This window comes from Dreissena polymorpha, chromosome 9, assembly GCF_020536995.1.
Source record: "Dreissena polymorpha isolate Duluth1 chromosome 9, UMN_Dpol_1.0, whole genome shotgun sequence".
Lineage (NCBI taxonomy): Eukaryota > Metazoa > Mollusca > Bivalvia > Myida > Dreissenidae > Dreissena > Dreissena polymorpha.
Window position 1 is genome coordinate 2,141,957 of NC_068363.1, and position 121,404 is coordinate 2,263,360.

The following is a 121,404-nucleotide window of genomic DNA, read 5'->3' on the forward strand; positions in this document are numbered from 1 at the left end:
GCAACGGAAACTTACACGATTTTCCTTTAATCAGTCAAGAAGATTATGATGAAGTGAAAAGAGGCCAATGTCTTTCATACAATTACAAAGACAAGAAAATCTTGTCTTGGTTCGGGAAGATTCGAACGATTTTCATCATGGAAGAGACTCAACAAAGGGGAAAATGACACCTAAGGTGTTATTGTGTCAGGTGAAAAGGCAGAAATGGTCATTCTAAAGGAATGTCAACAGGATTTTTGACCTGAAGGGGGAAACCGAATCTCGAGAAGAAATGGTCAACTGCGGCACGAGCCGTCTCCTCCGCCGTCTGCGTTGGTAAGGGGACCCACTCGACCCACTTGGTGAACTGGTCTACCATCATGAGTATATACTCATTGCCTCGGACCCTCCCATTGGAGCTCCAGCCTGGTACTCGGTCCTAGGACCTTTCCCACTCCGCTCCGACTTCTTGTTCCGGTTGCAGGTCTCACAGGTATCCACATACCCAGCGACATCTTTGCTCAGGCCTTACCAGTCGAACTTATCCTTCACCTTCCCCTTCGTTCACTTGACGCCCTGATGGCCCGCCGAAGGTATGCCATGATGCAATCGGATGGCCTCCTCTCCCAGGGACCTTGGCATTACCAACAGCTTCACCCCTGACGCAAGGGTATTCTGATATAAAACCCCGTCTATCACTGCTTACTGCCCCTTGTTTCACCAATAAAACTGCCGCGAACAGTTCCGCTTCCCCGGGTTCCAACCCCTTGCTGAACCACTGCAGAACGAAACCTAGATCTTGATCCTGAAGTTGTGCCTCTATTTAATCGGCACATGTGAAACCCCAACTGCTGGGTTCAAACTCATTTGACCCAGCTGGCGCCTCCATCTCCGGTTCTGGACCACATTCACATATCCGGAAATCACGACCAACCGTTAACACGTCAACCCGACACGAATTCAGAAACAAGTTTTATAAAGTCGGACAATACCCCTCAGACACAGGATTCGGCTTGCCACTGTTGTCTACCTTCGCTGTTGCTGCACCGTCATTGACGCCGTCAGTCTCAACGTTGCCCCCTTCAGTGCCTACGTCGGTGCCTACCCCAATGTCACGGACGACTTTGCGCACTGTTGGCAGTGACAACGGCACTGCATCATCAACGCCTTCGGTGAACGCGTCTTCACTTCCGCCGACGCCGCCAGTTTAACGTTGCCTCCTTCAGTGCTGATGTCGGTGCACACCCCGACGTCACGAACAACTTCACACACTGTTGGCAGTGCAACTCCGCACCTATTGCGACGTCCGACGCGTCGGTATCCAGAATAAAGTCATCAATCTGGTTTGGGAGGCCAATCACCGGGGGAGACGTTAACGCCGCCTTCAGCGCGTCAAACGCTTCCTGCTGTTCATCTTCCCATCTGAAGTTGTTCTTGCCCGTGACCCGATACAACGGCGCCGCTATGTCCGAGTAGTTCTTTATGAACACCCGATGACTGTTTGCCAGGCCGGTGAACCGCTCAACATCCTTGGAGCTCCTGGGTACGGGCCAGTCTACGACAACTTGGATGTCGGTATCAGTCATGGCGATCTCGTTGCTGCTCACCCTGCGGCCCAAGAACTCCACTGGCTGCTGGAAGAGGACGCACTTCTTGGCTTTCAGCTTCAACCCGTGCCGCAGGAACCTTGCCAGGGCTTCCCTTATATTGGCCATATGGTTGGCAAAGGAGCTACCTAGGACGACGACGTCATCGAGGAAGGCCAGCATTGTCTCCCAATTGAGACATCGGGGTACCAGGTTCACATCCCGGGAATAGATGGCTGGTGCGTTGCACAACCCAAGTCCCATCTTGACATGTTCGAAAAAACCGTGACAAGCGCCGTCTTCTTACGGTCCTGCTCCGCGATGTTCATTTGCCAGTAAGCTGAGTTTGCATCCAGCTTAGAGAACCAGACATTGCCTGCTAGAGTATCGAGACAGTCATCGATCAGGGGTAGCGGGAACACGTTCTTGATCGTGACGTCGTTCAACTTCCGGTAATCTATGCACCACCTGACAGTCCCGTCCCGTTTCCGGATCAAAACCGGGGCTGATTCCTGGATCACACCGGCCCTCAACATCTTTTCGAGATGAGACTCTTCCTCTCCCACAAAACAAACAGGTGTCCGCCGCATACGCTCTTTGACCGGAAATGCGTTGCCGGTATCAATGGTATGCGTAATAGAGGTGAACGAACCCAGATCAAACTCGTCCTGTGCAAACACATCCTGATACTCATTTAGTAGAGCAGCTAATTTTTTCCTCTCCGAATCTTGCAGGTGTTCGCCGGACCGCTCATACAGGTCTCGAACGTGCTCCGGAATCGCCTCTGACGGTGCCGCGTCCTCAAGAGAACAAGATTGCACCCGGTATCCCCCCGATTCTGGGGCTAAAGATTCCCTTGGGAGGTACTCAGCGACAGGAAACGCCCTCTTAATGAGCGTATTCTTCTTGAGCATCCTAAAGCGGTCCGTAGGGTTGACCAGACACAGTACGGAGTCAGAACCCGCCGACAGCACCACCCTAGGGACCAACAACATAGAATTACCAAATGACTCCACAACATAGTTAACATCGTAACTAGGCATGGTACATTTCAACTGCATCACTAAGTTTGGTGGAATAACTCGCCTCTTGCCAACCCTCACTTCAGCGACCCGTGACTGCCCGTCTGTTGACCCAATGCCAAGACTAATAGTCTGTCCATCAAAAATAAGAGTAGCGTCCGCCATGTTAAGGGCAGATTTACCACGGTTCACCTGGATATCAAATCCCAATAGCATATCCGTATCAATCGGGGCTACATACAACTGCTCTTTATACCATCAATTGCCAATCTTCACCTTAACCGGACCTACGACAGACCCTTGCATGGACAACTTCCGGCCGGCCGTCAACAGCTTGACATCGCGTAGCTTGGGAGGGGGGCACTTTATAGCCTGGTAAACCCGATCGGAGAAAATGCTCAACTCTGCTGACGAATCAACCTCCGCGTTAACCACCACATCACCAACCTGCACCTTCATGCAGAACTGCGACGCTGACCCAAGCTGGTTAACATGAACTACTTCCGGTTTATTCTGCGGCTCCGCCTCCACGGAAACCTGTACGGGTGTCTCACTATTTGTGGCCAATGACGTCAAAATCGGGCATGGGCCGCTGCGTCCTACTCTGGCTAGTTAAAAGGGCGCACGGTGGGTTTCGTGAGTTTCGGAAATTCCCGCTTGAAATGCCCTACCCCCACACACACTTGAAGCAGATCATATCCTGCCTACTGCCCCGCGCCTTCCGGGATCTGTGCGAGGCGCGTTGCCAGGGCGACCTCCCCGGTTCGCGTCAGGCCGGTCAGGATACCCTCCTCTATTGGCATAACCCCGCGCGGTGCGCCCACTGGGTTGGTATTACGATTGTTATAGCTCTGGCTATATTGATTACTGTAAACATATAGAAATTCATCTGTATGAAATTTCGTGGTTTAATAAAAACCAACTAATTCGTTTCGTGGATTTCAAATTTTCGGGACAAAAAGACCGTCATAATAATTAAACTTTTATAAAGACAACCAGAGTAATAACGAAGCATAATCTTCTAATCTGTGTTCACAGCAAAACTTGAGGTTAATGTGAACTGAAGCATGAAAGTGTTGCCGATAATTGTCGATAAGAGCGATAAAGCGGCGCACTTGTGGGTCCCGCTCGCTCATTGCCATCAATGTTGTTTGGACAATATTTGCAATTTTCAGCGCAATCGGTCGTCTTGTAGTAACAATTGAGTAATAAGGTCCCCAAAATACACGTGTGAAAACCGTTATGTCTCTTTTAACTTTAATTGGCATTAATTGACATATGTGATAAATCTGTAAACTGTTAATTTGACGACGTCACGTAAAAGAGAACAATCGTTGATGTACAGTTTAAATACCGTGCTTTTAACTGTAAGTACCAATATGATTTGTTTTCTCTACAATTGGTAATGCTATGTATTTATTAATCATGATGAACCGTACATTAACGATGATGAATAAAAAAAGAAAAACTCATAAATGTAGTGTTATGTGACCCACTGAAGTGAAGTAACTATTACAAAAAACAAATATCTCGGATTACCGACAACAAAAGAAAATGTCGGAAATGAAATTCGGAAATGACCGATTTTGGATTAACAATGTATAAATACTCGTTGATACTTGAATCCGTGGTTCAGCGGACCAACGAAATTTACGAAAATTCGTACCACACAAAATTTAATGGTTTTGCAGTATTTGCATTAAGGCCAGGACCCCGCCCATATGCATTCTGGTTTCGGTATCCGCGTGGACCGCCGCCATCTGCACCCTCAGGATACCTACCCTGGCGTTGGTTAGCATACCCCTGGTTCTAGGCGTTCTCTGGGTAGGGGCCCTCTGCATGATACTCACCATGGTCTCCATTAAGGAGCGGCTGACCCAGATACCGGGATCAGCCCCAGTGTTCCCTCCGGAGCCGGACAAATGCCCCACAGCGCCCTCTAGCCTTTCCGCTACCTGGACCAGCTTGTCAACAGTTGACCAACATACCGCCCCCGGAAGAGACTCGATATTGACGGCGTGAACCCGCCGTGAGTCTTCTTACTTACCCTTCGAACCATCCCTGGGAACGGAGGCGCATGCAGCAAGGACATAGCTATGCATTGTGATGTGGTTCATAGCATCCCCAATCGATGTGGGCAATTGCAAGCTCACATGTTTGCCTGCCTCCTTGTCACTCAGGCCCTGAAAAAACCGTGCCATTGCCTGCTCAGTGGCAAAAGTGGAGCGCAAATCAATAATGGCCTTCAATGCCAGCGTCAAAATCCTGTCTGACCAATCATCCAGGGACTCACCGGATTCCTGGTGGGCAACCTGAAAACGGCCCTGAGCCTTAGCGGGTAGCTCCCTGGCGCCAAAGCGTCCTGCTGTCGCTGCATGAGCTCGGCGTATGGTATCGACTCTCTCCCTTCGGCCAGCACTGCGCAAAAGTCAGCCGCCTAACCTGTGAGGCACTAGCCAAGACAGTCAGCGCTCTCCACTTTCAAATTTGCCTATAAACACAGACCAATTGCTCCTCCCATCATATAGCAAGCTCTTTGGCAGCCTGGTCAGCACATCCCGAACCCGCTGGGTCGGGGGGTTGATTGGGACTGGAGGGCTTATCTGAACGGGGACACAGCTGGGTAGGGTAGATTGTTGGGTGCGAGATAATTACCTACGCTAGGCAAATTGCTGGCTATTTGAAGGTTACCTACGACAGGTAGGTTGCTTTGCATGGCAAGGTTACCTACGACAGGTAGGTTGCTTGGTCTGGTAGAGTTACCTACGACAGGTAGGTTGCTTGGCAAGGGAAAGCTACCTAAGACGGGTAGGTTGCCTGGCATGGTAAGGTTACCTATGACAGGTAGGTTGCTTGGCATGGGAAAGCTACTTACGACAGGTGGTTTGCTTGACATGGGCAAGCTACCCACGACGGTTAGGTTGCTTGGTATGGGAAAGTTAATTTCGACAGGTTGGTTGCTTGGCATGGGAAAGCTACTTACGACAGGTAGGTTTCTTGGCATGGAAAAGCTACCTACACGACAGATGGGTTGCTTGGCATGGGAAAGCTACTTACGACAGGTGGGTTGCTCGGTATGGGAAAGTTACCCACGACGGGTAGGTTGCTTGGCATGAAGAGGTTGGTTGGGACGGGTCGAATTATCGGAGCAGGAGGGCTCCTTGGGGCACGAAAGTATTCCAAATATTCCGATGAAGTCTCCTTTAATTGCGCCGGCACGTCGTAACCTGTCGCGCGCCGGGCCTATTCGCTGAAGGGGTAATGGAGGAGGCCTCTGAAGTAACCGAGCGACAAAGGCTACTTCGTCTAGGTCATTTGATTACCCTATCAGCCCTCATCTGGGGAAAACCTAACGACTGGGGCGGGGCGGGGACGCGTGCAGTCATGTAGTCCACATCAAAAGATTTTGGAATACCTTCCGCAACAACCGGGTTCCGCTTTGTCAACTAACGCCGGGGGCGTGGGGTTCCTTCGTTTGTATTTGGAGCTGCTCCAAGCGAGCAGTAATATCAGCTTCAAGTTCTGATATTTGAGAGGCTATCTCTGCTTTAACCCGCTCCTGAGCCTCGGGGTTCTGGTTAAGGTATGGGATGCTCATGAACCCTGACTCTGGGGCCCTGGATCTACTTAAGGGTTCCCAATCAATGAAGTCCTCATCCGTTCCACTGGCCTGGGACACCGCTACTAGCATTTTCTGAAAATACCAGCCGGTCCAACTCCAACTCACTTAAGGGCCGCCTAATTAGTACCTCCAATGTTTCCAGTTCTAGGTTACCTGACCCTTGTCTGAGTTTAACAATGACCCTCGCCAATTTGGGCCCTATTCTGGAGATTAATATCAATGTTTGGGTGGGGTCGAAATTTACCCGTTCAAGTTTAGGACCAGGTGAAATATTTCGGCTACTCATTTCTTAATTAATCAGTGCAGCACAACAACAAAACTGAAAGAACACAACACACACAAAAAACGTTAATCAACTTATTTCAATGAAACAATTAAAATTTAATTGCACATTAAATCACCAAAACCATTTTACCACTCAAAATCAAAACAATACCCGACCCGCACACTAGCTACGCCACCAACAAACTTGCTCTTAAACCCTAGTTTCCTTGCACACTGTTTACATCATCAGCGACGCAGGTGTTGGAAACATTCAGGTCATCTGGTGCACTTAATCTGCGCCAATTATCACGCGAACTCGAATGCGGACAAAGGTGGATTCCCAGCAATAAGACCACGTGGTCACCTTGCAACACGTCTGGAAATAGACGACTGGTGCGTATCAGACGTCTAAAATAGATCACTGAACTTTGCAATTGTATTAAACAAATAAACAAGACAAATAAACAACTAAATATGATTCGTGGTTCACTTACTTTCCAGGATGCCGACTTTTGCAAAAGAAAAACAGCCTAACCGTTGAACACAATTTCCACTTCATTCAAGTTCTTACATCATTGTGATGTTTGTACCGGTTAGCTCTTCGTGGGTTATTTGAATAGTGCCAATAAACGTATCTCAATGGTAAAATGGTAATAATTGGGCCTGGGGCAAATACAATACAATACCTTTGACTACCTTGTGCACAAAAGAATGTCGTGAATCACGTCTGCTCGCACTGATGGTCTATGAAGAGAGTATGGTCATCCGAGAGCGCTCCCAGCAGGCATCAGCCTCCATCGGATTGGTCGCGAGTCCCCATCCTAGGCAGTATGACCCGGCAGAATGTGCGTGTCACAAGCCGGGTGCCAACGCTGCATGGGGTGTGTCACCAGATGGTCACCGGCGCTACATATATTTTTCGAATAGGATTTATAATAATTATTTTGTTAATTTTTGAGATAATAAGATAATTGTACCATTTTGTTAAAAGTTAAAACCATCAATAGTTGTTACATTTTCATTATATTGTCAAATTAGTAATTCAAGCTGTTGTGTATTTGAGCAATTTATCACCACATCTCTTCGTATTACGTCATCAGATCATGAATACATGGTTATCTGCTGACAACCTTCGTTGTTCGTGTCAGTTCACTCCCATCGAAAGTAAAGTTTGGGAGGGTAACCGTAGGGGAACTTTATGGTGATTTAATACTTGGCTTATACTGTCAGTTCATAAAATTTAAACGCTAATATGTGTACAACCCTATATGTTGCCCCTATGCTGTGGAGATGTTCATAAGAAGCGAGAACGACATTTCATTGTCGGGCGTGTTATGTAAACAGGATGATGCTGTGTAGTAATAAAAGACATTGATGGTTTGAGTTGGGTTGTTTGTAAACGTAATGAAGCGAAACTTTTACTTATAACAATTTGATATTTTCGCACGTCATAGCGAGGTAAGTTTTATATTTAAATGTGGGTCATTAATTGTAAAGCATTAACGGTATACTTTTGAGAATTTTTTAGAGTCTTTTAGAGTTTGTATGTGTGTAAAACAATGGTTACTGCTGAGTCTGGAACGGCGGTGGACATTAAAAGGAGATTATCTGGAGGAGTGATGAAAACTATATGGTGGATAGTTTTATATCGCATGCTTATATGGATTTTTTTCTCCGTGTTTCAAGAGTGGGCGAATTCAGGGTGTCTATCATATTAGTAACCGAACGTGTGTTGTGATATCTGTTTGTTTCGAATCTGGCTTCACGTCTCTGTACCTTTTCCAGTTGATTTATTTGAGCTTCTGTATGTGGGTCCCAGACACTGGAGGAATATTCTAGTTAAGGCCTAGCTATTATTATAAGTATTATTATTATTATTATTATTATTATCCCCACGCTTTTTGAAAAAAAGGTGGGGATATTGTGGTTATCTCCGCCGTCCGTCCGTCCGTCCGTCTGTCTGTCTGTCTGTCTGTCCGTCCGTCCTGGCCACTATCTCCTCCTACACTAAAAGCACTAGAACCTTGAAACTTACACACATGGTAGCTATGAGCATATGTGCGACCCTGCACTATTTGGAATTTTGATCTGACCCCTGGGTCAAAAGTTATAGCGGTTGGGGTGGGGCCGCGTCAGAAATTATCACTCATTTTTTTAGGTTATTTTACATTTACTTCTTTATTTTTTACACCGATTCACTTCAAATTGATACTGGACCTCTCTTATGACAATACGGTCAATCTCAACCATGCATGGCCCCATTCCCAACCCTGGGGCGCCCCGCCCACATAGGCCACACCCACCAAAAATTTCCATTTACTATAATTTTTTCATTTCTACACGGATTCACTTCAAATTGATACTGAACTTTTGTTATGACATTAGGGTCAATCTCAACTATGCATGGCCCCAATCCCAACCCTGGGGCGCCCGCCCACATAGGCCACACCCACCAAAAAATTCCATTTACTATAATTTTTTCATTTCTACACGGATTCACTTCAAATTGATACTGAACTTTTCTTATGACATTAGGGTCAATCTCAACTATGCATGGCCCCATAACCAACCCTGGGGCCCCGCCCACATAGACCACACCCACCCAAAATTGCCTTTACTATAATTTCTTCATTTCTACACCGATTCACTTCAAATTGATATTGAACTTCTCTTATGACAATACAGTCAATCTCAACTATGCATGGCCCCATTACCAACCCTGGGGCGCCCCGCCCACATAGACCACACCCACCCAAAATTGCCTTTTACTATAATTTCTTCATTTCTACACCGATTCACTTCAAATTGATACTGAACTTCTCTTATGACAATACGGTCAATCTCAACTATGCATGGCACAATTACCAACCCTGGGGCGCCCTGCCCACATATGTCACACCCACCCAAAATTGCCTTTTACTATAACTTCTTCATTTCTACACCAATTCACTTCTAATTGATGATGAACTTCTCTTATGACATTACGGTCAATCTCAGCTATGCATGGCCCCATTACCAACCCTGGGGCACACCTAGGTCAAACATTCGGCGTGGGGATACGCGTCGGCCTCTGCCGCGCCATTTCTAGTTATTATTATTATTAGCTCATCTATTTTTTGAAAACTAAATTATGAGCTATTGTCATCACCTGGTCGTCGGCGTCGGCGTCCGGTTAAGTTTTGTGTTTAGGTCGACTTTTCTCATAAAGTATCAAAGCTATTGCATTCAAACTTGGTACACTTACTTACTATCATGAGGGGACTGGGCAGGAGAAGTAAGATAACTTTGGCTGGCACTTTGACAGAATTATGTGCCCTTTTTATACTTAGAAAATTGAAAATTTGGTTAAGTTTTGTGTTTAGGTCCACTTTTCTCATAAAGTATCAAAGCTGTTGCATTCAAACTTGTTACACTTACTCACTATCATAAGGGGACAGGGCAGGTAAAGTTAGATAACTCGGGCTGGCATTTTGACAGAATTATGTGCCCTTTTTATACTTGGAAAATTGAAAATTCGGTTAAGTTTTGTGTTTAGGTCCATTTTATTCCTAAAGTATCAAAGCTATTTCTTGCATACTTGCAACACTTACTAACTACCATAAGGGGACTGTGCAGGCAAAGTTATGTAACTCTGACTGACATTTTGACAGAATTATGGCCCCTTTATACTTAGAAACTTTGTTACACTTACTTACTATCATGAGGGGACTGGGTAGGAGAAGTAAGATAACTCTGGCTGGCATTTTGACAGAATTATGTGCCCTTTTTATACTTAGAAAATAGAAAATATGGTTAAGTTTTGTGTTTAGGTCCACTTTTCTCATAAAGTATCAAAGCTGTTGCATTCAAACTTGTTACACTTACTCACTATCATGAGGGGACTTGGCAGGCAAAGTTAGATAACTCGGGCTGGCATTTTGCCAGAATTGTGTGCCCTTTTTATACTTGGAAAATTGAAAATTTGGTTAAGTTTTGTGTTTAGGTCCATTTTATTCCTAAAGTATCAAAGCTATTTCTTTCATACTTGCAACACTTACTAACTATCATAAGGGGACTGTGCAGGCAAAGTTATGTAACTCTTACTGGCATTTTGACAGAATTACGGCCCTTTATACTAAGAAAATTGAAAACTTTTGTGGTTTGGTCCACTTTACTCATAAAGTATCATTTCTATTGCTTTCAGACTCGTTAACTATCATAAGAGGACTGTACAGGACAAGTTGCATAACTATAGTTGTCATTTTGACGGAATTATGGCCCTTTTTGACTAAGTAACTTTGAATATTTGGTTAAATTTTGTGTTTAGATCCATTTTAATTCTAATGTATCAAGGCTATTGCTTTCAAACTTCAAATACTTTCATACTATCATGATGGTACTGTACCTGGCCAGTTGAATTTGACCTTGACCTTTAAATGACCTTGACTCTCGATGTCAAATTATTAAGTTTTGCTAAAATTGCCATAACTTCTTTATTTAGGATCAGATTTGATTCATACTTTGACAAAAAAACACCTGACATACCACAATAGACTATACCCAAACCATCCCCCACGCCCCACCCCAGAATTCCCCCCCCCCAAATAAAAAATAAATATATATTTTTTTCAATTTTGTCTTTTTTTTAAAGATCATCTTATAAATGACCACACCCTCACACTATACCCCCTCTCAACCCCCCGACCCCCCCCCCCCAATTTTTTTTAAACATGGTTTAGAAAACACAAATATTTATTTTTATTATTTTATTTTTAAAAGACCGTCCAACCATTCCACCCAAGAAACACTCCCGCCAACAAAAAAAATGTTTTTTTCATGTTTTTTCTTATTCTTGCAATAAATGAACACACCCCCACACTATACACCCCTCTCCACCCCCACCTCTCCCTCCTTTGTGATTGAAGTATTGAGATAGGTCCCTTCACCTTTAAAAAGAAAAATAGATGAGTGATTTGCGGCCGCTAGGCGGTGCTCTTGTTTTATTATTGTTATTATTATATTTAAATTTTTATATGACTTTAGAATTTGTGAAAAAGAATCCCATGGGAAAAAATCCCAATAAAAAACCATCTCTCACAGTGAAAAAACAATCTATGGTTTTATTTTGCCATTAAAAAATGGGATTTTTTTTTCTATAAAAGAAAACTGAGCAAAAATCAGCACAAATATTTTCATAGTGCTTAAAGTCAATAACTAAGCATAAACAAACATATACAAAAAACAGAATTCCCATGGGATTTTTTCGCCATGCAAAAAGTGAGAAAAACAGAAAATCCCTTGGGAAAACGAAAATTCCCATGTGAAAATTAATAATAGGGAGACCAACTTTGCTAATACATTTCATAGAAAAAAAGGCGCATTTTAAGCAAAAATAATCAATGACTAATAAAAAAAATAAGACGTCTTTAGCATACTTTATCGCAAATAAGCAAATCTAATTAAGTTTGTAAATTTAGGTTTCGCAAAGTTTTTCCGCTGACCGTTATAATTCAAGGAAATATAAAAATTACTTTATTTGAGACAAACTCATATTGTGAACACTTTTGTACATTTTTAAAAACGAATGGCAAGAGTGTTTCCTTCCTGCAGATGTATCCAGTGTTCGTGTCTATTAACACAAGAGCTACAATAAAGCAAATCCTCTTCCTTAACAATCTTCTTAAATTATGAATGTTTAGTATTATATTTATTTCTAAGTGGATTTTGTCTGTGGTTTTCCTAAAAGTGAAGCGTAATTTTTAAACAGTTTAGCATGCAGTTTAATATATTGATATGAGTACTGGCAATGTTGATGCCGAATTCCCCGAATTGTTTTCAGAACAATTACGAATTACAATATTTATTCCGGAATATTAAGAGTTCATATGTTCTATGAAGGCCTCGCAGTGTTCCAAATCATTATTTTAACGTTTCAAAGCTTTCCTTCAATTAAAATGGGGGAATCCTCCAACATTAAACATTAATATTAACAAATATATATTTATATATAATATAATATTAAATTCTTCAATTCGATGAATATGGCCCACTTATGCACAAAAGGTAATAACTATCTAAACAATTGGAACGAGAGTTGGGAATCATGTACTAGACATGCCTTTTAAAATTCAGATCTTTGGCGAGTTAGGTTCCAAATGGGACTACACAAAATAAACAAAGTGCAAAACATCTAAAAATACAGATTACAGAGTTGATGACCTTATACTCTGCATTCACTTTCCATGTCTGCTTTCAATGTCCGGCAAACCTTCCTATGTGTGAGTATCAAAGTTGTATTTGAATGCTTTTATTACTAAAGGAGTAATGATCCGCGTTTTCCTTAGTGATCAATCATAACGCATGCTCTATCATTCCAACTGCTGAAAAGCGACAAAAATGCGGAGCCTACTTATACTTATTCTAGCCATTTAAAAGTTGTACGTGCTCTGGGAGTGGTTTATATGGGCACTGCAGTTGAACACTTTCACATCTCAACGCACTTGCGTACAAATAACTTCCTTTTAGAACTTCAATACTTATTTGATTACAATGTTAAACTTTTCCGCTAGCAAGTAACTGTAATTGCTCATTATCTACTTCCGCACACACATGTTAACTTGCTACTTGAAAAAAAACATATCTATCTCATAAAACAAAAACTACCACTACTACTAATACTACTTCTTCTACAACAACAACAGCAACTTCTACTGTTTCCACTACAACTTCAACTAATACTTCAACAACTACTACTATTACCACCACCACCGCCGCCGTTGCCGCCAACACCACTACCACCATCACCACCACCACCACCATTGCCGCTACCACCACCAACACCATTACTGTTACTACTGCTACTACTGCTACTTCTATTAATACTAATACTACTAAAACTACTATTGCTACTTCTACTACTACTACTTCTACTACTTCTACTACTACTACTACTGCTAGTACTACTAGTGCTACTACTGCTATTGCTACTACTGCTATTGCTACTACTGCTACTACTACTACTACTACTACTACTACTACTACTACTACTACTACTACTACTACTACTACTACTTCTACTACTACTACTACTACTACTACTACTACTACTACTACTACTACTACTACTACTGCTGCTGCTGCTACTACTACTACTACTACTACTACTACTACTACTACTACTACTACTACTACTACTACTCCTACTACTACTACTACTACTACTACTAGTACTACTACTACTACTAATGCTACTTTTACTTCTGATACTACTACTACTACTACTACTATAACTACTGCTACTACTACTACTACTTCTTCTACTACTACTACTACTACTACTACTACTACTACTACTACTACTGCTACTACTACTACTACTACTACTATTAGTACTACCACTTCTACTACTACTACTACTACTACTACTACTACTACTACTACTACTACTACTACTACTACTACTACTACTACTACTACTACTACTACTACAACTGCTACTACTACCACTACTACTACTACTACTACTACTACTTTTTCTACTACTTCTACTACAGTACAGCTCACGCAAAACCAACAAAGTCCGCGGCTATGCCGCGGACAGATTCTTCTGTTAACGTATTTTCGCCGCGTATTTACTCGGCATGATGCCGAGGCACTCGGCGAATTTTCGCGGAGTGACGCCGCGTCTGTTTTTGCCTCGGCATCGATTCGCGGAGTAACGCCGCGTAGATGCGGCGATTCGCCGAGTATAACTATTTACAAATATTGATTGTATACTAATCTATAACACATGTTATCGAAATATAGAAACATACACAGAAAATACGCTGTGCGATTGTTAACATTTCTCTATATCTGCATACATTTAATTAAATTATCAATCGGACGTCATCTGTCAAAACAATTATTGTGTATGTCGATAACTAGATCTATATTGAGTTAAAGTTAACACAGTTAAATCCCGTAGATTATTTCGGAAACGAGACTTGCTTTAAACGTCTGTCATGTCGCCAAAATTGTTGCTCAATAATTTAAAGAAAATAAATGTAGTATTAGATACACATTTTACAACATGTACATGTTATTCTTTAGCAAGGCAACCAAAATTCTAAAGATGGCTGCCAGTGCAGCAACCATCTGCGAAAAACGAGAGACATATTGTTGTTGCTTTGTCTAAGTTATCTCTATAACATTAATATGAGGATAAACAGTGCACCCACATCTCAACCTGTGCTTTGCGACACACTCTTTATAAATTTGAATGGGTTGTGTGCATTTCAAACTTGCGGTATAAAAAGCTATAACATAATTTTGAAAACTAAGATTATGCAATAGCGAACAACTTCAGTGCCTTCAGCGATTTGATATAATGTTTTATTTGACCGTACGATTATTAAACCTTTAACATAACATATTTTTATAAATCTTAAACTTGTAAAAATTCCAAAGTATGTATGTTATGTTCAAATACCCGTTATAATATAAAAAAGGAGCACACTGGTATATATTGTTGGGACGCATTGGCCATGGCATGTATTACTAGTATGTATTTGTCTATTGTTGAAGATCGTGTACCTTAAACATGATGAACGGGAGGGCTTGTGCGCTTGATATTACGTTTATGTTAATAAACCCAATATTTATAAGACCCATGGCGAACGCCTCATAAGTTTAAATTGTACTTGTGAAATCTGATACGGCTTTGGAAAATCCCGGTCTGTTGCAATCGATACCCCTGCAAAGCTTGTTTTTGTATATGATAAAATAGGTTTGCAAGTACGTCCTTTTATTTTGGGCTTGCTGTCTTAAGATTTTGTGAAATGGGAAGAACATATTTGCAATGCCAATTATTTTCAATGAATAACTTAAGTCGGGCAGACATAGCTGATATCTTATTAAGTACTTTTATGTATAAAACTTCCGTGTGTAACGCAAATGCTTGATATATATTTGTTATTCAAATTTTCGGAACTGGACATACCGATCGTTAAACTGATACTAGATTTGCACACTCTTAAATAAAGAAAAGAAAATTCCCCTTCAAGCTGGCCATTATTTACGTTATTGATAATACACTTAAAGTTTTTAGATGTGTATTTATATTCTTTTCCTACGAGACATGGTTTACTGGGATATACACGTAATAGGATGAGTTATTTTATTAAGTGCGATCAGTTATCATTTTCTGTTTGAAACAAGCATCATAAAATCGATTAATTGTATAATAGAAACACATAACATATTTTTATTATATATATTTATGGTTTTGAATTCATGTTGCATTTTATTATGTTTGTTTTTTTAATAAAAAAAGTGTATATCCTATGTACTGCAAATGACATTAAGTCTCGTCTTACTATCTACCATGTTGTACTTTATATAATCGTCTTTTCCATAAACTCATTATAAGTATTATGGATATGTGAATAATAAAGCACAAAAATATAGTACCACATATAAATGGGGGACACACCTTCATATATTGGCAATACACCTCATTCGTTTTCTTATTTCATTCAAAAGTGTAAGCTCCCTTTAACAGGCCTACTTTTATCCCCGCATCATATTACAAGCTTAATGTTTACAGCACACAGCGGTAACATGTTACGAAACTGCAACTAAATTGCATGTTAAAACCCTCTTAAAAATGCAATAATTTATGTCAAGGCCTCAATTTCATTGTGGAAAAGTATACCGTACTTAAGCATGGCTTACGTGCATGTTAGCGCTGAAAACATGACAGTGCGCCGTTAGTTTTCAAACAAACATTTGAATACGTATTGTATCTTTGCAATCTGATACAACGCCCGGGAATGGCGGTCTGATAAAATCAATATCCCAGCCAAGCCTGCTCTACATTAATATATTTTGCATACCAGCAGGCTGAATATAGTTTCTAAATGTCCATGACAACAGGAAGATAAGTATCGAATGTGTAGAATTTCCAACGACTAACCAAGAGAGTATTAACACTTAAGAACAATTAAACAGGTGCATGCCATGGTGGTCTGATGTGTCATTATGCAAGGATATTTAATACGTGTTTCTTCCGATCATATTATTTTCCTGCCATTGTAAATGTTTTGCAATATGCATTGTATTATACATCAAGCCTTTCCAGACAAATATTTGTATGATCAAGAATAAGGAACATTCATGAACAACATGCTTTACATTGTAGTTAAGATCTTTAATCCTGTTACGTGCAAACGCCTATGCGCCATAGTGTGGTTTTCAGTAGTTATGTGAATCACATTATATTACATGTTAACTTGTATAAACAGCCATTGTATTTAAGTAGGTCATGGTTGTATTGATTGCTGAATATTTGCTTGGAGAGGCTTCTTAAGTTACAGGCGCGATTATGTAAATTGATTATTGAAGTCTAAAATAGTGTTCAGGTGATCATTTTTGTCGTAATTTTAAAGCTTTTTGGTAATGCGATCATTTTAAGTGTGGCAGTTAGAGCAGGTATAAATACCAAATGTTTCAATGCATATTTTGCCAAAAATCATGATAAAGGTTTACCACTGAAAACTTCAAGTATAATTGCCTTCGATACGTGTATGTAAGGCAAACGTATAATGGTGTTACGATTACAACCTTTTGGTAATTCATGACACGCAAGGAATTTTGTAAGAATAATGTAAAAACAGTGTTCTTATTTTCTTAACGTAATGTTCAACACATGAATTTGCGGGGTACAGAATTCGCGCTATTTCGATTGCCAATGTGCTCCTGCGGTCTTTATCTTTAATACCCAGTCCATGTGAAGAAAAGCTACTTATTTTTAATCAGAACACTCGTTTAACCCTTTCCCTATCAGCAAAGTGGAAATGGCTATGTGCAAACAGCATAAAACCAGAACAGCCTGCGAGTAACTCGCAGTCTGTTCAGGTTTAATGCTGTTTGCTGCTCATCAGTATCTAATGTTTGTAGATGAAGGCTTAAGAACTTGAATCGAGTAAGAAAGGTCTTAAATTAAATATAACTTTCCAAGGGACTTCAAATGCGTGAAAATACGTATCTAAGTGGTAAATGGTTAAATTGAAGCCTATTATGCTTGTTCGATGTACATGTATACACGTCAGTTCTAATGTTTAGCGGTCCACTTCTACATCTATGTTCAAATGCGGTCGTGATATTGAACATAATCAGCATCATCATCATCATCAGCAGCAGCATCGGCGGCGGTGGCGGGGCGGCGGCGGCGTCGTGGTCGTCGTTGTCATTTTCATCACCATCATCATCATCATTTGCATATGATACTTCACGTGTCTGAGATATATGTGGTTCCATTAGCTGAAATACAATAATGTTCTGTGAACAGCAGTATTTGGCATACGTACGTGTTTCTTATGCCCCCCGAAGAGTGACATGAAGTTATCGAACTGTCCGTTAAGCCGTCCGTCTGTCTGTCTGTCTGTCCGTCAGTCCGTCCGTCCGTCCGAACACTTTATCATTGGTCATAACTTTTGCAATATTGAAGATAGAAACTTGATATTTGGCATGCATGTGTATCTCATGGAGCTATACATTTTGTGTGGTCAAAGGTCAAGGTCATCCTTCAAGGTCAAAGATCAAATATATGGCTTCAAAGCGGCGCAGAAGGGGGCATTGTGTTTTTGACAAACACCTCTCTTGTTAGTTGTTCGCTTGCGAACAATTAAGATTAAGAGCTAGTTTTGCAAGTCGGTCTGCTCTTAACTACCCTAAGAACGATGACCACCGCATCTGCTTGTGCACACTGATTAGCCTGTTTATGCTTCACCACTGGTACACTGCAGACAGTGAGTGTGTGTATGTAATCAATAGTGTTTAACAGCCTGTGCGACGACATTGGCCAGTTTGTCATTGAAATCTGTACATATTGGCTGCGTTCAGGGAAAACGGGGCCTTATGTATGTCCAATAAGTGGTGTCCTGTGCACACTGATTAGCCAGTGCAGTTCGCACAAGCTAATCAAGGACGACACTTTCTGATTCTATGGTGTTTTTCGTTTAAAGACAGTCTCTGGTACTGGGTTGACAATTTATGCATATGCGTTAAGCCCTGTTTTCCCAAGAAGCTGCAGTCAGTATACAATACACTAATTGTTTCAGTGATGAAGGAACTGAAACAGCGTAACGGTAACGATACAGTGTGTTTAAATTATATTTTATTTAGAGGAATTGTCCGAACGTAGTTAATCTACATTTAATAAACATCATGATTTCGGAACTTGTAATCAGTTTCTATCCCAGGTAAATTATAGTTTATAAGATTGTTCGCCGAGTGACTCAGCGTCATATCACCAACAATTTCCTCGGCATCATGCCGAGGCGTGCCGCGGCGTGTCTCGGCGAACAAACACGGCGACTCGGCGACCAGATGGTCATTGCCGAGTCGACTCCGCGAAAAATTGATGTCGTCAAACTCCGCGGATCGCGGAATTTGTTGGTTTTGCGTGAGCTGTACTGTACTACAACTACTACTTCTACTACAACTACTACTACTACTACTACTACTACTACTACTACTACTACTACTACTACTACTACTACTACTACTACTACTACTACTACTACTACTACTACTACTTCTTCTACTACTACTACTACTACTTCCACTACTACTACTACTACTACAACAATAACTACTACTACTACTACTACTACTATTACTACTACTACTACTACTACTACTACTACTACTACTACTACTACTACTACTACTTCTACTACTACTACTACTACTACTACTACTACTACTACTACTACTACTACTACTACTACTTCTACTACTACCACCACCACCACCACCACCACTACTACTACTACTACTACTACTACTACTACTACTACTACTACTAATACTACTACTACTACTACTACTACTACTACTACTACTACTACTACTACTGCTACTACTACTACTATTACTACTTCTGCTACTACTACTACTACTGCTACTACTATTACTACTACTACTACTACTACTACTACTACTGCTACTACTACTACTATTACTACTATCATTACAACTTCTATCATTGCACAGAGGCATCAATGTATCGAAATATATTGATACCAATTGTGTGTTCCTCATATGTATGTATGTATGTACCGTGCTTATTATTGCTGCAAATTTGTTAAGCTTTATAACATCTAATTGGCCACAACTCATAAACAGAGGGTTTAATATACAAAAATGTTCGTCAGGGTCTGTAGATTTCAGAACAAGATGTCGTTTTTCTGGAAAGTGCTGGAGGGCTTAGAAATCCAAGATGGCGTCCAAGATGGCCGCCGTTTTATGATTCAATTACTAATAAAGATGAAAATAGAATACCGGTACGTCTATTGAACACCTATATGTATATTTAATATCTGATAGAAGTAGTCCATTGATATAGGGCTTCTACCAAACAGATCATCAAGGTCACCAAAGGTCAAGGTCAAGGTCATTTCATGGTCAAATTGGAAAAATAAACGAAAATTTGAGTATTGACATATCATTTTCTTTTTTAATTCAATTGCTTTACATTTGCTGTGATAACTAACCTCTTTATTATATAGCCACGTTTACAAGCTTCATTTTAAACAAAAGTAAATGCCTAAAATTGTGTTGGTAACCATGGTAACCAAGACTACATACGCTATGTGGCCATGTTCCTGGTTCGTGGAAAGTCATTTGGCATTATAACGATCAAATTTAATAACTTTGCTTTTAATCTTTAATAAAAACTTTAAGACTTATCAAGGCAAATGTAAAGATCAGCTATGCAGTGTTCCATGTATCATATTTATTCAACAATCAAATCTAACCAGGCATTAGTGCTTGATACAGACTCATAAACGTTATTTACAAATGTTGTAAATTATGAGGTTTAACATTGTATTTACTAATACAAATGATGCAAATAGCAAATTATGTTTTCCAGTTACAAACACTGAAAAACAACTCCTGTAAACCAGGAAGTGACTGACTGTCAAACGTCCTACTTGTTGCTTTCGGAAGTCGTGGAATCCTAGTTGTCTCGGCTGGCGCACTGCTGACCAACATGCTTGTCATCGCATGAGTCGTCCTTTTACCATCAATTGTTCGCTCATTCAGATTCCAGTTATCAGCAACTGCCACTACAATCTTCCCCCTTTGGTCTCTAGGTAGTATATTGTCTGGTACAATACCACCAGAGTCTGTTATTTTGTGTGATGCGATGTTCTGTTGGGCTGCTGATGTCAAGAATAACCGAAGATCTGGATATGAGATGGAATAAACAAGAGAGTACATATCTTCAATCAGATGGCGGCTACCAAACTCGTTGTTGAGGTGTATCCCTAAGCCCAGGTGTTTAGGGGATGGGTTTTACGTGACAAGTGTAGTTACGTCACAAGCAACAGCTAGACATCTTGTAATGGTCCTCTCAGAAGCTTCCTTGTAGCATTTTTTGTCATGTAACCAACACACTGCCTTGTAAAGAAGAGGCTCCACAAACTGCTTCTGATCTGACAATTTGATTTCTTCTGGAGCGTAAAAGAAGTCATTAAATTTAGGATTATTCTCTATAATTCGTCTTCTCAAAATACCCATCGCCTTATGAACTACAGCTTCATCTGTGTCGTCCTCTGACTCTGGTAGTTCATCGTATGATCACTAATTGTCATCTTGAATGACCTGTTCCAACTCCTTTGACTTTCTGACAGCATCATTAATAGTCAAACTAGACGAACAAACTAGGTCAGGCTTTTCATGCTGATGAATTAAGGATGACTCTGGCCATAATTTTTCAAACAATCTTTTCAAATTGGAACTTTTATAAGAGTTTGCATCATTTGAACATCCTTCTGATTCAGCAATTTCAACAAAACGTTTTTTTTTTAATGTAGGAAAGAAGAACACCTTTTTACCAACAACACTAGAATGCTCAAATTCATTTTTAATTATCTCATCAATTATTGTGTATGAAATTGTTTGGTTTTCAGAAGTGGCATTATTGGGTGTCAGCCCGGAAAATGCATAAGTATTACACTGGTAGTATTTAGTCAAACAAACTTTTCTATGATATCGAGCCTCAATGGCTACAAGATCACCATTTGGAACACTTGCCAATCTGTCAATAATGGCTACATCATTTATTGCAGTAGCAATATCTTACACTTTGCGATATATAGAGTTAGAGTCTGAAGATAAAGAAGTTTCTACTAGGCCAAACAAAAAAAATGTGTGTTTTGGGTTACCCGACCCTACCTACGATTTTGGTCCCGACCCTACTTTTTTTCCTCTTGTAAAAAAAAGATCTCTGAAAAAAATAGTGCCCGAAAATAACCGCGCATTTGCCACTTCCGCTATCGTTATCAATCATCCGATTTTACGCCCGGCAATTATCGATTGCACACTATAATCCAGCGTAGAATTTCATAAATTTCCAAGGATACGATATGTGTTTTTAAGTGTTTACATGGTTTCCCAGACGCAAAAGAAGAAAAACCAGACCGGAATCATTTACAAACTCAGCCGAGATATCATTAAAAAATGTTCTGATTGAAATTAATGATGATTGTCTTCTAGTGCGTATCACTATAGCCTCGAACAACTGCCTCGCCTCCTTGTTTCAATATAGCCACATAAGAAAACTGCCCTACCCAACGGCGGCCATGTTTTTAAAAGGACAAGGGCCATTTTCAAACTATGCTGATATATCATTTGAAAAAAAGGTTCTATTCAAGTCTCATAATGATTGTGCAAAACATCAGACTTCTAGAGTGTCACAAGGTTTGACTATACCCATGTTATAACAGCTGCTACCCCCCTCCCGCAGACAGCCATGTTTTTTACGAACAAAAATCGTTTCCAAACACTGCTTATATGTCATAAAAACACATGTTCTGGGTACGGTTCATGAAGATTGTGTAACACATGTTTCTTTTAGAGTTTTCACAAGCCCTTTTTTAAATCTGACCTAGTGACGTTGTCCGAAATATCATTGCGACAAATGTGCTGAAAAAGTTTCGTGAAATTGAGCAATCCATGTGTGCTCTGAAGTGTTAATATGGTACATGATAAGAACAGACGACGCACACAATATTGTCACAAAAGGTCTTCGTGAGCAATGTGTACTCAGATAAGATAAAATCATTGTGCACACATCAGCCGTGAAAACAAACAGCTTGGCGAAGAAATCAGAACATGCTATCAATAGAAATCACTTGATGGAGATAATTGTCTTTACATTTGTGCAGAGTTAGGATTCCCCACACTTAATGATAATATCCTTGTTTTTGGAGAGCTTTTCAAACAAACTTCTCACAGGCGGCCAAATTGTTTTACCGCCGAGGATAAGTTTTATGACTTTTATCACTTTTTTTTTGTCTGACTCAGGAAATTAATTTCAAGCAAGGATGTATTTGGACACAACTTAAAATATAAGTTGGGTACAATTACAGCAACATTTGCCGAACAGCGCCAACGAGCAGAAGCACACTTTTGGATCTACCTTTAATCCAATTCAAAACACTTTTGGAAAAAAATGATTAAGATGAACACGTTACTGAAAAAAACGCATTGTAATCGGTTGAATAACGAACAATTTGCTATAATTAATTGCATAGATAGAATTATACAAGCGATTGCGCTAGAAGCCTTAAGAGTTAATCGATTAAGTACACACGCAAAAATAAATGAAATTATTATCGGTTTGATAAATACGGTATAGTATGGTTTAATACGTGTTGTTTAGAAGAGAGATTATGGTAATGGTTAAGCGCGAATAATGCACGGGTTTTGTGTGCATGTTTTAGCGCGAAATTGCACGAGTTTTTCGTTTTGGGGTATATATGATTTGCACATCTATTGAGTCGCCATTCGAGGGTGTATTTGACAGGCAAACGTTATGGAACAAGAAAACGAAAGGGTGATAACCCCGCCCGCCCGTCCTTAATGATCATATGTATGGTTGAATAATTGGTTACATTGTTTTTATGTATATAATTTTGCATTTATAAAGTCTATATTTAGTATATTTTCAGTTCGGTTTTTAGTCAATGTGAGATGGGATCTTAAAACGAACCGATTCCTTTACTGGGAAAGACGATGGGTGTATTTACATTTAATTCGAAAGTCCTGTCAAATACAAGCACTCACTCCTATTTTGTCGTTGGTTTATTATTTGTATGATAATGATGATGATATGGGTTATAAAGATGATGAAATTTTAATAGTATTTTGAGAATAGAGAATAATAAATTTACTCATAACTATGAGTAAGTAAACATATATATCGCACCAAGCGCTTTTGAACAGACACATTTTTTTTCTTCAAACAAAATTCGTTTCAATGAAATAAAAGATACTTTGTTTTATAAGTACTAATTATAGTTTAGCAAGACTCTTTTTTCATACGTACTACGTATATTTAAGCATGCATTCTGTACTGTGACACGCGTATCATCGAAGTTGCAAACTGTGACCTATTTCGGCTTGAATCAGCAAGCTACGACTTATTTTAACTTGGGTTATCAAGCAGTAGAGGGCTATAAGTAAGCTTTCTTCACCCTCGAATATAAAAGAGTTCACTCGCATTAACCTTTACTTTTCGAATACAGTATTACTATGGGGAAAGAAACACACACGACAGAATTGCAGATTATTATGTTCATGTATATATGGCTTTTTCAGATTGAAGTCAAAGATCTGGGCAAAATTTTGCAACAATTTAATTTGTCAACCAAGTTTTACAAGCAATGCTGTTAACCGCCCTATAATAATTTTTAAACAGAGCACTTTTAGATTACAAGATAAACGCGTTGGTTTCTGTCCACTCAAACACATGTAGCTAATAATTTGCTCCGATAAGTGCAGATTAACTGAGGACTCTCCATATCACGTATGATTAATAGCTTCTCATCTTTGTTTACTTGTCATGATTACGGTATCCACCGACGTTTTTGATCTAAAAGTGAGTAAGAATTATCTATAAGTATCGACTGTTTTGGAATAATATCTTGTTGAAAACATGGATGTGTAGAATCTTGCACTTTGTAGCATCTATTGACATCAATGTCAAGCTTGTTTATACTTGGCTATTAATCTCCCAATATTAGAATTGTGCCTTATTCATGATTAAATTACATGCGCTGATATATATGTATGGAGTGTCTCATTTAAAACAAATATGCACAAATTTTGCAAGCATAATATAATAAGTACACAGGTTATCAGATAATTTGCAAGTAGAATTTTACAAGGTTTATTTAAAAACACGTTCAGGTTAAAAGTGGCAATATGCATTATTTCATTTATGTTAAATTAAAGTCAATATATCTGCCCATTAAACTCTTAACAATTATTCCATTATTTGGAATTAGGTTAAAACTAATTAAGTTTAAACTTCATGATCGTTATACGTGATGCATTTTACGTACATAAACTACAGCTTTGTCACAAACATGACTTAACATACCCTCTCACCACTTTGAAACAGCAAACAAAATTGTGTCTTGAACATCATACACTTTATGTTATTGCCATATTTCAAGTTTCAATTCTATCGCTTGAGAAATATGGAAAAAGATCACTTCACAAACGGAGAAAATTGTATACGTTTGCCATGATAGGTTTACTATCAAGGCTAAATAACTCAAGAACGTGTGGTTTACTATCAAGGCTAAATAACTCAAAAACGTGTGGATCACTGCTCATGAAAAAGTGTCTTGCACATCTTCACTTTAAAGGGGATTACATATTCCAAGTTAAAATTCAATAGCTTGACAAATGAAGTCGCTCAACAAACTTTAAACATTTGATTCGGACAAACAAACAACCAATCAACCGACCAACCAATCGACCGACCGCCCAACAGCGTGACTCCTACATAACTCGCTGTCAAACTTCGGTGTATAATTATGTCAATCTGTTTTTTTTTTTTTATATATAATTAGCAATAAAAAGCCCACATATAGATCTATGAAATTGACACAAGATATGGTCAACGTACTGCTTATAAGACTTTTTAATAGTGTTATTTGTGTTTTTGTTGTTATACATCAACCTCTATTTTTTTCATAATTTTGTTTTTCAAAATGCTTTTCTGTACATAAAAGTGGCCTGGTATACGTATACAACTAAAACATGAAACCCGGTATACGACGACCCCTATTGGTACATACGAGCTTGACACAAGATTGTCACTGCACAGTTTATATTTTGTCTCTAATATATATATATATATATATATATATATATATATATATATATATAAATATATATATATATATATATATATATATATATATATATATATATATATATATATATATATATATATATATATATATATATATAAATATATATATATATATATATATATAATGTAGTGATACTAATGTGAGCATGTAATATACAAAATGTTTATTATTGCTTCAAACAGGAAAATTGTGAATCGAATTACGTGTCAATGTTTTTCGAACAGTTTGAATAACAGTTATGAAGGGGGTTTATTCCGCCTGTCTGAAAACTGGAAGGGGGTTTGTTCCGCTATGGAAGGGTGTTTCTTCCGTTTATGCAAAATGTGAAAGGGGGTTTCTTCCGCTGTGCTGTTTTAAGGGAAGGGTGTTTCTTCCGAAGGGGGTTTATTCCGGGATTCGTTTTGACACCCAACACTTAATCCAGTTTCGTCTGGATTTTCTGTTGCACAAGTATACAGTACAATAACTGTTTCAATAGTGACTTATGTAAACGTCCGTAACGATAAATATACAGTGTGTTTGATTTGCAATTAATTTTGAGGAAATGTCAAATTCCAAATCATTCGCTATATCATTCTGTTAAAATTTACCACGGAACATTAAACTGAAATTTAATGCACGCACGCTTTCCATGCGATTGACGTGACGTTGTTCATGTAGGGAATAATTTGCGCGCGCTTTTCTCGAGAGAAAAGATTAAAACACACTGTACATTTACAGTGTGTTTGAAGAATGTGATAACGTCGAGTAAAAATTAAATAGGGAAGAGTGTTTCGTATTACAAATTAAATTATGCGCATTTGAGAATTCAACAAGAAACGGAATATGGTCCAATTTCTAGGACGCGCATACTTCGGTGCGATGTTTTTTCCGGATATTCCCATTGCAAAAGCATGTGAGCCATCGCAAAGACCAGACAAAGATACCTACCCTCCTATTTTTTTTTCAGCTGTTTCCCGAAACACACAATTTTTTTGTTTGGCCCTAGGGACCAACTTCTGCTAAAAACTCTTGATGTATTGTCTCTATGACGGCTGCACTTTTCGCCACAAATGAAGCACTATGATTTCCAGTCAAAGTTCTCAAAAGTGGACCTTGTCTTAAAAAGGTGTTCTTGTGTTTTCCTTGTCATCCATTGTTGAGTCATCATAGGACCATCTGGGCCTGAAAACAGAAATACATATGAAATCCTTTGCAGAAAAATAGAAAATTTGAAATGACATTAATGTTCTACTATCAATGATCATGTTTGAGAGAAATCAAACTATGATATTTATGAATATCATTATCATTGTCATACCAGACCAGGATCACCACATGGTTGTCATATATGTCTTCAGTACACTCCTCTGCTTCATTTTTTTTAAGCAAACAAAAATCATCTTTGATTTAATAATAATTATAACTTGCCTGTGTTTTCATTGCAAGTACATTTATATCTAAATATTTAGGATACACAAACCTCTTTAATAAATGACTGTAATAATGGATCAACAGAATTACAATTAACAATACATACTTTCTTACTTTGCAGTCATCTTTAAGATCTTTAAGTTCTCTCCAGATGTAGCCATGTTTTCTTCCCCGAAGACTGTGGCATTCCCTTGGCTGATGAAGTTCTATTGTCGAACCTTTTAATATATTCCAAACAATAGTGTAGAATAGGCAGAAATTAACATATATTAGGCATACACAGTAATTCATCAACAGAAAAAAATACCGCTTACTAGTACCTATCCGAGTACTACTCAAGTTTTGGAAAAACAAATATTAGCACCTCTTATAAAATACAAAAGACAGTGTAGGTTTCATGTAAGGGTTTCAAATATCCACGCACACTACTTTTGCATGTATTCAAACGGATGTTAGTAAATATATGTGATGAATAACATCAATGACATTGCAGACAAATTTCCTTGCGATGATGTTTGAGAAAATGTTTTATCAAATAAAATCTATAAACATAGCATGTAGTTATGAAACGAACAATGAATTAACATGTTAAATACTTACCATATTAGATGTACATGGAAATGAAAACTGTGAAAATGACAAAACAAGTTTGACATTGGTGTCTGCTAACTTTTATGTTTATGGTAAATTTATATCAAAGGGGAGTAACTCAACAAATGTTTAGTATCTAAAATCAAATAATTCTTCATATAATAATAGTTGTCATTGCTTTCAGAGTTTACAGTTGACTCAGTTCATAAAAATGGTATATAATTTCATTTAAATGGATAACATATTACTGGTATAAAATCATAATTTAAGTTTTAAGCTATGAATTAACACAATGTATCAAATGAAAGCACAGTTACAAATCACTTCATCAATTAAAATATTATTTAATGATATCTGGATCGTATTCTTGACCATAAAGTGTGTTTTTTTCATTTGTTTTAAAGGATATACATACACTTTAAATTTACCTGATTTTAAGTACATTTTAATCAAATACTTGATAGTTATACATAAAGATATTAGACTTTGCCCCCAAAATTGGAGCATTTTTTGCTGATTTTCAGTAAAATATGCACAAAAATGCATTCCATTACATGGCAATAGGTAAATAAAGCATTTAAGATACACACCCCTTTCGTTTAATGTTGATTTAGAAGGAGGATAGCAATTTTCCCCACATAAATTAAAAGTTGTAATGTATACAGTGAGTAGGACACTTTTGGCGGCCATCTTGGACGCAATCTTGGATTTTGAAGCCCTCCAGCACTTTTCGAACAAATGAAATCTCATACCATAATCTACAGACCCAGACGAACATTTATGTATATAAAACTCTTTGTTTATGATCAGTGGCCAGTTACTCCCCTAAATAAGCGACTTATGTGTGCCTGTTTGCAGCACTATATTGTCATAGAGGTTGGTGAGCGAAATATAGCATATTTATGTATTATTACAGCATATGCCTAAAATATAAATGTTAGCCATCTACAAATACGTTGCATTACATCTTGTTGGGAATGATATAAACTGTGTTACAATAATAAGTATTCATTTTCAGTCGTCCAAAAGCACTGTTTTATAAGAGAGGCCGTTTCATAAAACATATATTGTTTCTTGAGGTGCCTCAAACATCACTTACTTGCACATGAAGGCATAACATTATGAATAGACCAGCCGCCTTAAATCTTTCTTAGTAAGGACAACTCTCTTATCTCTAATGAAGAGGTTGAAGTGTGCAGCATTTCGATTCATTGAAACAGTTGAAAACACTATATAAGTCGTCCGACTTTAAAGAGACCAATGTAATATAGTCAACTTATATTTGCTTAAAGTTCTTGGATATGCAATCTTTGGAACCTTTTACACACATAATAAAGTAATATACTATAAGTGTAAGTGGACTTGCAGTTTGCAGTTTAATCAATTACTATATACAAGAAGGCTGGCAGGCGGTCATTTTGAATTTCGTCGAATATTTCGTCTAATACACGAGTCACTCATAAAGTAGAACGGACAAACCCCGGATGTGAAATCAATCGAACTATGTTGTAAATATTGTCAGCTTACACTTAATATCGTTCGTTCTTGAATGTTTAAGTGAATCGTTGCATTACAATGTTATGAAATCTCGAGTTATTTGAAAAAAAACTTGACACTAAGTTAAAGGTCACAACGCAATAGATCCATGTTATCTGTCTAACGAACTGTGCTTGAGTTGTCTGGTGTCTCAAGTTCACACAGTCACGTTTGAAGATCATGTGGTATTTAAAATTGGGGGTTGATTTTGCAATACGAATGTGTATATATTGCGCGCACTCATTTCAATTTTTGCAGCTCGAATATCAATTAGTTTGTGTAATTATATTTAATACAATTCCTCCAATCATTTCTTCATCGCTCAAAGGGCGTATAAATCAATGAAAATCCACTGAAATCTATCCTAAGCCAGCGGTAGTGACATAGTAACATGGAAATTACAACGAAGCTTCTATATAATCGAATCTTTTGCGATAATATAATAACCCTTTTTATGCCACACAATGATTGCAATGAAATGATAGCGTGGCTATGATGTTTAAATTCCAAAGAAATCTTATTGAAACACCCAAAACTGTATATATCAATGTTTTACAAATATTTGTTAACATTTCTATTCACCCTGCTAACAATAAAACATATCGTTGTTGGTAATCATCACACACCAAAATGACAACTTAAACAATAACTTACCACCAAGAGACTTTTTACATTTAGGAACCACCTTTCCTGCACATATATATGTATAGAAACATTCTTAACAACAAGCAAATAACAGTTAATTTTTCCAGTGCCGGATGCTTTTTTGGTAGAATTCAAACCAATATTGTAATTTATCAGTTAATAAAACAAGTATAACTAACTACACTTTTTTCGCGGTAAAACTCACAATTACATCCTCTTTATGAGATCACGCCATGTTAAAGAAAAACAATGACGTAACTTGCGTTTGCGGTTGGGTGCTTAATCAGGGTGCAGAATCAACGGGGTTTTCAGGGGTTTACACACGGGCTAGACGGAATGTACTTACACCGTTAAGAAATTTATTTTTGCAAATAACTCAAGTTATTGGAATACATTTGCAAAAATAGTAATTGCATAGAACACAGTTTATCTTGCAGTTTGTGCCGACGTCTTATGGTATAAGGATAAATCTTTGAATACGTCTGAAATCGTTGACAAAAATTCACTTTCCGTGAAACATAACCATGTAGTACAAATCTAATTTTGAACAAGAACACTGGCTTATTAAATAAAGTTGTTCTGATGTTTTTCACATTGCCGAAAGCAGCATAAAAATCTGTCTTTTATGCCATAGTTGAAATTCTTCAGAAAAAAATGTATACAAAAGTTATTTGAAAAAAGCATCACACACCGTCGTGTTTAAATCCATTCAAGTTAAAAGGTGGAACCCCATAAAGTCACATGATTCTGCACCCTGTAAATGTGTAATGCCGTTCACAACCCTTTTTAAACCGCGAGCCGGTGCCTCTCTCTTATTAAGAGACTACATCAATCTAGAACATGATAATTTACTAGGCATCGATTTCCTTAACAGGCGATAAATGTAATTCTCTTCATTTCGGTTACCCACTTGGTTATAATGTTTTGGTACCTATTAATACTTTATGCAAACAAGACGTGTACTCGTAAATGCTAATAAGCTATTTGTTTTAAATAATTAATATATAAAGTTCATGCCCCATATTGCACCTTATCACAATTACGAATGGAACGCTATACAATTCAATCGCATTGCTGAAATACGATATTACATGGCGAATTTTGCTCATACTCAACTTTGGACAGGCATATACAAAAGACATTTTCTATTTCTGCACAAGTAACATCGGATCGCAGACACATATGGTTTGCACTAATAACGAACAGCGTTTAGTTATAAGTATATTGAAATTTATAAAGAAATCCTCACATAATGTAGCACTCCGCACTCAACATAATAGTGCACATCGTACAGCAAAGTCCTGCTTTGAACCGATTGGGCGACCTTTTCCGTAACAAAAAAAAACCGATTGGTTTAATTGCTTTAAGTTTAAAGCAAAGTAGCTCGATCAGCTTTCAATCGAATGTTAAAGTCTGAAAACTTGTGGAACCGAGTTCACAACCACCAAAACGATCGCTCTAATTTATATTATACCGGCCATATTTATTTTCCACAAAACATACTATAGAATAGCGCAATCATGTTTAAAATAGGTTGCTTGAAATCGGAAATTATCCCTATTATTTTAAGTTCACCAAATTGAAGACACATATGTGGTATGGTGACCAGTAGACACAGGTTTAAGCCAACAACTTACTATGACCACTGAAGTAATAACCAACAATTACAAAGTGTAAAAACCGTACCTTCGACAATAATGTCAGCTTTTAAAGTTTGTTTACTGATTCTCTGATTGCCTATATCTCACTACAGTTTTATAATGAAAAGAAAATAGTTTATGGCTAGACAGTTTTTAAAAAGTCAACTTTAACAACTAGTAAGTATGGTGCAATATACACGACACATTTTTTTGTTGATCTCTCGTTATACAAAACCATTTTACGAAAGGTCGAAAATACACGTAATTGACTGATATATGTTTTGCAGGGATGTAGCGGAATAAAACACAATGGCGGGTCTATCCGCTGTGTTCACTGAGAAGGAAAGGACGAACTGGCTAAAGGCCTGGCTAGCAGTCGACATCGCAAAGGCTGGTTTGGAGAAGTTCGTAGAAAATGAGGCTAAAACTGTGCACGCCAATATATACAATGCTGTTTGTCCGAGTATTCAGGCTCAAGTCCCGTGTTCAGGCTGTCACACTGCAAACTTGCTGAAATGCCCAACACAAGGCATATGCAAAAAAAAAGGTGCGCATGCCACATGTACATCTATGCATGACACTGTTGCAAAACAACCACGAAAATGTCCTGCTAATGTGTGTAATACAGTCCATGACGAAATTGTTAAGCAGCATAAATTTAACAATCCGTCATGGAAAAATACAACGGCGCAACACTGGGCAACAAATCCATGGCAAATAGCCAAGGCTTATTTACCTCCAGACGGATATGCTGGAAAGATATCGGTTCAAGATACAGACTTCAACGGAATCATCAGTTTTATGATGAACTGCAATCACTTTGACAACAAGTTTTCATTTGTTATATCACAAGGAAAACAGAGTCCTCTGTGTCTACTTGCAAAAGTAAGTGAACAATATGATTTTTAATTAATTTCATTATTTTGCTATCTATGGTGAGTATATTTACATTTAAGCACATCCCAGTCCACCATGCCAAGTTTGTTATAATTTATGTTGAATGCCATGGAAGTTTTGTTTGTGCAAATTTAAATATGAAACGCTTAAATTTTATATCAACACATCAATACAGGAAATATATGCATCTCTCATTTTGTTCTCTGTATTTCTAACCTTGCTTAAGTATTTCACATAGTTCAATATTCTGAATATCATGAATGGTCATATTTTACTCCACACATACGTTAACTCTCATTTAAGCGGCTCTGAGTGCACGAAGCGCATGTTGAACATTTCTGAACAACCATTGTCATTCGAGTTTTTATTATGTCTGTGTATGAATTTGTATTTTGCTAAATTGATGGATGAACCTATTACACAATTGTTGAAATTTATATGTTCCGATGCATTTGTTAGAAACTAAATTCAAAGTTTCACATTAATAATAGAAGCAATTTTTATAATACCATTTACCGACAAGAATGCAATAGTATTATAATGGATGAATCAGTAAACATTTTTTCTACATAACTTTTTTTGCAAGCCTTGTTTACATTTTCGATTTTTTTCTGTGCCCAATCTTTATAAAAGGTGCTGAAAATATTCGTTTTAATGATATATCAAATGACTTCGAAAATGGTTCCGATCAGTTGAAAAATTTATCTGTGACTTGAAGCTTTAGTTTACTGTGTAAGTTTTGATAAAGTAAAAAACAGGTTGAGGTTGTTTCTTTTAGAAAATGACCATTATTTAAGTGAAAGCTATAAAAGTGTAATCTTGAAGCTGTTCTGATAATGATGAGGATGATGAGGATGTTGTTAATGATGATGTTGTTGATGATGATGATGATGATGATGATGATGATGATGATGATGATGATGATGATGATGATGGTGGTGGTGGTGGTGGTGGTGGTGATGATGATGATGATGATGATGATGATGATGATGATGATGATGATGATGATGATGATGATGATGGTGATGATGATGATGATGATGATGATGATGATGATGATGATGATGATGATGATGATGATGATGATGATGATGATGATGATGATGATGATGATGATGATGATGGCTAACAGGGTTGTTTCAAAAGAGTTGACCCACAAACAATAATGAGGTCTTAATATGTACATGTTTATGGTTCTGTGTTGTAACTGTTGTCTTTGATGATATGTTTATCATAATAGTGTGATTTAAAAATATGTTTGTGTCATAACGAGCCTTTATTCAAAGTTTCATTCTCACAAATTGGTTCACCCCAGGAAACCCGAAACCTTGTGAGCAGTGCAAAACAATTGGAGCAGTGTTCGGTATTTTACCATAAACTTACATTGGGTAAGTATAAGTAAATTGGAAAAAAAATTCAAGTACAATTTGAAACAACTGTGTATTAACATTGATAATAAAGGTATTGGCCTACATGTAACAAAAATCCTGACATATTTCCTTAAAAAATGTGACTCCATGAAGTAGAAGATCGGGCAAAATTTCTTTTTGGTGACAAAAATCCTAATTTCCAGCCATTTTATTGCAAGTTCTTTGCTTCTTAGAGTCATATAGTATGTGTATGTGGGCACATTTGTATACAAATGTACTTTTAAATGCCTTGTGTATTATCAATAGTGCCTTTTCAACATTCTCGAGTATTATTTCTTTTTACCAACACTATTTTGGAAAATTTAAAGAAAGACTTGACTGCTTTGTCACATAAATTAATTGGTTAGGTACATAAAATGATGTCTTAATAAGTGTATATGGGGGTTGTATGTATAATACACTGGATTTGACCTGTAAAACTCATAGAGGTGCATCAACATATGAATTTTGAAGGCTCTAGGTGGAAGCACTTCCATTATACAGTCAATGATAAAGTCTTCTATAAGAGATCACATTTACCTCTGACCTAGTGACCTAAAACAGGGCGTGACGTGTAAAAGAAATCGAGGTGCATCTACACATGAAATTTGAAGGCTGTAGGTGAAAGCAATTCAATTATAGAGCCTATGTTAAAGTTTTCTATTAGAGATCACAGTGACTTTGACCTTTGACCTAGTGACCTAAAAGACGGTGTAGTGTATATATAAAGCTCATAATGTTGCATCAACATATGAAGTTTGAAGGTTGTATGTTCATTTGTTCAAAAGTGATTTCATGAAAATAAATCGGGACGGACGGATGGACAAAAAATCGAGACGGACTTGACGTACTGGGACAGGGACGGACGGGACAAAATGATTCCTATATAGCCCGGGGGAGGGCACCACTAGCATTGTAATACAATATAAATTTAGCACAAACTGGCAAACAAGTTAGTAATTAAGATAAAACTATCAGCTTTACATATCTAAAGTGGACATTGTTTAACCACATTATATATCAGACAAAGGATTCAAGTTTCTGAAAATTCGCCCCATTAGTGCAAAAAGGTACCATATGCCTATTTATTCCAATGTCATTTGGTACCTTTTTGCACCAATGGGGTGAAATGATGTTTGATGGAATGCAAAGAATATCATATAATGTATAATAAAGCATTAAAAGTACATGTGTATGCATATGTTCCCACAATCACTTGCTAAAGGCCTCTACAAAGCAAAGAAATTGCAACAAAATGGCTGTAAATCAGGTTTTTTTGTCACCAAAAAGAATTATAAAGTCACTGCTCATATAAGGTTTCCTGGTCTTCTCCAGATGGTATCCATGTTTTCCCAACATGGTCATTAAACGACGCAAATTTCTCCACAAGAAATAATTTTCTGTAGAAACCCTGCCAAGAGGTTATGGCAGACATGTGTAAGTTTGTATAAATCCTTTAATTATTGTAGTAGCTTGCAAATTAAAGCAGTTTTTCTCCCCTTTATGCCTGAACATAGCCCATTTTGCCCGATCTTCTACTTCAGGGCGCCACATTTCGCTCATTGTTTAAGAAAATTTTCAGGATTTTTTCTACATGTAGGCCAATACCTTTGTTATCAATGTTAATACACAGTTGTTGGACATGGACAATTTTATTTTTTCCAATTAACTAACCCTATGTAAGTTGATGGTAAAATACCGAACACTGATCCAATGGTTTTACACTGCTCACAAGGTTTCGGGTTTCCTTGGATGTAGTTGCCTCAGATGACAAAAAATTGTCTGTTTGTCTGTATGTTGTATGTTATATGTAAACTTCTTGTTATAACCTAACAATAAACCATGTAATAATTTTATATCATCGTAGGAAGTTTTTAAAGAAAAGTGTGTGTGCCGTGACACGTCCGTATTAAACATGAAAAACATATTTTGCATTGTGAACACTCTAGAGACCACATTAATGACCAATCTTTACATTTATTTTTTTTCCTGCTGACTTCTATGCGCGGTCATTTAGGGTCAAACACGCGGTTAGTATATCAACTTTAAATACAGTTTTAACACTTTGACAGATTGTTTGCCCAATTATCATTTAACTTGGAAAATATTTTATTGCTCTATTGATATTCAATTCGAGAACAAATATGATTCAAGCCCGTTTAAAACAGAACTCCCATAAGGCGAGGCAGTTTTTCTTGTAGGAATTATTGAAACATTGTGAACAAGCAAGAAATCACTGTTTTACCCAATAATTTTATAATTTGCTTAGATCTTTTTTATTATTATTATTATGTATTTCTCTAGAGAGTTTATATATCTTTATGTAAAATACCTGGCTGCCATAAGGTGATGCAGTTTTCTTGGTATGACTTGATTGTATGTGTTTTCCATAGTTTCGAAACGGTCGACCGCCAAGAAGCTGTTTTTACCTATTTCTTAAACTTGGGCTTAATATGTGTTATAATTATGTCACTTCCCACATAAAATATGTGTCATAAGGGTTTAAAAAAAAGGTTGGTAAGAAGTCAAATTTGATTCACAAAAATCACACAAGCTATCGGACCAATTTATTTATTTTCTTTTGGTCTCAGGTGAGCGCACTAGACAATTTGGCCCTCTTGTTTGTTATATGGATAAACATATGTACGGTAATTTCCCGAATTGAAGACACTTAATATTGGTGTGTATTGTTTGATTCATGCGTCACGTTTATGCATAATTGTTTTCATCTTCGACTATAAAGGTACATTCGATTGAGATAAGACGCGAGTATGTTTTTTTATTAATTCGGGGATTACTGTGAGTTTCAGCTAGCCCTCAAACCTGTTTAAACCCCCAAATGAGGTGCACTGACCCTTTCAAGGTGATGCTCCCAGTTTTAATAATTGTAAGTGTTCCGTTATGAAAGTTGTGGATGCGAGAAATATTTTCGTCCCCGATATAGATTTTGGAGTGTCATTGTTCGAAACATTACTTTCTATAATTCAAAAGTAGACAGTTCTGCCCTATAGCTGTCTTTATCTTCTGTAATAGATCGAGCTTTTCGAGCTTTTATATATTAAGCTTTTCTTTGTCAATTGAATAAATACTATTGCCCGAAAGAATATTAAGAGTGCATGATGATTTCATTGTACATGTTCTCTTTAAAGAACCGTAATGCTCATTAGTGTTGTACTTAGGATGAGGAAGCTATTATTTTAGCAATTTTAATATACTCTTTTATAATTGATGTTAATTGGCATGATATTTTGTGTTAATTAAAAAAAAAGACTTTGTGAACACTTCAATATGTCCGTAATGCATCGATGTAAGTAGAGAGAGTTATTTGAAGATTGTTGGTTCTGTTGATCACATGTCAATTAACAAGTCGATTGTAATGACGTGATAGCAAAAGGCCGTTTTTATCCATGCCAATTAACTAGACCATAAAAATAAATTAAACTGATTAGAATAACCGAATCAAGTCACTGCCGTGTTGACGACGCTACGTTAAAGTAGCGTTTCCATTATCAGTTTATTGCGTAGTATTGTTTTTTAATGGTAAAATATGCGAAATCCATTTTTATCAATCTTGAACAGCGACCAGATGGCTTCAGAAATTTCAACTCGTATTTGGCAAGCTAATTACAAAATGTGTAAAGTAGAATCTTCTTTTATCAAAGGTTTTCCGTACTTACTGCGTTTTTTTTATTGGTCGTGTTTATTCCGTTTTGGTCGAGTTATGAGATTTATGTTCGAGTTTCAAGTAGAATCGAGCAAGCAATCTAACGAGAAATGCGCCAAATATTATAATGTTAATTAAGTAATATTTTCTATCTGCCAAATACACATGCTTTTAAAGTATTGTGGTGTGGTGTTCACATGATTAATACAGAGGTTTCGAGCACAACTACATTACATTCGTATTGCCTCTTTATTTGCATAAACCAATTGTCATAGAGGTTCTCAGTAAATCATTAGAAGATGTTTAAGGATTCAGTGTTTCTTTTAATTCTGATGTCCCGAATTCACTTGATGAGCAAAAATTAGATATATTGTCATCTGTGCGAAAGTGAAAAGATTGATACAAATATGTGCATAAATTATTTATATGAACGTTTGTTAATATGCTCAATTACATTTAAATAGATAAAGCAACAGAAGGGAAGCCCATACATATGCTATAATAGAAACAATGAGTGCAACTTCATTTTCCGTAAAACTACACCATCTTTACTGTAAACCATGTAACTCGAACAATTTTTAACGAATCAACTACACACCGGTTGTTTTCAAAAGCTAATAAAATAATTTATCAGGAAAAATTAACATCAGTACCATTGATCCATCAGTATTTCGATACCAGCCCTCAGAAGTTCACACTCACGGAAAATAATTTGGTCGGACACAAGTATGTCAAATATAGCTTCAATTTCCGATCTTTTCAAATAGCAGAACACAAAGATTACATGACTGTTCGTCATTTAAACGGTTATTTCCCGTTCCATAAACATTAATGAATCGATAACGATACATTTTATAGTCATTCAAACACCATCAAAAGTGTTTTTCACTCCGATTTGTAAATAAAAAACCGATAGCTTTAAATTTTAAAAGGAGGTACGGGGATCTTCTCACGTCATTCAATAAAACATGTATATATATATATATATATATATATATATATATATATATATATATATATATATATATATAATACCAGAGGGCGACAATGCAATAGTGCGAAAGTACGATGGCGACAATGCGATAGTACGATGACGACAATGCGATAATACGATGGCGACAATGCGATAGTACGATGGCAACAATGCGAAAACGCGATAGTACGATGACGACAATACGACAATACGATGGCGACAGTGCGATAGTACGATGGCGACAATGCGATAGTCATATCGTACTGTCGCTATCGTATCATCGCATTATCGCCATCGTACTCGCTCATCGTATTATCGCATTGTCGCCATCGTACTATCGCAATGTCGCCATCGTATTGTCGCACTGTAGTCATCGTATTATCGCATTGTCGCCATCGTTCTATTGCACTATCGCATTGACGCCTTTGTACTATCGCACTGTCGCCATCGTATTGTCGCACTGTCGTCATCGTATTATCGCACTATTGCATTGTCGCCATCGTACTATTGCATTGTCGCCATCGTATTGTCGCACTATCGTCATCGTATTATCGCATTGTCGCCATCGTACTATCGCGTTATCGTACTGTCGTCATCGTAATATCGCATTGTCGCCATCGTACTATCGCACTGTCGTCATCGTATTGTCGCACTGTCGTCATCGTACTATAGCATTGTCGCCATCGTACAATCACACGATTGCAGTGTCGCCCTCTGGATTTTAATGTGTAACTACGATGGCACTAACGGCATTCCGTACAAACTATTCAAAACGTTTGTGTTCAGAAAAAATGTCACCACAATGTTGAAAATGTATATTTATTTGTAGAAAAACATTTCTTGTCAGCATCCCAGTGCTTCATGTAGTGACGATTTAAGTTAAAAAATAATTCATATAAGATTTGAATTGCTTAAATGTTGTATTATTAACGTTATGATACATTTTTCATTGTTTAAATACATGACTGTAATTTGATGCTGAGGTTTGGGCCATTGTTTGACCTAAGAGGTAATTAACAAAAAGAAAATGGATGTGTATGTTCATATATTTACAACATTTTTTTTTATAATTATGCACATTTCTATAATTAGTTTCCACAATGTTGCATTAATGCATGCGTTTTTTGCATTTAGATATTATCTCAAACAGTTCGATGTAACGTACAAATATGTTTTATTTTTGTAAGGCGCGAGAAATTGGAAGAAGTGTCCGTCATTCGTCTCAGTGTAAAATCACAGACCTAGATCTCCAGGATATTTTCACAACACTGACTAGCCTGCTGAGTGACCCAACAAGTCTGACACACGACGTCACTGCACAGGACGCTCTGAAGAAACTAGCAAAGGTAATAGTTAGTGTTCAGTGATAATCCGTGCTATTCGCCACATCATTATTAAACTGTTTCATGTTTTGTGAATGCAGATCTAATGTGTTAGTTCTATTGTAACTAAATTATCTTATTTGATTCGCAAGATTTTATCAAACTTGCATTGCAGGTATGTACACTACTGCCTGAGAAATTGATTCAGAACGTTTTTATTCTGAAACTAGTGGCATTAATTTCCTTAATATGAGTCTGATTCCAATTTTAAAATCAACTATAATCATAGTAACATGGCATTGCCGCTGAATCGCCAAACCCTGACCCGCGAGTAAAAACGCGATCGTCTGCGGTGATTAAAATTTTCACGTCAATGGAATGCTGTGGCCGCTTATTCACTGCTCCTCGTACTTACAAACGCTTAGTTACCACAGCAATCATACCGTTACAAGCTACATTATATTTTTCATGTATTTGTTGGTGTTTACGAATGGTAAACATAATATTTATACACATACATGCATATACCTGTCTCACACACTTCTCAAAAAAGCAAAGCTTAAAATTAAAATTAACAATATTATTTATTTGCATGAGTACTTCAAAAGAAGATGAAACGTAAGTTACGAACGTGTTCGTTATTGCAATTAATTCAAAAAATTTAACGTTGTGTGTTCAACGCTTACAAAAACAAGTATGAATTTTTTTTTTGAAAAACCCGTGCGCTCGAGTTTGCAAAACGACCAATCATTAAAAGGTTAACTTCGCTCAAAAATCTATTTTTAGAAAAGAAAAGTAACAACTTTGAACCACAATAAACTTGCGTCATAAATTATACATTTTAATTCAAGATTAAAATTAGCCCAAAACAAGATGAAACGTAAGTTACGAAAGTGTTCGATATAGAGATCACAGCAGTCGTCGGATTTGTTCATTAAAAAAGGACGATGTTAAAATGTAAAGTAACCGCGGCTTAACATGTATGTCCCGTCGATTAAGACGATTTTTTCTCACTAAACAAAGTGGACTTTTCGATGTTCCGCTAAAAAAATGACTTGAATTGTACGAGGTATTTGATCTGAAAAAAATAATTGTATATCAATCGAAAATAAATTTATCAGGCATATAAAATCACTTCTATATTTATAATTACTGTGAAATGGAAAAATACATTTCAATGACAGGATTTATATTTATAACACTTTACCATTCAGTTTCATGTACTGGTTTTATGTAACAGCTGTTGAATGGTAAATATACGTTTATTGCATTTTAAACAGTTTGTTCATCCAATACAGCTGCAAAAGGACGCATTGAAAATAACCACGAAGGAAATGATGCATTTACTAGAGTCTGCCCAAGATACACTTGAAAACGTTGAAAGTATTGCCGATAAATATCTGGATGAGATGAAGATGCACATTGAAAAGTGTAAAACGGATCTAGATGCACATATGGACACATTTAAAAAGGAACTTGATGACCACACTGCAAAATGTACACATGCTATAGATGGACATACTAGCAAGATATTGGAACTGACCTATGAGCAATCTTGTCAAGGTATGTCTCACTTCATATTGTACTGTAGTTGTCTATCTATAACTGTAAATTAATATTTCGGATAATTCATCATATATGTAAAACTGGATACTCTTTATCAGTACCCATAGTTAGTAAATAGCATGTTCAAGAGTACACCATTTACATTAATGCTTGCTTGTACGCTAGCTCATTACTCGAGGTTTGAATACTTTTTACGAATATTAAAATGGGCCAACGCTCTAGCATCCCTTTACAGTGTTTTCTGTAGCGCATGCATTAAGTTTGCCAGTCTTAGAGAGATAAGACTTACATAATAGATTTATCTTATTGGAAGTGCAAACTAAATTGTTTTTGTCAAATTTGAGGCCGACGTTTAACACAATTTTTTAATGTCAAACACACACGCACACACACGCACACGCACACACACATAGATTTAATAAATATACAACGTGAATTTAAATAATGTAATTAATACGTGTTGTTTTTATATTAAATATATTCTTCGTTGTTGATGGAAACGCGTATTTTTATTAACCCTTTCTAATATAATGATATCCTTTGTTTGATATAGTTTAAGTTGTCATGTCTTTAATATCCAATGGGCGCCATCTTGAAAAATGACTGATGTGACATTAATGCATACAAATAAAATTATATACGTCCGATTACATTCGCAAACCAAGAGTTAAGTATAGTTTCATTAGGCAACGGCGACAATTTTAATAAAACAATAAATGTAAAACTATAGAATTTGAACCAATTCAGACCAATTTCAACTCAGTAAGTAAAGTTATGATAACACGCCAAAATTGTATCTGTATATATATATATCTTAATGTGTGTGGCTTTACCGTATACCTGTTTGCACAAAAACGTGTCTTTGGACATATTACTATTATTATTCCTAATAAGTATATATTTTAACAGAAGTGGTACGCCACACTAACATAAAATACGCATACTTGTACATTTATTGACCGTGATTCATTGAATATGATGCTATTACTGCAGGTTGCAAATACTTTTGTCCACTAAGTTATGTGTATCGCTCAGCTGAGCACAACCTTCTCCACGTTAGCATTTGTGATAATAATGTGTCCATTGATCATCGTCCGTACGTCGTAAACATATAAATTGTAAACACTCTAGAGGCCAACTTTATTCCCCATGAAACTTGGTCAGAACATTTCCTCTGTCGAGTTCGAAACTAGTTCAGCCGCGTACAAAAACCAGGCCTTAAGATCGAACTTAAGAAAAAGCTTGTGCACATTCTGTACGTCAGATATTTGCCCAAAAATCTTGACATTTGCTCAAAACCATTGTCCTTATCATATATCTAACGGGTTGAAAAATTGTTCTGATCCGTTGCATAACTTGGCCGCAAAATTGCTGAGCAAGTTTAGCTCAACTGAGAACAAAGTACAAAATGAGAGCTATTTTGATCACCCCTTGTCCGGCGTCCTACGGTGTCTTGTGTGAGGTTTGTAGTGTGTGTCGTCAATATGTAGCCTGTTTACATTCTAGAGGCAAAATCATCGAAAATTGATGAAACTTGGAAAGAATCGTATTAAGAAAATATCTAGGCCGAGTTAGAATCTGGGTAATATACTTCCAAAACAGGTTATCAGGCCAAATCTTAGAAAAACCTCGTTACCCCTCTAAATGCCTCTTTATGACACAATCTTAATGAAACATATTTAGAATGTGTATTAGACAATGCCAAATCTGTATAAAACTTGATTAAAATGTTCATTTTGACTAAATCTAGACCGAGTTCATATCAGGCTCACGTGCGCTTGAAAAGGAGGTCATTATATCAAATCTTAGAAAAGAATTGCTGCCACATAATAGCCCACATTTATTCCTTAATTTTGATGATACTTGGTCAGATTGTTATTTCGAAATATTTAGGTCGATAATGAATATGTGTCGTATGCGTCGAAAAACTTGCACACAAAGTCAAATTTTAGAAAAGCTACATTTGTAACTCAAACTAAATTAATAATGGTCAGATTGTTTAATTAAAATATATTCATGTTGAGTTCAAGTCTGGGAAACGTGCGTTCAAAAACTAGTGCATCAGGTCAAATGTATTAAACCTATGTTACCACTTAAGTGGCCACATTTATAAATCAAAATCGATTGAACCTGATCAGAATGGTTATCCCTACATGTTCTGGGCCGTGTTCGAACTTGGGTAAAATGCGATAAAAAACTAAGTCAACAGGTAATATCTTACATCACGCTTATTAGCACTCTATATGCCTTATTTACGACTATATGAAATTTAAAATATTTTCTTAATAATATCTAACCCAATGTCGAATTAATGTCATTTGCGTTTTAAACCTAGGTCACAAGGTCAAAGCTAAACAATCTTACCATTGAATGGACAATATATATGCATGCAGTTTGAAAAACTGTATATTCACTGTTGGGTTGTATGTATGACTCACTCTTGATTAAGCTCGGTCTGATTGTGTATCTACACATTTTCCAGTTTGAGTTTTAATCTTGGTCTCGTGCGTCAAAACATTAGGTATCCGGGTCATACCGTAGAAAAAGCTTTTAACCACCTTAGAGGCAATATTTTTGAGTCAATGTTTATTAAACTTTGGCAGACATATTTGTGAAATACATTGGCTGTGTTTGAATCTGGGCAACGTGCATTAATATTTGGTTTATATTCGGTCAAAACATTGTAACCAATATAAAAGCTACATATACAACTCATGAAATATCTAGAACGAGAAAAAAACTGGGTCATGTGCGTACAAAAACTAGGTCAATAGGTCATATCTTTGAAACACCTTGTAAACCCTCTAAAAGCCAAATCAATGACTCAATCTTAATGAAAATGATTCATAATATAATAATAAAGTATGTTACCATGTGAGGGGCCGCATATATGACTCAATCATGATTGAACTTAGTTAGCATGTATATCTTGACAACATATAGGACAAGTTCTAATCGGCGTCACTTGCGTCTGGAAACTAGGTCACAGGGTCAAATCTGATAAATATGTTTATTTATGTCTTACATGTGATCAAAATTGATCCGAAATGTTATCTTCACAATATCTAGGCCAAGTTCTAAACTGGGTCAGATGCGTCTTAAGACTAGACCATAAGTTCTAAACTTGTTACCGTTGTAGGGTTGCATCCATTACTCGTTGTTTTTATATTTAACTGTTTAGGAATATTTATCTAAACAGTATGAAGGCCATGATTGAATTTTTGTTAAGTGTGATAAAAGAAACATATCACTCGATGAACCAGGTCAGTTCCTTTGTATCTCAGGTGAGCGACCTCAAGCCCTCTTGTTTTTGAAACTGTGTCGTAACATTTTTCCCAAAGATATCTCGATTGATTTTGTAATCGGTAAATGTAGTGTCAAATGCTAATCATTGGTTTATATAAATGAAAAAACTTGTGAACATTCTAAAGACAACATAAATTGCTTAATCTAAATACATCTTTTGGGAAAAATTGTGCAATATTGTATGTTTCAAAACTGTGATACGTTGTGTAAAAATCTCTCAAGGCTACACTTATTTCCAAGTCTTCGCAAAACTTCACAAAAGCGTTCAGTTCCTTCAGATCTCCAGTTAGAAATTTGGGGCCTTTGGTCGTCTTTTAACGTTAATTGTATTTTCATAGAAAAAATGGGCTTATTTGATGAAGACATTTACTTAATTGATAAATTTACAGTTATTTAAATGAAGCGTGAAAAAGCAAAAAGAAAGAAGATTAATTATTTTAACAGAGTAAGTCGATGATAACTTATTGCAGACAACATATGCACAATTGATATAACAATATACGTCAAAAAAGAAAGCAAAGCTTATTGTAATGAAACATATATACATTGCTATCAAGTTGTAGATTATGTTCTGTGTTTAAATGAGTGTGCAAACATCTGTTTTAGCTCACCGGAGTCTAATAAGCTCATTTTGAGCTTTTGTGACGAAACTAGATTAATTGTTATAAAAAACTTATTAAATATGTTATCTTTAAGAAAACGATTTTGACCATTCTCGAAGTTATTTTTGCACAATCATTATGCAACTTGCACCCCATTTGTCCCAATGATACCCCGGCAGAGACTTTGTTCACTTCAGTTGAAACATTTTGTCCCCAGGGGGTGGGGGCCCGGTCAGTTTCCATTAGATCTATGTTGAAACATTTTGATAACTCTAGAAGTCACATGCCCAATCATCATGACATTGGCCAGAACATGTGTGATCATGATATCTAAGTTTAGTATGAAAAGCGTTTCCTTCATTTGGAAAGCATGGCTGTCGGGATCAATTTTCCTTGTAGTATCGGTTTAGCAAAACCTCATGAATTCTTTAGTGTTCATTTATTGATCAATAATTATAAAACTCTCTCATAATATTTATTCCGATTTAATCTCTGTTGAGTTAAAAACAGGGTTCAATGTGGTTACAATCTAAGTCATATTTTAAAGTTAAAGATAAAGAATATGAACACTACAGAGGCAACTTTTTTGGTCCAATCTTCATAAATCTGTGTCAGAAAAACTAGTGTTCGAATGATATCTCGACCATGTTCAAATATGGATTATGTGTAAAAACAAGGTCTGGAGGTCAAATAAAAGAAAACGCATATGAAAATATCTATATATATTTTTTCTTTATGAAACCTCATCAAAGTATTACATTTTGTCATAATTATATATCAAATTATATATCAAATTTGAAACTGATTTACAAGGGACAAAACATACATAGGTCAAATTTAAGAAAAAGTTATAACACTCTGTAGGCCATATTTATTTTAAACAAATCCATATTAAAATTTGTGAGAGCATTTTTCCATATGATTTCTCAGCCGATTGCGAAACTGGATCACGTGGATTCAAAAATTATGTGACTTGGTTAAGTGTTAGAAAAAGCGTGTGAACATTTTGGAGGCCAAATTCATCGCCAACCTTCATTAAAGGGATATTTACGTTGAGTTCGAAACTTGGTCCAATTGGATCAAATTCGAAGAAGAGCTTCTGAGCACTCTAGAAGCCACATGGTTTTGTTTAATCATTATTAAATTTGCTCAGAACATGTATTCTAATAATACTTGTGCTGGGTCTTATGGTATCAAAACATTAGGTCACTCGCATAAATCAAACGTTCGCGAATATTCTAGAAGTGCACTTTCAGTCCGATCCTTCTGAAAGTACTTCCACAACGACAACTACTTCTACTTCGACTACTTATTCTACTACGACTACAAGTACTACTTCTACTACTACTACTACTACTACTACTACTACTACTACTACTACTACTACTACTACTACTACTACTACTATTACTACTACTACTACTACTACTACTACTACTACAACTACTACTAGTTCTACTACTACTACTACTTCCACTACTACTTCTACTACTACTACTACTACTACTACTACTACTACTACTACTTCTACTACTACTACTACTACTACTACTACTACTACTACTACTACTACTACGACTACAAGTACTACTTCTACTTCTACTTCTACTACTACTACTACTACTACTACTACTACTACTACTACTACTACTACTACTACTACTACTACTACTACTACTACTACTACTACTACTACTACTACTACTACTACTACTACTACTACTATTTCTACTACTACTACTACTAATACTACTACTACTACTGCTACTCCCACAACTACTACTACTACTACTACTACTACTACTACTACTACTACTACTACTACTACTACTACTACTACTACTACTACTACTACTACTTCTTCTACTACTACTACTACTACTACTTCTACTACTACTTCTACTACTACTACTACCACTACTACTACTACTACTGCTACTACTATTACTACTACTACTACTACATCTACTACTACTACTACTACTACTACTACTACTACTACTACTACTACTACTACTACTACTACTACTACTACTACTACTACTACTGCTACTGCTAGTGTTTATAATACTTTTGGTTATCCTACTCCTTCTTCTTATACTACCGCTACTAACACTACTTCTTATAATAATAATTATTATTGATAAGTAACGTCCTGATTTCAGGGATGATCGAAGGTATGAAGAAGCTTTATAATCACAAATTAAGTCACGTGACCATATCTCCATTGAATGACTACACAGATGAATACTTACGAGATGTTTATATGCCGCCAAAACTTTTGGCGATGTACAAGGACAGACGGGAATTTAAGAAAGGATACACACTGGTTACACAGTACAAGGATGTGTTTTCAACAGATGAAAAAGTGTACACACGAATATTTCTTCAAGGTGAGGCGGGGTCAGGTAAAACTACATTCTTAGCAAAGTTGGTCCTGGACTGGTGTGAAGAATCCCATATTTCTAGTACATCGGATAAAAGCTCACATTTCTTTGCTGATGTACATGTTCTTAAAGGCTATGTGTTCGTTTTCCATATTTTATTAAGGAATGCGGTTAAACAGTTCGACGTATATACTATGATTAAAGAACAAATAATAGACTTGATATACTCCCAGGAAGACCGTGAGAAGGCATACAGACTATTAAATGAGATTATGAAACGTGAACGTTGCTTGGCACTTCTTGATGGTCTAGATGAGTGGACCGGACCTGGAGATCCTCACAACCTACCGACATTGGTAGTAGATCATAGCAAATGCGTGATGATAATTACAACACGGCCATGGAAATTGGCTGTAGGTAAAATTACTCATTCGGACATCAACGCCTTGCTGCAACTGGAAGGAATAAACAAGCCGTTGGATCTCAGCAAAGTAATCCTGAGCCGCTTTGTAGATATAAAAGAACTTGAAATAAAACACTCAGCTTTTAAGGATTACATATTGAATCAGAAGCTCGAAGAGTTACTGTCCTCACCTTTGATGCTCTCAGCAATTGTGTGTTCATATGCAGAGGGAATTGAACTCAAAGGCTCAAAGTGTGAAATATACATCCTCCTACTGGAAAGTCTTTTTAAGAAACCGAACAGTGAAATTTGTACATTTGAACAGCCCCCATATCCATGCTTCAAACGGACTCAATACATACAGACCAATATTGAACAACTAAATCGTCTGTCCGAATTAGCATTTCATTTGATGTTTGTAAATGAAAAGGAAAACTCTATAGCGTTTAGTATTATGGAATTGAAGAAATTTAAGTTGAATGAAAGCGAACACAAGGAGTTTGTATTAAAATCCGGAATTTTGACGGAGACACGAAACGCCTCTATACTGCGATCGGAATCATCATTTATGTTTTTCCACTTGAGCATGCAGGAATTCCTCGCTGCTTATCATATTGCCCGCAATACCCATCTCATTGATGGCATAATTTCTGATTATCTGAAACGTCACAATGCTGCATATCTTGACGTATCACAGGTTTTTATATTCCTGTGTGGACTGGACATATCGGGTGCAGAAAAGCTATCAAGTATGATGAATGAACAGAACACTTGTGATGCGCCTGGTACATTGCTTGAACGCGATGGTTTGATCCATCTAAGGCACCTCTACGATTTTCAAAAAATCCCACTGGCAGGATACAGAGAAGCTGTTTCAAATGGACATACCGGCATTTCCATTACACTTAGTCATTTTAACTTTGATCTGAAAAAATTTGATGAGCACACCATCAGAGATCTTCATAGGATTTGGACAATTAACGGGGCCAATGCCATTTCCTTGGTAGTTTACTGTGAGAACACCTTTGAAAAAAAACGAATTTCAACTGCAAACGACGAGTCTGCATCGCATATTAAGTTTGACCTTAATTCGTGTACCCAGCTGAAGTACTTACAACTAGGAAAGGACGGCATATTGATTACAGGTAAATATACAACAATGTACATTTTTTAATGTGAATGTGAATGTGTGTTAGTTGTCTATATGTTTTATTCATCACATAAATTATACACTGATTAACTACGTTAGCTAATTAAAAATATGTCAGGCAGTACTTTTAGATGTGCTATATAAATCATAGTCATTATTGCAAAAAAGACCTAATGTGTGTAATAATGACCACTTTGCTTGATTAATTCAAGTAAAATCAAACAGATCGATCAGTAAGGCTATTTTCGTTTTCATTTTATATCGATTACTTCGACAAATGTGTTTATATTTTTGAGTTTAGATTAATATGTTTAACTTTAAAGAGAAATGCCGTTTTAATAAATGCTATTTTACCAATAAGTAATTTCTAAAACGTTTTGAATAATCAACAAAAATAGCAAACACGATTTTAATACTTAAAAACGATGATTTTGGTTTCCGTTAACCGCTCGGGTATTTCCGCCACCTATTTTGGCGGTGACGTCAGCTTAACATAACGTGCATGACACGGAAACTCGTCCATTGTTATTACCAGGATGCAGAATCAACGGGGTTTCCCGGATTTAACAAACGGGGCTGGACAGAATGTTAACGCACCGTTATACGGAATCCGGATAGGGCCAAGTTGAGTGTCGCGTGTCGACCTTCGAGGTCGACACACGACATTCTCGCGACATTCTCTCGACGCTCAATACGACGCGCGACAATCATGCGACAATCAATATTTGAGTGTCGCATATCGCGCTGGGCTTTAGAAAAAAAAAATTCGCAGAAAATCTTGACTGACGACTGAATTGTCGCGCGTCGTATTGAGCGTCGAGAGAATGTCGCTTGAATGTCGCGAGAATGTCGCGAGAATGTCGCGAGAATGTCGTGTGTCGACCTTCGAGCGCGACACTCGACATTCTCGCGACATTCTCTCGGCGCACGACAAATCAGTCGACAGTCAATATGATATATCGCGAGAATGTCGCCTGTCGACCTAAAAATCACACGACATTCTCTCGACGCACGACATTCTCTCGACGCTTAATACGATATATCGAGCCAATATCGCGCAATTGTCGCTTGTCGACCTAAAAACCCCTAGGTCGACACACGACATTCTCTCGACGCTCTCTCGACGCGCGACAAATCAGTCGACAGTCAATATTTGAGTGTCGAATATCGCGCTGGGTTTTAGAAAAAAATTATCGCAGAAAATCTTGACTGTCGACTGATTGGTCGCGCGTCGTATTGAGCGTCGCGAGAATGTCGCGAGAATGTCGCGAGAATGTCGCGAGAATGTCGTGTGTCGACCTTCGAGCGCGACACTCGACATTCTCGCGACATTCTCTCGACGCGCGACAAATCAGTCGACAGTCAATATGATATATCGCGAAAACTACTAGGTCGACACACGACATTCTCTCGACGCTCAATACGACGCGCGACAAATCAGTCGACAGTCAAGATTGACTGTCGACTGATTTGTCGCGCGTCGAGAGAGCGTCGAGAGAATGTCGCTTGAATGTCGTGTGTCGACCGGTGTGGGAGTATTTTTTTCATCTGCAAGCAAGGTGTTATAGTAACTTTTTCAGCTTAAGTAAAAATAGCGGCATCTAGTAGCAGCAATAACAGCAGCAGCAGCAACAGTAGCAGCAGCAGCTGCAGCAGTAGTAGCAGCAGTAGCAGCAGTAGCAGTAGTAACAGTATTAGTAGTTGTTGTAGTAGTAGTAGTAGCTGCAGTAGAAGCAGTAGCAGCAGCAGCAGTAGCAGCAGCAGCAGTAGCAGCAGCAGCAGTAGAAGCAACAGCAGTAGCAGCAGTAGTAGCAGTAGCAGCAGTAGCAGCAGTAGCAGAAGTAACAGTAGAAGCAGCAGTAGAAGGAGTAGCAGCAGTAGAAGTAGTATCAGAAGTAGCTGAAGTAGTAGTAGTAGTAGTAGTAGTAGTAGTAGTAGTAGTAGTAGTAGTAGTAGTTGTAGTAGTAGTAGAAGTAGTAGTAGTAGTAGTAGTAGTAGTAGTAGTAGTAGTAGTAGTAGTAGTAGTAGAAGTAGTAGTAGTAGTAGTAGTAGTAGCGGTAGTGGTAGTGAGACTGGTAGTAGTGGTAGTGGTAGTGAGACTGGTGGTTGTGGTAGTAGTAGTTGTAGTAGTAACATAATCAGGAGTAGTAATAGAGAAGCAGTAGCAGAAGCAACAGCAGTAGCAGTAGCGGCAGTAGCAGCAGCAGCAGTATTATTATTATTATTATTATTAGTAGTAGTAGTAGTAGAAGTAGTAGTAGTAGTAGAAGTAGTAGTAGCAGCAGCAGCAGCAGCAGCAGTAGTAGTAGCAGTAGCAGCAGAAGCAGGAGTAACAACAGTAGCAGCAGTAGCAGGAGTAGCAGTAGTAGCAGTAGTAGCAGTAGTAGCAGTAGTAGCAGAAGTAGCAGCAGTAGTAGTAGTAGTAGTAGTAGTAGCAGTAGTAGAAGTAGCAGTAGTAGTAGTAGTAGAAGTAGTAGTAGTAGTAGTAGTAGTAGTAGTAGTAGTAGTAGTAGTAGTAGTAGTAGTAGTAGTAGTAGTAGTAGTAGTAGTAGTAGCAGTATTAGTAGTAGAAGTAGTAGTAGTAGTAGTAGCGGTAGTGTTAGTGATACTGGTAGTAGTGGTAGTGGTAGTGGGACTGGTGGTAGTGGTAGAAGTAGTTGTAGTAGTAGCAGAATCAGGTAGTAGTAGTAGCAGTAGCAGTGTAGTAGCAGTTGCAGCACCACCAACAGTAGCAGTAGTAGTAGTTGTAGTAGTAGTAGTAGTAGCTGCAGTAGAAGCAGTAGCAGCAGCAGCTGTAGCAGTATCAGCAGTAGCGGCAATAGCAGCAGCAGTAGCAGTATTAGTAGTTGTTGTAGTAGAAGTAGTAGCTGCAGTAGAAGCAGCAGTAGCAGCAGCATCAGTAGCAGCAGCATCAGTAGCATCAGTAGCAGTAGTAGTAGTTGTAGTAGTAGTACTAGTAGCTGCAGTAGAAGCAGTAGCAGCATTAGCAGCAGCATCAGTATTAGCAGCAGGAGTAGCAGCAGCAGTGGCAGCAGCAGCAGTAGCAACAGCAGCAGTAGCAGCAGCAGCAGGAGTAGCAGTAGTAACAGTATAAGTAGTAGTTGTAGTAGTAGTAGTAGTAGCTGCAGTAGAAGCAGTAACAGCAGCATCAGTAGCAACAGTAGCAGCAGTAGCAGTATCAGCAGTAGCGGCAGTAGCAGCAGCAGTAGCAGTATTAGTAGTTGTTGTAGTAGTAGTAGCAGTAGCTGCAGTAGAAGCAGAAGCAGCAGTAGCAGCAGCATCCGTAGCAGCAGCATCAGTAGCAGCAGCAGCAGTAGCAGTAGTAGTAGTTGTTGTAATAGTAGTAGTAGTAGCTACAGTAGAAGCAGTTGCAGCCTTAGCAGCAGCAATAGTATCAGCAGCAGGAGTAGCAGCAGCAGTAGCAGAATCAGCAGCAGTAGCAGCAGTAGCAGCAGTAGCAGGAGTAGCAGTAGTAGCAGTAGTAACAGTATTAGTAGTTGTTGTAGTAGTAGTAGTAGTAGTAGCTGCAGTAGAAGCAGTAACAGCAGCATCAGTAGCAACAGTAGTAGCAGTAGCAGCTGTAGCAGGAATAACAGCAGTAGCAGCAGTAGCAGGAGTAGCAGAAGTAGCAGTAGTAGCAGAAGTAGCAGCAGTAGTAGTAGTAGTAGCAGTACTAGTAGTAGCAGTAGTAGTAGTAGTAGTAGTAGTAGTAGTAGTAGTAGTAGTAGTAGTAGTAGTAGTAGTAGTACTATTAGTAGTAGTAGTAGTAGTAGTAGCAGTAGTAGAAGTAGTAGAAGTAGTAATAGTAGTAGTAGTAGTAGAAGTAGTAGAAGTAGTAGTAGTAGTAGTAGTAGTATTAGTAGTAGTAGTAGTAGTAGTAGTAGTAGTAGTAGTAGTAGTAGCGGTAGTGGTAGTGTGACTGGTAGTAGTGGTAGTGGTAGTTGGACTGGTGGTAGTGGTAGTAGTAGTTGAAGTAGTAGCAGGATCAGGAGTAGTAATAGTAGCAGTAGCAGTGTAGTAGCAGTTGCAGCACTACCAACAGTAGCAGTAGTTGTAGTTGTTGTAATAGTAGTAGTAGCTGCAATAGAAGCAGGAGCAGCAGCAGCAGCAGTAGCAGCAGAAGCGGCAGCAGGAGTAGCAGCAACAGAAGCAGTAGTAGCTGCAGCAGCAGTATCAGCAGCAGTAGCAGCAGCAGCAGTAGCAGCAGCAGCAGTAGCAGCGTAGTAGCAGCAGTAGCACCGTAGTAGCAGCAGTAGTAGCAGCTGCAGCAGTAGTAGCAGCAGTAGCAACAGTATTAGTAGTTGTTGTAGTAGTAGTAGTAGCTGCAGTAGAAGCAATAGCAGCAACTTCAGTAGCAAAAGTCGCAGCAGTAGCAGCAACAGCAGTAGCAGCAGTAGTAGCAGTAGCAGCAGTTGCAGGAGTAACAGCAGCAGCAGCAGTAGAGGGAGTAGCAGCAGTAGCAGTAGTAGCAGAAGTAGCTGCAGTAGTAGGAGAAGTAGTAGCAGTAGTAGTAGTAGCAGTAGTAGTAGTAGTAGTTGTTGTTGTTGTTGTAGTAGTAGTAGTAGTAAAAGTAGAAGTAGTAGTAGAAGTAGTAGTAGTAGCGGTAGTAGTAGTAGTAGTAGTAGTAGTAGTAGAAGTAGTAGTAGTAGTAGTAGTAGTAGTAGTAGTAGTAGTAGTAGTAGTAGTAGTAGTAGTAGTAGTAGTAGTAGTAGTAGTAGTAGTAGTAGTAGTAGTAGTAGTAGTAGTAGTAGTAGTAGTAGTAGTAGTAGTAGTAATAGTAGTAGTAGTAGTAGTAGTAGTAGTAGAAGTAGAAGTAGTAGTAGTAGCGGTAGTGTTAGTGATACTGGTAGTAGTGGTAGTGGTAGTGGGACTGGTGGTAGTGGTAGTAGTAGTTGTAGTAGTAGCAGGATCAGGAGAAGTTATAGTAGCAGTAGCAGTAGCAGTGTAGTAGCAGTTGCATCACTACCAACAGTAGCAGTAGTTGTAGTTGTTGTAATAGTAGGAGTAGCTGCCGTAGAAGCAGTAGCAGCAGCAGCAGCAGTAGCGGCAGCAGGAGTAGCAGCAGCAGTAGCAGCAGCAGTAGCAGCAACAGCAGTAGCAGCAGTACTTCTGTAGCAGTAGTAGTAGTAGTAGTAGTAGTAGTAGTAGTAGTAGTAGTAGTAGTAGTAGTAGTAGCAGTAGTAGTAGTAGTAGTAGTGATGGTAGTAGCGGTAGTGGTAGTTCGACTGGTTATAGTGGTAGTGGTAGTGGGACTGGTAGTAGTGGCAGTAATACTTGTAGTAGTAGAAGTAGTAGAAGTAATAGTAGCAGTAGTATTGCAGTAGCTGCACCAGCACCACCAGCATTGGCAATAGAAGTAGTTGTTGTAGAAGTAGTAGTAGCTGCAGCAGTAATAATAGCACTACTAGAGTAGTAGTCAAAATTCAGTCATTGTTGCGTGATTGTTTCGAGTATGGTCGTTTGGGTTCACGCTATTTTACACCCACGTGTTAGTGTTCAAGTCACATTAAGATGTTTATTCGGCTGAAATTCCATGCAATAAACACATGTTTTCTTCTGGTTCTAAGCTCAGGATGGAAGCCCATATTATTTTTTTTTGTATGCTTTTATCTTTAATAGAGACAAGGAGTTTAACTTCGTTTGCCGTAAAACTATACCATCTTTACTGTAAACTAGGGTCGACTTCGATCGCTCACTTTAGTCTGGAAACGGAAGTTGTAATACGCATGTTTAGTAGGGTAAGTGATGGAATGCGCTTTAGTTTGGATGGGTTATTTAAGAATACAGATACTAACTATTTTGAGTATACTCTCTCAAAACGAGAACATCATACAGAACCAAATTACATGGGAATACCAGAAAATATCGACGATTTTCGTGCACACTATCGAGTAACAAGACATTTATTCGATATATTGCTTGAAATGACAGTGCTGTTTAGTTAAGCTTGGAACTTCATGTACATTTCTTGAATAATTTTACTTCAAGTTCAACAAATTTTCCTGCGCCTGCTATCAAATAAATCATGTTTTACTGAGAGATTTCTGAGTGTTTCTTTTAAAAATCATGTAAGCAGACTTAATTAATCATTTAATAAATACTTGAGGCTCGCTCTGTAAAAAGAGATTTTAATGCATGTACATAGTGTTGTCCCATATTAGGCTGTGTAGTCCGCACAGGCTTATCAGGTGCGATACTTTCTGCCATAACTGGATTTTCGCTCATAGAAAAATACGACAAAATCGGAAAGTGTCTCCCTGATTAGTGTGGACTGAACATGCAATCTGGTAAAACAATTTAGGCGCATGCATTAATTAGATTATAGCCGACTGAATGCTCTTTACTTTTGATTCATGACACAGTTACATGTAATAATTTATGATTTGTCCATTTTAAATGATGCATATTTTATTGTACTGGGTTGAACGATACTTTTATTTTAATAATGTGTCCACTCAACATTCTTGCAGTTATGTTTTGCTGTGTTATATAATTATATAATATTAAATAAAATTTTAACAACTAGCTTCTCTTTTCTTCATGTGATTTATTTATATATTTTAAACCAAAAATACAACAAAATCCATAACATAATGAACGCAAAACATGATACCCTATATTCACGGAACAAAACTATGTTTGACAAAATTCATAATCAAGGTTCCCAATTTTCAAAAAATTTCCAAATCAAATTATTTCCAAGTTCCATCAATTATTTATCTATTATTGCATAAATTCTATCTATAATGCCCTCTGGCGGGGTGCAGAAACTTGGCAAAAGGAGGGCTTGAACGGGAGAAATCGTGTATTAACAATGTATTAACAATGCGATTCACGTGCCGTTCAAGCCCTGTTATGTGTTTTTCATATCCTTAATCTTTTCCAAGCATAATGGGGAACTGAATAAGCACCAGTTTCCTCATGCATGCATGGATAATGACTATTTCAATCCACTTGTCAAGTTATACCATCTGCACTCTCTTGACAACAGCTTTATTGTATTGGCAACGTCATTGAAGATTAAGGTTATTTACTCAACACTTTCAAAAGACTATGCTGTAAATGTAAGTGTTTATGTACCTTCAACGTTCCTGCTGTAAATTCCAAAATAATTCCTCATTTCTTACTTTACGCGGCTGCATTTCAACTTTGCATTAATCCACTGTTTAAACACATATTAAATCGAAAACTGCCTATCCGAAGGTAAAGCCTCGTCATTTCGGATGATGACCGAGTGAGGCATATGTAAAACACAACCTTGAACTGTATTGAAATAATCGAATTATTTTGTCGATGTCGATATTGGCTCGATATATCGTATTGAGCGTCGAGAGAATGTCGTGCGTCGAGAGAATGTCGTGTGATTTTTAGGTCGACAGGCGACATTCTCGCGATATATCATATTGACTGTCGACTGATTTGTCGTGCGTCGAGAGAATGTCGCGAGAACGTCGAGTGTCGCGACATTCTCTCGACGCTCAATACGACGCGCGACAATTCAGTCGACAGTCAAGATTTTCTGGGATTTTTTTTTCTAAAACCCAGCGAGATATGCGACACTCAAATATTGATTGTCGCATGATTGTCGCGCGTCGTATTAAGCGTCGAGAGAATGTCGCGAGACTGTCGTGTGTCGACCTTCGAGTCGACCTCGAAGGTCGACACGCGACACTCAACTTGGCCCTATCCGGATTCCGTACCGTTAAGAACTTTATTTTTGCAAATATGTCAAGTTATTGAAATACATTTGCAACAATATTTAGACAAAGACAGTTGTTCTTGCAGTTTGTGTCGATATCTATAGATTTGAGAATAAATCCTTGAATACGTTTGAAATTTGTGACATAATTTTACATTTCGTGAAGCATAACCATATACATAAAGTAGACATCGATTTTTTTGTTCAGGCTTATTAAATAAAGTAATTGTTATGTATTTCACATTGCCATACGCAGAATAAAAAACTGTCTTTTATGCACTAGTAACAATTCTGAAGAAAAATTGTTTTAAAATGTTATTGGAGAAAAAGCACCGCTTGCTGGTGTGTGTAAATCAATTTACGTTTAATTGGGAAACCAACAAAGTCACGTGATCCTGCACCCTGATAACGCATTGGAGCTGAACATATCGCGCGTATGGTCAACTTTGACAATCGATATAAGTTTATTTGGTTATTGTTTATATTAAGTTTTATTGAAAGCGTGTGTTACAACTGTTTTTGCTAGCAAAACGTTAATCAATTTGTGGTTCAGTTAGTTTCTTTCGGGTGCAAGGAACGTGCGGACAATAAATTTGAAATACACAGCGGATTCTATAAATAAAAATGCTTGTTATATTTTATGGATTTTCGCGACAAATTCTAAATGTATTAATATAAATAGAAACGTGGATCATTGTTATGTATTTAGTAATTAACAGGAATATTTTCAAAATGCCGTTATTTTTATACGTATGTATGCATCAATGGTTTGAAAGAAAATATGTTATTTGAACCCTTCGCGTATTATTAAGGCCTCAAAAATATTATGTGTGCTTGTCAGTATCAATTATATTCCCAGATAATGAGAGAATCACTGTTATGGTAAAAAATGAGTGTATACACTAACACTAATACTTAACAAAAATAATGTTTTACAACACAGACGAGTAACAGACAGCATTTTAAAAGGCAATTAGAATAATATTTATATTGTTTGCTAACATCATTCAGTATGTAATAGTGTACTATTTACAATAACATATAGTACGTTATGGGTTTTGTGCATGGTTCATAATCATTAGTATTGATTTCACAAACAATAAACAGCTTGACATTTCTCAGTAATGGTAATTATCTGGATTCAATTAAATGTCACAAAGGGAAGGATTGCTTTCTCACTTTATTAACATACACAAATATCCATGGCAACCTGTCAATTGGGATCTCGAATTGACTCCATTTACCAGTACTGAGTATTATTTAACACAGATATGCAAATTGTGTCATACAGTTTATGGCTATTTGGGTGTTGAAATGTGTCTTATCAGTGGATATATCTGAAGTTGAGATTATCCCTTCCCCAATTAAACCAATTTTGCATCATAAACATTAATCACTGTCAGCAGCATCCTGTCGACCAAGGTCCCCCCCTCCCCACCCTGTCCTCTTATCAGTACATCTATATGCCATTGTTTTTATTATAACCCCATTACCATTTGTAATGGGGGCTATATAGGAGTCACTTTGTCGGTCAGTCAGTCGGTCGGTCGGTCTGTCAGTCTTGAAAATTTCATCCGATCTACACCAAACTTGGTCAGAAGTTGTATCTAGATGATGTCTATGTCAAGTTTGAATATGGGTCATGCCGGGTCAAACACTAGGTCACGGGGTCACTTAGTGCGTTTTAAACCCGAAAGTTTGTCCGGACCATATTTATGTCATGTATCGTTAGATTTAAAAATGACTTGGTACATTTGTTCACCATCATGGGACGGTGTGTCATGCGAAAGAAGTACGTCGATATCTCCAAGGTCAAGGTCATACTTGGAGTTGCCCATAAATGAGCTTGTCCGAGCCATAACTTTGTCATTTATTGTGACACATTAAATTCATTTGGCACATTTGTTCACCATCATTGGGCGGTGTGTCATGCGAAAGAATTACGTCGATATCTCCAAAGTCAAGTTCAAACTTTGAGTTCAAAGGTCAAAAATTGCCATAAATGAGCTTGTCCGGGCCCTAACTATGACGTTCATTGCGAGATTTTAAAATCATTTGGCGCATTTGTTCACCATCATTGGACGGTGTGCCATGCGAAAGAATTACGTCGATATCTCCAAGGTCAAGGTCACACTTTGAGTTCAAAGGTCAAAAGTGGCCATAAATGAGCTTGTCCGGGCCATAACTATGTCGTTCATTGTGAGATTTTAAAATCATTTGGCGCATTTGTTCACCATCATTGGACGGTGTGTCATGCGAAAGAATTACGTCGATATCTGCAACGTCAAGGTCACACGTTGAGTTCAAAGGTCAAAAATGGCCATAAATGATCCTGTCCGGGCCATAAATTCAAGTTAAATTGCCGCGTAGAAATTGCATTTCAGATTTCTGTTGGATGATTCACAATCTAGTGTTCGTCATGAGATACACTTTACATGATAATATCTGTATCACGGTAGTATTTGAATCTAGCAAAAAGCTATCGTTTCTGGTCAAAACCAGCGGTTTATGCTTGTGCTTGTGGTGAAACGCGCCGTTATCCATGCATCCATTCTATGAATATTTTCTTTAGTGTCCAAATGAAGTTCCTTGTGTACATACCTAAGCACTCAATGGTTATCTCTAGAGTTATTAGCACGAGTCTCTGTAATGCCATAAATGATCAGATTATTCTGCATACTCATGGCGTCAGTATCTAGTTGTATTTACTAACATATTGTACATACGCGCCTTTCCCTCACATATTTGCTTTATTTTTATCCATTTTATAATCAAGTTCTTGACTGTATTTGTTACATTTTAGATAAGTCTAATAGAAGAATTGTGTTCATCTTCTACATTATTCAATTTATTGAAGATACTTGGAGAAAAACTCGGAATGATTGTGCGAGAGCATGAGATTTCTATGCGAGATCTCGATATAAATGTCGCGATCTCGCTTCAAAACTTTGCGTCCTCACATCATACTCTCGTGTTTTTCGGCGTAAGCTGTATTAAGCCAGCTTTTCACCCTGACTTGACCTTTGTAAGGGTCCAATAATACTCAAATAAAATTTCCCGCGGCTAGGTATGAATGAATACACTTCATTTATTCCATTGGCTGATTTGAGTATAACACCAGAACATTGGAAACATATCCGCGTCTTTGTAACACTGTTTTACTGCATGAAACAATTTTATCTCTAATGAAAAGGCTCAATAGATAGAACAGTTTTACAATCAATTTTCGACATAAATACAGTTTGTGCGTTCACCTTTTATTTTCAGAGAATTACCAGCGCAAAAGCGTTTATACTAAAGGCTATGTTGTCATATTTAGTACTTACTTGCATTGCATTTCAACCCGCGAGGTTTCGGGTCAATAAGCGGCTATTTGTGAAAGTCATAGTTTATATACAGTTCATCGTCGGAGTTCGCAGAAGGGGTTGCGATCATTGTGTTACACCGGTCTTACTGACAATAACGTAGTGACTGTAATGCATTGCATTCCAATCCGCAAGTAATCAAGGTCAGTTTGTCAGTTTGCGGTCAGTTGCAGAAATCTTTATATAAACGCCGTCTCGTAAACTTTGTGCACTTGAAGTCTGTTTTGATCAGAAAGATACTAAATAAAGATATTCGGCGATATTATTGTGGTATGTCAATCATCGATTTTTAATATGGTTTCAATATTGGCATGATAAGGACCAATTTTGATAAAATTAATTAGAAATATTTATCCATTTAGACCAGTTTATTAAGCATGAGCACAATAATTCACTATACTATAATTATGCAATTAAATAAGATTCGAGTATTGCCGGCTGACCTATATGCACTCGTTTATTTTCATGTTTCTTGTGTTTTTCTATTGTGTAAATATAGATATCTGAGTAATAATATCACATAAAGCATAATAAGCCACGAAATCTGGCGCAACACCCCGTAATTGATTTGCTTATGATGTAGCTAAGAACTGCGCAGAAAAAAGGCATCCGCTACTTTTTATCTCATAGAGATAACTTTTGATCGTTCATAAACATCGACCACAATCAACGCCGTATATCTTTTTTAAAGATATTTCTTGTTGAATCTTGACACGAAGTCGTTCCATCGATTTTCACTCTCGTTATCCAGAGTTCATAAATATGCAACAACGAGTGCCCAAGTGAACACTGTACAGTGACGTGTGAACTGTTATGGCTTTTGCTTTAAAGCATACAAGGCTGTGATGCTGGTACTTTCCCCAGTCATTCCGAAATGTAGCTTCGGAATACACAAATGCACACTCGTTTTACGAACTCAACCGGTTATCCACACATGTACATACGCGCGTATCGCGCACTAGGCTGGTGAACGGAATTTCGAATGCCAGTTTGACCTTTTTTATACATGTTGATCCATCTACTGATAAGATCCATCGTATTTTCTTATAAAAATGAAAATTTAGTTCAAATCTTCGACACAACAACACAATTCAAAATGTCACTTTTTTCTGTTTCATTCATTATAGGCTTTTTTTCGGCGTGCTGTATTAAGCCAGCTTTTCACCTTAGCCTGACCTTTGTAAGTGCCCAATAAAATTCAAATAAAATTTCCCGCGGCTAGGTACGAATGAATACATTTCATTTATTCCATTGGCTGATTTGAGTATAACACCAGAAAATTGGAAACATATCCGCGTCTTTGTAACACTGTTTTACTGCATGAAACAATTTTATCTCTTATGAAAAGGCTCAATAGATAGAACAGTTTTACAATCAATTTTCGACATAAATACAGTTTGTGCGTTCACCTTTTATTTTCAGAGAATTACCAGCGCAAAAGCGTTTATACTAAAGGCTATATTCTCATATTTAGTACTTACTTGCATTGCATTTCAACCCGCGAGGTTTCGGGTCGCTTCGCGGCCAGTGTGTGAAAGTCAGAGTTTATATACAGATCATCACCGGAGTTCGCAGAAGGGGTTGCGATCTTTTCATTGAAGGAAAAAATTGGAATCTATGCTATTTTTGTCTGATGGAGTAAATAGTTCGTTTAGTCGCTTTGTCGATATATCAAATTTTAGGCACAGCTGTTGCCTTGGTCGTGTACAGTTTGCGTAAACAAGCCGTCGTTTCAGCAGCTGAATTGTTACCTAACTTTTATCATTGCATTCCAATCCGCAAGGTATCAAGGTCGGTTTGCGGTCAGTTGCAGAAATCTTTATATAAACGCCGTCTCGTAAACTTTGTGCACTTGAAGTCTGTTTTGAAAGATATTTCTTGTTTAATATGCAGACAAATTAATTTCTTTATTTAATAAAACAAACATGTTTGCGTTGAATGTGGCTTCGTCAAAACATAGACGATGAACCTGTAAATATAATTGAGATCAATTTAATTCCTTTTGGAGAACGCCTTACAAACATGTGTGCGTTGAATGTATCTTGGTCAAAAACAAAGCCGATAAACATGTCAATATAATTCAGATTAGTTTATTTCCTTTTACTGAGAGCGCCCTTTTGTTTAAAAAAAAGACGTTTTTTAGTTATGTTTGATTATTAAAACTTATCTCATGCGAATGATTTTAATTTGTATGTTAGTTGTAACTTTACAAACTATAGGGGCGAAAACCGTAGCGAACTTTCGGAAATAAACTATTTAAGGGTTGTATTTAATTTGTTCATAAAGATTGGTAAAATGTGTTTAAATAAAAATGTATTTTATACGACAAATGCACTGTATATAATAATTTGAATGTCAACATGTATGTCAACACATTTATATTTATAGCAATTAATATATTATACAGTGTTAATATAACATTCAGTGTGCATATGTAAAACGAGTAGACAGTTTAGAAATATTTTAAATGATAATGATCATTCAAACAATAAGATTATATATATATATATTATAAATTATTATTTAATATTTAAACCAAACGGAACTATTTTAATACTACAAATTCAGAGGTATTTGAATATTTTCTGACTGTTTCTTAATTTCAAAGTTTTAATTCGTGAATATAGAACCAATATTACCGTATTGACTATATATTCGAAGGGCTCTGAGTTTTTGTGCTGTTGTTTTTTTCAGATTCTGCAAGTATGGCCACATCGGATTTGCCGGTCTGGATTGTTCTAAATAGTCCCAATCCAAACAAGTGCATAAAACCTCCTCCAGTACTGTCTTCAATAGAATATATTAATGTGTGCCATGCCAAATGTTCCTTTACCTGGCTATGCAGTTTGCTTAGCATGCTGCTTACACTTGATCAAGAGGTGTGGTGTTACCTGAATGACTTTCAAATAACGTCATGTGTAGAGGTAACAGGCAGCACATCATCTGGCAGTTTACAAATAAAAAAAACAGAAAAAAACATATCAGTATCTCTACGTGGTAATACCAGTGTGTTGGAGGCTCTCCAAGGTCTGAATATCAATAGTCTAGCTCTGTATGGTTGCCGTAAAGATTTTAGCGCGAGTTATAAAGAGTCGAAATTTTCTGCGTCAGAATCACAAGCTATTAGTATTGAAAGAAATTTTATTGGAGAAGAGTGTCGGAGAAATTCTAAAAACGGTTTGCTTACCACGAGTCTGCGTGAGTGTGGCGGGTGGGAAGTGAAGCATGTTGAGTCGTTGTCTCAGACGCTACCATTGCTAACACAGCTAGAAATACTAAGTATTACTGTGGAAGAGGACAGTCATGGTCTGTGGGAGGCTCTTCACGGTCTGAATATCAAGAGGTTGAGTCTGATTATGTTAGAAGTGAATCATAAAGAGTCGATGTCTCAGTCGCTTTTATCGCTCACACAGCTGGAAGCTCTAAGTTTTAAGGTGGACTATGACAAACCTGGTATGTGGGAGGCTCTCCATGGTCTGAGTATCAAGAGTCTGAGTCTGTATTGCAGTGATGGAGATTTTAATCTCAAGAATGCGGAATCGTTTTCGCAGTCGCTATCATCGCTAACACAGCTGGAATCAGTTAGTATGTATACAAGTAAGACAGCAGATATTACTGGTCTCTGTGAGGCTCTCCGTGGTTTGAGGATCAAGACTCTGAGTCTGAGTGACTGGTGGATAATGAAGCATACAGAGTCGTTTTCTCAGTCCTTATCATCGCTCAAACAGCTGGAAACACTTAGTATTAGTGGGTTGGAATGCAGCCCTGATTTCTGGGAGGCTCTCCGTGGTTTGAATATTAAGAGTCTAAGTCTGCTTGGTGTGTTTGAAATGAAGCATGCAGAGTCGTTGTCTCAATCCTTATTATCGCTCAGGCAGCTGGAAGAGCTTACACTTTATGTGGAAACATACTGCGCCTTACAGTTTCCTCAATCATTGAAGTTCTTAAATATCTTCTTTGTGGTATTGCTTCCATCCCAATTACGCGCCCTTGTGGACGTACTAGCTGCATGTACTAATAAAATTGAGACTAAACTCGAATTCGGTTGTTCTTCTATATATAAAGAACGCATCCCACTGCAAGAATACATTCCAATTAAACAGGAATTTGATGCACGGAATACAATTGCAGTGAAACGATTCCGAATATATGAATGGCCTGATTCTGGCGGTGTTGCCATGTCTACACGTGACATTGATGGTGCTGATGACGCTTCTCACGATGCCGTTTGTGATTTGTATCACAAATACGTGGACTATTTTGATACTTACAAAATTAACATAATATCAATACGACTTCAGATTAGTCCAGACTCTGTCTCATAAGTTATTTTATGCTGATGTTACAGATTATGTTTATATGAACAGTTTGATTCATGCTTTTAATTATATGTGATACTTCGTAAAGGTATGTTGTTACTTAGTTCATATTTTTAATTAAGAATAAATATTATGCTAGCAAAGTGTTTTGTCGACTGTCCCATGTGTTATTTGACCTGAAAAGTAAAAATAAAAATGATTTTTAAACAATTTAAGTCAAATTTTACATTTGCACGAGATTTTCTATTAAATGTTTGGTTAACTAAATTCAATAACATGACGTAAATTAAGTTCTTTATAGTAAATGACTACAGATTTATTAATTCAGGTCAATAAACACCATGACGCTATGTTTCTCGTTGCCACAGAGCAAGTAACACAACTCGCAATTAAACGTCTACGTTATGTTGTGTTTTTTAGCTCACCTGAGCACAACGTGATCATGGTGGGCTTTTGTGATCGCCCTTTGTCCGTCGTGCGTCGTGCGGCGTCAACATTTGCCTTGTTAACACTCTAGAGGCCACATTTATTGTTCAATCTTCATGAAATTTGGTAGGAAGATTGGTCTAAATGATTTCTTAGATGAGTTCGAAAATGGTTACGTTTGCTTGATAAACATGGCTGCCAAGGGGCGGGGCATTTTTCCATATATGGTAAAATCTTGTTAACACTCTAGAAGCCACATTTATTGTCCGATCTTCATGAAACTTGGTCAGAAGATTCATCCCAATATTATCTTTGACGAGTTTTAAAAATGATACCGGTTGGTTGAAAAACATGGCCGTCAGGGGGCGGGGCATTTTTCCTTATATGGCTGTAGTAAAACCTTGTTAACACTCTAGAGGCCACATTTATTTTCCGATCTTCATGAAACTTGGTCAGAAGATTTTTCCCAATGATATCTTGGATGAGTTCGAAAATGGTTTTGGTTGTTTTAAAAACATGGCCACCAAAGAGCGGGGCATTTTTCTTTATATGGCTTTATATGGCTATAGTAAAATCTTGTTAACACTCTAGAGGCCACATTTACTGTACGATCTTCATAAGACTTGGTCAGAAGATTCATCCTAATAATATCTTGGATAAGTTCAAAAATAATGCCGGTTGGTTGAAAATCATGGCCGCCAGGGGGCGGGGCATTTTTCCTTATATGGCTATAGTAAAATATTGTAAACAATCTAGAGGCTACATTTATTTTCCGATCTTCATGAAACTTGGCCAGAAGATTTGTCCCAATGATATCCTGGATGAGTTCGAAAATGGTTTCGGTTGCTTTGAAAACATGGCCACCAGGGGGCGGGGCATTTTTCCTAATATGGATATATATTGCTTTAGTTAAACCTTATTCACACTCTATTGGCCGCATTTATTGTCCGATCATCATGAAACTTGGCCAGACAATTTGCCCTAATGATATCTTGGATAGTAGAAAAACATTGCCGCCAGGGGGTCGTGGCATTTTTTCTTGTATAGCTATAGTAAAACCTTGTTAAAAATCTAGAAGCCACATTTACTGTCTGATCATCATGAAACTTGGTCAGAATATTTTTCCCAATTATATCTCTAATAAGTTCGAAAATGGTTCCAGTTGCTTGAAAAACATGGCCACCAGGGGGCGGGGCATTTGTCCTTATGTTTGTTTAAATGATATCTTGGATGTGTATGAAAATGGTTCTGGTTTGTTGAAAAACGTGGCTGCCCGGGTGTTCACTAGTCATGAAAGTTTGTTAGAACATTTGTTCTAATGACATATTGGGCTGCACAGAACAGTACCTTTGAATCTCAGGTGAGCGACTTTCGGTCTTTCAGGCCCTCTTGTTTGTTAATGGTAATATATATGTTTTAAATCACTTCATACCTTTGTTTAATACTTTTGAATTTTTGAAACACATTACAATTGTATTAGTGCGCGTGTAAGCATGTACATACAACTGTACATATTCCTAATTTTTGTCAAAGCATTTGAATGTACATATAAATATTGGTTTACATCATAGTTTTCATATTTTCTTTTCTATAGAATTCAAATCGCTTAATGTGTAGAAATGTATCATATATAAATATATTTTAATTTTGTTTTTCCGCACATTGCTTGTCATTTTGATCGTTTGCAAAACCAGTATCCTAAAAAATGGTGCAGATAAAAAATAACGTTTTCAGATGTAACGAGAGAAGCTGTTGTTTAGGGGGCACACTACAGTTTTTCACAAATCGGCTACTGGCTGCCGGGGTGGGGGCACTGCGTCCTCACTGTTGACACAACGTCTACACCTGAAATCATACAAAACATATCTTCAGTTTTGTTGGGTGTATGTCTTCCAAAAATACATGGATAGCCATGGTGCACCCACTTGCTCTTTATTTTTATCATGGAAAATCAGCCAATTTGAGGGTCTGAATGTCACCTGTTTTGGCGGCCATTTCCGTGATTTTCAAGACAAATTAACCACTAAACTGCAAATGCCAGTTCATTAAACACTTTCTTTTTTACTGCATCACTAACCAGATATTTGACCGACACCGAAGAATCCTAGGGTCATCCACGTGGTTTTTCACAGAAATTCAGTTGAGTGGAGGCACATTTAAAATTCATGCAAAATTAGCCTTCGGAGCTAGAAACCAGCATGTACGTATTTCATGACCTTGGCAGCCCAGCAGAGACACTGGCTATGCACTGGACACATTTTCGAATTCACTAAGCATGCATTTCAAACCACCACCACTCAAATCTGATACTTTAAACTTGTAAAACACTATTATTGCTGCTCAGTTTCAGTGTATCCATATTTATTAGAAATTTCTCCCCAGCTAATTTCACACTAAGGCTCAAAACTGTATAGTGCTACCTTAAGTTTAATGTTATGCAGTTTTAACAGTATCCCTTATTCTCATTGTATCGGCCATCCTTATTGTATCGTGACTTTAACGGTCTAATTAAAAAAAAACACTCAGAAAGTGCAGGACAGTAAATGTTTTTATATTATGTTAGAATAGATTTGCTTTGACAATTACGACGATCATTTTCAGGATTTCCGGTTTCCAATTTACAGTAGGTCATGTTTAATCCAGGGTGATGTTACGATCTTTAAATTACTTGACACATAATTGTGTAAGTTTTTTATGGTTTGTTAGTTGGTTTATCAAATGTTTAATAAGCCACTTTTTGTAAAAACAATGTTAAACTATTTTAAGAAAGATATGAGCAAGAGTTTCAATTGAGAAACTATTTATAGAACAAGCGCATGCTCATAGTAACACACCTTAGAAATCAAAATGGCCTATACTTTGTACAGATCGATACATAAAACAACAGGGAGCTAATTAAGTCTAGCCAGTATTTTGTCATATCATGGCCGATTTGAAAGCAGTTTTTGTTGTAACGTCCAACAATACAGATTGAAGTACAGATTGACATATAAAACATATGTGTTTTAAAATCGCTTTACTTCTAATAGTTGGATGTATTCATTAAGAGGGCCGATACTACTGGTTCACATGCTATAGTTGAATATTTTTACATATGTATATTTCTAATAAATAACAAGTATCGGTATGACGTGCTGTTTTAAAAATTGATTGTAAAATTATGATTATTTTATAAAACATTGTTGTCGTTGATTGTGTAAGTAATGATAATGCGTCTTAAATTTATTACGTAGATGCATGTGTAAATTATGTGTTGAGGATTCTGGGCGATACTGATGCTGCGGTAGCTTAATTATGATGCATCTTTTTCCGATGAGGTTGATTTACAGAGGACTCATCTACAATGTGTTCTTTTAAGTATATTTTGAACAAACAAATGAAAACTGCAGATACTGCATGCATACTCTAATTTTCATGGCACATGATATCAATGAAGTAAATCGAAGAGTACTAAAGTGAATGTATTATTACATTATGTGCATGCTGTGTTTTATTATGGTATGAACTTGGAACGGGTGGGACTTACCAAATTCTTAGATTTCACCGCACACAAACACATGTGAGTTACTATTATGAAAAAGCATTTATTTTCAGTTAATACAGATACATACAGAACATTAAAGTGGTATTTTAACAAACTGAAAAAGTGGCACATTAACACATTCAATAAAATATACACTTTATATGCATATATAATAAAATTAACGGATACAGGCAGCGAATTATAATAACAGATTCGTTTATGCATAAAAGTCATCATAATCATCATCTTCTTCTTCTTCTTCATTGTCGTAATCATCAGCAACAGCAAAATCATCATTATCATCAAAACAATTATCATCAATATCATCGTCATTATCATTATCATCGTATTTCTTATCCTCATCAGTATTATTTATATTATTGTTATAATCACATTATAAATAATAAGGTTTAAAATAAATATTTTTTCATTATATTGTATATTTAATTATTTGTATTCATTAAGTTTAATTTCATATTGACAGCTATTTAAGTGTTAATCATTGCTTTATTATTTCTTCATTGTATACAATAATGTTGCTTTATTATTTGGCATATGATTCTTGTGCTTTACTTAATAAGTCTTAAACACATAAAACTGTCAAGTGTGTATTTCTCTACATGTGTAAGTGATATACCAGTAGCAGTAGTAGAAGAAGTAGAAGAACAGGAACAACTAGTAGTAGTAGTAGTAGTAGTAGTAGAAGAAGTAGTAGTAGTAGTAGTAGTAGTAGTAGTAGAAGAAGTAGTAGTAGTAGTAGTAGTAGTAGTAGTAGTAGAAGAAGTAGTAGTAGTAGTAGTAGTAGTAGTAGTAGTAGTAGTAGTAGTAGTAGTAGTAGTAGTAGTAGTAGTAGTAGTAGTAGTAGTAGTAGTAGAAGTAGTAGTAGTACAAGAAGAAGAATTAGTAGTAGTAGTAATTGTAGTAGTAGCAGCAGTAACCGCAGCAGTAGTAGCTGAAGCAGTAGTATGAGAAGTAGTAGTAGGGGGAGTGGGGGGAGGAGCAGTAGCAGTAGAAACTTATTAACAAATGTTGTAACGATATGTACCTTCTAAAAATAAACAAAACATATGTCTTATACTTAGATAGCGTGCCATTAAAGAAAATAATTAAACAGTTTTTGGCATTTTGGTTTCGTTATTTACGACACATTAAGCATTTTCACTTGTTGACATTTTATCGATTTAATTCTGACAAACAAACAGTTTAGGAGTTGGCACTTTTTTATGAAGTGAGCTGTAATAACCTAAACCTATTCAAGACAATGCAATAATTTATTAATTTGATTTTACTCAAAACTACAACATATTTTTAATGTACTTAAAAATATGTTACATTAAAACATGAATACTGAGCTGTCGAGAACAAAAAAAAGTGGGTCCATATAAAAAAAGTAGTAAGTTACTGTTCATACCAAAAAGATTTCCTTGAATAAAAGACATGTCAAGTAACAATACATTGCATTTTTATACTGTCCTAACACAGTAAAAATAATATGGTATATATCATAAAACTTAATTCAATACAGTATAAAATAAATAGTTGTTAACATGACAGGTGATTAAATTCGCATTTACCTACGTCTGCATATAGAATATATAATTGTCTATGTGTAGTTAGATTACCTTTGACTTCAAGCTCATTTGCCCCAATTGTAATCTCAATCTAGGTCTGCAAGTAAGCCAACAACACACACAACGTCGGAACATTACCCATTTAAATCAAAGTACTGACAGTACTGGTGTGACGATGCTTTTGAAGAGGATGGATATAAAAGCATCAATTTAAGTTTAAAAATAGGGTTCGAAAAAAAAGTTCGGTACGAAAAAAAATTTGGGTACGAAAAAAATTGGGTACGAAAAATTGTGGATACGAAAAAAATTTGGAGTTACGGGGAAGTAGTACCCGTGGGGAACTTGACCCATTCAGCGAAACTGGGAGGCGGGTTACATTCTCGATCAAATATAACAAGAAATATCTTTAAAAAGATATTCGACGTGTATTTTCTGTACCACTTATCTTAAAAAAACGTTATGTTACAGTAAAACGTTTGTGGGTAATAACATTACGTTTCAGCAGATATATTCAAAACTTGACATGCTCTTAAATTACACCATGCTCTTTAATTTCACATGTATATCATACCAAACTTTATATTTCGTTGTTTCCTTTCCTTAGTTAATGATGTTATGTGTACGGACGTGATTTCACATAATTTTTCTCTTTTGATTATTGTTTTTTCTCTAATTCAATAAGCTTAGGCATGTTTGATCGTTAAGTACGGCAATAATTTCATGATGATTCCCGAAAGTAGGTATGAGAACATAGTCGAAAGAGCACTTGAATACGTGAGTTTGCCCATGAACACATGGTAAGGTTAACAAAATCTCCGCGATATGACCTAATATGTGTTTAACAAAGCAAACAATATCAAACAAACGAATGAATTATCAAACATAGTATGTGCACTGATGTGGCTCTGTAGTTTCTGTTGGAAAAGTTTATTAAATATGCAAAATGAGAAAGCACGCATAAGAGCGAGTTTCATAGATGTCATACGGCTATTATGCTGTTTATATACCATACTCGCTATAACGTTTACAAATGACAGGTTCGAATTAATTCGTTTTCTTTACACTCATGATCGCGTTAAACGTTAATTATACACGTTTTCATTGGCAATTTATTTACAGAATCACGACAAATGTCAAATACAATACAGAAAATGCATAGTTGTTTCATTGATATATAAACATATAATGGATTGAATATAACTGATTTAAAATTAACGTTTTCAAACTATTATTCAATCTTTTCCCCAGAATATGCTATCCTATTTATAGCTGAGCCTCCTTTACCTTTATCAATGATAATCAGCGAGGTATGCCGATTAGAAAAATCGAGCTATCTCAATCGGGCTGGCTCGGTCTTTTACATAGGTCGCCATTGTGAAGAATTTTTCATGGTATGATAACTTAGACGAGCTGCTTCGCAGCATCGTCAAAAAGCTGTCCTACTGTGCGGAGGTGTAATTTTCGTAAGATTGCCATTGAATTGAACCCAACCGGCAAATAAATGACTTTCAAGCTAGGTTTACATTATGCAACATTGACACAAAATTGATGCCAATTATCTCAGGCCAAACATACGTATTTGCTCATGGAGCATAAACTATTGCTTTTTTTTCAGAAACAGTGGACCTAAATGGATTCACGTGGACTAGGTTTGCAGTCAAAGATTCTGAAAAATTCCATTAAAGGAGAAAGTTTTGTCCCTTTTAAGTCGCGTGGATTGCACAGGCTAATCTGGGACAATACTGTACACAAACGAATTAAGTTAAATTTTTTCGAGAGAGCAGCGTTTATGCATACATATCAAACTCCAATATTTATTTAGCAATCATAAACAATAACAATACAACTTCATAATTCAGAACGATATTATTTTCAATACCTATCAAATACTCTAATTATGAGCATTTTTTAAACAATGCTTTCTTCTACAATGTTAATCAACCCAAATTAAATTAGTTCATCCAGAATTTGAAGAACATTTGTATGTTTTTACCAAAAACAGAAGCTTTATTTTCAGATAACACACATTTTAATATTGTGAAAAAACAATAACAATGTAAATAATTTAACACCCAGAAAAAGCATATGGTCTATTTTGAAAATGAATTAAATATTTTATTTTCATCTATTAAATTTCAGATAGTGCAAGATAGATATACTTAAAATTCTATGAGACATAATATTATTTTTATATATTCAATAAACACTATAATAATTTGCATCCAACTATCAAAACAATATATACAATTACAACAGCTTATTATTTCAAAATTTACAAAACAATAATGCTTGAATAAATCATTTTGGCAAATTGAACACAATGTTTGAATTAATTACATGGGTTTAAGTGGAGCAAACAATAATACAAAATTCGGCAGTAATACTATATCAAAGTGTAAAGAACCGAACGTCATAACATTTTGCTAATAACATAATACATATAATTTGTTTTGGGTATTAAACAATATGGACAAAACTAAATGGTATTGTAAGCAATATTGGAATACAACAGTATCATTTATCCAAAACCTTCAAATTTAAAAGCAAAACCTGATAACAATACTAACCAGAACTTAATTTGTCAGTCTTAAAATACGGTTCATTGGTACACTTGGTCTAAATTTAACAATCCGTGTTAACAATATATTAACAAACTACTAGAAAACAATAATAACATTCAATATTGTCTAAATGCCAAACAATTCTGAACCTAATATGAAATCAGCAGTTAATCAAAACAAAGCATTCAAATAGTATCTAGAACACATTTGCTTAATAAATTGTAAACATATAAACCAGAAAATATTTCTGATATTATTTTAAACATTTTCAACTGGTGGGCAATTGTGTCTACTGAGCTTTGATTATGAAAAACACAATTCTGTATGAATGTAGTCTATGTAAATGTGCAGTCAGAAAGATTACACAAGTTTTTTTTGAGCTCAAAATCTATCAAAATGATTCATTTTTATCCATAACTTCAATGTGCCACAGAAATGTATCTTACATTTATTATTTAATTAAACGACCACATAACTATTGTTTGTAAGTTCAAATCTTATCAAGGAGCTGCCATAGACACTGCATTGTTGTCGGAAGGTTACGGTTAGAATTTGCGATTGATTGTTTGAGAAAAAAACAAACAATTACAAGGCCAACGCGTTTTATTTAATTTTTTAAGTGTGTTGCATATAGCTCTTAATTGTGCACGTTTAATGTAATTTCTATATCCAAGTTTCTATTTTCGATGAGTACAGTTCGTATCACTGTCAAAAAAAATGAAATTTCTATCACCGTCGCTGCCACCATTTGTTGCGTTCCACCTCTGGACGCTTGTGTGCGTAGGAGTGGTACACTGTACAACCGCCATCTATGCTGCACTTATCTAACATACAAGAATGCAAACAACACCTTTTGAAGTATTGCCGAACGTTGAACGAAATAAAACAGTTCTGTATGCACTCCAAATTCATTACAATAAGAATTATATATCTGTTCTTATAAAGGCAGTATATTATATTTTAACCTGAGCATTAGGTTGTATTATAGGTAATTATTTAATAATTAAGTGTTAACAGTTAACTTGTTTAATTCATTCCTTATGAGTCTTTCACTATAGATAATGGCACCAATTTTAAGTACATTAAATAACAGTAAATGCTTCAAGATGTCGTAATGAAATGTCACATGTTAGTTTGTTAAGTATGGTGTTAAATGAGCCTTTTCGAATAATTATCAGTAAATATAAAGCGTTTAATTTTATAAAAGACCAGCCTCTTAATTTCGGGATGGAACTGAGCTGATGACAAAAAATTGGTGGTCCTTTCATACTAGCTTATTAGCAGGCCAGTTGGTCATGGGCTGCCCCATAATGACCGAATCGGGGCGACCGAATGGCCAGAATTAGAACGCCCACCGGGTAACAACTTGTACTTGAGAACATGGCTTAAAAACGTGAAATAATCATATTCGATGTGCCTCTTTATGTTTTATATTCCATAACATTTTATGACAGACATACATTATTTATTATCTAACCATTTGGAATAAAAACAAACACGTTTGTTTAAGTGTCATGCAAGGCAGGATATTTGATCGACATAAAAAGAACGGGGCCAAGTATAATGTATAATTAACAATTTACAACATCAAGTGGCATATATATTTACAAACCCCAGTGAGAAGAAACACTCATACGTATCTCTCCCATAGCGATCCTTAGCGAAATCAGTTTTTTTACCACCCATGCCCTTTTAACAATCTATCGGACACACCGCTATTTGCAGCAGCAGTTTCTCCCGGTGACCGAAATTAATGCAGCCCGTAAACATTAGGGTTAAATACAATTTCACGAGTTTGTGCTGTAAAGTCTCTCGTGCTCTACTGTAACCCATCTGCTTTGAGCCAACTAAAATGTATATACTCATTTTTTTTACAAGAATTTAGGTTACTAAACAAAAAATCTTTTGTTACTATCAAGATATATTTTGCAAGTAGAAGAAAGAACATATATCTGAATTTGTTTTTTTGTTATACAAATTTTCACCTGTTCGGCCTTGCACTACGGGTCCTTTTACTCTTGAAAATGTTAAGTTTAGCACAATCCTCAAAACTATTACATCGCATCATTTTAAAGAAACTAATTTGCTTAATCTCAAAATCCGAAAATACATACCAAACACTTTGTATCAAATCTTAAATCTCAAAGAATCGGAATTTTCAAAATTTTGAACAATCTTTTTCATATCCTCTATAGTTATTGCGCATTTTTTAATTGATGGTTTTGAATTGGCCATTATAAATCCAAATTTATCAAATTTGGCAAACCAGATCATAATCGCAAGAATCGTAAGAATCACAAAAACCCGCAATTGTATGAGCCCATGAAATGCCATATACAATCGAGTTAATATTTTTGAGGTAGACGGACATGATTTTTTTAGGGCAGCCAAAAACAGACTGTCATAATAATCCGTAGAGGGCAAAGGATTTAAGTCGCACATTCTACACCATGCACTATATGCTTTAAAATAAGTATTAAACTGTTTGTAAGTGTCATCCGATTATGATGTTTTTACCAAACCATTCAAAATTTCTTACGAATTTTGCAATTCTGATAGAAGATATTTTCTGTTGATCTAGCGGTCCATCTTAAAGGTTTCTGTCAAATGTATACCGGTAAATCATTTCAAATAAAAGCAAACATTAATATTATAAATTGAATGTCTGTAATAAAACCGTTTCCCTTCCTTTCTTTTTTGCAAGTATTCTGCAATTTAAAATTAGCATTCCCCTTGCTATCTTTTTTGCAAGAATTATAATTTTGAAATTGTTATTTTTTACCCCTGCTTTCTTTTTTGCAAGTACTATCCTTTAACAAATATCTTGTTTTTGTTATTTTGTGCAAATATGCCATTCCTCGTGTATTGTACACTACTTCGTAAGCATCTGTTGCAAACGGTCCCAGTCAAATAAAATATTCACCAACTTGTTTGCTATACATTCTTTATCCCCATACAAAAAATCATTAATACGTAAACAATCCCAACTATACCATAAGTATAGCAAACCTGTCGAAACATTCATATCACGTATTCACATATGAACGAAAAATAGTATAGTTAAGTTCGAATAGCAAGACCTTTGATTGAAAAACGTCTTGAACTAAAAACAGAGTAATAGTTATTCATAAATATATTCTGCCTTTTGTCAAAAACAATACTATCCTTCACAAAGTGCTTTTTTACATTGCCGGCCTAAAATAAGAATGGCAAAATTGCGGCACTAGGCCATCTGGGTACCATCAAAATGCCAGGTGTGTTGCATTCTAGAAGATGCATAGTTGTTTTTTCTACCTACTAAATAGGTGGTACCAACCAATTCAAATCGGCACCCCAAAACTGGGTAAAACAATCAACTGCTTTTGTTTCGAAATAAAAAAAATGTTGAATTATACCTTAAAGGCATTTTATTTTTAAAAGTAGCAAGCGATCGATCGAAAACGGACCCCGATATCGTATAAATACTCAAAGAAATCTCATGAGACCTCCCACCCATCTGTATTGTTCATTTTACTTTTACTGTCGGCGATTGAGTAAAATTCTCTGGGAACCAATTGTATTTCTAGTCCAATATTCATCTTCAAACAAATACTAAAACTGCTTAAAGCTAAAGCACATAACTCAATGTTAGAATTTCCTACTTGTAACAACCTTTACACATGATTGAGAGTAAGAAAACCACTTAACAGTTTTCCCCCTAAAAGCAAGAACTACTGTTTTCATTTCTCTATTAGTAGAACTTTCATTACATGCGTCATTTGACCATATATAATGAAAATGAAACCTAGCCTTTGAAAAATGTAAATCCCACATACAAACCCACTTGCATCCCTGTAAACTTTCAAAACTTCGAACCATTTAGTTTTACTATGAGGTCTTAGTTTCTAAATAAGCCAAACACGTCAAACAATTCTCTTTCACTCGAGGGACTACCTTATTGACCGCTATCACGTGGTCGACCCGTGTGTCCATTTACTGTTTTAGCCCTGTCCCCGTCGGCGATGCGATCACTTCTCTCGTCCGGACTGTCCATATCTAACACATTGCCAACTCCAAGACGGCACAAAACTAATTTAAATTTCATAATTAAATGTGGTTGCGCAAATAAAGAAACGATTTCAATAACGTCTATGCTCTATTCTGCATGCCTGTCAAATGACCAAACCTGCAAATCTGTGCACGAGAAAATCTTGATTTCCGCACCATTGGACATCACCTTCAAAAACCAGTAAAACCAGTTTATTCAATCACACAACGATAATAAATACATTCAAACGACGCATACCGAGAGTCAAATGCTAGGACATGTAAACATTACCATTGATCTAAAATAACACATCGTGAAGATTGCTATTGGTTAAAAGAGATGACTAATCCAACCATAAAGCACCGGGACTCATGTCTGACAATGGACTGGCGTCTTGTGGACAAGTTAAGTTTTATCATTAAATAACAGTTAATATGTAACTAATGGGCAATAGTATTCAGCAGTTATGAAATATACTAATGAATGTTTTACAAAGCACTTAAGATAAGTTCATAAACATGCTTAAAACACAAATACCTATACGTATCGTTAACAGTGAAAATCACGTGACTGCACTCGAATTCGGACAAGTGCTTCGGATTCGAAAAAAAAAAGAATCCACAGGCGTACGATATGAAATCTATAAGTAATCGACTAGAGTCCGTAGAGAATAAATTAAAAATTGTTGAGGTCATTGAGAAGAGGATCGGGGGCATGGAGACGGACATCAAAAAGTTGTGGGTGGCATTGGACGAGCGGATGAAGAAGGTGGACGATCGAGTGAAGCGGGTTGAAGACAAGGTGGACGGGGCGGACATCCACGCAGCGCAGATGGCGTCACGTATCGACGAGCTCGAAAAGGAGCGAGAAGCCATGCGCGATGATGTTTCGTATCTCCAGTCACAGAGCATGAGAAATAATCTTATGTTCACCAGTGTCCAGGAAGACAACGCTTCGGGTTACGAGACGCCGGAAGTGACGGAGCGTAAGCTTCGTCAACATCTCGAGGGCGCTTTCCACATTGCACGTGAGTTGGTGGATTCCATTAAATTCGAACGTGTGCATCGTTCCCCTGGCGCACCGACTGCGGGAAAAGTAAGGAACATTGTGGCGAAGTTTTCGTACTTCAAAGACAGGGAAATGGTGCGAAAGCGGTGGATAGAACTCGATGGAACTGTTTTCAGGGTGTTTGAGCAGTTTCCACAGGATGTGATACAGAAGAGGCGGAAACTGGTTCCCAAGATGAAAGACGCGAGGCGGCAAGGGAAGCGTGCGTACCTTGCTTACGACACCCTCTATATAGATGGGGTACCGCAGCGCGCATAGGGGCACGATGACAGTAGGATTTCTATCTTGTCTTGGAACGTTAATGGTTTAACAGATTGTAAAAAAAGTAATATTAATTTTGTCAATTTAATTACTTCTCATGATATCTGTCTATTTTACGAAACTTGGAATAACAAGTCAAGCGTTATTTCTCTTGATGGTTTTATATCTCACAATTTTTATAAAAAAACTCAACACAGAAATGCGCGTAGATCTAGCGGCGGTGTTGTTGTTTATTTTAGGGAACATTTAAAGGATGGAATAACTATTGTACGCAATCACTATAATACTGTTATTTGGCTTAAATTAGATCGTGATTTTTTAACATAGATGAAAATATTTATTTATGTGCAGCCTATATTTGGGATGAAGATTCGCCTATGTATAATACGTTTAATATCGTCCTTTTCGAATTTTAAGAAAATGATATATCATACTTTTCTGAATCCGGTCAAGTATTTATAACTGGGGATCTAAACAGTAGAGTAGGCAACAAACGTGATTATATTGTATATGACTGTATGAATACTTTTTACGATGATATAGATTATTGCCCTGATCAAGTCTCTGTTAGGGCCTCTGTTGATAATGTACATAATAGCCATGGTTGTAAATTGCTTTATTTGTGTAAGTCAACAGGTACACGTATTGTTAATGGTAGAATAGGTGACAGTAATAAACATACATTTTATGGTCATAACGGGACATCCATGATTGATTACGTCTTAGCTAGTGAACGAAATTTTTCACGCATTGTTGATTGTACAATAGGCGAATTTAATGAATGGAGCGATCATGCCCCGTTACATCTGACTCTTCGTTGCAATAACTTTTCACCCAAACACGAGAAATTTACTGATGTAAAATACAAATGGGACAGTTCCATCAAAGATCGATTTCGAACAGAAATCATAGCTAAATTACCTGTTTTTAATGATATTGTACGTAATATTGATTATTTGAATAGATTGTCAGTAAATAATGCCATAAACGAGTTTACTGATACTATCCGCAGTGTAGCGGACCCATTATTTTCACATACATATACGTTTAGTAATAAACCGAAGTACATGTTCGAAGAATACGGTAGTTTAACTTATGCTGACTGGTTTGATAGTGATTGTGAGTCTGCCCGTCGTTTATATATTGATGCCTTAAAGTGTTTTAATTTAAATAAATCAGACGCTAGTAGATCAATGCTTTGTCATTATAAGAAACTTTATAAAAATTTAATACGGAAAAAGAAGGGATGTGCATACCGTACAAAAATGTCTGATATTGAAAACTTAAAGAAAAAAAAACCTCGCGATTTTTGGAAATTTTTCAAATCAAAGAATAAACTAACCAGCCATAACATTTCATTGGAAGATTTTAAGTTATTTTTTGAAAACCTTAGCAACAGTACTTTTAATTGCAATAATACCGAGGCAGAGCAGTTTTGTTCCAGCTATAATTTTAGCGAAGATAATGTTGTGTTTCCAGAGTTAGACCAGCCTATTAGTGTTGATGAAGTTATATGTGCAATTAAAAAACTAAAGAGAAATAAGTCAGCGGGTGTTGATTTTATATTAAACGAATATTTTATAGAATGTAGCGATTTATTGTGTAACCATTTATGTGATATTTTTAATTGTATACTACAATCTGGTTTTTTCCCTGAAAAATGGACACATGGAATTATAATCCCATTACACAAAAAGGGCTCTGTAAACGATATTAATAATTACAGAGGAATTACACTTGTGAGCTGTTTCTCAAAACTATTTACTACAATAATTAATAAGCGCATCGAATGTTTTTGTGAGAATAATAATAGCATTTCGGATGCACAGTTCGGATTTCGTAAGGGTTATTCAACAATCGATGCTATATACATATTAATGTCTATTGTACAAAAATATATTAATGACAATAAAAGGCTCTATGTAATATATGTAGACATGATGAAATGTTTTGATAGTATATATAGAAATGCATTGTGGTTAAAATTGTATAAAACCGGCATTAGAGGTAAAATATTGCAAATTGTTAAAGACATGTATGAAAATGTTAAATCGTATGTTAAGTCATGTTCTACTTATTCTGACTACTTCCGTTACTCAGTTGGTCTACGTCAAGGGGAAGTTATGTCCCCTTTGCTATTTTCTCTGTTTGTAGAGGACTTAGAGATGTTTTTACAACATAATATAGAGTCTGGATTAACCATTGACGATGTTTTACTTATATTACTCCTTTTCGCCGATGATATGGCCATATTGGGTAAAAATTCAGAAGAAGTACAAAACCATTTGGATAATCTGCTTGTGTATTGTAATACTTGGGGCCTTAAAGTAAACACTTCAAAAACTAAAATTATGGTTTTCCGTAAGAGGGGCCGCCTACACCAAAATGAGGCATGGACATACGATGGCCAAATCATCGAAACAGTTGATAACTTTAATTATTTAGGTACTGTTATACATTATACAGGTAGTTTCACATTCAACCAAGAACATTTAGTAGGTAAAGCCCTTAAGGCTATGAATACTTTGCTATACAAGTGTAAAATGTATGATCTAAAACCTAAAACACTTTGCCAGTTATTTGATGCATTTGTTGGTTCTATTCTTAACTATGCCTCCGAAATATGGGGTTTTACAAAGTCTAAAGAAATAGAACGTATCCATTTAAAGTTCTGTAAACGAATGCTACAAGTAAGACTCAACAGTTGTAACGCATGTGTTTACGGAGAGTTGGGTAGATACCCACTTTACATAAATCGTTTTATAAGAATGTTAAAATATTGGTTTAAAATTAGATTGAGTGATAATATTATTCTCCAAACTGTGTATAATATGAATGTTGTAGAGTGTCATAAAGGAAACATCAATTGGGTCTCACATATTAAACAGTTGTTAAACGATTATGGTTATGGATATGTTTTTAATAACCCTAGCTCTGTGTGTGTTAATTCTTTTATATGTCAGTTTAGAAATAGACTTATAGATACATTTAAACAGGAATGGTTTGGTACATTAAGTAACAGTACTGTATTAGACATGTACAGAGTTTTTAAACCTACAATTGTATACGAATCTTACTTGGATTTGTTACCAAGGAGTTTGCGTACCCAATTTGTTAAGTTAAGAATTTCTGTTCACTCACTGAGAATCCAAACTGGGAGATATGGGCGTAATAATATTCCTCGCAACGAAAGATACTGTGTTTGTTGCAATAGTAGAGATATTGAAGATGAGTTTCACTTTGTTTGTATTTGTCCATGTTTTAGTGTTTTACGACAAAAATACCTTAAAAGGTATTTATATGTTAATCCATCTGTGTTTAAGTATCACCAATTACTGACTTCATCCGATAAAAACGAACTTGTCAAGTTGTGTAAATATATAAAAGAAGCATTTGTAATTCGCAATTCATTTATCAATAATACCATATAGAGTCTAACCGGTATCACCTACAAATCTTTCTGTCATTATATGTTTAGAAAATTTACTATATGCTTTTTCTTCATTTGTATTTTTTGTGTGTGTGTGTTTTATATATATATATATTTGTTTTCAACTTAAATGAAATGAAAACGTGACATATTTATTTTATACTGTTTGTATTAAGACGATGTACTTATGTATAAGTCTAAATAAAATGTCTGTTCTGTTCTGTTCTGTTCGTACAACCAGAATATTGTTTATGTATAAAATGGCCATGCATAATACGGCCGTAATCCATATATTATACGTTTTGGCTGTCATAGTCACTGTGTTAATGCTCAGGTGAATAAAAAGAAATTATACAGATGCACAACAGATCAAAATGTAACAGTCAAGTCTTTTTTAAAAGTTCATGTTCCGTTTTAAAGTTCATTGTCATGGTCGTGATATGCAGCGCAAATCACTATTTCTTTAATTTTTATTTAATTATATTTATTGTACTATTATAATAATTATTATTTTTATCATTTTTACGATGATGGTGATTATGATGATGAGGATCAGGATGGTTATTTTTATTAGTAGTAGTAGAAGTAATAGTAGTAGTAGTAGTATTAAACTTATTATTATTATAATAAATTGCTACCTCTTTTATTATTTTTTATTTTGCTATTATAATAATTATTATTATGATTATCATTTTTGTATGATGATGATAATGATGTTGAGGAGGAGGAGGAAGAGGAGAAGAAGGAAGAAGAGAATGAGAAGCAGAAGGATTATCATGATAGTCATTAATATTATTATCTACATACAGCAGAAGGAAGTTTTTAATACCAAGTCATGACCTCCCACTTCAACCACTGTTTAAGAGATGTTAGAGTTTTTCTTAACAAGGAAGATTATAGACAGCTGGTCTATTGTTAGTGAGAAGTGTTCAATCAAAACTAAGTGATGTCGGAAGTATAAAGAAAACAAGAACAGTACCATCATTTGGACTATGCACTTGAATAAGTATTTTTCTGTTTTCCTATGAAAACCCCTGTCTGGTAAACAAGTTTGTTGTCAGAAGATGCATTTCGTATACTTATTGTTGTATTATTATTATAAAAATACTTTGTCAATTTTATAGTGTATGTAAGCTAAAAAAAAGAAATTCCATATACGGGTTTTAATCAAACGACTTGGAACGCAAAGGACCCCAGTCTATTAACACACTCGTTCAATAAAATCCCGTTTCACAGTGCTCTGTCATAGCTTACACACATGTGTACCTAGCAAAAGTCCATATAAGATCAAATGAGCACAACTTGCTTACAGTGAGCTTTTGTGATTACATTTTGCCGATTGTAAATCATCGTTCCTGCATTGTCCGTTGTCAAAATGTACATTGTTAACACTCTAGAGAATAGATTTATTTCCAATATTCACGAAACATTGCAGAAATCGATCTAAATAACAATTGGGTAACTTACAAAACAGCGTTCAAAAACTATGTTGCTTGTCAAATTAAATAAAAAGTTTCTGAACTTTTTAGAAGGTACATGTTAACCAAATCCTCACGAAATTTGATCAGAACGCTTTTTCTAATGATATATCTGCTGTGTTTGAAAACGGTTCTGGTCTACTGAAAAATATGAGTGCCAGTGGGCACTAAGACATTTTCCTTCTGTGGGTGTTATGAAACTTTGTGAACAATCTAGAAATCAATTGTTTTGCCAAATCATAATGAAACTATCGCAACAATTGTGCTCATGATATTTGAACTGAATTCGAAATTGCTAAAGTCCGTTCCAAAAGACGACTTAAGGTGAAAGCAGTTTAGGAAGGAATTATATAGAAGTCATTCTTATTGATCGTTCGGCTCGTCCGAAGTTTTAAAACGTTTTTTTGAAATAATCCCCTGGGTTGAAAAGTGGCCCCTTTCTGAGGGTTTCTTGCTTCATATGTTTGGAGAAAAAACTTTAAAAATGTCATCTCCAAAACCGCTAGGCCAAGAGGTTTGGTTTTCGGCATGTATAATTGTATTCTGGTCTTCTACCTTTTTTTAAATATCGTCCCTTGGGTAAAAACTGGGCACGCCCAATGATGAAGAAATGTTTGAAGACTTACATTTTTTTAAAAGTTTTCTCTCAAAACGTTAGGGAAGGGAATTAGTTTTTGTTTAATATCGTATTGTGGTCCTGTAACAACTATGTTAAAATCATCCCATTGGGTTTGACCCCCGCCCTATGCATTACTTGTTTAATTATATATATTTAGTGAAAACTTTGAAAGTCTTCTTTTCAGAAACAGCAGTGCCAAGAGGCTTTTTATTTCGCACGTTTAGTCCTCTGCTACAGTTGTTCAAATCATGCCCCCTTGGGTAAAAACTTGCCACAGCCCGGGACTGAAATTATTGCTGAAGACTTGTGTAGTTAATTTCGATAACTTCAAAAATCTTCTTCTTTGAAACCGCAAGGGTCAGGATTTTGATATTTGGTTTGCAATTTAAAATAGTTTTCCTTTTTTCTAATAAGTTATCTCAAATAATGTGTCTGGGGTCAAAACTAACAACACGGAAGTCTGTTGGACTCTTTCAAAATCATATTTGAATTATAAAAAAAATCTCTATTCGGTCTGATCGTTGACGAGTAGGTCACGCGAGTTGTGTTTCGTGATATTTCTTAAATTTGACCCAGCATTTGTAAAAATATTACAAGATATGTACATTCCCAGAAAGGAAATTTATTTCTGCGTTGAATAAGAACGAGTTCATGGAAATCGCTGCACAATGGATGAAGCACTGGCTGTTCAAAGCGATGCACCCTGTTTTGGGGTGATTTTGAGTTTAATACCTTGTTATATATATATAAATATATATATATATATATATATATATATATATATATATATATATATATATATATATATATATATATATATATATATATATATATATATATGATAGTGAAATATTTTTTCAGAGAAGTTGATTTTTCGTTGTAATTCGATTATTTTTCATTCAAAATGATGTTTTTACTAATAAATATCATAGCCACACGCTAACCCCCTGTGGTAACGACCAATCCCAATGATCAACAAGCAAGCATATATATAAATGCATTATATAAAATAATATTTTTTAAACTTACAATAATTAGCTTAAATATTTATGGCATTTGTTAAATAATTGTGCAATCTAAAATAACAAATGACAACAAATATTGAACAGCAGTCACTTAAAACTTCGATCTGAAACCAAACATAAAAGACGATTTATCAATGTATGGTTAACATGTGTTATTACTCCAAATAAATACGGTATATAAAAAGTGTGATAATTTTTGGACTACATGGAGTATGATCCCAGTGGGGGGGAGGGGGAACTTCCTATATACGGGTATATAGGGGTGTGCCAAAAGTATGGGGTGTGTTTTTCGACTAGAATTATAGATATGGGTATGGTTTTGAAATCAACGCCCCTGATAACTCTAGGCCGGACGGAGGCCTGCATACAATTGTTCGGACTATTTGCCTCGGGCAGTAAAAGACATTCATACCGGACAAGAAGGTGACCACAAGCACTTCTGAGGCGGGTCCCCGACAAACAAGCTTGAACCCAACAGACCGAACTTTGGGTTTCGGGCAGAACACCAGACCAGCACTGTACTTGGCCCGTACAGTCGCAGTGACTGTCACGAGGGATTCAGGCTGAAAGGAGCATTGTCTGACATTGGTTTCGGGCAAAAATACGCATCGGGGATTACCGGCTCTTGCGCAACTGGCTCTTTCCACCTGCCAACGCGGACGGATTTCTTTGCCACGGCTGCATATGGCAATGCAATCAGATCTTCCCAGTAATATGGTCTATACTTGTGAAGATATGCAGCGGCCTCTTCCTGGCTCAGGACAAAGTTCCTGCCCAGGAATCGACGGTCCGTGTACCTGCTCTTTGAATCAGGGGCGTAACTCCCAGGTAACTTGCCCGCTACCCAGGCAACCTTACCGGGCTTGGGGAGGGGAATATGACTATATGACTATCTGTATATTGTATTGCTCATTATAATCTCATTCTGTTTTCATTTCATTCATACCATGCTTCAGATATCTCCATCATTCTGGATGAACAATAAAGATTCTAGAAACAGAAGTCAATACTCATTTATGATGGAGATGTACAGGTCAAGAACTCTCGAAATGACAAAGTCGCTCAAGTCAATGCACACAACAATTAGGGATGTGGTTAGTAAATGCAGTTTTTTTCGCTCACGAACAAAGATATCGACCACACACAGGCTCCATTCCATCAAGCGCAATCAGTCCCGCAAGATACAAAAAAGACTGATGCCTGGAATGGGTACCACAGTGTACCCCTTCGTCCGGAAGACAAACATCTCACCACATTCATAAAACCGTGGGGAAGGTACCGATATCTCACTGCTCCACAGGGTTATATAGCCTCTGGAGATGGCTACACACGGCGATTCGATGAGATTATCAGCGACATCCCTAAGAAGACAAAATGTATTGATGATACCTTACTCTGGTCTGACAGTATCCAAGAAAGCTTCTTTCAGGAATGTAACTGGCTTGAAATTTGTGGACAAAACGGTATAACGCTTAATCCAGATAAGTTTGTCTTTGCTCAGGATAGTGTTGAATTTGCTGGTTTTGAAATCACTTTGGACAGTGTTCGCCCATGTTTGAGATTTATACAAGCCATTCTCGACTTCCCAACACCCAAGAACATCACAGATGTACGCTCATGGTTCGGGCTTATCCACCAGGTTTCCTACGCGTTTAGTATGACAGACCGGATGCTCCCATTCTGTCCATTGTTAAAACCAAGTACACCATTTACATTGGGATTCACATTTGGAGGATATATTCCAAGAATCAAAGGCAGTGATCATCAACGAGATTGAAAACGGTGTGCGCATATTTGATCCAAGTAAACCAACTTGCTTAGCCACTGATTGGTCTAAAACAGGTATAGGGTTCTGGCTCTTTCAGAAACATTGTGAATGTGCTAAGACTTAACCATTTTGCTGTGCCACTGGATGGGAAACCACTTTAGTGGGGAGCAGATTTACTAGCGCCACCGAATCGCGATACGCACCGGTTGAGGGAGAAGCATTGGCTGTGGCTGATTCTCTTGAAAAAGCTCGCTACTTTGTGCTCTGATGCAATAACCTTATTATTGCTGTGGATCATAAGCCCCTTTTAAAACTTTTAGGAGACCGATCCCTTGAAAGTATCCCAAATACTCGACTCAGGAACTTAAGAGAGAAGACTCTTCGTTACAAATTCAAAATGCTGTATCTACCAGGTGCGAGACATCGAGCACCAGACGCCGTCTCACCCAACCCAACTGGAGAAGCAAAGACTATGGTACTAATTGATGACATGTCCGCAGTCTGTTTGGACAATGAATCCTACCTCTACTCTTCAGCCGTCAGCTCGGTTGAAAACTTGAAATGTGTTACGTGGGACAAAGTGCGCATGGCTACATCAAGTGACGAGAACATGCACCAATTAGTAGAAATCATCGAGGCAGGTGTCCCAGATACTCGTTCTGATCTCCCAATTTCCCTACAGAGCTTCTATGGGATTAGAGACCAGTTATCTACGGTTGACGGTGTTGTTATTTACAAAGATCGACTGGTGATTCCCTCTTCTCTGAGACAGACTATATTAGCATCGCTTCATTCTACACACCAATGTGTCACATCGATGACATCCAGAGCGGAGCAATCAGTATTCTGGCCCGGAATCACAGCCGACATAATTGATATCAGGAAGAATTGTACACACTGCAATAGAATGGCACCATCTCAACCGAGTTCTCCCCCGACACCATTGGTGTACGCTGAATATCCTTTTCAATGCATATGCGCCGACTTCTTTCATCATAAGGGTGTGAACTATCTTGTGATAATCGACAGATATTCAAACTGGCCGATCATAGAACAATCTACAAACGGATCAACAGGTCTCATTGACAGTTTGAGAAAAACGTTTGTCACTTTCGGAATACCAGATGAACTGGCGTCAGATGGCGGCCCGGAATTTACCTCTCTGTCAACTCGGGATTTCTTAAAAACTTGGGGAGTACACCATAGACTGTCATTTGTGGCATACCCTCACAGTAATTGTAGAGCGGAGGTTGGTGTCAAAACAGTAAAACGGATGCTCACTGAAAACACTGGACCAAATGGCGAGTTGAACACTGATGCTTTTCAACGGGCTATCCTACAGTACCGGAACACCCCCGACCGTGATACAAAACTGTCACCATCTATGTGTGTTTTTGGTCGTGCCGTAAAGGACTTCATACCCATTCTCCCAGGCCGCTTTTTACCTCATGACACATGGCAAGACACCTCAAACCTACGGGAAGCTGCTCTTAGAAACAGACATATGAAGGTTGGGGAACGCCTATCTGAACATTCCCGGCGCCTGCCACCACTTAAAATTGGCGACTTTGTTAGGATTCAAAATCAGGCTGGTCGTTACCCATTAAAATGGGACAAAATAGGACAGGTTATTGAAGTTCGTCAATTCGACCAATATGCAATACGAGTGGGCGGCTCAGGACGAGTTACCCTACGCAACAGTAAGTTCCTGCGCAGTTATACACCTGTGTATCCACCCCAGCTCGACAGACGATTCCCACTGATATACAGGGCGAATCCATACCCGCGCATCAGTCTCTGTCGCCTCTTCAGCCAATTCCTGTCCCTTTACCCGCATATATGGACATTGGCGATACTGGACCCCCAACCGAAAATGCCAGGCTTCCCTATAACATGACTATTGATCCTCAGGACAACCCGCATGACAATCAACATCTCCCTCCGACTGCTCCTACTCCAGTGGCACCCATAGTAGCTCTGCCTCAACCAGTGCCTCAACAACGTGTACCATCAACACCGGAACCACCTACAGTTGCGATGCCAACTTCCATACCTCCACGCCGTTCATCAAGATCGCGTGAACCTTCAATTTGGTTAAAGGACTATGTGCATTTCATAACGGGGCATAATAATCCCCAGAGTGCGGGCCAGTTTGACCCACCATGAGTGTTCACTTGTCTTGTTTTTCAATATTCTAGTCATGTGTATTCAACTAACATTTACATGTTAAGTATACAAGTATATCTCAGTTTGCAGGTAGCAAAACACTTTAATGTTCATGTGTTCAATTGCAATCAGTGATTTTGATTTTATTAACGTTGAACTCACAACTTAACCAGCCATTGGTAAAGGACTTTACCAATGACTCAAGAGGGGATAGAGTAATATGACTATATGACTATCTGTATATTGTATTGCTCATTATAATCTTATTCTGTTTTCATTTCATTCATACCATGTTTCAGATATCTCCATCATTCTGGATGAACAATAAAGATTCTAGAAACAGTAGTCAATACTCATTTACAAGCAAGGGCGGGACCTACCATCAGGTGGTCATATTCGTCCGACAACCATTTTAAGGCCTCACACTCTGCCTTGCCAAAAGGCGCTGCCAAAGCAACAGGCTCGGCTTACCAACAGGCAGTGCCTTTTCAACGGTCTGAGGTGGTCGTGGACGAGGGGCGTAACCATTACCATCACGGAGGAATACTCAATGATTTACTGGAATGTTACCAGATACACAGGATACATACCCTGCCATTAAAGAAGTCAGAGTATCGTATTCACATTAAAACTTGAACACCCAAAACAGATACTTAAAAGCTGTGTGTTTAAGGTTTGTAATTTTTACATATTCTCTATAACTGAATATGTACTTTAAGAACATCTGTGTAGGCGGATCATTAAAATTTTCGTTAAAATAATGCTGTGCCTCTGTTTTTTTATTGCCATAACGAAGAAAAACAAGTTCAACTGATTTACATTTAAATGTTCTTTTAGTTCCTTTTAAATCATTGATGGCAGCATAGGTGGACACTCTTAAATGCATTCAGATGAAATATCCCAACAATAATCTTATTTGCCAATAGTGAGCCCAGCTAAATAAATAGTGGGTGCACAATGCGCTTGTGGCCCTGAGTGTTTTTGTTCGTTCTTATGGTGGGTCACCACTGCCGATCCGATCAACTCGATCATCCCGATCACTGAAATTTCCCGACCAAACCCGACCAAGCTCGACTAAAAAAGGTATGAACGACTTCTTCTCGACCTCTTGTCGATAACACACGACCCCCACACGACTCATTCACGACGTCCACTCAACCATCTTTCCGATATCCGCTCGATCATCTCGACCTATACACAAGCCCTTTACGATCTCAGCTCGACCAAGTGGACCACAGCTCGATCGCCACCAGATCTTCACACGACCAGATCGTGATGGTCGAACTAAAATGGTAAAATATTTAAAAAGTAATCCTTAAAAATCTTACCTGCGTCGCGCTTTTGTTGATATTTTACTCCCCAGATCTTAGGGTTGGAGTCCATTCCGGCACTCTACCAGCACGGAGGGGGAACTCCATAGGCAGAGCATGATCACGCAAAGATCAATTGTTGTCCTTCATTTGAGTGGAAAATGTTGTACAATGCGCACTTTTGCCCAGTGCAACTGTCTTCAGCCAGCAATGGTTTATTTTTCGACCTCTCCATGTCACAGCAGCCTTTTCGCCCATGCATTTCCCGTACCCCCCTGTTTTTTTGTCTGAGTCACCTTTTCATACCTCTCGGCCTCGAGAAGATGTGCTTAACCCATTTATGCCTAGTGGACTCTCCCATCCTTCTAAATTGGATCAATTTATTTCCAAAATTAGGGATTTCTAGTATATTCATTTCTATATTTTGAATATTTCTTACAGAAATTCCTTTAAGCAAACAGCGAAGACCCTGATGAGACACCGCATAATGCGGCGTCTCATCTGGGTCTACGCTGGTTGCCAAGGCCTTTTTTCTAGATGCTACCCATAAATGGGTTAATATTCAGCTGTCCTCTACCCTTCAACCTGTCCAGCATGGGAAGCCCTTTCAGAAGTTACCTATCTGGCATAGCTCTTCAGGTCATTGAGGTACCCAAAACATCAAACCACATTAAGGAATCAGCCTTGTGGTAGACAATAATAACCATATAAAGATGATGTTTCATGTGTTACAATAAGTCTGATCAGAGTAACACAGGGGACCCTTTAAATTTTTTCCTTATATGGATGAAGTGAAGAACATGTTAATTTCTGGCTCATAGTTTTCTAATGCATTATGGGGTTTCGAAATAAATTGGCACAATGATCAGTGTATAAAGTTAGTTGATAATGTGCAACATCCATGTTGCTCGCTTCTATCTTGCGGTAACAGTGAGCACTTATATCTTGTGCATATGTCTTTTACGTATATAGTGAGAGTACATGTTTGTGTCAGGCCTGTAATGATCATCATAGCAAGGCTCACTCAATTAGAAATTGTCGGCCCACAAACCAATTAAAAGTACCCTGGGCACTCTTAAATAAACAACAATTTACCCAGAGTACGAAAAATACGAATGCCATACCCTGGCAAACATTTATATTTTCCGTACCACGGGTACTTTGTAGTACTGTATACAAAAAAGATACTAGGGTACTGTAAAGTAGCATCTGGATAGACAATGACCAATGTAGCCATGATGCAAGACGACATGTCTCTTGTAACAACCATATCACTCGCTACAAGATAACGCTCTTTTTATAACCCCGGATCAAATGATCGGGGGTATATTGTTTTGGCCCGTTTGTCATTGTTTGTGTCTGTCTGTTTGTCTGTGTGCCTGTCTGTCTGTCTGTCTGTCATTATGTGTCCCAAAACTTTAACCTTGGTCATAACTTTTGCAATATTGATGATAGCAACTTAAAATTTGGCATGCATGTGTATCTCATAGAGCTGCACATTTTGAGTGGTGAAAGGTCAAGGTCATTCTTCAAGGTCAAAGGTAAAACAAGGGACAAAATTGTCACAAAACCAGGTTTTCATTGTGAAAAAAAAATCTGATAAAGGGAGAAAACTCAAACTGAACTTTTGAAATGACCAAAAAAATTAACCCCCTTTGTAAGTTTTTTTTTTTTTTAAATCTATTTTTAGTCGTGGCGACCTTGACATTGGAGATATTGACGTGATTCTTTCGTGGGACACACCGTCACATGATGGTGAACAAATGTGCCAAATGATTTTAAAATCTCACAATGAATGACATAGTTATGGCCAGGACAAGCTCATTTATGGCCATTTTTGACCTTTGAACTCAAAGTGTGACCTTGACCTTGGAGATATCGACGTAATTATTTCGCGCGACACACCGTCCAATGATGGTGAACAAATGTGCCAAATGATTTTAAAATCTGACGATGAACGACATAGTTATGGCTCGGACAAGCTCATTTATGGCCATTTTTGACCTTTGAACTCAAAGTGTGACCTTGACCTTGGAGATATCGACGTAATTATTTCGCGCGACACACCGTCCAATGATGGTGAACAAATGTGCCAAATGATTTTAAAATCTGACAATGAACGACATAGTTATGGCCCGGACAAGCTTATTCCGCCAGCCCGCCAGCCAGCCAGCCAGCCAGCCAGCCAGCCAGCCCGCCCGCATTCGCCAATCTAATAACCAGTTTTTTCCTTCGGAAAACCTGGTTAAAAATAATTCAAAGCGGCGCATTAGGGGGCATTGTGTTTCTGACAAACACATCTCTTGTTTAGTTTTTGAATATTCCTTGTATTACTAGTAAAAGTACATGTTTGTGTATTGCCGTGCATCACGTGATAATCAATTGGCACAAAGAATTAAAGAGTGCTTACTAAAAGGTCAATGTTGCAAATTTAAAGCGGTAAAGGCTTTTTATTACAAATGACTGGTACTGCTCGCATTATGTGTGCTACACATCACTCGTTTCTGTATCCTGTCAAACAAAAGGACAGAATCTGTGTCATACAAATTTTTAGTAAAATATATAAGTATAGATCTATGGTTATGTTTATTTTTATTACTTGTCAATGCAACCTGTTACTGTCTTGCGTACACCAGGAGTCAGATGTAATCTCCTGCAAATTCGGCAATTTAACAGCAGACCAATTGAGTTTTAACAAGACAACTGTTGATGACGGACAAAAGGTGATCATAAAACAAGAGCTGTGTTTGTGAAAACACAATGCCCCCTACTGCGCTTTGAAGCCGCACTGCAGCTATTTTAGAAACAAGGTTATATTTTGAATGTAAAGGTCAAAGTGACCTTGACCTTTGACCAAGTGATCTCAAACCATGTTTGATTGTACATGTAGATCTAAATGATATGCATGAACATGTGAAGTTTAAAAAACATAGACCCAACAGTTTTCATTTTATGAGCAATGTTTAAGTTTTGAGACAGAATGACAGACAGACAGGCCAAAAACAATATACCCCAGATCATTTGATCCAGGGGCATAAAAAAAGGCAAATGTCTTGGAAATACTTTTAACATGAAGATGATTCTCCAGCTGTGGCATTGAACATAGTAAAGCTCACATCTCCATAAAGGGCGGCATTGAAAACAATGGCCAAATATTGTGGATTCTTTTTTCACTTTGTTATTTCAGTAATTTTGAGTTTGTTTTTACTTTTTCTCAGTGCAAAACTCTGAATTGAATCTGCATGGAATATTATTTTTATCATGAGGGCTTTGTTTCGTTTCTAGACGAAATCTAAGTTTTTGTTTTAGACATGCTTATTGTTATCAAGACATGATTTCTGAAGTCAAGACAAGAAATCCATTTGTTTACCAAAAAACTTTTCTGACATCAATAGATCAATTTTAAATATCAAAAATAGTGTTTTTACATCTATAATTTGATTATTTTACATCTGACAATCCTTTCTTGATATCAAAATACTGAATTCTAGATATAAAAAAAATATTACAAATTTTACGATATCAAACACGTATTTCATGCTATAAGAAGATTGACTTATTGATATCAAAACATACATTTTTTAATCAAAATTTCATTCCTTGATATCGAGAAATATCTTTCAATTTCAAGAAATATAATGGCGCCCACATATTTATGGCAATCTGTATCTTGTACATTCAATCATTCATGCACCAGATTAATTGTCAGAACTACACATAATTATTTCTGCTTTTCCACTGGTTCAAACAAGGAAAGCAATAAACGAGTTTCATCATTTAATCAGAACATAATTCATAAGAATCAGCTCATTATCTATACAGATTTAACAAAAGAAAATCTAATACCAAGGTTATCCATAGAATGATACACTTTATATCTTGAGGTATTATCTTTCTAAAACATGACATACAGCCAATGGAAATAACCCAACAAGTCCTATTCTTCAGTTCCCACATAAACTTAACATCAAAGAATAGCATTTCCAGTAAAAACTGCCAATACAAATGGTATGTGTTGGCCTAATGGTTTCCAGAAAACGTCAGTAGTATTTGAAAACTGTTTTTCTTCAAAGTGCATTTCAAGTTACATCAAACCAAACAGTTTAGTTTTCGCCATTAAGGATAATATCACACAGCACTTTCTTTCACTTTAGGTGATTCTTCTTGGGCATCCTTAGTTTCTTTGGGTTGCACTTCCTTGTTCCAGCTCGTCAGTCCCTTGGGAAGAGTAGTGTCTTCTTCGAATGAGCCTGTAACATTTGACAACAAATTATCCGTTATGAACCTATAAAAATCATAGCAAATTATCCATAGCTAACAATGCACATGTACCAAATACGTGGTCATTTGTATGATATGTAATTTAAAATCAGCACTATCCATGAAATGCTTTTAAAGGTTGTATTTCTTACCATTTTCATTATTGATTGTTTGCATCTTTTACTTTTTTCTCTAATGATACCATTACCAATGCTTTTCTGGCTATCATAACATAGCAAATTTGTGGACTCGTAAAAGGGGTAAGAATTCAGTGAACCATTCAAACATTCCCAATTAGATATTGTAAGGTAAAGTACATCAACAGCCGGACTCTGCAATGCCATGATTGAATATAACTAATTGTTAGACAATACACTTTTGTAGCACAAAATCTCATAAATTACAGGCTTTTTAAAAAGATATTTTTGCCATTATAGTATCTTTTTCCGCATATCCGGTCTGTAAATTTCTTTTGATTGTTTGACTTTCAGATGTATGCAAATAGAGCTTTTAGGTGTAGAAATAAATCGTGTTTTAGTAAGAATATCCATTTTACTTACATGTTTATAATAATTTATCTTTAATATATAAGTTTTATCAATAATAATTCAAATGTTATGAATCAAACAATAAATTTACTTTTCCATAATAAAGTAAATTTTAAAGGAATGGGTAAAATTCCCCAAATGATGAGTAAAAAACCTAGGTAATTTTCCCAAAATGGTGTGGTAAAGCTCTTAATTAGTTACCTGTTCCCTCAACAAATTCTTCATATGAAGATTTCTCCGAAAATGGTCTTGGACCCAGCAACTCCACAACAGTCTGCTTATCAATTTTCTCCCGTTCAAGGAGACAGAGCGCCACTTTTTCAATATCGTCCTTGTGTTTAGTCAACAGTTCCACAGTTCGCGCGTACGCCCGCGACACTATGTCTCTTACTTCCTCGTCAATGATGCGCGCAGTCTCCTCGCTGTATGGCTTGTCAAACGCCATCTCGCCCTGCCTGGGCATCTCGTACGAGATCTGTCCAACCTTCTCGCTGAACCCGAACTGTGTGACCTGTATTTGGGAGGTGAAAATAAATTTAATCAAAGAGCTGTAGTATAAAAAATTAATATATATTTTATCTTGATTGCATTGCAAGCCTTACGTTTATTAACACGATTTAGAGTCCATTTCTTGGGTAGAACAAGTACTTTGTGTCTTTTGGAGGAGATAGAAAGAACTTGGCAGACATCATATCCAATAGGCCAGAGCAACCTCAAAGAAGATTGATACACACTTCATTAAAATTGTTTGCATGTTTTTGTAAAGAATCACTCAAGAAACTTTTGTACAAATCTTGTAAATTACCCCAAAATGGTATCATTTAGAGGCTATACAATGTGGATGATGATCTGAGACTCTGTGAATGGCAAAATTAGCTCGAACTGTTAATAAAGCTTAATAATACCAACATTGTTAAACTCCAGTTTCCTTATCAGGAAAAATATCGTAATAGCAGCATATTATATATTATTCAAAAAATATACGAGGTAACAAAAATTGACAAAATGAAATCATCCTTGCTTTAGCCAACATGTTTGAATAAAGTTTTACTTGTATTTCACACAGATATAATTGCTTAACACACCTGTTGCTGAAAACAGAAACAAAATGACTATAAGCCACACTCTAAGAACATCCAGCTTTATGCTTATTGTAAAGTTTCAACCAAGATTAGCCTGTGAAGTGTGCACAGGCTTTTCAGTGAGGACACTTTCTGCTTTTATTGTATTATTCATTTGAATGAAGTCTATTGAGCAACGATGCAGTCAAGGCAGAAAGCATCCCTGATAAGGCTGTGCAGACTGCACAGGCTAATCTCGCACACTTACCCTTAAGCATTAAGCTCTGTTTTCCCAGACCAAGGCTTATCATATTAATAACTCACCTGTGCATAGGCACTTTGTGTGACCTTTCTCAGGTCGTCATGGGCCCCTGTGGTCACTTTATTGAAGAAGATCTGTTCCGAAACCCTGCCGCCCAGTGTCATGCACATTCTGTCCATCAGCTGAAATGATATAATATCAATAAGTGACCTGCATTTTTACACTAAGCATAATACAATGAACAGACCCAGAAAATAAAACCAAACAAGAGCTGTCTCCATCAGAAGACATATGCCCCCCAAAAATGCTTGTTCGAAACCTAAACGAAGATTTTGAAACCTAAACGCAGACCCTAAGTTCAAGGTCAAAGTCAAAGGGGTCAAAATTTGTGTGCATATGGAAAGGCTTTGTCCATAGAAACATGCATACCAAATATGAAGGTCACATCTGAAGGGACATAGAAGTTATGAGCATTTTTCGAAACCTTAATGCAAAAGTGTGACGGACAGACAGATGGTCGGACGGACTGACAGACGGACGGACAGTGCGACTGCTATATGCCACCCTACCGGGGGCTTAAAAATGAGTTCAATATCTGAAGTTTGCGTAAAATCAAGAGGGTCTGAAAAGCCAAAACTGGTTCAACTGAGATACAAAGGAACTGACTGGCTCACTGCTGCCCAAATATATCATAAGAACAAATATTCTGACCAAGTTTTATGAAGAGTGAACAATAAATGTAACTTATGAATGTAAATAAAAAAGGTTATACTATAGCCAATTAGCAATATAAGGATAAAGTCCCCGCCCCCTGGCGGCCATGTTTTTCAAACTCATCCGAGATATAATTAAAACAAAAATTCTGACCAAATTTCATGAAGATTGGACAATAAATGTGACTTAGTTTTCACAAGTTTTAACAAAAGCAATTTAAGAAAATGCCCGCCCCCTGGTGGCCATGTTTTTCAACAAACCCAAACTTGTACAAGATATCACTGGGACTAATCTTCTGAAGAAGTTTCATGAAGAACAAAAAATAAATGTGGCATCCAGAGTGTAAACAAGGTTTTACTATAGCCATTTTATAGCCCTATAAAAAATGTCCCTCCCCCTGGTGGCCATGTGTTTCAACCAACCGGAACCATTTTCAAACTCATTCAAGATATCATTTGCATAAATCTTCTGACCAAGTTTCATGCAGATTGGACTATACATGTGGCCTCTATGAGTGTTAAAAAGACTTTACTATAGCCATTCAAGGAAAAATGTTCCACTCCCTGGCGGCCATGTTTTTCAAGCAACCAGAACCATTTTTGAACTAATCCAAGATATTATTGCGACAAATCTTCTGACCAAGTTGCATGATGATCGGACAATAAATGGGGCCTCTAGAGTGTTAAAATGTTTTACTATAGCCATTTAATAAAGAATGCCCTGCCCCCTGGCAGCCATGTTTTTCAATCAACCATACCAATTTCTAACTCATTCAAGATATAATTCGGACAAATCTTTGGACCAAATTTCATCAAGATCGAACTATACATGTGGCCTATAAGAGTGTAAATAAGGTTTTACTATAACCATAAAAGGAAAAATTTCCCTGCCCCCTGGCGGCCATGTTTATCAAGCAACCCCATTTTCGAACTTGTCCAAGATATCATTGTGACAAATGTTCTGACAAAGTTTCATGATGATTGGACAGCAAATGTGGCCTCTAGAGTGTTAACAAGGTTTTACCCAAGCCATGTAAAGAAAAATACCCTGCCCCCTCATGACCATGTTTTGCAACCAAACGGAACCATTTTCGAACTCTTCCAAGATATCAATGTGACGAATATTCTGACAAAATTTATTTCATGAAGATATGACATTAATGTGGCCTTTAGAGTGTGAACAAGGCAAATGTTGGCAACGCACGACGGAAAAAAGGCGATCACAAAAGCTCACAATGAGCACATTGTGCTCAGGTGAGCTGAAAAATTTGGACTTTGTGTGAAAGCTTGACAGTTTTGAGTTTGTCAGTAGTGAAGTAGTCATTCTTACCTGTTCTTTTGTGAATAAATATTGGTCTTTGGGGAGGTACATCGCAAAGCCAAGTGCCTGGTTTGTGCGTGGAATGATTGATACCTGTGCAGAAATGAAGAAGACACAGAATGTACTGTTATTTAACATGCACATAGAAGGTATAATTATACTAAGAACAACAGTACAATATTATTTCATATCTAAAAAAATTCATATAAATGAACAAATTTTCACATGGAAATCTTACTGGTAACTCTAATTTAACTTCATAGAATTTTAATTATAAATTATAAATGACAACATTAAAATATTCCAGTTTCCAATCATGTAAAAAGAACAAGAGATGTGTTTGTCAGAAACACAATGCCCCCTATTGCGCCACTTTGAAGCCATATATTTGACCCTTGACCTTGAAGGATGAACTTGACCTTTCACCACTCAAAATGTGCAGCTCCATGAGATACACATGCATGCCAAATATTAAGTTGCTATCTTCAATAATGCAAAAGTTATTGCAAAACTTTAACGTTGAAGTTTTGGGACACACACAATGAATGAATGACAGACAGACAGGCCAAAAACAATATACCCCAGATCTTTCGATCCGGGGGCATAAAAATCTTTTGAGTGTTAAACCTCTTTATGAAAAACATTTTTGTAGGGATCACACAAACTTTATTTCTACATTGATAAAGCTAAGTTAAGATCCATGTATAAAACTAGTTTGGCACTGAAAGGGATGAAATCTGCAAAAAGGAGCGGGAATTACACCCCTAACAAACTCAGACGCAAAGTGATAAACTCTGTATGCAACCAGAATAAAACCAGTAACTTGGTTATGCTGTTTGCTGGTATCAGTAACTTAGGGTAGGAAATGAAACCTTTATAATTGAATCTTGTAAGAAATGTTTTGAATGTAATGTGATTTTCTAAGGGAATATCAATGTGTATATGCATGAGAAAGGGTTTATGTCATGTTTCCACCAGTACCTTCAAGAGAGGGTCTGCGTGCTCTAGGTACCAGCCCGCCACACAATGTCCAGCCTCGTGGTAGGCCACTGTCTTCTTCTCTGCTGGCTGTAGGATCTGAGTCTTCTTCTCGAGACCTGCATTAGGGTAAACATTTGCCTTACAAATAATTTATCAAGGTAAACATAGATTAAACCTTTGAGTAATCTATGAGCTTTGTTATGAGAAAACTAGGTTTAATGCATGTTTGTAAAGTGTCGTCCCAGTTTAGCCTGTGCTGCCTGCACTTCCATATGCTTTATGACAAACTGGATATTCCCTAGGGAGAGACTTTCTTTCAACAAAAAATACGATAAAATTGGAAAGTGTTGTTATGGATGAGCCTGTGCCAACTGCACAGGCATATCTAGGACAACACTTCATGCACATGTTTGTAGCCTAGTTTTCACACAATGAGGCTCCTGTAATTATGCCCCCCTTCGAAGAAGAGAGGGTATCTTGTTTTGATAGATTTCGGTCGGTCTGTCGGTAGACCAGTTCGTTTCCGATCAATGGATTGAATGATTGGTTTGATACTTCACATGTGAATTGGCCTTAGACACTAGATGACCCCTATTGAAATTGGGGTCAAAGGTCGAGGTCACTGTCACAATAAGTGTGACAAATCGTTTCAAATCAATAACTCATCAACAAATTGACAGATTGGCTTGATACTTCACATGTGCATTGGCCTTGGACAGTTATGACCCCTATTGAAATTGGGGTCTCTAGGTCAAAGGTCAAGGTCACTGTCACAATAAGTGTGAAAATCATTTCTAATCAATAACACTTTAATGAATTGATTGATTGGCTTGGTACTTCACATGTGCATTGGCCTTGGACAGTAGATAACACCTACTGAAAGGGATGAAATCTGCAAAAAGAAGCGGGAATTACACCCCTAACAAACTCAGACGCAAAGTGATCAACTCTGTATGCAACCAGAATAAAACCTTTGGTCACTAGGTCAAAGGTCCCTGTCTCAAAAAGTGTGAAAATAGTTTCTTATAAATAACTCGTCAAAGGATAGGCCGATTGTCTTGATACTTCACATGTGCATTTGCCTTGGACAGTAAATGACCCCTATTGAAATTGGGGTCACTAGTTCAATGCCCTGTTTGGGGGGGGGGGCATATGTCTTCGACCGCTGAACTCTTGTTGTTCTAGACCTGCCATAGGGCAAACATTGGAGTGATCAATGCTACACATGCTTTAACAACAATAAATTACCTTACAGACATACCAATCGGGCCCAGTACTTAGGAAGCTCGAGTCATACTTCAAGTAAAATTGCTGTGTCGAGTTGAAATTCAATGTATTGAGCTTTGAAGATGGTAACATGTTAATCACATTAGCATTTTTACATGCAGTGAACATTGTAGTGTACAGAATTTCAAATCTTTAACATAACATTGCTAGTGACTTAATAAATGTTATATATTTTTCAACAAGAAATGTGTTTGTCAGAAACACTATGTCCCCTTCTGCGCGTTTTTTTTTTTTACCTTTGACCTTAAAGGATGACCTTGAACTTGACCTTTCACCACTCAAAATGTGCGGCTCCATGATATACACATGCATGCCAAATATCAAGTTGCTATCTTCAATATTGCAAAAGTATTCATAAAATTAGCGATTTTGGCCACATATATTTTACCTATGACCTTAAAGGATGACCTTGACCTTTCACCACTCAAAATGTGCAGCTCCATGAGATACATATGCAATCCAAATATCAAGTTGCTATCTTCAATATTGCAAAAGTTATTGCAAATGTTAAAGTTGGCGCAAACCAACAGACCAACTAACCAACAGACAGGGCAAAAACAATATGTCCCCCACTATAGTGGGTGGGGGACATAAAAATCCCTAAGTAACTTAGTGAATACATGCCCAGAAATTATTTCCCTCTATAGAATGGGCCATTATTGGGTGTCACAACCTATGAAACATAACTCTCAACCACAACTTAAATATCCACTAAAATTGTAATTTTGTAAGTCCATAGTCTAAAATCAGGCAAGTTAAAAATTGATTTAAAGATCAAACTCCCTCTGGCTCAAAAAATTTTGTAGCCAAATTTACCTTTTTGTGTCTTAGTTCTTATTATTTTGGATATTTTACGTTTCATAATATAGAAAACCTTGTAGCCAAATGGAATTTTTTGTAGCCAAATTTCCTTGTTTGTAGCCATTGACTAATTTGGCGAATGGCAGAGTAAGTCCTGCCAAAATGCCAGATTTAATAAATCAACAAACTTTAATGTAAATGAAATAATCTGTAGTATTTGTTCCTTTATTGTATAAGTTTAAGAATAAAGAAAGATTCATCTGGAAAGACGGTGGAATACAAACAGCCCATAGTATATATACAACCTGCTACAACTCTTTCTGTAGCCTTGTCGAAATCAGACATCTCAATTGTCTTCTTGCTGTCTCGAGCTGCAATCAGCGCTGCTTCATTACAAACATTCATGATATCAGCACCTGGAAACCGAATGGTAAGCAAAAATTATAATGTCTGTAAGGAATACCTTATTGCGTCCATAGGATTAAAAATGCTGATGAAAAAGATGAAATGTGCCACTGAACTGGACTAGTTACGTTCATGCATATTTTCATAGCCTTGTGAGTACAAACATTAACATAACTAGTCCACACTATGTATAAGTTCATAGCCTTGTGAGTACAAACATTAACATAACTATTCCACACAATGTATAAGTTCATAACCTTGTGAGTACAAACATTAACATAACTAGTCCACACTATGTATAAGTTAATAGCCTTGTGAGTACAAACATTAACATAACAAGTCCACACTATGTATAAGTTCATAGCCTTGTGAGTACAAACATTAAAATAACTAGTCCACACTATGTATAAGTTCATAGCCTTGTGAGTACAAACATTAACATAACTAGTCCACACTATGTATAAGTTCATAGCCTTGTGAGTACAAACATTAACATAACTAGTCCACACTATGTATAAGTTCATAGCCTTGTGAGTACAAACATTAACATAACTAGTCCACACTATGTATAAGTTCATAGCCTTGTGAGTACAAACATTAACATAACTAGTCCACACTATGTATAAGTTCATAGCCTTGTGAGTACAAACATTAACATAACTAGTCCACGCTATGTATAAGTTCATTGCCTTGTGAGTACAAACATTAACATAACTAGTCCACGCTATGTATAAGTTCATAGCCTTGTGAGTACAAACATTAACATAACTAGTCCACACTATGTATAAGTTCATAGCCTTGTGAGTACAAACATTAACATAACTAGTCCACACTTTGTATAAGTTCATAGCCTTGTGAGTACAAACATTAACATAACTAGTCCACACTATGCATAAGTTCATAGCCTTGTGAGTACAAACATTAACATAACTAGTCCACACTATGTATAAGTTCATAGCCTTGTGAGTACAAACATTAACATAACTAATCCACACTACGTATAAGTTAATAGCCTTGTGAGTACAAACATTAACATAACTAGTCCACACTATGTATAAGTTAATAGCCTTGTGAGTACAAACATTAACATAACTAGTCCACAATATGTATAAGTTCATAGCCTTGTGAGTACAAACATTAACATAACTAGTCCACACTATGTATAATTTCATAGCCTTGTGAGTATTAACATAACTTGTCCACACTATGTATAAGTTCATAACCTTGATATAATGAACATGAACAAAACTAGTCCACACTATACACAAGTTCATAGCCATTTGAGTATAAATATAACTAGTCCACATTCTGTATAATTTCATAGCCTTGGCAGGGGTTTTTTTAGAGAAAGGGGAAGACGCTGGACGCTGGGTGAAAGGGGAAAAAAGAGTGCGAAAGAGACATATTAGGGGAAAAAATAAAAACTGTTCATTTCAATGTCTATAACTCATCAAAAGAGGCTTGTCACCGTCCTTTTTGTTCTTAAACACATTTAACACGTATTCAAGTCAAAGTCCTTAATTAAGTTGCAGGTGTAGATCTAATTATGGGAAATGTTTTCAACTACATTTCTGTACTGGGGCCGGGGGACGATGTCAATTTTGTGATTTCAATTTCATGATGAATGGGTTGACGATCTTGATCTGCTACCGTATTGGAAGGGAAAGGAACGGCAGCATGTTCGATGTTGATTACCTCAGAATCCTGCTGGGTTATAACGGTTTTCGATGATTCTTTCTTAAAAAATGCCTCGATGCGTTCAGTATCTTCCGAGTCCGAATGTTTTATTTTGTTTGTGTAAGAACGCCAATTGTGAGACATTTTTTCTGTTTTCACGTTTATATCTTGGCTTGCACATAGCCCGGATGAAAATTCGACTGGTTTCCGGTAATTTATTGACGAGACACCCTTCTTGCGCAAGACCGGTATCCAGTAAAATAGTCACATGATTATTGCGATTAGTTGCCCAGTTTACATGACGTAATTTAAGAGCTATATTTAGAATAACTGGGATTCCCAGATTTTTTGTGTTCGTCTTGAGAGAGAGAAAGATCGTTGTACATGGTGTAAATTGGATAATTGTCGAATGCCCAAAGGAAAAATAAACATTTCTTTGAGAGAAAATATTATATTTTGGTGAAAAATGATATTTTTGGTGGGAAAATTGTATTTTGAGGGGAAAAATTCTGGTAGGGGAAGACGCCGAATATCGGCATCACTTTCTTAGTAAAAAAAAACCCTGCTTGGTATTATTAACATGAACAAAACTAGTTCACACTATGTATAATTGAACTGCCGTGTGAGTCAAAACAAAAGCTTAATATAACAGGGTTCATACAGATTTTCTTGAATGAAATTCAAGCACTTTTTAAGCACTTTTCAAGGGAAAAAAATCCAAATTCAAGCACTTTTTTAGTCCGACATACTGAAAAATGTATATTATTTTAGTGTTCAATACTGACAACATTTTTCGCTAAATTGGTCCCTCCTTCCTTAACATTCTTTGTGTCTTACAACAGTCTGCACTACCCTGATACCGTAACAACTGTTTAAATCAAAAGTAAGATATTTCATTATGATAATAGTACAGTAATTGACCAAAGGCATTACACATACCAAAACAAAACCCGTTATTTGTATTGAATATGTATTCTAAATGTTCACCCTTCTGGTGGCTTTACAACGCGGATTCCCCCATACTAGCCTCTAGTCTCTATATCTGTTCTGCATACTTAGAATTGGCCTTGTCAATAACCCAAGGGTACTTCAAAAGCAACCCTTTCTGAAAAATGCACCTATTCACTGGCATTTTTCAACTTGTCAGCACTGTAATGGCATAATGTATACAAAAAAACAAAACAAAGTAGACCAATTTGCGACAGATGAGTAGTAGTTACCTCCCTTACATTATAAAACCCGTACCGATCCAGTACCTGCTAGTATAAACAGATCGGAACTGTCATAAATCTGGAAAAAAACAACGACTTGGGACTCATGGAAAAGACATGAAAATGTTATTTTTACCCTTAGTACAGGCACCGTGTACTTAAACAAACGCCACTCACTGCGGTGTTCATCTCACTGTGTTCGCTTACCAATATAAACCCCGCGATGAGTGTTCAGAACAATGTCGCGGGGCTGTTTGCCATAATGCGAACACCGCAAATCACCGCAGACCCATAATATATACCGCTGTGTTCATCGTGTTCGCTTAAAAAAAAATAATTCAACATAAACGTATTGTATTGATCCCTTTCATTTAAAAGTGATAATGAATAATGTATTTCACACCCATGCCCATGACAGTGTTTTTTGTCTTATAAAACGTCGCGTATAAAAGAAAACAGTGTTCGCACCTAGCTGTAGGATACCGCACTTGGAGGAGTGTTAATTGAGTGTTTGATTATTCAATTAACAGTTTGAAGCCAAGGAGAACTCATAACTGATTGTAGTAATCGTATTATCCTGAGTCTTCAGATTCCCCGATACATACGTTTCAACTGTCTCAATCGCATACATGCAACTTCTCCCATCTTTATCCATTACTCAATAATCCCATATATGCCCGATTTCCATTTTTTAAATCAAATTATGGGTGGGTTATATAGACGATAATTAGAGTCATAAACACAAACGTTTGCAATTTTTGAAAGTATCAAATTAATTTCCTCATATGATTCTATTTAAAGATTTGATGAAATAAGCGCCCAATGAGGACAGTTGTATTCCAACATGTGTAAATCATCTGACACGCTTTGCACGCATCGTGTACAGCTATTTTAGGTTACAACTTCTACATAAAATAAATGAATTTCTTTGTTCTGATAAAAAGCGCGCAAAAATTGCCGTGGGTCAGATAAGAGGAGCTATCAATATCATCAGATTGATATGAGGTGAAATTATCTGAAAGCTTGGAAATAATGAATCTGTTTTTAACATTTTTAATTGTTGTTATTTCATTTTCAAGCACTTTCCAGCCAAATTCAAGCACTTTCCAAGCACTTTTCAAGGCTATGGTTAAAAATAAGCACTTTTAAGCACTCCAGATCGTTTTTAAGCATTTTTCAAGGTAAACCTTGATTTTCAAGCACTTTTCAAGGTCTGTGCGAACCCTGTATAAGTAGTTCACAAACTTTTTGGATGACACTCGCATATACTTTAAGTGACTACCACAGCAAATCATTACCTGAAAATCCAGGAGTTAATGCAGCCATTTTTCTTGCCAAGTCATCTTTGTTTATTTCTGTTTTTAAATTCTTGAGATGCACTTTAAATATTGATGCCCTGGAAAGAGACAAAACATGCATCAACTGAATCAACAGATGGGTCTCACTTGAAATATTGCTGATGAAACAATTAATATTTGTAATTTGTAATTTAAAAAAATTGTCCACAAAGAGACTTTTTGTGTGAACATCAATAGTGGTAGTAAAATCATTACGAATGAATTGTTAATAGAGTATGTGCACTATAACTTACAGCACCGTGGTGTTTGTACATTATTATTTAAGTACTTGATATTGAGTTTGAATTGCACTTGGACAATGTATGGACAAATATTGTTTGGACTTTGTATATTCAGGGACGACACTTTCTGCTTTTATGTATTTTTTGTTTAAATGAAGTGTAAGTTTAAAGACAAGAGCACCGCCTTTTAAAGGTGAAGGGACCTATCTCAATTTCAATCACAAAGGAGGGAGGGGTGGAGTGGAGAGGGGTGTATAGTGTGGGGTTGTGGTCATTTATTACATTATCTTCCAAAAATGCAAAAAAATATGGAAAAAACAAATTGGGGGGGGGGGGTATATTTGTGTTTTTTAACCATGTTTCAAAAAAAAACATTCAAGGGGGGGGGGGGGGAGAAGTTGAGGGGGGTATAGTGTGAGGGTTTGGTGGTCATTTATTAGATGATCTTTAAAAAAAATAATTGGGGGGGGGGGGGATTCGGGGGGCGTGGGGGATGGTTTGGGTGGAGTCTATTGTGGTATGATGTCAGGTAAGAGTTGTTTTGTCAAAGTATCAATCAAATCTAATCATAAATAAAGAAGTTATGGCAATGTTAGAAAATTTTTATAATTTGACCTTGAGAGTCAAGGTCATTCAAAGGTCAAGGTCAAATTCAACTTGCCAGGTACAGAACCCTTATGATGGCATGAAAGTATTTGAAGTTTGAAAGCAATAGCCTTGATACTTATGATGTAAAACGTATCTAAACACACAATTTAACCATATATTCGAAGTTACTAAGTCAAAAAAGGGCCATAATTCCGTAAAAATGACAACCAGAGTTATGCAACTTGTCCTTTACTGTCTCCTTATGATAGTTTGCGAGTGTTCCAAGTATGAAAGCAATATCTGTGATACTTTAGGGGGAAAGTGGACCAAAACACAAAACTTAACCAAATTTTCAAGTATAAAGGGCCCATAATTCCGTCAAAATGCCAGTCAGAGTTACATAACTTTGCCTGTACAGTCCCCTTATGATAGTTAGTGAGTGTTGAAAGTATGAAAGCAATAGCTTTGATACTTTAGGAATAAAATGGACCTAAACACAAAACTTAACCAAAATTTTCTATTTTCTAAGTATAAAAAGAGCACATAATTCTGTCAAAATGCCACTCAGAGTTACATTACTTTGCCTTCACAGTCCCCTTATGATAGTTAGTAAGTGTTGCAAGTATGGCTTTGATACTTAAGGAATGAAATGGACCTAAACACAAAACTTAACCAAAATTTTCAATTTTCTAAGTATAAAAAGGGCACATAATTCTGTCAAAATGCAAGCCAGAGTTATCTAACTTTGCCTCCCCAGTCCCCTCATGATAGTAAGTAAGTGTACCAAGTTTGAATGCAATAGCATTGATACTTTATGAGAAAAGTGGAACTAAACGCAAAACTTAACCGGACGGAGACGCCAACGTGATGACAATAGCTCTTTTTTTTTCTTCAAAAAATAGATGAGCTAAAAATGAACTTTTTATAAGTAATGTAATATAACAGTCGTGAAATTTTCATCAATATAAACTAATAATTGTAAAAAAAATACGGTATTTTAGAACTTTTCTTTTTTTTCGTCATTCGTGGTTGACAGTTCCTTTAAAGAAGTCCCTTCTTAAAGAAAATCCTATTTAGGCGGAAAGTTTCATCCCTTATTAGCCTATGCAGACTACTCAAGCTAATCCCCGAAGACACTTGCAGCACCTGCATTTAGCCCAGTTTTCCTAGAACGATTTTTCCATTGACCTTTCAAATCACTCGCGTTACATACCTTCCTTTAATGTCTGGGGCGGCCACATAAATCTGTCTATCGAATCTTCCCGGCCTCAGCAGTGCCTCGTCCAGAGTGTCTATGATGTTTGTAGCGGCCATGACTACCACGCCTGACTCCGTCTGGAAACCTGTCAAGATAACAATTCAAATTTTGGTTGCTGAGTGTTGGTACTGTTGTTATTAAAATTTTCTTCCGTATTTAAATTTTTTTCTTAACCTTCATTTATTTTGCTGGTAAAAAGTATAACTTATAACGTTTGAAATTTTTCCCAAAAAGAGGATTTCCCCTTTTTAAGCATTGTTTAAGTGCAATAAGACAGTTAATGTTTTGTTAACTGGGCATAAAAAGAGTCTTTCAAACTCACTTCATGATGACGTTTCAATGTAATTAATTGAGAAATGTAAAAGTTTTGACTACACCACAAACTACTGAAGACAAACCCAAAGACTGTTCAACAGCATGACACCTGTATAACCCTCCCTGAGGACCTATGATAAACACACATTAAATAAGCCTCGTTCTAGAGAAATTGGACTTAATGCATTTGCAGTCCACCACCCAGAAACAAACAAAAATCATAAAATTGGAAAGTGTTGTCCCTGATTAGCCTGTGCGGGCTTTACACCAATTCATTAGCCCCGTTATCCCAGAAGCAGGCTAAATTTATTAACTGTGTACCATCCATTTCCACAAGGATCTGGTTGAGTGTGTTCTCCCGCTCACTGTTGCCTCCAAAGCCGCTCATCCTGCTTCTCTTCTTCCCGATGGCGTCCAGCTCATCAATGAACAGGATGCAGGGGGCGTTCTCTCTCGCCGTCTTGAACAAGTCTCGCACCTGGCAGCAAAACAGCACCAAATTAATTTCCATGCCTTTTTTGACAGTATCTATGGGTCCGTTAAATGGGCCCATTCCAAAAGCTTAATGGTAAAAATAATGTGATATTGTTTGAACAATTTGAAAAGAAAAAAATCCCATGATTATAATACCTCAATATTATTTTAATAACAGCTAACAAAGTATATAAAAATATAACTTAAATGATTTTTTTTCTTATAATTTGTATTATTATAAGGAGTTATATTCAATCAGTTTTTCTCGAATCAGTGGACTTTTAGCGAGAAAAAAATTCCCAATCCCAAAATAGCATTTCTCAGTAAAATGTCCAAATGGGCCTGGAGTGCCATAGGAAAACTTAAGATAATCCCTTAAATTTATTATCATGAAATTCTTCAAGTCCCTGGCTATTTCATATTCACCTCTTATAAAATTAAATGACTTAAGCAAGTAATTCATTTCATACCCCTTCCTTATAGAGTGCCTTTAGGAAAGAACTCCCTTAAATTTAGAATTATGAAATTCTACAAGTCTTTTTCTACTTCCTTTTTACCTTTTTTTACATTCAAATGCCCTAAGAAAGATTCCATTACTACAATTACTCATATACATCACTTTGTAAGCAAAAACATTGGACTTCAACGAAAACTTGATAAACAAGGGACAAAATTGTCACAAAACCAGGTTTTCATTGTGAAAAAAAATGTGATAAAGGGAGAAAACTCAAACTGAACTTTTGAAATGAACAAACAAAATTAACCCCCTTTGTAAGTTATTTTTTTTTTTTTAAATCTATTTTTAGTCGTGGCGACCTTGACATTGGAGATATTGACGTGATTCTTTCGTGCGACACACCGTCCCATGATCATTGATGGTGAACAAATGTGCCAAATGATTTTAAAATCTCACAATGAATGACATAGTTATGGCCAGGACAAGCTCATTTATGGCCATTTTTGACCTTTGAACTCAAAGTGTGACCTTGACCTTGGAGATATCGACGTAATTATTTCGCGCGACACACCGTCCAATGATGGTGAACAAATGTGCCAAATGATTTTAAAATCTGACAATGAACGACATAGTTATGGCCCGGACAAGCTTGTTCCGCCCGCCCGCCAGCCAGCCCGCCCGCATTCGCCAATCTAATAACCAGTTTTTTTCTTCGGAAAACCTGGTTTAAAATGTTCATGTTAAGATTTCCTTAAACATCTGTGTGAAAACTGCCCCTACCCACGCTTGACTTGATAGGAAAATGTTCTTGTTAAAATGTCCTTTAAAATGTTAGCAAAAACTACATCAACCCATTTAAAAATAACAGTCATTAGACTGAAAGAAATGATACATTAGCATTTGCAAATCTACTGGGTACAAATATTGTAGCTACCTCTCAACATCCTATGTTTTATTGTGCACAAGTTTGCAATCATCACGTCTTAACTTTAAAAGATGATTAAATTCTTAAAACTCAAATTACAGATAACAAAAATATACCAGATCAGAATAGGAATGTATAACTGATAATAACACAGCATCACACTTCATGAACCAGTGTTTTTGCTATCTTGTTCAAATTTGGAAAAAAATTACAGGCCCATTCCAATAGGAAAAAAGAACATGCATTTTCCCAAATAGGACCTAAAATTCCTGATTTAAGGTTGCTGACAACATACCCTTAAGGCCCCACTACATTCACAACAATCCCTTGAAAGCCCCACTACATTCCAGCATACCCTTGAGGGCCTCACTACATTCCAGCATACCCTTGAGGGCCCCACTACATTCACAACATAACCTTTAGGGCTTCACTACAGTCACAACATACCTTTGGGAGGGCCTCACTACATTCACAACATACCCTCGAGGGCCTCACTACATTCACAACATACCCTCGAGGGCCTCACTACAGTCACAACATACCCTTGAGGGCCCCACTACATTCACAACATACCCTTGAGGGCCTCACTACAGTCACAACATACCCTTGAGGGCCCCACTACATTCACAGCATACCCTTGAGAGCCCCACTACATCCACAACATACCCTTGAGGGCCTCACTTCATTCACAACATACCCTTGAGGGCCTCACTACATTCACAACATACCCTTGAGGGCCTCACTACATTCACAACATACCCTTGAGGGCCTCACTACATTCACAACATACCCTCGAGGGCCTCACTACAGTCACAACATACCCTTGAGGGCCTCACTACAGTCACAACATACCCTTGAGGGCCCCACTACATTCACAGCATACCCTTGAGAGCCCCACTACATCCACAACATACCCTTGAGGGCCTCACTTCATTCACAACATACCCTTGAGGGCCTCACAATATTCACAACATAACCTTTAGGGCTTCACTCCAGTCACTACATACCCTTGAGGGCCCCACTCCAACGTACATCTCCACAAATTCTGAGCCTGATGTTGCGATGAACGGTACCCCAGCCTCCCCAGCGGTTGCCTTGGCAAGAAGGGTTTTACCAGTACCAGGCGGGCCGTTCAGAAGGGCCCCTTTGGGGATCTTTGCACCAAGGTCTATGTATTGCTGGGGATTTTTGAGAAAGTTTACAAACTCCATGATTTCTATTTTGGCCTCCTCGCATCCCGCAACATCCCTGAAACAAATATTGTTACATTAAATAATTACACACATTATCTTAAAAGTTTTGATTAATTAATACTACCAAGAATATTGGCCCAGTATCAAGAAAGCCCTAAAATTGTTCTATGCTCAACTCAGAACATGAGGTTTGAGTATCCACTCAGATGGGTATTCAGAATGTCAGGAAGCTAATGCACAATCTCGGCTATATAAATATTTATTTATAAATTCTAAATCTCAGGGTTGAGTCGCACTCAATGCTCACAAAAGCTTTATGAATACTTAAGTGAGCACTCATCCAAAAAATTGAGAAACAAATATATTTGAGTAAGAATATTGACTAAAGTATGATCCTTGAACAGGATCCTGGTGTACCTAGTGGATATTGGAAAACTACATGATTACCCAAATTGTACTCAATAAAATCCATACTGCAAATACGAAAATTGGATTCATTATTCTGTGTATTATAATTTTGTAGATTCCAATAGATAAAATCAAATCACTATCAGATTTTAAAGTTTGAAAATATCTGAAAAATAAGCTTACTTAAATTTGACATCCAGATTTTTCTGCACTATTTTTGCTTTTGATTTCCCAAAGGTTGAGAATGGGTTGGATCCACCTGCGCCCATGCCGCGACGTGAAGCCTGTGGAACAAACAGATTAACTGAATAGGAGTCTCATTCGGGAAAAACTGGGCGAAATGCAGCTGCATAAAAATGTCGTCCCATATTAGCCTATGCAGTCAGCACAGGCTAATCAGGGAGAAGACTTTCCGCTTGTATGCTATTTTTCATTTAAAGGAAGTCTCTTCTTAGTGGAAATCCAATTTAGGTAAATTGTCCTCCCTAATTTGCCTGTGTGGACTGCACAGGCTGATCAGGGACGACACTTTCAGCATATGCATAAGCCTTGTTTTCTCATAAAGATTGTCATTTAGTTTCAGTTTATATCATTCTTTTTGATATTGCAGGGGAACAAATACTTAACCCACCCTGACAGTGGGTTCAGTCACAAATTTCTTTAGTTTTATTTGAGCCGCACTGAGAGAATGGGGCTTAATGGATGTGTTTAAATTATTGTCACACATTACCCTGTGCAGTATGCACAAGCTAACAAGGGACAACACTCTCTGCCTTTAAACTGGATTTTTGCTTAGACAAGACTTCATTCACATCATAATGAATGTTTTTTTAAATAAATATCTGGGAAATTACCGCAATTTTATATAAATGTTTTTATATGCTATTTCAATAATTAAAGGTATAAAACATTTCATTTCGCAAAAGTATGGAGAAATTATAACACAAATAACCCATGCACTAAATAATGACCTTAAACCTTTACGTAACAAAGCAAACTCTTACCGTATATACAATATACAGTAAAATCAGGACAGGAGCCAGAGTGAATATCATGTCCCACTTGAATCCCTTCCTGAAAAACAGATATAGTTTTCTATATGAGCAATGTGTGCCACAAAACGTACATATACGAATACAGTTATAGGGGCTGCGAGTCTTAAGTTTAGTATTAATGTGTGCCACAAATCATACATATACCAATACAGTTATAGGGGCTGTGAATCTGCATTTGGTATTAATGTGTGCCACAAATAATACATATACCAATACAGTTATAGGGGCTGTGAGTCTGCATTTGGTATTAATGTGTGCCACAAATAATACATATACCAATACAGTTATAGGGGCTGTGAGTCTGCATTTGGTATTAATGTGTGCCACGAATCATACATAAACCAATACAGTAATAGGGGCTGTGAGTATTGAGTTTAGTATTAATGTGTGCCACAAATCATACATATACCAATACAGTTATAGGGGCTGTGAGTCTGCATTTGGTATTAATGTGTGCCACAAATCATACATATACCAATACAGTTATAGGGGCTGTGAGTCTGTGTTTGGTATTAATGTGTGCCACAAATCATACATATACCAATACAGTTATAGGGGCTGTGAGTCTGCATTTGGTATTAATGTGTGCCACAAATCATACATATACCAATACAGTTATAGGGGCTGTGAGTCTGTGTTTGGTATTAATGTGTGCCACAAATCATACATATACCAATACAGTTATAGGGGCTGTGAGTCTGCATTTGGTATTAATGTGTGCCACAAATCATACATATACCAATACCATAATAGGGGCTGCAATCTTGAGTTAAGTATTAATGTGTGCCACAAATCATACATATACCAATACATTTAAAGGGATTGTGAGTCTGCATTTGGTATTAATGTGTGCCACAAATAATACATACATGTATACCAATACAGTTATAGGGGCTGTGAGACTGTGTTTTGGTACTGAAGCATTTGATTGAAGACCATTACTTGTTTTACATGTACTATAGCACAAATATAGTCAGAAAACTGGCAACCTGGATGTCAATTGTACTGTAACTACGCACAGGCAGTTCATTAGAATTTTTTAACAAACATAGCTGCTCTTATTTTTTAAATGAAACAGAATATTGGTTGTCAGTTGCACTTCAATGTTAAATTGCAATTGCTCAACCACAATAGAGGAAAACTCTCCCTGTATACACATTTCATAGTATAGGATCCACATTTAAAGATATTTTAAAAAAACAGCCATGTTTTAAAGACAACGTGAAATTACGGGTAAAACAAGAACACTTACAACCTGTACATAACCTTTTTAAACAGGGTAGGTAAATATTTTTGTTTTACAAGAAGGATCCACTTTAAAGATTTACAAATAAATCCAGCACAAAAATACAAAGTTCAGCCCCAACATGTATACAATGTACAAATGAATGACCGATGCACTTGTTTAACAGTACAGCATCCACTCATAACTATTAACCAGTATTATACATTTGCCTTGTTTAACAGTACAGCATCCACTCATAACTATTAACCAGTATTATACATTTGGGCCATGCTCTGTGAAAAGTGGGTTAACCCTTGGAATGCTGGGAAATTTGTTGTCTGCTAAAATGTGGTCTGCTGAATTTCTAAAATTAGCATTTTCTTTGATTTTTTACAAAGAATACTATCAGAATAGCAAACAGTTTGGATCCTGATGAGACACCACGTTCTGTGGCGTCTCATCTGGATCCAACCTGTTTGCAAAGGCCTTCAAAATTCGGTTCCAGCACTGAAAGAGTTAAATGCATGTGCACAAAGTGAAATTTTCTGATAAGCCCATGTCCGCACAGGCAAATCAGGGACAACACCTTCCGCCTTAACTGGATTTTCATCAAGTAGGGTCTTCCTTTAAACGCAAAATACAATAAAAGGGGAAAGTGTTGTTTCTGATTAGCCTGTGCGAACTGCACAGACATTAGCCTGTGCAAACTGCACAGGCTAATATGGGATGACACTTTACACACATGCATTACACCCCCTTTTCACAGAGCACGTCACAAATGTAAAATACTGGTTAATTGTTTTCACAGAGCACAGCAAATTTATAATGTCGGACGGGTTGACTCCCATCTCATACCTGTATCCCACAGCAATAAAGTTTGCGGGGTCCATTCCCATCTCGAGTTGGGTCTCCTTTAAGTGCTGCTCAAACATCTCCGCAGAGCCGATGTTCAACCACAGAGTCTTATATTCACCTACCTAAGCAAAAAATGTGCATGCACATGATTTTGGGAAACACCTCTGCTGTAAGGATAAGAAATACCTACCACTTACATATGTAGCATGAAAAAAGAGCAAAAATTGTGCATTTTGTACCTATTACCTTGGCTTTAGGTTTTAAGCTGCATGTATAGGGCACTTCACACTGTTCTTATATTGTCAAATAGTATAACCCCTCACAATCATTAAGGATAATGGACATTTGTACAGTGTATTTTCAAAGCTTCAGATAGATGTGGTCTTAAAAGCTTATTTATCTCATGAAATCATTAAGAAGTACAACAAGAAAGTCCAATTCAAAATTGTAACAAGAGGGCCCTAGTTATGCTCACCTGAGAGGAGTCGGTTCATTTAATCTTTACCAAACGTCAAACTTGACCTAGATATTGTTCAGACAAACATCCTGGTCAAGTTTCATCATTTTTAACCAAAACTCTGGCGTATGGAGTGTTTTTGTTTTTGTAAGATTTTACCTGGTGACCTATATTTTGAGTTGACCCCCCTTACCAAAAATCAAAATTTGCTTACAAAAAAAAATATTTTGACCAAGATTCATAAAATCTGAAAACAAGATGTGTGTTTGTCAGAAACACAATGCCCCCTTATGCGCCACTTTGAATTATTTGTTTGACCTTTGACCTTGAAGGATGACCTTGACCTTTCACCACTTAAAATTTGCAGCTCCATGAGATACACATGCATGCCAAATATCAAGTTGCTATGTTCAATATTGCAAAAGTTATGAAGAAGGTTAAAGTTTTGGTTTAAGTTTTTGAATTTGTTTTTTTGACCTTTGACCTTGAAGGATGACCTTGACATTAACCTTTCACTGCTCAAAATGTGCAGCTCCATGAGATACACCTGCTTGCCAAATATCAAGTTGCTATCTTTAATAATGTAAAAGTTATGACCAAGGTTAAAGTTTTGGTTAAAGTTTTGGGAAACACACACATACAATGACAGACAGGCCAAAAACAATATACCTCCCAATCTTTCGATCTGGGGGCATACAAAATTGTGACATCTAGAGTGTTTACAAGGATTTTGTATAATATAATGAAAATTTGGACAATCTAAGGGCAATAATTATGGCATTAATAATGTGATTTTGCTCATTATCAAACTGGACTGAGATCTTTCAGCAACTTTCATAAAGAATGCTTGAGAAGTGTGAATGCTAGAGTGTTTAGAAACCAAATATGGATGGACAAACGGACGGCGGACAAAGACCAATTCTTAAACCTCACCTGAGCAATCAGGTGAGCTTAAAAGTGTGTTTCACCGATCTGAGCCATTTTCCAACTTGTCCGAGACGAGAAATCAATAAAACCAATGTATTGACTAAGTTTCACGATTGCAAAAAATTAGACTTTTATAGTGTTTGATCACAAGCTTTCTCTCTAGTCATATAACGAAAACTGCCCCCCCCCTGGCGGCCATGTTTTTTGACAGATTGAGACCATTTGCAAACTCATCTGAGAAATATATAAAACCAATAATTTAACCAAGTTTCATGATGATTGGGCAAAAAATGTGACTCTTAGAGTGTTCACAAGCTTTTTTTACTATATAAATATAAGAAAACTGCCCCCCCCCCCCCCCCCCGGCAGCCAGGTTATTCAACAAATTGGGCCAAAAATGTGACTTCTAGAGTGTTCACATGTTTTCACTATATACATATAGAGAAAAATGCCCCGCCCACTGGCGGCCATGTTTTTCACCGATCTGGACCATTTTCGAACTCGTCCGCGATATCAATAAACCAATGTTTTGTCCAACTTTCATGATGATTGGGCAAAAATTGTGACTTCTAGTGTGTTTACAAGGTTTCTCTATAGCCAAATAAGGAAAACTTCCCTGTCCACTGGGGGCCATTTTTTTCAACGGACCAGAACCACTTTTAAACTCAACCAACTTATCATTAAGACAAACATTTTGACAAAGTAACATGAAGATTGGGCATGAAATGCGACTTTTACAGTGTTTACAAGGTTTTTCTTTTTTTTTACCTAGTGACCTAGTTTTTGACCCAGCATGTCCCTGTTTCCAACTCTATCGAGATATCATTGGGACAAATGTTCTGACCAAGTTTCATTAAGATCTGACAAAAAATGAGGCCTCTAGAGTGTTTACAAGGTATCCCTATAGCCAAATAAGAAAAACTGCTCCACCCACTGGCGGCCATGTTTTTCAACAGACCAGAACCACTTTTGAACTCAACCAACATATCATTAAGACAAACATTTTGACAAAGTTTCATGAAGATTGGGCATGAAATGTGACTTCTACAGTGTTTACAAGGTTTTTCTGTTTTTTGACCTAGTGACCTAGTTTTTGACCCGGCATGACCCAGTTTCGAACTCGACCGAGATTTCATTGGGACAAAGCTTCTGACCAAGTTTCATGAAGATTGGAAAATAAATGTGCTCTCTAGAGTGTTTATGAACAAATGTTAACTGACGGACGGACCGCCGGACGCTGGACAATGACCGTTCACAAAAGCTCACCTGAGCAATCAGGTGAGCTAAAAAAAACCTCTAACCTCGAATAACCATTAACACATAAATACACACAACTAAACTGTATTATTATGAAAACATTAATAGTCAAAGGGGAGTAACTACTGTTAAACTTAAATGCAATATTTAGAAGAGTTGTCTCCTATGTTACATGACCATAATTCATGATTGTTTACAAGCCTTTTTTACTATATAAATATAAGAAAAACTGCCCTGTCCTCCTGGCAACCATGTTTTTCAACGGACCGGAACCATTTTCGAACTTAACTCGCGTATCTAGGAAACAAAAGTTCTGACCAAATTTCATGAAGATTGGAATAAAAATGTGACTTCTAGAGTGTTTACATGTTTTCACTACAGTACAGCCAACGCGAAACAAACGTACTTCGCGATCCGCGGTGGCAAGGCAAAACGAGTTGATGCCGCGTCAGTCGTTGAAGCCGCGTCAGTATGCGGCGGCAAGTCGCATTTCGCCGCGAAGCTTCGCACTTGTCCGCCGAGGCATGCCGCGATCCGCGACATGATGCCGAGTTGATGCGCATCATGATATAAAAAATATTTTTAAAATTATTAGTTACATGCAGTTAACAAATTTTGAAAGAACAATTATAATAATAATTAAAATCAGAATAAATTTATTGTGTGCGGATTGTATTAGCATATACATGTAAGCATAGTTAATGTGTCTGGCCAATTAAGTTTGTTTCCCGCCCGTAGTGTATGTATTTCACACATAAACAAGGTCACGTAATTATGTTTTCGCACATACAAGTGGTCAAAGCTCCAGCATATGGTGGATTTATAAATTAATTGCATGTTGATTTTGCTATTATATTAAAGCTGAGAAAATTAGTAGTTTGAAGCCACATCAATAATCAAGACAGTGAAGAAGTATTTGTTGTTTTGTTAATTATCAGCTTATTATAACTATTGTTTGAAAATGCGTATATAAACACGTATTATTTTGTTCATATTATACAGTTAATATCGCTACTAATTACCCGATAATCCTGTATATTCCAGTTTTAAAGCAAAGGCTTGTAAATATTTACGATACATAAACATTCTCCTTATTTCCTTATGTATCAAAAACATTTTGGCATTTGTTACTATTTAAAGAGATGATGAAATAACGTCTAATCGGGGCGGGTTTTTCCACTGAACACACGATTAACGCCTGACGTGATGTTCATAGAGAATAATAGGTTAGTGTTGATTATAGATCAGGTTTATCATGCGAGGCTTAGAAAACAAAAAGCACGAGCCTTGGCGATTTACCCCGCGAAAGTACACGAGGTTAATACAGGCTCGGCGTCATTGCGCGGATCGATGCCGAGTGCCACGGCGATACGCCGCTTGAACACACGATTCGGCCGCCGCGTACGTATAATCTGACCATGGCGTAGCTGTGGATTATGTTTGTCCCGCGTTGGCTGTACTGTATATACATATAGAAACAAGATGTGTTTGTGAAACACAATGTCCCCCTATATGACGTTTGACCTTGTAGGATGACCTTGACCTTGTGAGGGATGACCTTGACCTTTCACCACTCAAAATGTGCAGCTCCATGAGATACACATGCATGCCAAATATCAAGTTGCTATCTTCAATATTGCAAAAGTATTCATAAAATAAGCGATTTCGGCCACATATATTTGACCTCTGACCTTGAAGGATGACCTTGACCTTTCACCACTCATAATGTGCAGCTCCATGAGATGCACATCCATGCCAAATATCAAATTGCTATCTTCAATATTGCAAAAGTATTTATAAAATAAGCGATTTCGGCCACATATATTTGACCTCTGACCTTGAAGGATGACCTTGACCTTGACCTTTCACCACTCAAAATGTGCAGCTCCATGAGATACACATGAATGCCAAATATCAAGTTGCTATCTTTAATATTGCAAAAGTATTCATAAATGAGCGATTCTGGCCACATATATTTGACCTCTGACCTTGAAGGATGACCTTGACCTTTCACCACTCAAAATGTGCAGCTTCATGAGATACACATGCATGCCAAATATGAAGTTGCTATCTTCAATGTAGCAAAAGTTATTGCAAAATGTTAAAAGTTGGCGCAAACAGACAGACAGACCAACGGCCCAACAGACAGACAGGGCAAAAACAATATGTCCCCCACTACTATAGTGGGGGACATAAAAACTGCCCCGCCCCCTGGTGGCCATGTTTTTCACCGATCTGGACCATTTTCGAACTTGTCCGAGATATCAATAAAACCAATGTTTTGGTTAAGTTTTATGATGATTGGGCAAAAATTATGACTTTAAGAGTGTTTACAAGGTTTCTTTATAGCCAAATATGGAAAACTGCCCCAACCACTGGCAGCCATGTTTTTCAAAATACCGGAACCAATTTGAACTCAACCAACATATCATTAAGAGAAACATTTTGACAAAGTTACATGAAGATTGGGCATGAAATGTGACTTAACAGTGTTTACAATGTTTTTCTTATTTTTTGACCTAGTGACCTAGTTTTTGACCCGACACAACCCAAGTTTCGAACCCGACCTAGATTTCATTAGGACAAAGCTTCTGACCAAGTTTCATGAAGATCGGACAAGAAATGTGGCCTCTAGAGTGATTAAAAACAAATGTTAACGGACGGACGACGGACAAAGACCGGTCATAAAAGCTCACCTGAGCAATCAATTAAGAAACGTAATCGCAAACATAACCAAAAACATTATAAATAGACCGTGCTCTGTGAAAAAGGGGTTTGCATAGGCTAATGAGGGACAACACTTTCCGCTTTTATATTTTTCAGTCCAAAAAGTATCTTTTTAGCAAAAATCAAGTTTTTGTGTAAAGTATCGTCCTTAATAAGCCTGAGCAATCCACACAGGCTAATCTGGGACAACACTTAATGCACACGCATTAAACACCTTTTTCACAGAGCACGGCTCAAACATTTTATTTTCCTTAAATAAATTGGGTAACAGGACTTACGGTTGGGTTGAGCCTCACTTCCACATAGTCCCTGTCCACAATGTTTATTGTCTCTATCTGGAAAACATACCCAAAATAATACATCGAGTACATGTATGATCAGGAATAACTTTGGCGAATATGTAGTTTTAAACTAGGATAGCTATAATTAAGCATAAGTAAAGGTTGTAGAGTTAATGCAATGCAAAATTTTAGGTTTCATCATGCATTAAAGTTGCTGATTAAATATTATTGTTGTAGTTCAAATAACTTTTGTCTCAAATTCACTAAACATATATTGTTAGTCATCCCTCCTTTTTTATAACTAAAGAAACCAGAAGAAATTCAAAACTGTTCTTAAATATATTTACATGTAGAATGTAGCATAGTTATTTCTGTAGAGACTAGTGCATTGTGGTATGTTTAAGTTTCAAGTTGGTTTTGAAAATGTATATTAACACATTGTAACCCCTACAAGAGACAACATTAACCCATTTATGCCTATTGTTTAGAAAAAAGGCCTTGGCAAACAGCAAAGACCCAGATGAGACACCGCACGATGTGGCATCTCATCAGGGTCTGCGCTGTTTGCTTTAAGGAATTTATGTAAGAAATATTCTAAATATAGAAATAAATCTACTAGACATCCCTAATTTTGAAAATAAATTAATCCAATTTAGAAGGATTTGAGATTCCACTAGGCATAAAAGGGTTAAATATTCAATACGGATTTTGTGTACATAAACAGTAATGTAGATCTATATTTCCTGTTTTCAAAAAGAAATAAGTTAGTGACTGAGAAAAACCAGGTTTAATGCAGATGCATCAATTATCATCCCAGACTAGCCGTGAATTTTGGTAATTTTCTTTAAGGAGAGACTTTCTTTCAATAATAAAATATATAAAAGAGGAAAGGGTTGTCGCTGATAAAACAGTGCAGACCACACAGGCTTATCTGGGACGACACTTTATTCACATACATAAGCCCAGCGCAATTTGAGTGAAGCTCAAATATAAAATTATATTCAAGACAGTGAATGATATTTTATCAACCTTGAAGTTGAGGCCAATAGGGCATCTATTACATACCTTCCCAGATCTTAAATAGTCTTCAATAAGTTCCTTATA

The 121,404-nt window shown here is 36.9% G+C and overlaps 6 protein-coding genes across 6 annotated transcripts in view; 4 read left to right on the forward strand and 2 right to left on the reverse strand.

The window, feature by feature from the left end:
• Positions 1-1,780: 1,780 nt before the first annotated feature.
• LOC127844654 (uncharacterized) lies at positions 1,781-2,803 on the reverse strand. Its single transcript, XM_052375052.1, has one exon. It carries the CDS (start codon positions 2,801-2,803, stop codon positions 1,781-1,783), a length of 1,023 nt encoding a protein of 340 aa, XP_052231012.1.
• A 4,994-nt stretch (positions 2,804-7,797) lies between these two features.
• LOC127845309 (uncharacterized) lies at positions 7,798-66,565 on the forward strand. Its single transcript, XM_052376141.1, has 6 exons — positions 7,798-7,931; positions 31,785-32,382; positions 39,628-39,786; positions 41,061-41,325; positions 47,402-49,171; positions 62,935-66,565. The coding sequence occupies exons 2-6, from the start codon at positions 31,807-31,809 to the stop codon at positions 64,563-64,565; spliced, it is 4,401 nt and encodes a 1,466-aa protein (XP_052232101.1). The 5' UTR covers positions 7,798-7,931; positions 31,785-31,806; the 3' UTR covers positions 64,566-66,565.
• Positions 66,566-77,300: 10,735 nt separating this feature from the next.
• Positions 77,301-77,993, forward strand: LOC127844655 (uncharacterized). The gene has a single exon (XM_052375053.1). It carries the CDS (start codon positions 77,301-77,303, stop codon positions 77,991-77,993), a length of 693 nt encoding a protein of 230 aa, XP_052231013.1.
• A 2,091-nt stretch (positions 77,994-80,084) lies between these two features.
• On the forward strand, positions 80,085-81,515 carry LOC127845266 (uncharacterized). The gene is made up of 2 exons (XM_052376093.1): positions 80,085-81,288; positions 81,320-81,515. The coding sequence occupies exons 1-2, from the start codon at positions 80,120-80,122 to the stop codon at positions 81,333-81,335; spliced, it is 1,185 nt and encodes a 394-aa protein (XP_052232053.1). The 5' UTR covers positions 80,085-80,119; the 3' UTR covers positions 81,336-81,515.
• A 5,198-nt stretch (positions 81,516-86,713) lies between these two features.
• On the forward strand, positions 86,714-88,810 carry LOC127844658 (uncharacterized protein K02A2.6-like). Its single transcript, XM_052375058.1, has 3 exons — positions 86,714-88,016; positions 88,058-88,393; positions 88,782-88,810. The coding sequence occupies exons 1-3, from the start codon at positions 86,714-86,716 to the stop codon at positions 88,808-88,810; spliced, it is 1,668 nt and encodes a 555-aa protein (XP_052231018.1).
• Positions 88,811-93,554: 4,744 nt separating this feature from the next.
• Positions 93,555-121,404, reverse strand: part of LOC127845186 (AFG3-like protein 2) — a 40,545-nt gene continuing 12,695 nt past the window's right edge. Inside the window, exons 4-18 of the mRNA XM_052375940.1 lie at positions 121,366-121,404; positions 120,298-120,354; positions 114,652-114,773; positions 112,521-112,590; positions 111,700-111,800; positions 110,923-111,163; positions 108,381-108,537; positions 107,700-107,829; positions 105,618-105,715; positions 101,332-101,442; positions 98,939-99,054; positions 97,967-98,050; positions 95,986-96,105; positions 94,802-95,111; positions 93,555-94,042 (exon numbers count right to left, since the gene is read on the reverse strand). The exon at positions 121,366-121,404 is cut by the window's right edge and continues 100 nt beyond it. Of these exons, the coding sequence (XP_052231900.1) occupies positions 93,921-94,042; positions 94,802-95,111; positions 95,986-96,105; positions 97,967-98,050; positions 98,939-99,054; positions 101,332-101,442; positions 105,618-105,715; positions 107,700-107,829; positions 108,381-108,537; positions 110,923-111,163; positions 111,700-111,800; positions 112,521-112,590; positions 114,652-114,773; positions 120,298-120,354; positions 121,366-121,404 (1,878 nt within the window). The 3' untranslated portion in view covers positions 93,555-93,920. The remainder of the gene's footprint in view (positions 94,043-94,801; positions 95,112-95,985; positions 96,106-97,966; positions 98,051-98,938; positions 99,055-101,331; positions 101,443-105,617; positions 105,716-107,699; positions 107,830-108,380; positions 108,538-110,922; positions 111,164-111,699; positions 111,801-112,520; positions 112,591-114,651; positions 114,774-120,297; positions 120,355-121,365) is intronic.

What these genes read in the sequence shown, in the direction of transcription:
- LOC127844654 (XM_052375052.1), bottom strand. Translation starts at nt 2,803, where the DNA reads ATGCTATTGGGATTTGATATCCAGGTGAACCGTGGTAAATCTGCCCTT.
- LOC127845309 (XM_052376141.1), top strand. Translation starts at nt 31,807, where the DNA reads ATGGCGGGTCTATCCGCTGTGTTCACTGAGAAGGAAAGGACGAACTGG. An exon ending in CTCTGTGTCTACTTGCAAAA is followed by an intron (nt 32,383 to 39,627) that starts GTAAGTGAACAA and finishes TATTTTTGTAAG; the next exon opens with GCGCGAGAAATTGGAAGAAG. An exon ending in CTATGAGCAATCTTGTCAAG is followed by an intron (nt 41,326 to 47,401) that starts GTATGTCTCACT and finishes TCCTGATTTCAG; the next exon opens with GGATGATCGAAGGTATGAAG.
- LOC127844655 (XM_052375053.1), top strand. Translation starts at nt 77,301, where the DNA reads ATGAAATCTATAAGTAATCGACTAGAGTCCGTAGAGAATAAATTAAAA.
- LOC127845266 (XM_052376093.1), top strand. Translation starts at nt 80,120, where the DNA reads ATGTCCCCTTTGCTATTTTCTCTGTTTGTAGAGGACTTAGAGATGTTT.
- LOC127844658 (XM_052375058.1), top strand. Translation starts at nt 86,714, where the DNA reads ATGCTGTATCTACCAGGTGCGAGACATCGAGCACCAGACGCCGTCTCA. An exon ending in ACGAGTTACCCTACGCAACA is followed by an intron (nt 88,017 to 88,057) that starts GTAAGTTCCTGC and finishes TATCCACCCCAG; the next exon opens with CTCGACAGACGATTCCCACT. An exon ending in ACGCCGTTCATCAAGATCGC is followed by an intron (nt 88,394 to 88,781) that starts GTGAACCTTCAA and finishes ACCATGTTTCAG; the next exon opens with ATATCTCCATCATTCTGGAT.